The 120,682-nt window shown below is 28.2% G+C and overlaps 18 protein-coding genes and 2 non-coding genes across 25 annotated transcripts, besides 4 other annotated features; 12 read left to right on the forward strand and 8 right to left on the reverse strand.

Moving 5' to 3' along the window:
* Nucleotides 1–6,422: 6,422 nt before the first annotated feature.
* On the forward strand, nucleotides 6,423–8,187 carry Bm5469 (putative 20.9 kDa protein in PLB1-HXT2 intergenic region, putative; the record flags this gene model as incomplete). The annotated part of the gene is made up of 4 exons (XM_043078516.1): nucleotides 6,423–6,545; nucleotides 6,761–6,880; nucleotides 7,560–7,739; nucleotides 8,131–8,187. The coding sequence occupies 4 exons, from the start codon at nucleotides 6,423–6,425 to the stop codon at nucleotides 8,185–8,187; spliced, it is 480 nt and encodes a 159-aa protein (XP_042934450.1).
* Nucleotides 8,188–9,388: 1,201 nt separating this feature from the next.
* Bm5896 (Trypsin family protein) lies at nucleotides 9,389–12,710 on the forward strand (the record flags this gene model as incomplete). Its single annotated transcript, XM_001893570.2, has 8 exons — nucleotides 9,389–9,497; nucleotides 9,848–9,940; nucleotides 10,166–10,343; nucleotides 10,656–10,790; nucleotides 10,990–11,056; nucleotides 11,330–11,426; nucleotides 11,687–11,817; nucleotides 12,528–12,710. The coding sequence occupies 8 exons, from the start codon at nucleotides 9,389–9,391 to the stop codon at nucleotides 12,708–12,710; spliced, it is 993 nt and encodes a 330-aa protein (XP_001893605.1).
* Nucleotides 12,711–13,844: 1,134 nt separating this feature from the next.
* On the forward strand, nucleotides 13,845–20,178 carry Bm13807 (coatomer gamma subunit, putative; the record flags this gene model as incomplete). Its single annotated transcript, XM_001893571.2, has 16 exons — nucleotides 13,845–13,925; nucleotides 14,241–14,473; nucleotides 14,613–14,727; nucleotides 14,858–14,985; nucleotides 15,257–15,427; nucleotides 15,645–15,846; nucleotides 16,101–16,289; nucleotides 16,664–16,838; nucleotides 16,961–17,115; nucleotides 17,449–17,646; nucleotides 17,824–18,022; nucleotides 18,129–18,268; nucleotides 18,357–18,632; nucleotides 19,019–19,157; nucleotides 19,601–19,790; nucleotides 20,130–20,178. The coding sequence occupies 16 exons, from the start codon at nucleotides 13,845–13,847 to the stop codon at nucleotides 20,176–20,178; spliced, it is 2,640 nt and encodes an 879-aa protein (XP_001893606.2).
* A 2,106-nt stretch (nucleotides 20,179–22,284) lies between these two features.
* On the forward strand, nucleotides 22,285–23,874 carry Bm14815 (Uncharacterized protein; the record flags this gene model as incomplete). The annotated part of the gene is made up of 7 exons (XM_001893572.1): nucleotides 22,285–22,321; nucleotides 22,422–22,559; nucleotides 22,694–22,800; nucleotides 23,075–23,190; nucleotides 23,402–23,465; nucleotides 23,546–23,643; nucleotides 23,787–23,874. The coding sequence occupies 7 exons, from the start codon at nucleotides 22,285–22,287 to the stop codon at nucleotides 23,872–23,874; spliced, it is 648 nt and encodes a 215-aa protein (XP_001893607.1).
* Nucleotides 23,875–24,552: 678 nt separating this feature from the next.
* On the reverse strand, nucleotides 24,553–31,059 carry Bma-npp-24 (Uncharacterized protein; the record flags this gene model as incomplete). The annotated part of the gene is made up of 15 exons (XM_001893573.2): nucleotides 24,553–24,682; nucleotides 25,081–25,178; nucleotides 25,398–25,514; nucleotides 26,195–26,351; nucleotides 26,569–26,682; nucleotides 26,855–26,995; nucleotides 27,192–27,419; nucleotides 27,866–27,974; nucleotides 28,323–28,422; nucleotides 28,531–28,708; nucleotides 28,893–29,022; nucleotides 29,234–29,349; nucleotides 29,595–29,738; nucleotides 30,236–30,429; nucleotides 30,898–31,059. The coding sequence occupies 15 exons, from the start codon at nucleotides 31,057–31,059 to the stop codon at nucleotides 24,553–24,555; spliced, it is 2,118 nt and encodes a 705-aa protein (XP_001893608.2).
* Nucleotides 31,060–39,583: 8,524 nt separating this feature from the next.
* Bma-sec-6 (Proable exocyst complex component Sec6, putative) lies at nucleotides 39,584–47,037 on the reverse strand (the record flags this gene model as incomplete). Its single annotated transcript, XM_043078517.1, has 19 exons — nucleotides 39,584–39,734; nucleotides 40,723–40,895; nucleotides 41,151–41,265; nucleotides 41,533–41,685; nucleotides 42,223–42,294; nucleotides 42,466–42,695; nucleotides 42,784–42,854; nucleotides 42,986–43,079; nucleotides 43,146–43,238; nucleotides 43,404–43,470; nucleotides 43,648–43,752; nucleotides 43,825–43,898; nucleotides 44,140–44,275; nucleotides 44,546–44,716; nucleotides 45,085–45,242; nucleotides 45,466–45,550; nucleotides 45,761–45,958; nucleotides 46,435–46,547; nucleotides 46,912–47,037. 19 exons carry the CDS (start codon nucleotides 47,035–47,037, stop codon nucleotides 39,584–39,586), a joined length of 2,385 nt encoding a protein of 794 aa, XP_042934451.1.
* A 1,446-nt stretch (nucleotides 47,038–48,483) lies between these two features.
* On the forward strand, nucleotides 48,484–51,804 carry Bm3782 (uncharacterized protein; the record flags this gene model as incomplete). Of its 2 annotated transcripts, none has more annotated exons than XM_043078518.1 (9): nucleotides 48,484–48,601; nucleotides 48,975–49,176; nucleotides 49,488–49,653; nucleotides 49,893–50,063; nucleotides 50,369–50,586; nucleotides 50,655–50,745; nucleotides 51,111–51,220; nucleotides 51,381–51,507; nucleotides 51,619–51,804. In XM_043078518.1, the coding sequence occupies 9 exons, from the start codon at nucleotides 48,484–48,486 to the stop codon at nucleotides 51,802–51,804; spliced, it is 1,389 nt and encodes a 462-aa protein (XP_042934452.1). The 2 variants fall into 2 exon arrangements, with proteins under 2 accessions (XP_042934452.1, XP_042934453.1); XM_043078519.1 differs by having other exon boundaries at nucleotides 51,381–51,456.
* Nucleotides 51,805–54,017: 2,213 nt separating this feature from the next.
* On the forward strand, nucleotides 54,018–56,653 carry Bm4533 (OV39 antigen (Fragment)-like; the record flags this gene model as incomplete). Its single annotated transcript, XM_043078520.1, has 5 exons — nucleotides 54,018–54,089; nucleotides 54,463–54,600; nucleotides 55,005–55,153; nucleotides 55,836–55,932; nucleotides 56,513–56,653. 5 exons carry the CDS (start codon nucleotides 54,018–54,020, stop codon nucleotides 56,651–56,653), a joined length of 597 nt encoding a protein of 198 aa, XP_042934454.1.
* Nucleotides 56,654–58,446: 1,793 nt separating this feature from the next.
* Nucleotides 58,447–60,703, forward strand: Bm4971 (Glyceraldehyde 3-phosphate dehydrogenase, putative; the record flags this gene model as incomplete). 3 transcript variants are annotated; one of them, XM_043078521.1, is made up of 7 exons in its annotated part: nucleotides 58,447–58,475; nucleotides 58,648–58,747; nucleotides 59,003–59,121; nucleotides 59,483–59,735; nucleotides 59,883–60,053; nucleotides 60,137–60,319; nucleotides 60,539–60,703. In XM_043078521.1, 7 exons carry the CDS (start codon nucleotides 58,447–58,449, stop codon nucleotides 60,701–60,703), a joined length of 1,020 nt encoding a protein of 339 aa, XP_042934455.1. The 3 variants fall into 3 exon arrangements, with proteins under 3 accessions (XP_042934455.1, XP_042934456.1, XP_042934457.1); XM_043078522.1 differs by lacking the exons at nucleotides 58,447–58,475; nucleotides 58,648–58,747; nucleotides 59,003–59,121 and having other exon boundaries at nucleotides 59,634–59,735; XM_043078523.1 differs by lacking the exons at nucleotides 58,447–58,475; nucleotides 58,648–58,747; nucleotides 59,003–59,121; nucleotides 59,483–59,735 and having other exon boundaries at nucleotides 59,919–60,053.
* A 2,409-nt stretch (nucleotides 60,704–63,112) lies between these two features.
* On the forward strand, nucleotides 63,113–66,813 carry Bma-sulp-3 (Uncharacterized protein; the record flags this gene model as incomplete). Its single annotated transcript, XM_043078524.1, has 10 exons — nucleotides 63,113–63,260; nucleotides 63,833–63,956; nucleotides 64,193–64,350; nucleotides 64,472–64,542; nucleotides 64,898–65,044; nucleotides 65,164–65,277; nucleotides 65,476–65,553; nucleotides 65,673–65,768; nucleotides 66,200–66,297; nucleotides 66,573–66,813. Coding segments are annotated over 10 exons (1,275 nt in total), but the record flags the coding sequence as incomplete, so codon positions are not given.
* A 3,691-nt stretch (nucleotides 66,814–70,504) lies between these two features.
* Bm5699 (Uncharacterized protein) lies at nucleotides 70,505–72,684 on the reverse strand (the record flags this gene model as incomplete). The annotated part of the gene is made up of 7 exons (XM_001899814.2): nucleotides 70,505–70,669; nucleotides 70,848–71,030; nucleotides 71,114–71,284; nucleotides 71,432–71,684; nucleotides 72,046–72,164; nucleotides 72,420–72,519; nucleotides 72,656–72,684. 7 exons carry the CDS (start codon nucleotides 72,682–72,684, stop codon nucleotides 70,505–70,507), a joined length of 1,020 nt encoding a protein of 339 aa, XP_001899849.1.
* A 2,835-nt stretch (nucleotides 72,685–75,519) lies between these two features.
* Nucleotides 75,520–81,813, forward strand: Bma-btbd-10.2 (Uncharacterized protein; the record flags this gene model as incomplete). 2 transcript variants are annotated; one of them, XM_043078525.1, is made up of 12 exons in its annotated part: nucleotides 75,520–75,613; nucleotides 76,093–76,193; nucleotides 76,613–76,670; nucleotides 78,803–78,972; nucleotides 79,239–79,362; nucleotides 79,472–79,674; nucleotides 79,809–80,027; nucleotides 80,286–80,450; nucleotides 80,571–80,667; nucleotides 80,785–80,933; nucleotides 81,270–81,404; nucleotides 81,694–81,813. In XM_043078525.1, 12 exons carry the CDS (start codon nucleotides 75,520–75,522, stop codon nucleotides 81,811–81,813), a joined length of 1,635 nt encoding a protein of 544 aa, XP_042934459.1. The 2 variants fall into 2 exon arrangements, with proteins under 2 accessions (XP_042934459.1, XP_001899851.2); XM_001899816.2 differs by lacking the exons at nucleotides 75,520–75,613; nucleotides 76,093–76,193; nucleotides 76,613–76,670 and having other exon boundaries at nucleotides 78,739–78,972.
* A 3,575-nt stretch (nucleotides 81,814–85,388) lies between these two features.
* Nucleotides 85,389–86,626, forward strand: Bm13506 (Uncharacterized protein; the record flags this gene model as incomplete). Its single annotated transcript, XM_043078526.1, has 3 exons — nucleotides 85,389–85,452; nucleotides 86,097–86,199; nucleotides 86,458–86,626. 3 exons carry the CDS (start codon nucleotides 85,389–85,391, stop codon nucleotides 86,624–86,626), a joined length of 336 nt encoding a protein of 111 aa, XP_042934460.1.
* Nucleotides 86,627–87,446: 820 nt separating this feature from the next.
* Nucleotides 87,447–91,861, forward strand: Bm10389 (Uncharacterized protein; the record flags this gene model as incomplete). The annotated part of the gene is made up of 8 exons (XM_043078527.1): nucleotides 87,447–87,566; nucleotides 87,669–87,759; nucleotides 87,881–87,987; nucleotides 89,464–89,550; nucleotides 89,735–89,812; nucleotides 90,409–90,509; nucleotides 91,374–91,595; nucleotides 91,783–91,861. 8 exons carry the CDS (start codon nucleotides 87,447–87,449, stop codon nucleotides 91,859–91,861), a joined length of 885 nt encoding a protein of 294 aa, XP_042934461.1.
* A 94-nt stretch (nucleotides 91,862–91,955) lies between these two features.
* Nucleotides 91,956–92,017: a sequence feature (Protein overlapping with rRNA (BM_BM562, VIO93686.1) was converted to a misc_feature.).
* A 1,598-nt stretch (nucleotides 92,018–93,615) lies between these two features.
* Nucleotides 93,616–93,698: a sequence feature (Protein overlapping with rRNA (BM_BM562, VIO93686.1) was converted to a misc_feature.).
* An 89-nt stretch (nucleotides 93,699–93,787) lies between these two features.
* On the reverse strand, nucleotides 93,788–93,889 carry Bm15510 (the record flags this gene model as incomplete). Its single annotated transcript, XR_006227906.1, has 1 exon — nucleotides 93,788–93,889. It is a non-coding gene; the product is annotated as a Eukaryotic small subunit ribosomal RNA (ribosomal RNA).
* Nucleotides 93,819–93,837: a sequence feature (Protein overlapping with rRNA (BM_BM562, VIO93686.1) was converted to a misc_feature.).
* A 35-nt stretch (nucleotides 93,890–93,924) lies between the features above and the next one.
* Nucleotides 93,925–94,150: a sequence feature (Protein overlapping with rRNA (BM_BM562, VIO93686.1) was converted to a misc_feature.).
* Nucleotides 94,151–94,473: 323 nt separating this feature from the next.
* On the reverse strand, nucleotides 94,474–94,627 carry Bm15509. The gene has a single exon (XR_006227905.1). It is a non-coding gene; the product is annotated as a 5.8S ribosomal RNA (ribosomal RNA).
* A 2,582-nt stretch (nucleotides 94,628–97,209) lies between these two features.
* On the reverse strand, nucleotides 97,210–98,067 carry Bm564 (Uncharacterized protein; the record flags this gene model as incomplete). The annotated part of the gene is made up of 2 exons (XM_043078528.1): nucleotides 97,210–97,331; nucleotides 97,932–98,067. 2 exons carry the CDS (start codon nucleotides 98,065–98,067, stop codon nucleotides 97,210–97,212), a joined length of 258 nt encoding a protein of 85 aa, XP_042934462.1.
* Nucleotides 98,068–102,459: 4,392 nt separating this feature from the next.
* Bm17500 (Uncharacterized protein) lies at nucleotides 102,460–103,284 on the reverse strand (the record flags this gene model as incomplete). The annotated part of the gene is made up of 2 exons (XM_043078529.1): nucleotides 102,460–103,084; nucleotides 103,280–103,284. The coding sequence occupies 2 exons, from the start codon at nucleotides 103,282–103,284 to the stop codon at nucleotides 102,460–102,462; spliced, it is 630 nt and encodes a 209-aa protein (XP_042934463.1).
* Nucleotides 103,285–107,681: 4,397 nt separating this feature from the next.
* On the forward strand, nucleotides 107,682–110,205 carry Bm10390 (Uncharacterized protein; the record flags this gene model as incomplete). 2 transcript variants are annotated; one of them, XM_043078530.1, is made up of 6 exons in its annotated part: nucleotides 107,682–107,700; nucleotides 107,801–107,952; nucleotides 109,373–109,497; nucleotides 109,637–109,751; nucleotides 109,856–109,985; nucleotides 110,186–110,205. In XM_043078530.1, the coding sequence occupies 6 exons, from the start codon at nucleotides 107,682–107,684 to the stop codon at nucleotides 110,203–110,205; spliced, it is 561 nt and encodes a 186-aa protein (XP_042934464.1). The 2 variants fall into 2 exon arrangements, with proteins under 2 accessions (XP_042934464.1, XP_001899857.2); XM_001899822.2 differs by having other exon boundaries at nucleotides 107,840–107,952.
* Nucleotides 110,206–113,915: 3,710 nt separating this feature from the next.
* Nucleotides 113,916–120,292, reverse strand: Bma-cnnm-2 (Uncharacterized protein; the record flags this gene model as incomplete). Its single annotated transcript, XM_043078531.1, has 16 exons — nucleotides 113,916–113,982; nucleotides 114,153–114,294; nucleotides 114,502–114,607; nucleotides 114,771–114,908; nucleotides 114,995–115,162; nucleotides 115,356–115,547; nucleotides 115,663–115,830; nucleotides 116,286–116,378; nucleotides 116,597–116,723; nucleotides 116,984–117,121; nucleotides 118,266–118,479; nucleotides 118,954–119,131; nucleotides 119,380–119,458; nucleotides 119,605–119,793; nucleotides 119,917–120,014; nucleotides 120,197–120,292. 16 exons carry the CDS (start codon nucleotides 120,290–120,292, stop codon nucleotides 113,916–113,918), a joined length of 2,193 nt encoding a protein of 730 aa, XP_042934465.1.
* Nucleotides 120,293–120,682: the final 390 nt, after the last annotated feature.

Here is a 120,682-nt window from a genome sequence, read left to right on the forward strand (position 1 = left end):
TTTTTTTTTTTTTTTTTAAATGAGAGGAAAAGGATCGATAAGATAAAATTAATTTTTCTTAAAATGTTTTTGAAAAAAAAAATGAAAAGAAAACGGCGGATAATATTTGTTATTTTTTTGTTTTGTTTTGTTTTTCATGTTTTTAGATGAAATTAAGCATTGTTGTTAGTTCGAGTATCAGAAAAACAAAAAGAAAAGAGGAAATGATTGAATGGTACTTTGAATTGATAGCAATCAGTAAAATAAATTTAAAATCAACAAATTTACATTTATGTTAAGTCATTTTTATATTTTTAGAGAGGCAAAAAGAAAAAAAGAATGAAATAACATGCATTTTGTATCTTTCATTTGTCCTTCAACTACTCTATCAATTCTACAGTAATAATAAACATGGCAAAAACAAAAAACTAAGATTTAAAAAGAAAAGTACATCGATGAGTTTTTTGATGTGGAATTCAAAATGGTTAAAAGAAGGTGGAAATGTTGTTAATAGCCAGTTTTGACAAAGACAATTTTCCTAAGCAATAGTTGTCGACTATTTAATTGCTATTTACTACTACTATAACTACTGCATAGTGTTATCAGTGATATCATTAGCATGAATCTTTATCATTATTGTCATACTATTGTTATGTTATCATTTGGATTTCTAGTATCGTGATTATCATTATCATAACACTATTGCTATCGTTTTGAACCTTTAGCGTTATCATCATCATCATCATTGTTATCATTATTATTGTAACCATAATAACATTTGTTGTTTGAAATCATCATCATCATTATTGTTATTTATTGTTATCACTTGAACTCATATCATTATCATCATATTGTTATTACCATCACTGTTAATATAATACCATCGTTATCACTTGTACCCAATATTATCATCATTATTATTACCACCACCGTTACCATAATACGATTGGCTGTCGTTTGAAATCATCAGCCACTATCATCATCATCATCAACCACCATCACCATCATTATCATTATCAACAACCAACATCATCATCATTATCTCAATCATTAATAGCATGAAAATAATAAGTGGATAGTTAGGTAACACGTAAATAATGCATAAAAGATGAGTAAACAATTATAGCCATTCGTTCAATAGTTCTATTAGAATTATGAAAATCGTACATTGTGCCAAATAAACAGGAAAAATGAGGACATTTGTACAATCGATCAAAATTTTCAGAGATATATGCAAATCACTTCTGCACGTTCGTCTTCTTATTTTTTTTTTTTTTTTTTTGCTTGCTAATTATTCTTATAATTTTTTAATTTTCATTGCCACAAGTAAATTTTTTCTGCTTAATTTTATTCAAATATACATTGTTTACTTATTTATTTTTTAAATTATTTCAATTAAGCGAATGATACTGATGCATTGATATTTACATGCTTTAATAAAACAGCACTAGGGATAATAATAATTTTGGATGATTATAATTATAATTTTTTTATTTATTATTATTGTTATTATTATTTATTATTGTTATTATATAATTAAATAATTTTTATTATTACAATTATTGCCATTATTATTGTTGATTATTATTATTATTATTATTGATACTATTGTTACTACCGTTATTATTATTAATAGTTGTTGCTATTATGAGTCATGATGATCAACTGTAGAGATATATTTATTATTCGATCGTATTATTGGTAGAAATTTTCAATTAATTATTTATTTACATTTCAATTCAACTTATAAATCAAAAAAAAAACAGCTGATTTACCAAAATAATTACAAAAGAAATAGCGAAAAAATTTATTCGATAATTATTCAATATCCAAATGAGCGCTAGAATCATAAGCATTACTCAAGTATTAATTAATTATCAGTGATAATTAATGATTAATTAAGTGGTAATTAAAAAATTAATTTACCCAATTAGCTTTACTCATTCTTTATTAAATTATTGATGTGATAGTAAGAAGTTTGGTTTTTTTTGAAAAAATTTGCTGTAACTATTTACTTTTTCTTACAATTAATTTTATCCATTTATATTAAATAAAAAAAAAAAAGAATTTTTTCTTACCGTTTTAATCCTAATTTCAAATTTAAATCCAACCTTTTATTATAGTCAATAATAAAAATTTATTTCAAAATTTATAATTACTAATTTATTTAGAAATGTATTTTTTTATTCATTTTATGTTACAAATGCTTTTTTTGCAACATTTATTTACCATAAGTGAGCAAGCATATATCTCTCATATGATTTAATTGTAATCAATTCATATCATAAATTACCGAACATTTTTTTTCTAATCAAATACTCAAATAATGATTATCACATTTTATGGTTGATTATTTCTTTTAAAAGTTATTCTTAGCTACTATTTTGTACATATATATATTAAACAACAGTTTAAAAATTAAAATATGAAAAGAAACTACTATTCATAATGAATCATAGTATAGTTTAAACTTTAATTTTAAATTTTAAACGAACTAATTCAATTTTAATAATAATATTTTAAGTAATATGAAAAAATATTCTTTTAATTAAAAAAATTTTTTTTTAAATAAAAGAGTTTTTCATAATGATCCACGAATTAATTTACTCATAATAATAATACTTGAAATAATATTAAATAAATTAAAATATGTATGAGATTTTTAGAATTTTTGTACAGTGCATAAAGATTCTTAACAATTTAACAATTTTAAAAGTTTAATGATGAAATTTTCAAGGTCTTCCGTACGTGTATGTCTCTGTAAGGTGTATGTGTGTATGCATGTATGTATTATAGGTATGTATATGTATGCGCTATGCATGTGTTCTAATTATCTTATCAATGTTCTATTTCATTAATTACATCACTTAATAAGTGGGATGTTAATTAATTTTCTATTGTTAATTGTATGCCATATGATTTCTTCGTTCTTTTTTTTAATTCTCTCTCCCTCCCTCTCTCTCTCTCTCTCTTTCTCACTTCTAACTATTCTTTTGTTTATCTTTTTATTCCATTACTTTTATCATAGAAATAATTTTTGCGCTTTCTTATCAAATATATGAAATGATAGAATAAATGACCACAATGGATATATGTAATAAAATGTTTTTTTTTTTTTTTTTGTGAATCAGAAAACAACTAATAATACTATTTTATTTAAAATTAAGATAAGAAATAATAAATAGGCAGTAATTATAATCGATAACAAAACTTTTAGAAAAAATCAATACTTGAAATTAAGAAAGACAATAAAAAAAAGAAAAATAGATAATAATTAAAATTACTATTAGAGCGTTTCTTTTTCTTTTGAAAAAATTTCATATTAATTTCTAAAACTCTTTTTTGTTCCTCTCACTCAAAAAAGAAGGAAAAAATATGTTTATTTCTTTTTTATATTCTATTTCTATTTATTTTTTATTAGAAATAATTTTTATACTTTACTAGAAATGATTTTTATGCCACTGTGCATTCAGCGTTGATATTTATTTATTTATTTTTTTTTTCAAAATGTATCAAAACTTCCATTATGAAAATTCTTCGTTCTCATTCTTATTTTATTTAATTTTCTTTTAAATTCATTTTCTCTTTTTTTTGAATTAATTTTCAGTTTCCTAATTTTGTATGATTTGATGTTACATTTAAATGTTACTAAGTTAATCCAATATATTTTGTACTATTTTTTTCTCTATTTCTATTCAACTTTTTCTCCAAATTTTCCAAATGACAATTCATTTTTTTTTTCAATTTTTTTTCTTGAAAGTTAACAGTTCTATTTGCCTTTTTACTCGAAAAAATGACAATTCTAACTTATTTCCGAAATTTCCAAACATTTATTTTTTTCATTTCCTTTATTCTAATATTATAAAATTCATACCTGACAACAGTTTTTTAATAAATAATTAATCACTGTAACGCTTAATGGATACCAGATGTTATCAAATATTATTTCTTAATTGGAACCACTTTATAACCATTTAATGCATACAAAATTCTAACTTAAAAACAAATTATATACAAAAATATTATTTGCATTTATACAAACACATATAAAAATACTTACAAAAATATAAAAAGAAAAAGGAAAAAATTATGATTAAAATATTATTTTTATTTATTATTTTTTAATTCTTTAGTCACTTTTAATTACTATTTCATTCACCGATTTTGCTTGCGTTTTATTTTCAGCTTTCACCAATTATTTCATTAGTTAAATGTTGAATAGTGCAGGATGAAACTGCTTAATTACTATTTTGCTTAAATTTCTTCTTTCTCAATTAAACAATGACATTATTCTCTCATATTCAAAAGTTTGAATTTTTCTTAAAAAATATTTTTAAATAATAAAGAATAAAAGCATAAAATATTTTGCTAATATCTGATAATTGTATCTTTTTAAAAATTGATTCCATGATCAAACACATACACATATATATACATACAACCTAACATTGTGGTAATGTTAACCTAATTTTATTTCATTTCTTTCACAAAATTTACGATTTGAAATCTTTTTTTTTATTTTTTTAAACTAACCAATTTTTAGATAGCTTTATTAAAAACTATCAAAGAGAAAGAGAGAAAGAAAGTGAGAAATAGAAAGAGAGAGAAAGTTTAAAAAAATACTTTAGTGATTTATATCTGAAGATTTTATCACCATGAACTTGTCACACTTATCATTATTTATCAATACCGTTTCCATCTTACGTAGTTTTTTTCCTGTAATCTTTTAATTTCATCTAATTTTACAAAAACTAAGTATTTGAAAAAAAAGAAAAAGAACTCCTACTGTTACTAATACAAGGGCAAATTATGATTGACATCATTACGAGACTAAAATTTGCCCAAATTTTTAATTTTTCGCTCAACATTTCAATTAAAATCTTTTATATTTTAATTTTACCCGAACATTTCAATTAGTAAATCATTCAAATCACTTATGATTTTCTATGAATCAAAAAATAAATATTCCTAATGCCTTCTATTTTTATCGCGACAAAATTATTGATTTATAAGTGTAAGAGATAAGATTGCTAAGTTATTTTTAACTACGTTATTTGGCGTACGTTTGTTACGTTAATCTTCTTTTAAAAGCGGAAAAATTATGCCAATTTCTTTTGGCGAAAATAATTAATTTTGCGGGCGTTAACAGAATTATATAAGGTCTGATTTTAAAAAATGCTAATCCAACTTTTAGTTGTTTATGCGATTGGTTTTAGTTAGCCAATTGAACTAAAATATGAAGAATTTTAATTCTATAAGTCATTGTTATTACTAATATAAATCACATATTACTTTGATTTTTCATTCTTTTTTTTGTAGTTATCTTAAATTGTTTTCAACTATAATTTTGTTGCTCTTTTTAAACAAACATATCAACAACAAAGTAAGCAGTAAAATTCCTTTTTATTTCAATATTTTTCTATATTTTGTTTTCGATTTATTTTTTTCACAAAAAATTTATCAACTGATATTTTTAATTTATTTGTTATCAGATTTCATCTTTGTCTTTAAAATTATATATGATAATTGAGTAGCTAATAAATTTTCATTTTTTACAACTATCTAAATTAACCCAACAATCTAAAACACTTTTACATTGAAATTGCTTATATCTACTGCATTTGGAGGTTTTCGTCGTTTTATTTTACCTTATAAATTTATGCTAAATTTTAAATTCATTAAAATTTGTTCCCATTTAAAAAATTTTATTGCAATCCTTAATAATAGATTTATTGAAAATTTTAGCTTACATTATTTTGTTCTTTGTTCCTTTAAAATTAAGTCGTCATTATAAATTTTTTTCATTTTAATTAATGCTCTTTATAATTATATCTCATAAAAAAAGAACTTATGAAAAATCTTTAGAAACATAGAAATCATGTCTATCCATCAATAAAAAGTCCAATATATTTATTTTTTAATCTGTTTAAATTTATCATGGCATACTAATTTTCAATCTTAAGATTGAAATATAAATTGTATTCTAATAATTCTTTTATCCTATTTGTTCATCGACCACTTTGATGTTATAAAATAATCTTTTGTCAGTACTCAGAGAAAAATAATTCCACTCTTTTTTTTTTTTATAATCATAGGTGCTCATTTGAATAGAGGAATCAAGACAAAGAAAGAGAGAGAGAGGGAGGAAGGAAGGTTAGGAAAAAATAAGATTTATTTATATTTTTTTTTTAATTCTTATCAATTGTCCTTACTTTATCCTATGCTTAGAAATTTTCATCAGTAAAACAGGAACAATTGCATCTACATTCTATGTTTCAGGTGTTGTTAAATGTCACAAACAATTAACTTTAAATAATTTTTAAAATAGAATGAATTTGATAAACTTGATTTATAATAAAATATTTTCTCATCTCTTTTGTCTTTTTTTTTTTGGAAACAACAGCAACAGTAAAAATCAACAGCAATAGTAATAATAATAAAAGATGAAAATTTGGCATATGGAGCAGTATCCAATTGGTGACCGTCGCCTTCCTCATCATGTTTATCCACCAAAATTGTATACAACTGATCAATTGCAAGCAATTGCTGGTGTCGTTTCATATAAGGTATTAATTATGGTAAATTAATTGATTAACAATTTGCTAAAACAAGAGCAAATTCTTCAAATTATTATTTCATCATTAAAAATTTTCTTTTATCATATATTTGATGAATGTAAAATTAGTTACCATTAAGATTTCTTATTTATTGTTTTTTAAATATCATTTAAAATTTATTCATTTTACTGTAAAAGAAATATGTCACATTAATTGTCGTAAAGGTTGATATTGATGATGCTAATGCGATGAAAAAACGCATATCACGGGTGAAAGCAGAACGAAAAATGACCACAACTGATATTTTTACTCTTGATCAAAATACAAACAAGTTCGAAGAAAAGGTCAATTTTAATAAATTGAATGATTTTGAAAAAAAAAAAATTGCGTCCCAAAAAATATTCTACTTAATTGAAACATTACCAAAACTATATTCCGATCCTTTGAATAATAAATTGCCAAAAGTTTGCTTTACAAGATTTCTTTGCTGACTCTTTATCAGGCATCAAAAAATTAACGATAATGATAATAGCAATATAATTACAGCAATAATGGTAATAATAATAATTAACAATAATACTAATAATAATAATAATAATTTTAGTAAATATAAGATGAAATAGGCGTTTGGATGACAACACAAAAAGTAGGAAGAATTACTTGTCAACTAATAAATCATTCTTTAATCAATTAAACAAATTGTTTATTACAAATTAAACAACCTTTAAATAACTGAACCTTTTGCATAAATATGGCAGTCATTTAAGAGTAAATGTGAAAATATGATATTGAGAATGATATTGTTTATCAAATAAATCAAATTCAAAAAAAAAAGAAAAAATTATCGGATAAACAAAAAAGTTTTATTTTTTTTTTTAAAGAAAGACATTGCTTATATTTTTTATTGTTTATTGAGCATTATTTATCAAAAATAAACCTATTTTATTGAACTTTTTAAAGTTCGAAAAATTTCTTAAAGAATTCTAAACTATGAAGTGGTTTTACACAATAAAATTATCACAGTTGGAACAATTATACGAACCTGTTGCAAAAGACGTAGATTCTGCATTTCTCGTTACGGATGGAAGCGCATATTATGATATTGAAATTGATGATGATGATTGGATTCGTATAAATGTTGAACGAGGTGATCTTATCATTATACCGTCTGGTCGTAATTATCGTTTCACATTAACAACACAGGTATTTATATATTCATTTGTTCAGTCATTTATCTATTCCTAGTTAATTCTAATAAAAAAAGAAGGAAAAAGATTCTGAAAACATTTTCCATTACATATTTAAATATAACAATAAAAATTTACAATTATTCGTTTTTCTTTTTCTAAAGTAACAAAAACAAAGAAACAAAAAAATTAAAACGACAAAAAACAGATTAAAAAAAAAAAAGACTGTTGAAGACTTTTTGTTTCCCCAAAATAAAAATAAAAAAAATTTAGATTATAATAAGATAGTTATATTAATAAGAGATAGTTATATTTTCCATATGATTAACTGCAATTAGTAATTAAAATTACATTTTTTCTAATAGGTGTTATCCTTATATTTTTATAAAATTCTCATTTATTTGCAGAACAAAGTTGTTATTCAACGTTTTTTCGGAACAAAAAATCTGACTCAACAAGGATAAATATGACAGAAGTGATACATTTCAAGTAATTTTGATTGATTAGAAAGGAAAAAAATTAATAAATAGATATTTTTATTGACTTCCTAATTCATTGCATTTCAATTTAAGTTTGTATTGTTATGATTGTATTATCATTTTTTCATAAATATATAAAATATATTCATTTTGAAATGAAAAAAAAAAAAATTTTAATTAAATATATTTTATCTGTTCTATTTATTTTTTCATTAATTAAATTTCATTCTGATGTGTAATTAAGAGCTTAATTTTTGCGAAAAGAATTTGCTTTTTTCTTAATAAAAATTTTAATTTAAATATTTCATTTCTTACAACATCCAAATATGTCGAAGAATAACAAATCATTTATACTTCTACTTCAAGTATTATGAAACAATACCATTAATGGATATGCAAATTTTTATATCATTGATAACATCCCTATCTTATAATATCTTATAATAAAATTCATTATTTCACATTCTGCTATAAATTATTTTGTGTTATACTGTAGTTATCACTTAATATTATACTGTAATCACAACTTGACATCATACTGTATTATATGTACTGAGCGTTGAATAAATTTAAATTTCTTCAATAATTAATAGCTCTAGAAATTTTCCGTTTTTTTCCGTTCTGTTTAATACAGTTTAAACTTGAATTTGTAGTTTTCATTTTTTTTTTTCAATATTCTTAATCTTTAAAATAAAAATAAAACATACAAACAACTTAAGACATTATTAATAAATTTTATATTAATATTAATAAATATTAAATTTCAAAGCCATTTTCAATTTTGAATATTAAAATCTTACAAAATGTATTCTGTTGTTTAGAAAATATTATAAGCACTAATACAAACCACAGAACTACGTAATTTAGCAAATAATTAATTAATATATTATAATTTAATTAATAAATGCATTAAAGGTTGATTAATAAATAATTTTTAATAAACAGCAATTTAATTAGGATGATTTTATTAGTAAAAGCACTCATTAAAAAAACAATAACAAAGAATATGTGAAATGAGAAATACTAGTAATTTAAACTAGTTGTAATGATTTAAGATACAAATTGGTCATTAATGTAATTATTTACATACATCAAACGCTTTTCTTTTTTTAAAAGTTTTGTAAATGGAAACATAAATAGTGTGTGCTTTGATAATTAAACACAAATTTAAATTTAATAGAATTCGATGTACGGTCGTGCAGTAGTAGTACTACTGACAAATTTTGGCATTGTCGCATTTGCAAAACATGATTTACCTCTGGATTTCAATGATATAGTTGTTTATGCCAAACCTGGTTTATTCATTTATTACATATGTTGAAAAAAACTTTGAGCAATTTTAAATTGAAATTTATGAACATTTATTTTTACTGTTTATTGCTTTAAAATTAATAATCAAGCTAAAATATAATTAGTGTAATCAGTGATTATATTTTGTAATCATTGGTATATAATGTACAATAACACAACTTGCATAATCTATTAGCAATATTTTCAGTTTTAGAATTAAACCAATATTATTTTATGATATTGATTTTTATTGAAAATAAACTTTCTAGCTAACAAAAACAAAAAATACTGCTATAAATTGATAATATTATTTGCACAAGAGGAAAATTTTATATTTTTCTTCCCTTCTATACAGGTGATGCGATGCAATTAAGTAAACTTACTGCGGATGAAAATGAAGATCTGAAAATTAACTGCGGTAGAACGCGTCGGCAATGGCTTTCAACACGTTTATTTTAAAATTTCAATAATTTTTATACAAATTCAATTTTTTTAGCACTCATTCGTACAATGTTATCAATGCATTAATGAATGTTCCCTACTTCTGCTCATCAAATAACATCATCAAATACACTATTCATATGCTAACTTTTATTTTTTTTACACATTTTCTGCTCAACAGTAGCAGTACAACTAATGCAATCTTTAAAATTAAATTTTACAAATGATTTAGCTTATAAGATTTCGGCTGGATCAGCTGCAAAATTGGGTCAATTTCCATGGGCTGTAGCATTAACTACTATAAGTCAAAAACGATACAATTATTGCGGTGGATCGATCATCTCAAAACGACACATCCTTACCGCAGCACATTGTTTCATGAAATATGAAAATGATCAATTACCATGCACGTCTGTTACATTTGCTGAATTAATCAAATTTTATTTAATACATTTGCATAAATTCTATGACTAACATTTATTATTTATGACTACTATTGTTAATCATGATTACCATTATTAATTATGGTTATCATTGTTAATCATGACTATCATTATTAATCTTGACTATAATCTTGGCCATTATTGATGATCGTGATTATCTCTGTTATTCATGATCATCATTGTTGATTATAGCTATCACTGTTACACAATCATAACTATCATTGTTAACATTGCTCTGTTACATCTTTGCATAACACACTACCACTCATTTAATTTTAGAACGGCTACAAATTTGGATGATATCACTGAAGTCATAGTACGATATGGTGGGATATGTTTGCGAAGTGACTCACCACCATGTGATGGAAAGTTGTGCATGACAGCAAGAATTAATAAAATTGCAATTCATAGGCGGTACATATGAATTAGCTTTCTAAATATAAATTCAATTAATTAAACAAAACAATGTCATCATTTTAATTTATGTACAGTACTTGTAAATCTAGAAAACAACTTTTTTTTACAGTAATTTTTCAAAGCAAATAATATATTGATTAAATGTATTTAAAAAACCAAGCAAAATTTTTTGTTTTTTTAAAAATTCTTTTTTTAGTTTTATGGATGATGGTTGTATAGGGGGATTTGATTTTGCAATCATTGAAATGGAAAGTGATTTGATGGTAAATCTATTCAACGATGTTATTAAATTTACAAATAATAGATCATATCCTTTCCTAATACATATCTCTGCTATGTTTAAAATTCAAAAGAAATAAAAAATTATCTTAATTTTGTATAATCAAGGTATTCTTGAAACCATTCTACACTCTTTCAATTTATTCTCCTATCTAATTAATCATTAATGCATCATTCTTGCCACATTTATTTGGATTTCATCATCCATCACTTACTCCGATGATCCCGATTAATCCGAATCGATCATCCTTTTCCAGTTTGGTACTACTACCTCAGCAATATGCTTACCAAATTCATCACTTGATCTTAACTCTGCCGAAAATCTCTTTGATTATGGATTTGGTGATAATGAAAGTGAGTTCAGTATCAATGCAATCAATTAATTTACAAAAAATTCAAAAATCCAAAACCTAAAAATAAATAAATCCTCCTTTTTATCATACACCTAATTTTATATAATTTGTCAAAATACAATAAAATTTTAAATAGTTTAAAAACAATACTACTTCTACTCCTACTCTTATTATTAATAACTAATTAATAATAATAACGAGAAGAAAATACCATACAATTATCATTTAGAGATGCTCTTCCAGATATATTTATAATTTCAGATGGAGAAAGCATGTCGCGATTGAATTATGGTAGTGCAAAAATAATCAGCGTTGGAGAAAAGACGGATTTCATTCGAGCTGGACCAATTCATAAGCCAAAAAATAAAACCATTTATCAGGGCATTTGTGTTGTAAGAGCATTTACTTCCAATTAATTACTTGCACTTTAATTTTACTAGTTACAATGGAAAGTCATAAATTAAAAGTTGTAAGTATGTATATTACATTACTTATAATTTTCAAGACACAATATCATTCCAGTAAATCGATTCGTCGAATTATTTCCTCATTATAATATTCATAAACAATAGGGATATTTTTTAAAATTTTAGAAAGAAAAATCAAATCTTTATTAAGAAAGAAAAGAAATATACTTCCCTTGTAAACTTTGCATTTGTATTATTTGTATTCTTTTTAATTTTATGATGAACAAAAATAAGCTAACGGATAGAATTTGAATGTTTTAAAATTTCATCTTAATTAAGCTAACAAGACTCATTGAAACAGTGAGAAGAAATTAAGCTAGCATTTCAACCTTTGACCTTTCATATATGTATATATTTAATATTAATCAATGCTTGGCATTAAAACGTGACACTAGGGTAACGTCTCACGTCGTCCTCTATGGCGGCGTCTCATGCTAATACGTGCAACTTCCATCTGATACGCGCGATTTGCCACGCTATCATGTATCGCTAGATGATTATGACAATTCTATGACATCTTAAAGTGGTCCGTGTAGTGAAAAAATACGTCTCATGGTGCATATTATATATTATGGCGAGTATATCTGAGCTCTTCTTTCTTTTCCTCTCTCTCTCTCTTAATATCATCATTTCAGGGTGATAGTGGAGGAGGATTACAGGGATTTGTTAAACAACGCGTTTTTCTCCTTGGTGTACATTCATTTGGTCCAAAAACTTGTTATAGTGGGTCACCGTTTACGGTAACCGATACTCGACCTTATGCACAGTTAATGTGTGATCTAACAGGGATATGTTATCATTTATCACCATTGAAATGATAATTATTGTTTATATATTATTATTTGTTATCTTTTAATTTCAGCAATCTATTTGTGCAAAATTAAACGGGATAACAAAAATGGAAAGACTGATTTATTTCATTTCATATTTGATTGATAATTTAACATAATTTGACTCCATTTTTTATGAATAATTTGTTACACTTAATCTCATAAATGATATTAAATATAACATTTCGAGAAGTATGGATGTTTTTATTGCATTTATATACATCTTATAAAGATTATTATATGCATGACAAGTGCAAAAAAAAGTGATAAGTAAGATGTTTAGATGAAAGTATTATTATCATATAAGTAAATATTACAGATGCCTAATATAAGTAAATACTGATAACAAATCATAGTTGAAAGAAGACTGGATTTTATTAAATGTATTCAACAGAAATATGTAGGAATGACGTACGTTAATTTGGTAAGTGAAAAAAAAAGCGAACATTTGTGGAGAATGTATATTTTACATTTCACAGTCAATTAAAAACATTTTGTTTCTATTAATAAATGAGGGCGGATGGTTTCTGCGTGTTAGGACTGTATGAATTATCGGTATTACAACTGCATAAAAGTCAAGCTAAGGTAATTTCGATTCTCCATTCATAGATGTGTATCTTAATTTTTAAGTTATTTTGTGGAAACTACTTTTACTGATAATTGGGAATAATATGACGAGAGAAGATGTAAGTTGATTACGTTTTCGTGTATTTCTCTATTTGTTTGCTTCATTTATGTTAACTTCATTTCATTTCTATGTAAAAATGACTAAATTTTGTACGTAAATGTTTTAAATACATCACTAAATAATTGCGATAATGTTGTGCGATAAAGTTTAGAACAGTTTAAATCAGAAACATCCCAAGCGATAGGTATAGATTAACGGGAGAGGGATCATAATTTATATCTAAATCAACTGTTGTTTCATTTCGCGTTACTGTTGTTGTTACTTATCAAATAAAAACAATCAAGTCAACCACTTACTGTAACTCAAAACAAATAGATAATCATATTATTATTTGTCTTGTATTTTGTATATTCTACTCGTTAGTTATCCTCACATAACAATGAATAGTCGTCAAGATTAATTATAATTGTAGATTATCATTCAATTTTTTGGAGATGAAACGAGACAAGAAAGATGAAGAAAATGGGGGCGGTAATCCATTCAGTAATCTCGATAAAACAACTGTTTTACAGGAGGTATTCGTTTGCTTTAAGAGTCCAATGTTTATTATCCTTTCTTCATAATCTTGCTATCCAGAAGAGGGCATTACAGTTGGTTTATTCTTTGAAATAGGACAGCTACTTATTTCAGATAAAGTGGTTATAAAATAGTATCAGTTGTTGCTGATGATAGAACAGTATTCTCTGTTATGTATTTAAGTTGCTATCTACCAGTGATCTGCTTTAATCATGCAACTGATTATATGTATTCATTTCGCATGTTTTACATAAACTCAGAATGTAAAAGTAATGCCTAGTTTCATGAAAAGTTCTTTTTATCCAAAAATTTAGGCTCGTGTTTTCAACGAAACACCGATAAATGCACGGAGATGTAGTTTGATTTTGAGTAAATTACTATATTTACGACAACAAGGTGAAGCTATCGGGCGTACTGAAGCAACGGAAGCTTTTTTTGCTGTAACAAAATTATGGCAAAGTAAAGATTCGAATTTGCGACGCTTAGTCTATCTTGCAATTAAGGAGTTCTGCGATATCTCCAATGACGTCATCATTGTTACTAGCAGGTTTGTTATAATTTATTGTTATAATTTATTTTCCATTGAGTAGTAATGTTACCTGTTGTTAATCTGCATATTTCTTTTTTTTTTTTTTTAATTTGTAAATTGAAATAAGAGAAATGAAAATTTATGAAGTGAATTCTAGCCTTACAAAGGACATGACTGGTCGAGAAGATGTCTATCGTGCACCAGCTATTCGAGCTTTGTGCTGCATAATTGATGGAAGTATGTTACAGGCTATTGAACGCTACATGAAACAGGTTAGCTAAATAAATTATTATTAAGATTTCTTTTTTTTAAATTCCAACTTCTTAACTTAATGATATTGAATATACTAACAAATGGGCAGTAAAGAATATGGGATATGACGACATTGTTTGTCACTTCCAGGCAATTGTCGATAGAAATTCAGCTGTTGCATCAGCAGCTCTTGTTTCATCATTTCATCTGCTTCGGAAGAATCCGGAGGTGGTACGTCGTTGGGCGAATGAGGTGCAGGAAGCTGTTTCGTCAGATAGGTTTGCTCATTTACATATTTGTTTGTCTTTTTTGTGGGATATTTTTATTATTGATTAAATAGACTTTTTTATTTTAGGTTATGTAATATACTATTGTTATTACTGAGCTTGCCAACTCTATATTCTACTCAGAAGTTAAATTTGGATTAGTTACATTATACTTGTTACTAAACTTTTGTAGATTTAATAATTTTTTTATTATTTTTACTTAAACTAAACTATGTAGCGAAATGTTGAAAATTAAATGGATGCTCAAAAAAGCTCGTTTCAGCAATATGGTCCAATTTCATGCTCTCGGCTTGTTATACCATATTCGTAGCGGCGATCGTTTGGCAGTGAATAAATTGGTTCAAAAATGGAGTAAATCATCACTACGTTCTCCTTTTGCAACATGCTATCTCATTCGACTTGCTACCAAACTTATCGAAGATGATGAAGCGGGGTAAGTTTCGTTGCATTTTTTAATATACTATTTGGCTTTCTCTAAATTTTGCTTTCTAAACCTATCTTACAAGAGTAATGTTAAAACTCGCATTAGTGTCCAGAAAAATTGCAACATACATAAAAAACGATCAACTTCTTTATGATATAACAGCCATTCATAAGTTTTTTCATTGTTTGTTAATAAAATGATTAAATTAAGGTTAATGATATTTCAGAACAGAAAGTCCCTTCTTCCAGTTCATTGAATCATGCCTCCGTCATAAATGTGAAATGGTTATCTATGAAGCTGCTTCTGCGATAGTTCGGTTGCCACGAACAACTTCATCGGAATTGTCGCCAGCTATTTCAGTGTTGCAACTTTTCTGTTCATCTCCGAAACCAGCACTGCGATTTGCCGCTGTTCGGACTTTGAATAAGGTTTTGGTTTTGTGATTTTTTTTTTGTGAATCTGACATATCTGAAATACATGGCTCTTCTTTCCTGATACTTTTTCTTTTTTGGTGCAAAGAAATCTTTCCACCTCTTTGTGACGTTTTCTATAACTAGTGATGTGGCTTACAAACTTACCGCCAGAATTCAGATATTTTTGTAGGACACTGTTCTTTTTGATCAGTTGGCCAAAACTTAAAAAATTTTTTTTGTCGAAAGTATTCTTTGACTTTTATTTTCAGGTGTCAGTGAAACATCCGCAAGCAGTAACGTCGTGTAATGTTGATTTGGAACAATTGATAACAGATCAGAATCGTTCAATAGCAACACTTGCAATCACAACTCTTCTCAAAACTGGAGCAGAATCATCAGTGGAAAGATTAATGAAACAAATTAGCACATTTGTGAATGAAATAAGTGATGAATTTAAGGTGACATCACTCATTTCGTTTCCAGTTCTTCAGAATTTGTGGTCTTAGCATAGAATTATGTAGAATATAAAAGTAGCAATTGCAAAAATGAAATATTGTTAACCAATGTGTAAATTAAAATAGCGGTTCAACTGCTCTCGTCATAAACTTTGCGTAGGTAATTGATAATTGATATGTTTGTCCCCAATGTGCTTCCCTCTATCACAAAAATGTTGATTTCTTAGACTACTGTAGCTGTAAACAATCAGATAGTTTTTTGCTGCGCACTGTGTGCCTTATATGAGTTTACTGATACCTTTGGATTGATTGATGTAGTGAAGTTAAATTAAATGACTTTTTTTAGGACTTAATTTTTTCATGTTTACTTATTGCAGGTAGTGGTGATTGAAGCAATCCGTTCACTATGTTCTCGTTATCCACGTAAGCACTCGACTCTTATGTCATTTTTGGCTACAATGTTACGCGATGATGGTGGTTTCGACTATAAGAAAAGCATTGTTGATACTATTATTGCTATAATTGCTGAGAACTCAGATGCAAAGGAAGCAGGTACTATATAATTCTTTGTTTTCGCAACGGAATCAATCTTCTTTACTGGATAGAGTGATGAATTAAGGAGACTTCTTTCATCGTCCTTTTTGGTTTTTCTAGATTACGAATGCAAATTTCAGGGTTATCGCATTTATGTGAATTTATCGAGGACTGTGAACATCCTGTGCTTGCCACTCGTATATTACACTTGCTTGGTCGTGAAGCACCAACAACCTCCAGTCCATCACGTTATATTCGTTTTATCTACAACCGAGTTATTTTGGAAGCTACTCAGGTTCATTTATTTGTACTGCTCCAAAATTCAAGATAAAATGATTTAATATGAGCTTGTTAGCGAACTGAATATTGTTGAAAGAAATTTTGCATTGTTTTATAATTTGCTACAATTTTACTTTCCAAGAAATTACAAGGATTTCACCCATGAGAAACTGATAACAGGATGAAATCCCTAAAACTTATGGATGCACTATAATGTTGTTCAAAAAGCGACTGTTTTAATAAGACGATTAAAAAAAAAAAAAAAAAAAAGGATTAAAAAGGATTTAAAAAAAAAAGAAATTGCAGAGATTGATATAATCAGTTTTTTGCAATTTGTTTTATTTTCAAGGTTCGCGCTGCAGCAGTAAGTGCTTTAGCCAAATTTGGAGCTCAGTGCCCGGATTTGCGACCTTCCATACAAGTGTTGCTGAAGCGTTGTTTGCTTGACTCGGATGATGAGGTTCGTGATCGAGCGACCTATTTTCTCTCAATTCTAGAGACGGAAAATCCTCATCTAATTGCAAATTATATTCTAAATGGACTGCAAGTTAGTTTCTGTTCTTAAAATAACATGTTGTTTTCCTTTATCCTTTATATATTGTTTAATTATTCTTCCAAAGATAAGATATCTCATAGAAAGATAGCTTGACTAAAATGTCAAAAGCTCAATTGTCAAATTTACGGTACACTACGTACATGAAGTAAAAAAATTTTTTTTTTAAAGGTATCGGTTCTTGGACTTGAAAGAGCAGTAGAACAATATGTGACTAATGGAGATTATGATAAGCCATTCGATTTGAAGATAGTACCAATTTCGGCTCTTCCACTATCCATAACAGAAGTTAAAAAGCCGTCTTTGTCTGTAGAGATAATTTCGGATAAAAAGGAAGAAAGAAAAATATCTCGACAAGAGATTTATGCAGGTTATTGATATACTCCTACACTTATAAAAAGTGTATACTTGTCAGAGAACTGAAAAAAAAATCAGTGTTGTCTTCAGAATTTTGATCTAGTTATTTGGTATTTTAGAACAATTATCAGCTATTCCGGAATTTGTCACTTTGGGTCCATTGTTCAAATCTTCACAACCGGTGGCATTAACAGATGAAGTGACTGAATATAGCGTCATGTGTGTTAAGCATATTTTTCCTCAACATGTTGTCCTGCAGGTGAAATTTTATCATAAAGATTTCTGAATTCTAATCCAAAAAATTTTTTCTTCGGTGAACTTTATTGTCATCCAAAGACGAATTTCAGTTCGACTGTAATAACACACTGAATGATCAGTTGTTGGAGAATGTTTATGTTGAATTGGAGCAAACACCAGATACAGAAGGATGGTTGATTTTGCATACAATACCACTTGAGAAATTACCGTTTGGCATACAGTCAACTACATATGTGCTGTTGAAAATACCCTCAACAAATGCTGTGACTGGAACATTCAGCGCAAGTTTAAAATTTAAAGTTCGCGATATCGATCCTGCAACAGGCGAATTTGAAGGCGACGAGACTTATAATGACGTCTTTGTGGTATGCAATTCAATTCTCAGGGACAGGCAACGAAGTTGTGATAGTTTATTGGATAAATTTTATATCATTATTAAGTGCATTTTATGGCTGTATGACTTAAGTATCATTAAATATAAAAAATTAGTTTGCATTATCTTTCTAAATTAACAGTGAGCATAGTTTTTGGAGCTCAGAATAATTCAACAAATTCAAAAACGTAATAAATGTTAAGCAATTGATAAAGTGGGTAATGTACTCAGCGGAATAGTATTTTAATCACTGGACATTTGGTAATTGACTCTAAGCAATTGTTTTAGATGCTGGCAATGTTCTGCAGTTTCTTTTTATTTCAAGAGTTTGTGAATAAGTGTGCAGTTAAAATGTTATAACATTCTTTTTCTTCATAGCTGGAAGAAGTTGAAATAATGGTTGCTGATCATGTGCAACCGATGCAACGAACCAATTTCGCTGTCAGTTGGGAACAAATTGGTGATAGAAATGAAAATGAAGATACGTATGCTTTGTCAACGGTTCATACCCTGCAAGGTTTATTCTCGTTTACACCTGAAATTTATTATTATTTTCTCTTTATGATTTCAACTGACAGAAATCTTATACATACGAAGTTTGAGAATAATGACTGCAATTGTTATCAACATTTAGTGAGACGTATGTAGTAAAATTTTTAATTAGAAGCCGGTTGGGTTGCTGAAATTCCGAAGAGTCTGTTAATTAATATTTTGTGTAATATTTTGGCGATTGCTTCTGTCAAGCTTTGTATGCTGATGGCCCTAATGTTTTGCATTTTCATGTTTTGCAATAGGATTTTGAATCCAAATCTTCTAAGTTTTATTCGGTGTTGTTTGCATTTATCTATTTACATTTTATTTACATATTCAAATAACACAAATTCTTTTCTGAAAAATAATTTGCCAGTAAAATTGAATAAGATTGAATCTTAGGTGGTAATTTCAATAATTATATTGCAGATGCGGTGAGAGAACTAATAAAATGCATAGGGTTAGGCCCATGTGAAAGATCCGATCACGTGACGGAAGGTAAAAACGCCCACTTGCTTCTTTTAGCCGGCGTATTTCGCGGTGGACATGAAGTTTTAGCAAAAGCGCGACTTGCACTGGATTCGGTTGATAAAACTGTTACAATGAATTTTATTGTCAGGTTACGTTTTGCTTTATTCGATTACAGATTAGTATTGGTTAAAATGAAGAATGAGGAGTCGAGCTTTTTCAGAGATTCAATTTTTTTGTACACACATCATGTATGTTTTTGTACCAGAAAAATCACTTTGTTTATGGACAAAGAAATTTTTCCGCTACTGAAAATGCAGTTGCATATTATAAAATGAAGTGAGATTAGAATACTGCTATTCATTATTTATTAAACGATAGTCTGGTAACTTATATTGTGTACTGTCATAGCTTATTTTGTATAATCATTATATTATCTTTCATATATTCTTAAAAATGGTTTTTATATCATAAAAAGACGAAATTTCAGATCTGACGATTCGACAGTAAGTGAAATTATAGGAAGTGCAGTAGACTGAATTTGTGTGCTGATGACTGCTGCATCTGTTAACAATGTATTGACAATAAGCTGTGGTTTCCTATATCTATTTATTATTTTTTATCAGTGTTGAAATAAATTCAATATCTGAAAACTATATTCCCAAGAAATTATCCTAATTTATTCTGACATTTCTCATACTTTCCTGATTTTAGCTGTTTTACTAAAAGCTTTACTCGTTATCATAGGATCAAACATTCCAATGTAGAAAAACAGAGTTATTTGAAACATAAAATGAGCCGTGAGGGTAAGATCACACTAGGTTATTTTCTATCACGTAATATTTGATGCCACTGATGGAATTTATTTTTTTACAATTTAACCCGCGATTATTTGACCCCCATACACTTGATGTCTTTTCATTCTTACACTCCATTGTGATCCTTTAATAAGAGAGAATATTATCTTTGTTGTTGGTACCTTTAAAATCTGTTTTTTATTTCTTAAATAATGATCATGTTAGCCAATGTATTCGGTGTTAAATGAAGTTCTATTCCATGGTAGGAAGCAAATACATCTAGTGAAACATGTAAGGCTGTCGTAAGTTAACTCAAGTTTTCCGTACTTGTCAGAGATAAAATGAAATAACTTTAGCTAGTTTAGAAACTAGTAAATACCAGGTAAAAATATCAAATATCAGGTATTCGTAGCATTCGATAAGCTAAACCTTGCTATATTTCAGATAGGGCTTAGCACTCACTTTGAACTGATAATATTAAATTATGTTGTAAACAGGATGAAAATGAATGAAGTTAAAGTTCAGGTATAGGAACGTAGAAGTTGTTTTTTCTCTTTCTCGTGAAATTGTTTATTAAAACTAGAAAGTATGTTGCAAAAAGCTATCATCAATGTTAACAAACAAATATACTATGGGACATTTATGCAAGTTATCATCAATTGTTTTATGAAATGTATTATAATAAAATTTAGCATTTTTCTCCCTTTTATTCAATAATTCAAGTAATTTCAGTCTACTTTTTTAACTTTCATATTTATATACCCCTATATATACATATGTATAGTTGTAACCTCTTCTTTTGGTCGGAAATAACGCTTTCTATAAATGACTTGTTATATTTTTAGAATTTGCAAATAAATATTAGAAAAAACGATAGCAATTGTTTATAAGAGATTTACCAATTCATATGTTTATGAATTTTTCATACTTAATGATTTCTTCATCTTGAATTAAATGATTTATTTAAAAAGTGCAAATTACTTTTAAACTACGAAGGAAGTGTGTTTGTTACATTATCGAAGTTACAAAAAAAGAAGGTATAATACTCTCGGCTTGGGATGCAATTTCGTGAGGATTATTTTGCAGTAATTTTGACAAAGTTATTGAAGCAATAATCATACTTAGTCTAAAATTATTTATAATGTAGGGTTTCTAGAAATATAAGGCCGAAGGGCAAATATTTTAATTATTTTATCGATTTTTTGCTCTAAATTCTTTTCAAGAAAAAGCATCTTTGATCAAATAATCAAAAGAATAATTGAAATGCTTCCCCTTTTTTGTTCATGGTTAATATTGGTTAAATATTGGCTAATAAGTTTAAATTGAGGTACTATTTCATCTTTTCATCTATTACAAAGGAAAAAAAAAAAGTAATTTAGTATATTTACTGTTTTAATTACTTTGTTTGTTTTATCTAAGTGTAATTCGTGATATATAGCAATGTAAGCATACGACTAATAGGAATTATTTAGTTTTTGTGTACGTAAAGGGAATCATACTTAAGTGTTATAAGTTTTATTCATTTTTATAAAATGCAGTAATGATTGACATTTTACATTTTATTTTAAATCTTTCAGCTGAATTCATTCATTCTTCCATCTTTTATTAATCTATTGCTATTTAATTTCAAAATCTTTCTTGTATTTTTTAGATTGTAATTTTATTTTTTTTCATAATTCATGCTGTTAATTATATACAGTACAGTCATCAACAAAAAAAGAAATCCATTCATGTCTTTTCCATATGTTTCCATATGTTTTTTGTGATAAATTATTTCAGGATAATAAATTATTTCAAGGTGATATTTTACTGAGTTAATCATTGAACTAACTGAATTCATATAACATAATGATGGAAAAATCTCAGAAATCATCCCATTTAGATGGTATCATATTTCATTTTTTCTTTCATACTATTTTAAATTGAAAAAAATGAGCATAAACTTGTTTTATAATGGGAAAATATCTTGTATCTCTTTATTTTAGACGTAACAGAAGCTAATGCAGTACCATCATTTGATAATATTGAATTAGCGTTAAAAGGTTTTCAAAACAATATCTTTGAAGATTTGAAAATGTCAGCTTCAGGAGCAAAGAAATTAAAATTGGATTGTTCACGAAAAGGTACTAACTAATTACATTTTTTTTTATTAGATTCACATGTATATTTTTTTCTGTACTAATAGTTTTATTTTTGTAATTCTACAAAAATTAATTTAATTGATATAACTCATTATCATATCACTTCATATTTTCAGAAGATTTTATTGGAGAAAATATCAATGGATCGAATGATAGCAAGACGATATCTGCTTCGGGATCCACAGATTCATCGATAATAAGGCAAAAGGAAAAGGAATGCAATGTAATTAAAATGCTTTTACTGCACATCAATTAAAGGCTAATTTTCTGTAGTATAATTGCGTTGAATTCAGAACTGCTCAATAATAACCATAAATATATGATCATCAGTTAACAGTAATTTAATTGTTGATAAAAAAAAAAGGTATTTAAACTGTTAAGTTTCAGCTTTTTTTAGGACCATTTTACATTTTTTTTTTTTTTTTTGTTATACGATAAAAATACTGAAATAATCGACTGATTGTGTAATAATAATAATAAAAGACAAAATATTGAAGGACTCTGCTACATATCCAACAAGTTGTCGATTTTGTGGTGGAATGTTACGTGCAATAGATAAATATCGTGAAGATCAGAAGCTTACTTTACAATGTAGAAATCGTGAATGTATGAAGTAAGCTTCTTATTTTAGATTTATCTCTAAATGGGATTCGCTTTTTGACTTTGGGCAATGTTTCAAGTTAAACAATAAACTTTCTGTCCTTAAATCTAAATCTATAATTGGTCATAATTCTGCTTTAATTTCTGAATGTGTTTTGGGACGTGTTTTGTATTTCTGTTTTTTTTTTCTTTTTTTTTTTTAATGATAGAATGCAGCAATTCAGATTTAATGGTGTCACTTCTGACAAGCAAGCCAAACAGTTTTTATCAGAGATGGCAAAACCAAAGGTTAATAATCTCTTTAAGCAATTTCTCTGTCATTTATGTAACTGCTAAAGCTCAATTGTGACAATATTGCTTTTTGACAGGCTCCACATATTGATTATGGCTGGTATTTATCAGATCCAGTGAAACATTCTTATGGGATTTTCGCTAGCCATGACTCCTCGGATTCAGAAGTTGATAGGTTAGTTTTGAGCATGCGGATATCTGATAATTTTAACTGACAAATAACACATGTTTATGTTTGATGTTCATCTGCAAAATTTTTAATTTTTAACTGCAAAGTTCCCTGATTCCCTGAGGGAGAAAAAAATATATGCTGTATAGGTCAAATGTGAATGTTCGACCAATTATTCAAGATGGAAATATAATGCTTCGAGTTTTCGGGCAAAAACGATTGGTTAGATTATTATGAATCAGATTCTGTTGTTTATGTCAATTTCATAATGTATTATTACACATTTGCTCCAATTTTTTACTTCGTCAACTTTTATTCATCAAAATCTGTACATTAGTCATTTTCATAATTTAAGGAAATTGTAGCATAAATGCGCGCCTGAGGATTGTATCTTTTCAATGAGAACTACAAAGCACTGAATAACTCATTTCCTTTGAACAGAAGCTATCAATGCCTTGGACTACTTGAGATAATCAGTAGTGTTCAGAGATACTCATCATCACTTTTAGACAGTACCTGATCATAGTTACTTTTCATACACACGGAGAAAATCGAGAATAAGAATTGAGATTGAAATCAAGATCAAGATTTTATTGTCGTTTGGCTACATGAAGCTTACTTATTTCTGGAAATTAAGGCTATATTTAGCACAAAATTTTTAATACAGTGTAGTATAGTTAGAACAACACTCTTAGAATTTGAACAATCACGCTCTAAACAGCTCAATAAACAATGTACTTTGTGCACAAATAAGTTCACAACATATAAAAATGTAGAACTAGATTATAGCTTTGCGACCAAAACGTTTGTTCAGATCTCTTCATATATTTGATTGGAAAAAAAGAATAAGTTTTCATGAAGGACTAATAGTACATTTTAAAATTGCGTTCAAAACTTTACTATCATATGGAATTTTTATTCACATTGAGATCCTAGTTTCGATGAGGTAGAAGACGTATCTTCAGCAATCAAGTTTGTTTGCATGGAATCAATTTTTTTGATAAGTTTCTTGGTCCAGCTAACCATTTCATTGATATCTTCTGTGCTGTAAACAAAATAAATCGAGCCAACGGCATAAATAATAAATTTCAGTAATTGTTTATCAAAGCATAGTGTCACATTTACCAGCTTACTGAGCATTGAATATGGCATGTTACCTCATATCTGATAGCATTAATATATCTTAATACATCTTAAATTGTAATAATATATCATAAGAGAATAATGCAGTAACAGTTAAGTGTAGATATAATTAATGGAATACATTAAAAGCATAACTGAACCTTCGATGTTTACTAACAGTGAGGATGATCCCTTTACGCACTGCAAGCTATAAAGCAAACTAATTGAATAAAAGTAAATGAGATGTAGAATGAAAATAAGAAAAAAAGAAGAGGAGTGTAACAGTGAGAAATGATTTAAAATAAGAGCAAAAAAGCAAACTTTTTGGACAGCATAAACTTTTGCGCATTCATTGATGCACAAAATGAGCGGACAGGACCAAAACGATCACGGCGTTTGGTGGCTACTTCATTTGCAAGCTAAAAGAGTAGAAAAGAAATACAACTATTTCTTATTTTAATTTGTCATATAAACTATATTGTTATTAGATTAGCTGAAATAACAGTGCTTATAGCACATTTTTAAAAATAAGCAACTATCCTTCAATTGTATTAGCAAACGAAATATATGAAAATCATGAACAAAAGAACTAAAGTTGTTTATGAAAGAACAATTTATTTTGGGGAATCAAAACTTACATATGGTATTTGCCGCATGATACCATCAACATCGATTCGCAATGTTTCTAGTTTATCGTTCATAGCTTTTTCTGAATCTGTTAGTGGGAACATTTTGGGCGCAAGACCTGAGCCAAGCTACAAAATTTCATATTTAAACTATAACATCTGAAGAAAAAATCCTGGAAAATATAGCAGAAGTCATCAAGTCAATCTTACAAAACTGCTTCCTCAATTTCTGACAATAGACAATCACATACAGAGTCTGAAATACTATATTATCCATTTAGATTTATATCTTTTTCAATATAAATACCTTACCTATAATTTTTCGTTAGAAAGCACTTTTTTTGCTGTCTCAATCACTAAGTTTTCCTGCCTCTTTAAAACTATTCAACGAAGATCTTCAAAATGAACATTCCTCTATATCACTCTTTTATTACTATTTCCATCAAATTACATGACAAAATAATATCTAAGAGTTTTTTGATAACTACCTAGAAGATTTCGAACAATCCTCATTAAACACACAACACCATCAATATTATAATAACTAGTTCTAGAAGAAGCAATCAACTGTTATCTTTCATAGCAATGAAATTCAGTCCATACAGCGTATCAATGATACAACTTCTGCACTCCCAGCATTCCAACTACGACAAAACTTCCGAACATCTGTCAAGAACAAATGTCTTACTTGATGGACCTATGCTACGCAAAATGTTACTTATTGTATAACAAACTGAGAATGCACTAAGTTTAACTTAAAATTAGAAGTTCTCTTTTAATCAATTTTACTCCTTTGAAACAAAACAAACCTCATCACTTCTTTTTTTCAATTGAGCAACAGTCGCCTGAATTTTATAAATACGATTTTTCAAATCAACATAAGTAGACAATAAGCGCAATAAACGTTCCGTACACACTGATTTATTATTACTTATTGTTCCAGAACTCATGATATTATTGGTAATTCTGGAAAAAAAAAAAGAAATGAAATAAATGTATGCATACATCAGGTAGATGGGAAGGATCCTAAATCATTGGGTAACCCAGTAATCCGACCTCTTTACTACTTAAATTATACCGAAGATATTATATTATAAATTCCTAATGAGCAAAGATATTAATTCTCAGTGTAAAGTTAAATACCGAAACTTTTAATAATAAATGATGAAATCTTAAAGCTTACATATCATGAACTTTTTTGAAAGCAACTTGTGTGACTTTCATATTTTTCACCAAGGTTTCCACAATGCTATTAGCTGCTGCTATACCTTGAGCTTCCGTAATGGATTCATTTAACCTAAAAACAATTCCAAAACTTGAATGAGGCTATGAAAGTGCATGCGAGTTTCAGGTTATTTGATTTATTCCTCAAATTCTGTTGTTTTCCAATACAAGTTCTATTTTTTAACTCAAATAGCTTAATAGGATTAAAAAATTATTAGAAAAAGGACATTCTGATAAGATAATACTTTAAACTTGGTACTGCAGTTTGAGACTCAAGGATTTTCATACATTCTTCAAGAAGATAGTCTCCAGTTTCAATTTGTTCTTCAACAGGTGTACCATATCGTCTAGCTATTACATTTTTTTCATACAAAATACCATCATACCTACAAAGTAGAAAATGATTCTGTGTAACAACAAAAAGTTAAGTTTTGTAGCATAGATAATCTCATAATGAGTCACAAACAACACGAGCTCTTCCTGACTTAACTAATGAAATAAAAAAAAAAAAGTGAAAAGGGAATATAAAAGGCTTGCTCCGTCTTTCAAATACTAAATTTCCAATTTAAATATCAAACTAACCTTGTAAATTTATGAAGCAATTGTTTTGAGGAAGTAATCGCTACATAAATTATATCTTTCTTACTGAAATCTCTCATAAGATGATTATTCAGAACTTTTTCATTGGTAGCATAAGCAGTAGCAGCGTATCTTATAGCATCTGCCGTTTCTTTTATTTCCTTGTTGCCCAAAACAGCAAACACGTGATGGACCTTCGAGTCAGGCAAATCATCCACATGTTTATCGTACCTAAAATTTTGCAAAGTTTAAGGAGTAAAAATTACTATACTTTCATTCATCATCAACATAATCTATCAGATATATGAATCATCATTTCTTCGAGCGATATATTAAATGACACAATTAAATGATTAAATTGGAGCAAAGAACATTTATTTGTATCACATTTATTTGTATTGTTGCTACTGGTTTATGCAATTCGTAGTAATATATTATCTTATATTTTACAAAGTTACGCTGTATGGTGCAAGGAAATGGATAACTTTTGTAATGCTATAAAGAAAGACAACTGCAAAGCATTAACAATGAAAAAGGTGAAATCTAAGTGAAACATCCACTAAACATAGTAACATAGTAAAACTGAAGGTCTAGAGGTAAGAGGTCAAATCAAACAGTTAAACGGTGTTTCATAATTTTTTAATCCTTACAATACTAGTTTAATATTAAAAACTTACTTTGTCTTTGTTCGAAACAAATCTGACAACAAATGAGCCCATGGATTAATATCGATTGAAAAAAGATTTGCTCCGCAAAAAACAAAATATTGGCCAGTTTGTATAGAATCTAAAGTTTCAGAAAATCAATATGTTTTTTAGATTTGAAACCATAGATCCTAACAGAATTATGCCACAATTCTGCTGCCTTTTACAACCCTTGTTCATCAGCAGGTTCTATCACGACCAAAAAAGAAAACGGTTTGTATGAAAAAATACGATTCATCTCAATTTGCTGCAAAACGATCCAGGATATTCAGTGGCTTATTTTCTTTCTTTTCTCGTCTCTTCAATGACTGATAAGACTGTCGGTAGCTTCATAATTGATAAAACAGCACGGATAAAAAACTCCGTATGTCCGTAAATTCAAGAAACTTGTAAGTCAAAGTGTTAAACTTTCGATCTTTTTAATACAAACCATTTTGTAAACAATATGAGATATCAGCAAGCGGTTTGCAGGGTAACAAAACATTATCATAGTGAGCAAGGATAAATTCTACATGTCCATTGAAAGTCTCCTGAAAGCAGAGAACGGCCGAATGAAAATCTCCGTGTAATTAATTCCAAAGTATATTATACTGTCCTACGAAACAACCACTTTAAATTGACTTAAATGATATAAAAACCTGTTGTAATGTTAAAGCAAGAAAATGCGTGATACATCCTTTAGGAGATATTAGGGAGAAAATTGGTAATGATGTGTCTTCACGATACTGTACATAAAGCATGTCGAGGGCACCACTGCAAGCAAAATCGCCTGGTACTATTCCTGTCAATGTAAGAGGTCCTTGCATCTCAATGACTCTGAAATAAAAAAGATTTTCCCAAAATAATATCTAATCAAGAAAAAAAGACTAATCGTCGTTTTGTCTTGATTCGTCATTTTACTCGTCATTAAAAAAAAAAAGTTCAGAGTAGGTTATGGCTAGCAAAATATCTATGAATCGCAGTCAAAGAAAAGTCTGTTTTTAACATTAAAAGAATCTACCTATTGTTTGAATAAATGGCAATATAAATATCGCCACAATCGTTATCAATAGCAAACAATGTTTTTAGACCAATTTGTGCACCAATTTCATTATCTCCACGAGCAAATGATGGACCAAAATCAAATGAAGCTGAAAGAATTTTTTTCTCAACCTAAACAAAGTTTATATTTTGAGTGTTTCGATGATAACCTGATAGTTAATCAGAAAATGTCAATACCATCTAATGTGTTTTTTTCCAGGAAGTATTGAAAACAATGGATAATAAACAAATTGTTGCTCTGCCAAGGAAAAATTCAAAATCGTGCGGCATTTACAACAGTTTTATAAACAATATTCAAACCTATATAATTATGTACACCAAATGAACGACCGCAACTTGATTCGCTCGGTCCAAGAAGTGATTTAAAATCGATCACAACTGTAGGTGTATCACAACTGATGTCAGTATCATAAATTCTAAAAAGTTTTCACTTCAATTTAAACATTATTACATTCAAATACTATTATGCTTTATTTTTTCAACACCTTCTTTCTTCTAACAATCACAGAAAAATGCATTGAAAAATCTTACCATTCTATCAAATGTTAAATTCTCATGTAAATAGGTTAGTAAAACAAGCACGTAGTACAAAACGTAAATAAAAATTATGGTGAATAAAAACAATCGAACGTCGACAAGAACAGAAAGTAATAGAACAAACCTAACAATATTTTCACTGTAGAGAATGGCCAATCTACTGTAAGTATGGTGTCCACATTCATATTTCTCTTTTCGACACCACCGAATTTTAAGAATATCAACCACAGTATTTTTTGACCTAGCATAAGAGTCAACAAATTGATTCCTACAAAACCAAAGGAAGAAATAAAGTGGTTTTCCTTTTTCGGTCTAATTTTGTGAAGACTTAAAAATTCAGTCCATAAATTTCTTCCTTTCAAGTTATTTGATCTGATTTACTGATTGCTGATTGCAGCACATTTCTCATCAGTACCTTACAGAACTGTTCAAAACCCTTCAAAAAGAAGTTCATAGCAATTTTTATTAAACTGTTTGATTTGATTTCTTCAGTGATCCCAGTAAGACATGCTCCGATTCAGCTACTGCTAATACTGCTTTCAAATTTTCAGAACAGCATTCGCTAACTCAAGGAAAAAGACTGATGGACAAATTTTTTTCAAACCCCTCGACTGATTGTAATTTCTGACATCTTAGTTTAAAAAAAAAAAAAAAACATAAATTTCAAATTCCAATCAGTTTAAATCTTAGACTATTCAACCTTCTTCATTTAAAAACTAAAAAACTTTCAATTCAGAACAGAATTTAAGCAGTGTAAATTAGTACCTGCAATGATAGGTAGGTTGCAAATGATCAAACACAGGATTTTCTGTTACAGACTGTCGGCACCAAAAATCGTAAGGTAATTCGACTACAAATACAGAGTGTTCACTCGACAGTGCTACACTTGTGGAATTCCCGTTCACAAACATTGCTTTGAATTTCTCATGCAACGGTAATGGTGGATCAGTGTAGAGCTTCTGCAAAAATTGGGGAGAAAAACGCAATTTGAAAAATAATTGTTTTATCAAAAGTCCTTTTTCATTTCTGTTGATATATATATATTATATATATATTCGCCATATTCCACTAATATTAGATTAATCGTTTAGCATCAATGAAATGACATGTGAATTATAAAAGGAAGAAACCAACAGTCTGTTAAAGCAGATTAAAGGAAACTGTCTTTCTTTTGGAAGACATGCATAGTAATCATGCCGAATAGTAATCATAGGAAGATCGTGAGAATAAAATTTCTACTTTATATCTTTTAAAAAATATGCTTTTACATGTCAATGTTAATTTCGATGTTTTAAAGTTTCAAATTAATAAAATTCTTTCATCTTCTTAAGAATTTTTTCTTCAGTAAATTCAGAAGCCAATTTCCTGCAAAAATTGTGTGGCGTTTGAGATCAGTGATGTCTGGTTGGAATTAATTAAGAACTTACAATTTTTCGATTATAATACGCTTTTTTATCAGCTCCTGAATACAAACCAACGACAAACCACAATGTATTGCCACCAAATATGATAAGACCATGGCTTGTATAATTATCGATCAGAACAACCTCCGAAACTTTGGTAGTCAATAAGTCCAATAATGGATACATAACTTCGGAGTCTTAATTTAAATTATATCATTATAATTCATATGGATTCAACCTCTTTTTCCTCTTATTTACTTTACCGAATATCTTATGTATCACCATAGATATATAACCAAGGCTTTTCAGAAGTGCAAACTGCATACAGAAAAACATTAATCTAAAGTCAAATTCGATTTTAGCATTTCTAGCAAATCAGAGATGTTAGCGAAGCACTCACGATATCAACAGCATCACACTTAGTCTCACGGTTTCAATAATAGAAACCTAATGAACATATAGCTATAAATATCATACCTTATTGATACAGCATAACTTATAATTTTTTAGTTGTTACATCATACTGACATAGCAGTAATTTATAGCTATTATATCCTATCAATATAGAATTAACAGCTATAGCTATTACATCTTATACTTCTATTAATAGTTATTTATTAATATAGCTATATTAATATAGTTATTTATAGCTTTTATGTCTTATTAACGTAGCACTAACTCATGGCTATTGTCTTACTGATATAGCACTAGCCTATAAGTACTATAACTTATTCTTTTATTAGTACTTATAGCTACTACACCTTATTGATATAACACTAATTTCTAGCTATTGATCTAGCTTACTTAATGACTTAGCACTAATAGCTATTATAGTCATTGAAATAGTATTAACTTATCAACATGTCTTACTGATTCATTAACATCTCTTACTTATCTTAAATCACTGCCCCATTCTCCCACCTTCACAATACTCCCAACCTGACCGACATTCACGCAAAGTTGAAATTCAAACAAACTCAAGAACAGAACGCTCGTTTACCCATTAGGAACAAGTATGCAACTATTCATCTCAACGTTAATCAAACATATATGAAAAATGAAACTCACATCTGCACACATATAAATTTCTAGTTTAAGAATTGAGTTTTATTGATAAAAATTAGCAGTAAATTACTATTTTTTTGCATTTTTCATTGTTTTAAAAAGCAAAATGAAGCACTGATGAAATTAATGTTCTGTTAAAATACAGAAATAGAATTAAATGCGAAAATGAAATGTTAAATAATGGAATGAAATAATTCATGTGCTAATTTTGAATATTCCTATCTTTTTTTGTTATTTTAAATGCTATAATAATGATTTGCACATATAAAAGAAAATTGATATCAATATTAAATATAACGCTTTGTACATTGCTTTAAACTTCTATTCCTTTTTTTTATTGTATGAAATAATTAATATCTATCTACTACATTTCAATATACCTTATTTATCTCCTAATTCAGATACTCTTCGTAATATCAGGTCTTGTAATAGCAAATTCTCTTGAAATCAATTTGAATCCATAAAGTTACTTTTTTCTAATTCATAAACTTCCCACTTTCATATTTCTTTCTCACTTTCACATTTTCGCATATTTATTTTCTGATCTAAAAACCGAATTCAAGAAATTTCGAATGATTTAAATAACAAGCACTGCTGGTCAGTGTTGCGATGGTCATCATGTATGTTCAGCGTGTGTCTGTGTGTGCGTATCTGTGTATGTGTGTGTGTGTGTGTGTGTTTGTCTATGTTTATATTTATATATGCGTAGTATATTCCTTCTCTAGAGAATGCAGTAGTAGTAGTAGTATTAATAATAATAAAAGTTATATAAAATAGGAATCCATAGAGAAAATGTTCAGTCAGCTTCTCACTGTTCAATTCATTTCCTTCCACTCATTCGTCACCATTTGCGCCATCGATCATCTATAATGCTTCCCTTCAATATAATCATTTCAAATTTTACTATATAGCTATTATTATCATTATTATATTATTATTATTATTATATTAATTAGTATTGCTCTTATTATTGGGATTACTATTGTTATTATTGTTATTATTTTGTTGTTGTTTTTATTATTTTTACTATTGATTGCATTTAAAAATTTTCAAATTTAAATTTTAGTAGTAAATTTCATTCTTTTTGAATATTGCACTTACGCTCCAATGAATTAATAACTCAGATCAAAATTAAACTCTTTTTGCCATTTTTAAGGAAAAGACAGGTTATATCAACGTATAATATGCGTACAGACGGACGTACATATATATGTGTTTATAAATAAATACAACGACAGATACTAAATAAATATGAAAATATTTGGTGTGAAGAAGGAGAGTGGTACAAACTGATGCACTCTTTGTTCGAGTTTTCTTTTCATTTTTTTGATCAAAAAAAAAAATTAAAAACTAAGATAGATGGCGATTATTTCCGTTTTCATTAACAGTGATCATCCATCTTCTCAGTGATTTTTCTATTAACTTTATTATTCTTCATTTTCAGCTAATTCAAATTAGCTTTGCTGTTAATGAAATTAAGCAATAGAAGCTGCAAATATCATTATTAATACTAATAATAATAATTAATAATAATATTAATAATAATAATAATGAAAGTCTAATTATTACTCATTTAGGATTGGTAATGATAATATTATAATGATTTGTAGAATTTACATTATTATTTTCGGCTTTACTTTTTGTGGTATTATTTTAGAAATTATTGCCGTACGAATAAATAGTTAAATATATTTCAAAATAATTAATGTAAATCATCTATGTAAATTGTTCATACTTTATGTTTTATCACAAACAAAGATCAATGTAATATAAATTAATTATATACATTAGATTAATGATTTAATAAAAAATAACAGTCAGTTTAAATGCATTTATAAAGTTCATTTTCAAATATACTGTTTATATTTCAACAAAATAATTTGATAATTTTATTTTTAAGAGAATAGATATATGTGTCAGCTGATAAGTATTTAAATCACTGTAACACTACTAGGGATATTTTAATTTTCGAAAATGTATGCTCCATTTTAAAGTGAGTGTCCGAGAGTGTACAAAGAAAAAGAAAAAGAGGCCAATAAATCGGTCATTTCGAGCAAACATCGTTCATTCAACTCCGTTCCATTTTGCATCATATTACAATTGCGTAAGCAATCAAAATATCATTTTTATTGCTTACGTTGAAAATTGTTCATTCAAAAAATTTTGACCAATTTTTAATTTTCATCTAAAATTTGATTTTTTTTTTTTTTTTTTGATTTATTAAAATAGTTTCTTTTAGTTGTTATTATCACCACATTACCTTTTTTTTTTATTTTGCATTCTTATCAACAATTTTATTCTGAGCTCTTTTTTTTGTGTAGTCATCGAATTAAATTATATATTTCTTTATTAAATTACTTTCCAATATATGAAATTTATTGTATAATTTTAAAGAAATAAGTAATAACAATGTTTATTTTAATTTTTGTTTTAGAAATGCTAGAAGAAAAAAAAATTTCGAATACATTGAGTAACATTGAATGCTTATAATTTTATTAAAATTTTCAAATTAAAAAAAAAGTGAAATAAATTTTAAAATTTAATATTTCTAAAAAGATGAATATTGCTACAGTAATATTTGATAAAAGATACCGCAACTATGGGAATTACTTCCAGAAAAGAAAATGATCCTTTCTTGTCTGTAATAGAATCCAATTTCATCACGTATTGAATTGTTTATCTGAAATCTGATTTTGTCATCAGTAACAGAATTCAGTAATGCAAGGTGGCTGTTTCATTAATCCTATTATTAGTAAGTGATCTTTGCTAAATATCTGGCAATCAGCAATCTAAATTACTATCTTGTCAATAATAATAATAATAATCTACAGTATCAATATTTACATTTTATTGTCTTACCAAAAAATTAAAAAATAAGAGGAGAAAAATTTAGCAATAAAATTATTCATTATAATTTTTTGTATTTCTAATCAAATCAAAGAAAAAAGAAAATTTTAATATAAATTGAATAGAATTTTTTATTTAAAAAAACTTATAAATATTGTTTCATATTGCAAATTATATTGTCCATGCAATTTGAAATTTGGAAGACGAAATAATTAGTTAACTGATATTGATCATTTGTTCAATTACTATCTTTTTTTTTGGTAAATGAAATGAATGGTTCAATTTCTTAAAACATAATTGAAAAAAAAAAAAAAAAAAGAAAATCTATTTAGTTGTTTGTTGATTAAAAAGAATTTTCACATCCAAAAAAGGAAATATTAATAAATTTCATCGAATTCAATAAAATATTTACAGCTAATACAGCTATCTAATAACTATGTACCAATAAAAAATAAAAAAATAAAAATTAAGCAATTGTTAACTTAATCAATTAATTTATTTAATTTGTTTTTTTTTTCGTTACAAAAATATAGCAGTTTTATTCAGCAAATTTCAAAATTTTTCTTTAATATTTTATATATTTGTTTAGTAACTGAAATGAATGAAAACTTATTTGAACAAAAATTTAAATATAATTAGATCCGTAGAATTTTTTCCTTACTTTTTTTTACATTCCTTCGTTATTATTGTAAATTTTCTCTTTTTTGCTTTAAATTATTGTTTTTGTTTTCTTGTTTATTTCTTACACTAACATTATTTTCAACTTTGAATTTGCTGTTAAATTTAGAATTAGTCGAAATTTCGTAGTCATATAAGCATAATCTACTAATTGTCTCTTGTTTATTCATTTATTTGCACAGTGCAAAATCACTAATTTTCATCCTCAATTTTTAATTTTTCTTCTTTTTTAACTATAATTTATTTCAATTAATTTTTAAAATGAAGTTTGTTTGTTTGGTTGTTTTAAGAGTAAGAAAAAATCAGTTAAATTTAATTATTCAGTAAATAAAAAAAATTTTTAATTGCATTATTTTTTCAAAATTATGTATAGATTATTCTTAAATATGAAAAAATATAACTAATGTTTTATTTTCTTTTTTGAATGCTGTATAATTTTGAATAGTTAATTTGTGCTTGTATCTATCATTCATTAATAAAATGATAAAAATTAATTAATCTAAAATATTTGAGTTTAATTAATAGTTAAAAATTAATATGCGGTAAAATGGTATTTTCATTTTGCAAAGTTAACTATTGCTAGCACAGCTGCCTGCTATCTATCAAAGATTAGCTAATTGATACCTGTTGCAGTAATTCGTAGGATACGATAGCGATGAAAAAAGCTAATCCAAATAATTAGTAAAAATCATTCAGTAATGTTACTTATAATTAATTATTATCATTATTTCAAATTTCTATTCAAACAGTAATTTTTTTTTTAATTTTCATTTCTAAATATGAGAATTTTTTAGCATATGCAATAGGATTATAATTCTGTACAATCTTTTGCAATTATGAGAAAAAATTTTATGTCAAAATTATTTTATCATTTTTCAAAATTAAATATATTTTTTCCTAAAACTAAAAAAAGTTGTAACTGCTATTAATATTCTCTTGTCAAATTTATAGGGAATTACTTATGATAAAAATAAAAGCAGCAAAAGTAAATGGGAGATAAAAGTATTTATGGTAGAGTTAATCGAGATAGCATAAATTTGTAATGAAAGTATTTGGCGTAGAAGTGGAGATTTGAGTATTTTTTTTTATTAATTCAAATCTTTTAAATGGAATGAAATAAAAAAGACAAACGAATAGCAACAAGGATAGAACTCTACTCTCGCCTTCTTGTTCATATTGGTACAAAATTGCTTAAATCACTTCTTTTTTTTTCTTTTTTTTAAAAATAATATTAATTAAAAAAAGTAAATATTATTAATTTTATTATTGAACAATTATCAGTAGTATAGCAAAAATATAAATAATAGTGTAATTAAATTAAGAAATTTGAGTTGTACAATATTTACATATTTATATATAACTTATTGTTTAGTTAGTAATTAAATTTTTCTTAAAACAAAATTTTCATGTAATTTTTTCATGATTATTCACATTTGTATTGTATTATCAAAACTGCATAATGCCCCAAGTTCAAAGGTTACGGGTTATTAAAATTTTGTTCATGTTTTTTTCTCGTTATTCATTTCCGCATTTCATTGTCATTAGCAGCATTAAAAAAAAAAATTATTAGTATTAATTATTAGTACTAAAACAAAAGAAATTTTATTATTAGTATTAAAATTATTATTTTATTACTAGTATTCTATTACTTAGTATTATTTCATTATTAGTATTAAAACAAAGGAAAAAGAAGAAAGAAACTTAATTAATATTAGAGTAATTATTTAGGCTAAAAAATTTTCCATTCCAAACACTTTTTTCTTAAAAAAAATCGGAAGATTTGCATATCTGTTTTATTAAATTTTCATTTATCATTAGTAGCTATAGCATTATATGAGCGATACGAAATAATTAATGAATGATTAATTATTATTAATGTTACAAATTCTTTTTTTCAGAATTTTTCGATTAAATTCTTGAACTTGCTGGTAAAAAAAAATGAAAATTGATTGCTTTATAATGGATATCCATCAATTTGTCATCAAGTTAACGAAAAAAAAAAATTATGAAAATTATTAGCAACTAATCATTATTATTATTGTCGGCTATCGATATTTTGATCTGTCTCATGCCAATACTAATTAAAATTATGTTCAAAATGCGCCGCTATATTTAATGCTTTTCAAATATACATGAACCAGTGGTACTTAATTAATTTTAGCATTTAAATTTTTATAAAAACTTAAAATATTGTTTTTTGTTTTATTTGTTATTAGTATTAAACTAATAATAATAGCAATGTTAGTTGTTTCAGTGAAACTTATCCATCTGAACTATCATAGAATGTAATCGCTGATAGCTTGATTTAGCATTAATTTTATTAGATAATTTCATATGATCTTTCTTTAATATTTTTTTAGTGAAATTTTATGATTTCATAAATATTTCAGTATATAACAAAAATAAGGAGCAGTTTAATTAATAAAAATCTACTTTTTTTTTTTTTATTTTTCTTAATTTGATGAATTATTAAATAATTGAAGTAATTTTTGTGAGTAATTTATGTAATTTTCAAGAAAAGAAAAAAATTTTTATTAATTTCAGAAAAGAAAGAAAAAAAACGAAAATTTATTGAAAAAGCGAATGAAATTCAACTGGTCAGAAGAAAAAAACAATAATGCGAAATCCGAGTGGTGGAAAAATAAAATTCCGAGTGATTATTTTCAAAAGCACCGAGTGATTGAGCAATTCCGAGAGAATGCTTTCTTTGAGAATGTTCTCCCGGTGTTGTGTATAGTTTTTAAAACAAAAATCCATCTTAAACATTCTCCCTATCCTTTCCCCGCTCATTTCTTAATTTTGTTTTTTTTTTTCCTTTTTTTAATTTTCTATCTCTAAGCTTTCTTCTTTTATTATTATATTGTTACACATTGATAATTAAATGAAAGAGTGTATTTATTGAGAAAAATGTTATAATAAATTTTGGCAAGAAAAAAAAAAACTCTTCACTGATCTTTTAACTCATATTTAGCTTCACTTTTGAATTTTATTAGCACTGTGAGACAAACTTAAAATTAATTTACCTGTTCCTTTTCTCTTTTCCTTCTTTTTTTTTTAACTATAACAATTTTTTTTTCTCTTTCAGCAAAATAATTGTAGCTTTGAGGTGAAAAAAAAGAAATTGAGAAACAAAAATTCTTCCATCGGGGAAATTTTTTTTTCGACACAAATTTACATTCTGTAATTTATTTTTTTTTTTTTTTTTTTGTTTTTATTTAATAAAACAATGAAATGACTAGAACTGCTGAAAAACAAAAGAAAAAAGTTATAACTTGCTCGGCCACACTGCCATGGAGGCGTTGAAGTTTAGTCAGTTATGAGAGTAAGTTTAAATATGTTTTCAGGATATCCTGGAAAATAACAAGGCTTGTGAGAGAGCAAAATAGAAACATTAAGTCGACCCTTTTTTTTTTTTTTTGAAAATTCGCTCTTTCTAAAATACATCCACTTATTCATAATAAGCCTTAATTACTTATTTTCTCAATAACCTGACTACTCCAACAAGTCCGAATATCTTTCTACAGGCGTATATATTCCTTTAAACTTATCTATAGTTACATTTTTCTCTTCTTTTTCTCGTAATCAAATTGTTAAACATTAAATTTTATATGCTTTTAAGAATTTTATCCTTCTGAAACTAATTTCTTTGACGCTTATCAGAATTTTCATTAGCCGATATTTTATCTCGTTTTTCTTCTTGTGACAAAATGATGTTTGGAAATTAATAAAGCAAAGTTAACAAACTGTCGTGAAATTTTATGCCAAAGCTAAAACATGGGCAAGTTTGAAGGGATTTGAAATTTCTAATATCAAAGGCAATGTAATCAGTTGCACTGAATGATTCAACCACTTTCGGAAATGCAACTTCTTGAGTAGCCATTAGTAGTAAAACTCATTTTGATACCAGCTTAGAATAAATGCAACTGATATTATATCATATTTGGATCTTAATATTTCTTTTCGTAAACTAAACCATTTATTCTGGATTGAGATCATAACAACGTCGGAATACCATAAAATCTCAACCGACTATACGAATCGGTATAAAATCTCCAATTATGCAAACTTTATTATTATTCATACAAATAATTAGTTGCACTCGACATATAATTACAATAAATTATATTAATTTAACAAACATATGCTCCATTGTATCCTCTAGGCGGAATATTCGTTTTGGTCCCGCTTTGCAAGCCTGGAATAATTTAGCGAATACGGCATCTCCTTTTGGATGATGTTTCATATGTCCAATTGTATCTTCTGCCATTGCTCTGTAAAATAAAGGAAAAAATCGCTTTTATAAATGTCCCAATATCAAATAAAGAAAATTATTTTAAAAAAATATAACTATGAAATAATCAAATTTAAGGAAACGATCAACTTTAGCTGTTTAGTTGAAATAGAAAATTCCTGACCATTTCAACATAGATTATTAGTCAGTGTTACAAGTTCAAATGCCGGCTGTATCACCATTGTCAAATCAAAAGTTACTTATTGGTTTATATTTGTAGTATGACATAAATTTCAGCTCTTTTTCTCGAATTTTCATTCCAAACAGCTTAGTAGAAGATTCTTCAGGAGTGTTTTACTAAACTGTAGTAGATTTCAGGAAAGACAGATTTCACATTAAGAATTAGACAGCACAAATTTGAACTACTAAAAAGAGGTATTATTAAAAAAGCTATAGTTCTGTTGGAAGGAAACTGAACCATTTAAAAAATTTTAAAAATTAAAAAAAAATAATAGGAACGGATATATTACACATTTGATAAATCAACATGCGGGAATTCTATATTTGTTCCAATAAGTTGAAATCCGAAACAAATCGAAATCATTCCTCTAATAAAAGCAGCATTTTAAATTATTAAAGTAAAATGGCCTTTCAGAAAAAGCGATATAATAGAGAGTTACAGTGAGTGTATACTTCTATGAAACCATTCTTCAGTTGTTTAAATAATATCTTGGATGGCTATAAAAAATCATAAAAAATTGATAAAATAAATATCTTCAAAATACAAATAAGAGGTGAATTATAATTTTAATTATAGACGGGTACAATTATTCATTGAGAAGTTAAAGATTGGAAGAAAAGTGAATTACACAGAGAAAAGTAGAAAATATGCGAATTAAAGTGAAAGATAAAAATATTTTCAAAAAAGGAAAAATAGTTACAAAAATCTTTAGCGAAAAATGTTCCAATCATTGTTCCAACAGTAGAAAATTTCAAGAACCAAAAGCAAAATCAAAAAAAAACTTCACCTTGCTTCCACACGCCCCATATCTTCACGAGTTTGTATTAAGGCACTGAGAAGTTCCACATGTATGTCGGGAAATTTGCGAACTAGTGTTGTTGTTTCTAGAGCTAATAAACTTTTATCCCTGAGACTCAGCACATCTGACATTGCTGTGAGAATTACTGTTAAGTCGGTAAACTGCAATAAATGATATTTTACTTGTGATACAAGTAATTTAAAACATTAAAGTCAGATTCAAAAACAGTTTTATGAGTAAACGAGTAACTGTTGAGTTGTTTTTTAGTCACCTTTTTAAATACTTACAATCTCAGCCAGTGACCAAGTCATATGTTTTTGAGTAAAACACTTTAAGTGCTCGCAGACTAACAACATAATTAATATTTTTTACGAAAAGAACAAAATATCTTTTAAAAGAAAGATACTATGACATACCGTCACATCAACATCATTCAATAATTTTGAAAAAAGCTGAGCTATTCGTTCACCATCAGATTTCAACAATTCAGATGCTCCATGACGATCGTCATAATTTGCAAATGATAATCGTCTAAAAATTAAGAAAGTGCATTCAAGAAATTATAACAGAATCACTAAATAGTACAAAATTCACTTTATTTCGTCACTGGAACACCTGACTAATAAAAAATATAAAAAACATGTGGTATTCCAATTTCCCCATTTTCTACGGAAGAAAATCACGGACGGAATAAAAATTTTCTATCGCTTTTTGAGCAAAATTTTCAGCGCACCAACTTCGTCCTTTGAATTGCCTGTTGATTTTAATTATACAAAAAGACTCCTATAAAAATCTTACCTATTGTCAATGCCAATCATATATTCACCAATAATTTTGTATTGTATTTCCATTAGTAAGGCACATCTAATATGTGGTCGAAGATGCTTGTGATCGCTGTAATAATCTGCAACTGTCATACAGACCGTCTCTAAAGCTGACGAACCACCAAGCCTTAAATTTCGAAAATAGAAAGACATTGACTTCACTTAGAAGATGAACTAAATTAATAAAACAAAAATAAGTGATTATTTATCTGAGTCCATAAATCTCATAAAGTTGTGTCAAGTAAAATTTTTTTGTTTTTCGGTTTTTTTTTTTGTCATTTCCAGCATTTTATAATCCAATATTTCTATGTTTTTTAATAACAATTATGCTACATTTATATCTTAATTGATATATCAAGAAAATACGTTGCGTAAAAATGTGATCTTTCTACAATATCTGATCTAATCGCAACATATATATATATATCATAAGTAAAGGCTAGGCATTGTTTAAACGTGGAAAGTCTTATGCAAATGCGAGCAAATATAGAAAAGATGTAAAGCGATTCAAACAATCGATAATTAGTGATGGGTTAGCTAAACTAGATTATATAACTCCCAGAACTGCAGACCTTTTAAGAATTCATTGCGAAAATAAGATCACTATTACGAAATCTTTGTATTCAGTGCCTAAACAATTCGAGTCAATAAATAAACAAGATACCATTTTTTTGTTAGGATTTCAGCGAGATGTGGAGCAATGTCTTCGTTCACTTCATCAAGTAAGGTACCAACACTGAAAAAAAGATTCAATTTTGGTTTGATAAAAACAAATTAAGAAGTATAACAGAATTAAAGTTAAGAATTTAACAGATCATCAATAAAGCAAACTTAGAGCAATAACGTACTGAAACTGCTAACTCAATTAAGAAAGGTTTCACATCATAAAAGAAATTAAAAAGCTGACGCAGACTGCATTCCAATATTCCAACGCTTTTTTAGCTGATCAATTTTATCAAGTAGTGCTTGTCTTGAAACAACCATTACAGATGAACTTCTATTAGATTGTAGTGAAACAGAAGTGTCAGCATTCGATAAATTAGATGGTGAAACATCTGCTTCCATTGTTAGTCTGATGTGTTGCTTTAATTTTTCTGTCGATTCTGTACATATATCCAAATTATTGGCTATTGCAATCTATGAATAAAAAGTAAATTAATCAAGTGAACATTATAGTAGTAATCTTGAAAATGTATGAGATTATTGATTTAATTTAGAAATTTACCACTGTAGCAGTGAACTCCTTGAAATGACTGCGATTTCCGAAATGTTTATTTTTATAAGCTGTAGCAGCATCTAGAAACACTTCTGTTTTATCAAAAATTTTGGTACATGTCATAAACATAAATACTGATTTGATAACTTGTCAAGTGATAACTTGGATAAGAAAATATTGCACAGAGAATATGTCTCAGCAAAAAAGATACCTTTATATTTGTTTGCAAAATTACGGAATTCATCGACACTAACTTCCACAACATTTGGTATGATATCATGGGAAATTTCTTTGGTTAGTGAAATCTGAAGAGGAATTTGATATTAAAATTCTAAATTGAAGTAACAAAAATTAAAACAAAAAAGCCCTACCGTATCCTCAATCATTCCAAAAAGAATGCTTGGTAATTGAGTATAAAAATATCCCAATCTTTCCTCTTCTGGATGTACATCTTTGTACCAATCCTAAAATAGAAATATCACACAAAAATAAAAACAACAACACGTATTTAAGTGGGATTCAAGGATTCTCGAGCAGTCAGCAAGAGTTTCATTCATCAAGTATAGCGACTTATGAAGCAAAACAAGTTACACAAAAATTAGATTACCATAAGTTTGTTAAAAACTAACGTCTTTTTCTTGCATCAAAGTTTTTTCCAACCATTCATGCATATCTCGTCGCGTTATTTCAATGAATCTGAATAGATAACACGATCATTCGATTCGGTTTTCGACCAAATGCATTTTAAGTTACTGTTGAAACAATAACTTAACGAAATCAATAACTTCATGAAAAAAGGTTTTATAAAAAAAAAAAAATTTTCTTCCTATTTAATCAGAACGCATCACTAAAGAAAACAAAGTTATAGCTGACCTATCACAAAGTTCGGTAACAGTGAATTTAGGCAAAAGAGGATGATCAGCCAATAAAGCAGCTGTATTAATTTGCAATCGTGGATTTCCCAAAATTTGATCACTTCTGAAAAAATTCATGATTACGAATGTGTTTTAAGAATAGAAAATGAGAATAAAGAAAACAACTGAAACTTACGCGTAAGAATTAACCCAACTAAGCAGCTGCACAAGTTCATTTTTTTCTAGTTTATCTGAAGCGATTTCACGAAGCTGAAAAAAGAAAATAGAACTTGTTGATTTAGTCTGAACTTTTTTCTTTCTAGCAAAATCACCAAATCACTTCAATTAAATTCCCCATTTAATTAATTTATATTTTTTAATTCTTGATAATATTATAAAATAAAAAGCACTTACTGTATAAGGTAAAAATAACACAGCTGCGGGATAAAAGATGGAAAAAGGATAGTTTTAAATAAATAGAATTTAAAAGAGACAAAAGTAAAAAACGAACACGTCCCGACAAAAGATTATGATACATGGATACAAAACGGTCATATATTTCGTAAGATGGCGGAAAACATGGTGAGGCCGCACTTTTCGCTACCAATAAATCATCCACTAATACGAGGCGACAAACTTCTAAATATCTGAAATTAGTTTTTTATAAATGAAATAGTTATCTGACACACCTAAAACACTGCATAACTATAATGTCCAATCAAAAATTTAGTGAATTAAGGTATTTAATCTAGAATAATAAAAAAAGGAAATTGTTTGTCATTTGAAGGCATTTGAAGGCAAACAAAATAATGATTAAAACTTTTAAAAATTATAACTCTCAGAATAAAACAGAAAATGATAAGTAAAACCCATTATTCTCGAATAATCCGATCTGAATTTAAAAGAAAAAAAAATACCTAGCAAGCCATTGTTTGTTAAGAGATCGGTCTTCTAACTGATTACCTTCGATTCGCTGTTTAACGGTACTAGCAATTACTTCTAGACATTTCTGACGCCATTTACGGGGTCTACCAGGTGGCATAAAATCATTGGTAGATGACTGTCGATCAATATAATACTGATCGATCCTAAAACTATTTCAGAAAATAATGCAAAATAACGAGAACGCAATAAAGAAAAAAAAAAAAGTTTTACTAGAAACCACTACTATGATTAGCAATATCAGGAAAATATTTGACATTTGAAGGCAAACAAAATAATGATTAAAACTTCTAAAAATTATAACTCTCAGAATAAAACAGAAAATGATAAATAAAACCCATTATTCTGGAATAATCCGATCTCAATTTAAAAGAAAAAAAAATACCTAGAAATAATGAGCTCATTTTGCAAACCGATTACTTCATAATCAACAAAAGATATATCTTGTTAGAAGTAACTATTTCTAATTCAAACAAAAATTTAAATTAGAAATAAGAACCAATGCTTCAGATACCTCTCCTCGCGTTCAATAATACGAAGAGCAGTAACTAATTGCGTCGGGCCCTGTTCGGTGCCACGTACTGCTTCTAGGCAACGAGAACAGATGTACCATAACTGTTTCGCAAGTTCTTGGATCACTTTATCAAGATCCGAAAAATATGTCTTTAACAACTGAAAAAACGAATCTTTTTTTCTTTCTCTAGTAATAATTTTTGGAAAAAAAACATATAAATTGAAAATAAAAAGATATTTTCATCATTCTATTTAACAAGCAAATTTCTTCATACTTAGTCCAGCTATACCATAACCAACATTTCTCATATTACATATGAAAATAAAAGATAAAAACAGATTCCTATAATTATTAATAAGAAATTTCAGATCAAAAACATGCATTTTTCTCATAGTTAACATTGCTCTGTTGCAACTTATGCACTTCGTACATTAAATCATCACGTGCATGCTCCATTTCCATAATGCTGTAAAAAAAATTTTTTGCTTTTCTCGATCATGGTGATCAGTACTACACTAATTGCTGCGAAGTGAGAAAAATAGAAAATACAAGAAAAAGTAAATGGTACATTAATTGTATATTAATTCTAATAAGGAATTATAATGCTTCTGTTAAATATTCTTAATTAACTATGAGGAAAAAAAATGAAAAAGAATGTGTTCACTAATCTATTAACTTTTTATGTGCCAGAAGCAATTTTCCATCCTGGACATATTCGCGTGTTTTTTCGATTGTTTCATTAATTTCGTAAATATGTTGTAAATGTCCTATTGAAGTTGCATATTGACTATTTTTCACATTTGCTTCGCGTAATTTTGCCATTTTCTGCTTTAACTCAGGAAATGCCAGTAATGCTGTATAAATTTCCTGCAAACTATAAACACAGAAGAAGTTTTAACAGAAATATGTTTGAAGATAATGAAAACAATATTAAACTCAAACTAAAAAACTAACATAAAATTCAAACATAATAGTTTTTTTTTTTTTCGCATACATACTTTAATTTTTTAAATCAACACCACTTAGCTAATTGCCTCAATATGATACCCCACTGCATATCACAATATGATAAGAGGCAAATGTACACTAAACATAACATGAACAAGGTAGTAGGATAGCAAAACACATTAAATAGGAGTTCAATCGAAATAAGCAAAACCAAATAATAATGTTTCGATTTTAAACGAAGAAGAAAAAAAAAAGCTTTAAGTTGACGGAACAAATCTAATAGCGGCAACAAGTACATACAAAAATCATCTCTTTCCATAATGAAAAAAGTTTTCGTTCCAGAAAAAAGAAATGTAACACTTCAAAGTGGAAAGTTTTTGAACCTGAAGTAAATGATCTCACCTTGTTTCAACTTCTTTAATATCTTCAACAGTTGTGGATAAATGCCCTATAGCTGTTCGTATGCCTTCTAACTGAGACTGTACGCCGGTTCGAAGCATTGCTTCTACAGCAGTCTGAAATATTTTTCATTTTATTTTATTTTTTTTCCAATTTTATGAACCTAATTGCTAATGAAAGAAATAATAAATGCCACAAGCTATAGAATGACTATTTGAAGAAAAAAAAAAAGAAAAGCGGAAATGTCTATAGAATCATTGACATAAAACTCTATCACTGATTAAAGTTCTCATCTTGAAATGAAACGGAAAAACACAAAAGGTAACTAATTTTCAGCGTTAATAATAATAATAATAATTTCATTTCGTAATTAGTGGTCTTATTAATGTATGGAAAATATCCAGCCTTATTTTATACAAATCCAACTGATATTAAAATTTGTTCGACAGGAAAAAAGACATCAAAATTGACGAGAGTGACCTTTTTTCTATCAGCTCTTTTTTTAAATGTGTCCAATTTCTCCAGTTGATCTGGTCTTTGGAACATTTGCGCAACTTGCACCAATGCTGCAGCATGTGCTTCCTTTTCGATTGCATCTATATCCATATTACATTTATTTTTCTGAAAATAATTAAGTTTTAAAGCATTTTCAAAAATCTCATTAAAAAAGATTTAATTATTTCTGGTAATAATATGTCGTTTTTTTCTCCTTTTTTCACGCTTTGATAAAATTAAATCTGAAATGAAAACGTATGGGACAAAAGGATAATTATTCCGTATCCATCAACAATTACTCTCATTGTCTCAGTTAATTTATCCTCTTATTCATCATCTTATTCAATATCATCATATGCATTGCACGTTAAACTTTTTTAAATTATAAATATAATTCATAATTAAACTTAAACATTAAACATTATGAAATAAAAATTCCTATAATTAGAAACTTTAAATTAAATATAATTAACACTTTCCATTATTCTTCAATCCGTGTAATATTCATAAAACACCATGACTTTCTCTTCCTCTTTCTTCTATTTTATTTATCAAAGCTAGAAATACAAAAGAAAATCATTGACGAATCATTATAATGCTTAACAAAAGAAACGAAAAATATGATTATCTATTACATTTTCTTATTAATATATTTACATAACGCTAATAACTTTTTTGATTGAAACATTATTTGCTTGCAAAATAAAACTTGAATTTCTACGGAAATTTTTTTTAAACCTATTAATTATATTTAAAATTTACTTTATTTGCACTATTTGATTGGAAATATGATAATTAGTTTACAATTATTAATAAATTTAAAAGAAACAAAAAACAAAACAATTTTAATACTAATAAAAATTCTAACATCGAAAAGTAATTTTAGATATTTAATGACAAAATCTGATTGAAACTTGTAAACACTTAGTAAACTCAAAAAAAATGCTTTCTATTAGTTATGAATATATTAATTACTATTAGTTATGCATATTTAATATACTAGTTACCTCTCACGTACGTGGCAAGTTACACGCTTACCACAGCACTAACTCTAATCAGACACGCACACCATTTAAAATTACCCACTAGTGCCTTACGTAACTAATAATACTCATTTAAATCTAACAATCACTTTTTATGTCAATTTCTAGCTTCTCTCAAATTAACATATTCTCTTGAAGATCTTTGCGATCTTTAATTCTCCACACTTACTATTCTATTTTCTACTAGCTTAGCATTTTCACTTTTTGGTTATCATTTTATCTTTGCGGATAGGTCACAGCATTCATTAATGGAGAAATCGAATTTGAAAGCTATGAGATTCAGTTTTGTATTCCATTTCCTATTTAATTACTTATTAGGTTTATATGAAAATTGAATTTATAAAATTTCATTTAACATATATTATCATTCCATTATATTACTTCTAAATATTTGTGCACTTTAATACGGTAATTATAACTGCAGAAATAAGAAGAAAAAAGTTTATTAATGTCAATGTTGAACTGGATCTAAATTTTGTGATTTTTTTAAATGATTTTGAAAGTAAATTTTAGGATGAAAAAGAAGAGAAAGAAAAGTTATATGGAAAATAAATCGGAATGGTTGCTAAGGAAACGACAAGGTTTCCGACTTTTGAATCCGGTTAACTATCAATTGCCTACATGCTCTCATGGTGTTCTAAGTTTTACTTTCTCTTTATTAACTTTTAAGCGAATAGAAAAAGCAATTAAAAACTAATTTATTTGATAGACAAATAAGCATAAGTACGGTATAAGTGATGAGTACTTTTAAAGTTACTGCTTTTTGAAATTATTGGATGTATATTATGGGATGTCTTGAATGTCACATATGCAAAATATTGTGTAATGGGTAATATAGGAAATATTTTGTGACACCCAGTTTTTTAAATTTTAATACTCTAATCAAATATGTTTTTAAATAGTTGTTTTTACGATTTTTTAAGTTTAATTAAAAGTATTTCGTTTGTCATTCTGAAAATTGCCATAATTATAATTTCAAAGCACTTTGTCATTTATTTATTTCAGGACCATGTTTACTATTTGAACGGAAAGGTAAAACAGGAGAAACAAAAGAAAAGTTCTTTGCTTGTGCTGTTTATCGATCTCAAAAGCATTGTCCATTTCGACTGAATTTAAGTTGCAAAATTATTTCAAATAATGTGCTCAGCAATTTCGGCAGTTTGAATGTTGCCATGACATCGTTCTGTTATGCTGTTATACGGAAAAAGTGAACTTTATTCTGAAAATATTACTTCTCAAATTTTTCAATTAAACTTTTTTAAATGAGGGATGTTTTGAAAATAATTATTTATTAACTTATGATGCCTAAACGTTTTCACATGCGTAAGACATTTATATAAACCGGAATGTTCCTTACATTAGTGCTGTACGATTTAATAATAAGTGATATTTAGTTATAATATAATTCACTTTTTAAGACTTATCAAATCTGTGGTTTTCTTAAAATGAAGTTCAAGGAAATAGATTTTTTTCAGATTAAAAATTTGTCAAACTTCTTTGCAATTTGGTAATTTACAGAGTGAATTTACTGAGAGCAAAGAATGAAAAGGTTTACTATTGCGCAACTTGCAATGATGTATTCTCATTGCCACATACTCATCCGATTATAGGACCACTTGGAATCTCTTCTTTAAGAAAACCTTCACAACTGTTTTCTGCACATGTGAAGAATGATTCTGAAAGTGTAAGCTTATTTCATGGCTTTCTTTTTGATCGCTTTCAATTTATATTTTAGTAATTTCAATTTTTTATATTTTAATATATTACATTTCAATTTATATTCTAATATATAATAATACATTTTCCTTCTTATTCATCGAAGGGAGTAGTGGAGAATTCTTTAACAATGCAAAATTAAAAAATAATTTTGTAGTTAAAGTGGAAAAGAACAACTGTTAAATTTTTTTTTTTTTTTTTTTTCAGCAATATTGGTTTACGGATGAGTCATTGACAGTAATAGTAAATGCCCTTGAAAAGTCTGGCTGTGATGGAGTGTTATGCATCGGAACACCAACAGTATTCGAGCATTTTCAAAGTTGTAAATTACTTCGACAAAAAATAAAAACATTTTTGTTGGATATCGATGCTCGATTTGTGAGATTTCCTTTTAAAATTTCCTCAAAAATATGTAAATTCTTTATGCCAAATTTTCAGCAATATTCTCAAAGTTTTTGAATGAAAAAATGTCTTTTTTGTAGCAATACGATTTTCCACACTGCTGCAATAAATTTTTAGCATCATCAAAAATTCAACCGAATCATGTTGTTCTTGTTTTTTTTTTTTTTCTTTTAATACATATTATTTCTGAAATATTTCTAATGTTTTCAAATTTATTTTGGTAGCAAAAAATTACAGATGACAAATAGTGGCTTACCCTTTTATAGAAAAAGATTTTTCAGGTACCATTTTTTCGTTCCAGTCATTTTGCAGTATACAGTATGCTGACAAATCATTTTTACGACCCAATAAGCATCACAAAACTTATTTTATTTTTTGGATCAGTTCATCGTTTGGTGATAGTGTGTGATCCTCCTTTCGGTGTTTTCATAGAAGCCTTGAAAAATTCAATAGAGAAACTTCGAGAGCAGTTCTTCACTTCCACCACTGGCAAATTGAAGTAAGTTTGAAAATTTTTGCATCTTTCACTTGGACTTTTTTTTTTCATTTTTAATTTTTATATTTCAGTAATAGTTGGTGCAAAAATATTATTGTTCTTCCAATTTTCACTGGAAGGCGTTTTCTAAATTGCAACGATTTCCAAATGTTGGATTACAGAGTTAGTTATTCATTATTTTCACAAGACTCTTCTTAACAAAACACCAACAATGTTCGAATTTTTTTAAAGTTTTCAAATCACAAATTGCTTCAACAAAAAATTTCTTTATTGATTATTTATTAAAGTATTTGTGTGTTTCATGTTTGCGAATTTCTCTTAATTTATCAACTATCGTTCCAATATATTAATGTTATTAAGAATTATTTCATATCCTAATTCTGCATGCTTATAAGGTCTTTTTTATGTCCGTAGTGATGTTTAGGACACTGATAAAAGTAACACTACAGAAAAAATTCTCATAAGTTGAATTAATCTTTGTGTTGACAGTGATGTCTTGATTTTAAAAAGAGCTTCGAAAATTTCAGGTATGTTATAAAAATCACTCGAAATATAAGCGGCCAGAAAAGTCCATCGTTCGTATATTTACCGATCTTCCACTAAATGAATTCGACTTGTCAAAAGATCCTAGTTATAGGTCAGTGTTATTTTTAATTTGCTTATTCTTTCTTTAGAAATTTAGAATTTTTTTTCTCTTTTCTTTTTGAAATTTCTTCTCTTTTCTTTTATGCAACATAAAAATTCTTGATCAAAAAATTTAAGATTTTTTTTTCAGCTTAAAATCTTTAAATTTTCAGGTTTTGTGATAAATGTGTAAAGTTTGTTATAAAAACTACTCTTCATTGCAATTTTTGCGAGACTTGTTCTTCCGATGTAATGCATTTTTTATTTAAATTAAGGTTTTCGCAATATTCATTTAATCAAGTATGTTAAATCATTTTTTTCCTCTCTACTAGCAAAATAAAATAGAGAAAATTCATTATTTCAATTATGATTTATTTTTCTACTCTTTCCTATTTTCATTTTTATTTGTAGGCTAACATTTGCGAACACTGTGATAAATGTGGTCAGTGTGTCAAAAGCACGTATAAGCACTGTTCATTGTGCAGTCGTTGTCATCTGCCACAAAGATGTTCAAAAATTCACGGTGATGATCGTCGAAATTCTCGAATGTTCCTCGAGACAGCACTGCGTAAATTAGAAAAAGCAAAAGAAAAGTGACATTGAATTATTTAATCATCGGTTACTTTTTTGCTAAGCCTTAATTGACTGATTGATGTCGAAGCGTATATAAGTAATGGAAAAAAAAAACGACAATAAAAACACTTTCCTGCAATTTTCAGTATGCGTATGCAACTTGTTTTAGGCTTTAACTTTTATTTCCTTTTTTATTCCGTAAACTTGTTTCCTTTACAGTCCTAATTATCCTTTTCTTATTTATAAAGTTGAATATTACAAGTAATTTTATTAATATTAATTTATTGTTTCATAACTTTAAAAAAAAAATTGTGGAATTAGGTGAATTAATTGTAGTTGTTATTTGAAATTTCAAAAAGTACACTTCATCTTCACTCTTCCTGATCTAATTTTTTAATAAAATAATGTGTAATCTTTGCTAATTATTTGTAAAGTATAATTTAGGAAATCCATTATATAAAATTATTAGGTTTTGTTGAACAACCGGATTTGAAATTAAATTATCACGTTTAATATGCTATATCCTACTTCGGTTAAACTTACTTTTTTTCTTTTATGATGGTTTTATTCAATGCTATGTCTCTTTTATGATGGTTTTATTCAATGCTATGTTTCTTTTATGATGGTTTTATTCAATGCTATGTTCTTCCATTATCATACTTTGTTGATATAACCAAATTCATTGCTAGTTTTTGTTGAAAATAAAATTTTTTAAAGTTTATATAGAATGCATAAAGTATCTCATGTAAAAATTAGCTGCTATTCATTCATTATTGCATAAAAAATGCAAAAGCTTCCCATATTAAAAAAAAAAAAAAAAACTTTTTTCTTTGAAAAATGGAAATAACAGATTAAAATTGATCTTTGAAATGTTAAAATTGAAATTGCATTTATAATCACTAATCTTTTATTGATGTTATGTCTGACTTTTTTTTTCTATGCATAATGGAAATGTGGCAGTCGATTTTATTCATTGATGAGATTTTGCCGATGTCATATGTGCATATGTCATTTTAGTAGCAAACAAAGATGTCACACACTATTCTCTTCAATAACTCCCACTCAGCTCAAATGAATGATTCATTCTAAAATTGCTTGATATCGTAGGCGTGTGTGTGTGTGTGTGTGTGTGTGTGTGTGTGTGTGTGTGTGTGTGTGTGTGTGTGTGTGTGTGTGTGTGTGTGTGTGTGTGTGTGTGTGTGTGTGTGTGTGTGTGTGTGTGTGTGTGTGTGTGTGTGTGTGTGTGTGTGTGTGTGTGTGTGTGTGTGTGTGTGTGTGTGTGTGTGTGTGTGTGTGTGTGTGTGTGTGTGTGTGTGTGTGTGTGTGTGTGTGTGTGTGACAAATATGCATCTTTTAATTTCATTCAGTTATTTTTCAGTTATTTCGTCTTCATACATTGCGTTTTTCTTTTGCATTCCTTTCTTTCAATTTTTTTCTAGTTTTGGCTTTGTCAGGGAAATATTTCAAATTTATTATTTATGCGTCTTCGTTTATGATATTAAAATTAAAGGTTTTTTTCAATTCCTTTTTTGCCTGAAATTTGATTTTAATATTTTCACTATTTATTTGACTCATGCAATGGAACTTGATTTGTAAACTTCAATTAATTCTATCATTGGGCAGAAGTAAACATTTGTTTAATTATTATAAAATTAATGATGATATTTTCTTAGCCTTTAAAAAAAGCATTTTCCTATTGACAATTTCACACATTTTAAAATTAATAATTTTTCTTTAGTTTGCTAATTTTTAATTCTCATAAATGAAATAAATCAAATGAACAAACAAATTATTCGTATTATTTGTGATAAAATATTGGTAAATAAATTACAATAGAAAATAAATAAACGATCAAAATTGTAATATATTTTTTTGCCTTTCCCCTGGAAAAAGCAATAAACAAAGTCCAAGTTGTAAAAAAGTATGTGAAAATTTTTGAACTGAAAAAGTAAATTAAAATTGAAATTGAAAAAAGGAAAAATAGTAAGTATTCGATAATTATTGTTTATTTTTTCTTTTTCTTTTCCAGCCAATTTCTTGTATGTTTTTACTTTTATTTTTTGATGATTTTTATTAAGGTAATATTTTTTTTTAAAAAAAATAGAGGTATTAATCAGTTCTGAAAAAATTATGAAGTTTAAAAAATTCTTGCACAGTTGTGAATATTCATTTAAATTTGTTTATTATATGTATTATTGAATACCGAAATTTTCAGGAAGAAGCAAAAGTCATATATTATGATAATATCAATTACTTTAACTTTATCATTGTTATTATTATCATCATCATCATTCTTTATCGAAGCAGCAGTAATTCATTTCTTAATTCCAATATCATCTTTTCTTTTTTAACACTGAACATGTTTTATTCGGAACCAGATTGGAATACTGGATAACTGAATATTGAATATGAATAGACTGAAATGAAATCATTACAAATAATATTGTCTAGAATCATTATCAGTAAAATTTTCATATCCTAATTTTAACGATTATTATTACAATTTATTCATAATATTTTTCTTTTTCACTTATTTTAAAATATTATTAAAGAATATTATGTAAAAATTTATTATTCAAATTATTTTCATAGAATTAGCGCAAATTAATTTTTATTAGAGGAAAAAAGAATACACTTGCATTTACTTTCAATATGTTTCATAAATTTTGAAATTATTTTTAGAAAGCATCTAATCAGTGTGGTTTACCGCCATTTGTTGATGATTTACCGAATAGCGAAAAGAAGGAAATTTTATCAATTTGGAAAGATTATAAATCAGGCGACGATTGCACTGATCAAAGACGCGAAACACAAGAAATTGTTAATTTTAGTATTATTTCATTAAAATTTCCAAACAAAAATTTTCTTCTTTGTTTATATTTATGATAGAAAGAATTCTGCTGGACGAAAAGTTTGAATGAATCACTTTCAATTTATCCATTTGTTTTTATTTTATTGAAAAAAAATTTTTTTTTTAAGCAAAAAATTCTTATTGAAATAACATAATAAATAATCGATATAATCAATTATTTTGATCAGTGACAAATTATGAAAAAATTTGTTCTGATAAATTTATGAAAAAAGAAACCTAAATAGCTCATCATTCTTAACACCAAAAAGAAAATTTTTTTTATTAAATTTATTATTTTCAAAAAATTTTTGTAATTTTTTAATTTTAAAATGATCATTATTAAATAATTTATTAATTCATACAAATTTTATAGATTGATAATCTAACAAGTGATATACGAGCGGTGTTATTCGGTCGACCACCGTCGTTTCTCAAAGATGCGCCAATTAGTGTGAGAAAGATGTTTCGAGATATTATGCATAATCGAACATTAAAGCATGATGAGAAGAAACAAGAATTAAAGTTATTCTTTTATTTTTTCTAATTTGAAAATTTTTTTGTCAAAAAAATTTTTAGAGACAATTTAGTGACAGTTAAAGTAATTGGACATTTAGTATTTGAGATTCAAAATGTTAGACATTCAACATTAATAAATAAAAGTAATTAAGATAATAATGGACACTTATTATTGGCATTAGAAATAATAATGAACATTTAATATTGGCATTAAAAATGGTGGACAAAAGGAAGTGATGGACATTTAATACTGAGATTAAAGGGAAAAGTGACAACTTAAAGATTCGTTGAATAAATAAATATGTAAATGACAAATGGAATACAAATTGATCATTAGCGCTTTTTATTATTGTTTAATAGCGAATAATAAACTGAAAATGTTATAAATATAAAATGAAATAAGTGTGGAAAGAAGTAATTAAATTTAAAAAAAAAGACTGTTAGATTTTCTTTGTAAATAATTAACTATATAAATTTAAAAAAAAAAGAGACATTTAAATTTAAATGTTATTATTTTAGAATTTGAAATCATATTCAAACTTAGAATTTTTTGTTTCCTTTTTTTCCACCTTTTGTTTTCAAATAAAGTTAATTGTTTAGTAACTGATTTACTAAAATCCTCCTAAAAAAACTAAAATTTGAAATATTGAAATTTTGCATCTCATTTAAAGTTATTTGAAATTTGCAGCAATCTGGCGGTACAAATTTTAAATCAAAAACAGCTTGCCGAATTTAGACGATATCTGGAGGAGCGTGAACATCAAAAGAAGGAATTTGAGAATAAGGTAAATTAAATATTTCATCATTTACTGTTTATTAATATTTCATTACTTATATTTATTGCCTTTAAATTATTTTTAAAAAATTAAACTGAACATGAATTAATTTCTTCCTTTTCCTTCTTGATTTTATATCAATTAAAATTAATTCCTGTAATGAAAGAATAAAAGTAATTAGTATAGCCATGCTTAACTAAAATTGTACTGAAATTTTAATTCAAGTTAATAAACATTGCAACAAATTTATTACTATATTATTATTATTATTATTATTATTATTATTATTATTATTATTATTATTATTATTATTATTATTATTATTGTTATTATTATTATTACTATTATTATTAATTATTATTATTAATTATTATTATTATTATTAATTATTATTATTATTATTATTATTATTATTATTAATTATTATTATTATACATGCATATGCATATATTTTAATATTTACTGCCACAAATCTCTATTACTTTTTAAAAAGTGAAACAAATATGAATTATTTTTTCTTTTCTCTCTCTCTTTCTCTCTTCTTTTAAACTATTAATAAGCTATAAAATAAAAATTGTAAATATTTCAGGTGAATAATCTTTCACCAGCAGCCAAGGAAGTTTTTCATAAATTAGAACGTTTGAAAGCTGAACGAGCTAAAATTATGGATGTCATGACTGATGACGTGCGGAAAGAATTACGCCAATTATTTCGCAGATCAAAAAATTAAAAACACAGCAATTGAAATGCTAATAAATTATAGAAGAGAGAATTATAGAAGAGAGAAGCTATAATATTAATAAAATTTTTGATACCTTTTTTTGTAAGCTAATAATTGCAAATGACATTTTTTTTTTTTTTTTTAATGTTATATCATGTCTTGATTTCATTTCAGTTTCACTCTTTTTCATTTATTCATTCAATTTTTTTTTTGGAATATAATATTTTATTAGTAATTATTTATAATTGAATATTTAAAGTTGAACTTCAAAAATTTCCAACTCTTACTGGTTTTTTCTTTTTTTTTGATATTAATCGTTTTTGTGGGAATTATTATTTCATACTGTTTTCAATAAATGCTACTATTATTATTGGTGAATTAAAATATTCAAATCTTGTGATGCATAACAGAGAGCAAATTTTGAAAACTTTAAAAAACAAAGAAAAAATCTTTGATATCAATTAAATTTAATATTTTTTAATTGAACAAGTATTTCGATAGTATGTTTGTCCCCTCATTATTTATTAATTCCAATTTTAATTTATGATATAAGCATTGAAATGTTATATGGCAATAACAATTAAGCCTATTTAGAGTTTATTTGAAATCTTTGGGGTCGTTAAGACCTAATGATAGTCTAATAAACTGAAATGTAATTAATACTAAGGTAATGAGGGCAATTTTACTTACTCAATACATGTAGGAATGCAAAGGAATATTTCTCCCAAAATTTATATCCCAAAGAAAAAGTAACTCTCCTAAAATTCATATTTCTCTGCAAAAGTAATTCTTTGAAAATTCATATCTTGTAGAATAAAAGCTTTCAAAATTTATACCTTAGAACAAAAGCCTCCGAAATTTATACCTTAGGATAAAAACAACTTTATTCATACTTTAGTACCTATGCTCATTTTGCACTTCAACAAAATGAGTATGCGAATTTTTCAGGCAAATTATATTTATTTCCTGAAAGTTTCATATTTCAATGTTTTAAACAGATCATTGGAAAATCTGCATAATAGATTTTTTTTTTTCCAAATATATTAGTATAAAATATCATTTTGTGATGTAATTTAGTCATTGTTGCAGTTTACTAAATCGGTTCATCTTTAATTAGCTTTCTCTTTCTTATTAGAATGCTATAATAATTGTGGTATCATGAACAAGATTAAAATTTGCCTTTCAGTATTTCCTTCTCTCTCTTTCTCTCTCCTTTTCTTTCTCCCTTTTATTTTATAATTCATCTATTCATTTCTAGGATAAAATATTACTCCATTATAATTGTGAAAATTTTAAATTTTTTAATTAATTTTAACAATTTTTTCGAAAATTTCAATCATCCCTTTTTTGATTTTTGACTATAAAGATTTAAAAATTTATAAAATTTAAAAAATTTTTACCTTTGCTACTCTAATGAGTGATAATAGTTGAGGGGAGAGAGAAGTAATTAATTTTTTTGAGATAATTTAAATTATAATTATGCTATTACTTATTGTGTTATAATTATACTATTAATATATTTATTTTATTAATTTCATCCTAATGATAGAGTAATTTTTTGCCCATAACATATTACATAAGTAACAAATAAGGATAACTATGATAAAAAACCGTATTCAGAGATATGATATCTTCCTGGATAATCTTTACTTACGTTAAAATCATAATGATAAGATAAAAATGAAAGATAGCGAAAAAAAGTTAGAATTTAAAGTTAAATAAATATATTTGCAACAATACTTTTTAATAGTTGTGGCTATACCAATAATATTCAATTTTATTGAAACATCGTTATATCAATTATGAGTAAACCAAAAGTTGGAATTAATGGGTAAATTTTAGACTACATTTTTAGCTTTTTCTTTCTTTTACATAATTTTAAAAAAAAGAAAAAAATTTTTTCTCACTTAACTATATTTTATTTTGTTATTAAAATTTTTTTTTTCTTTTATATTGAGAAGAAATTTTACAAAAATTTTGATGAAAATTTTTCTCAAATTCAGATTTGGTCGCATCGGTCGTCTTGTCTTGAGAGCGGCAGTTGAAAAAGACACCGTTGATGTAGTGGCGGTCAATGATCCGTTTATTAACATTGACTATATGGTTTGTTGACGTTGAAAATATTATTTTTTATATTTTTTTCCTTTTTCTTTTGTTCGAAGGTGGTTGACTGCTTGAGATTTGAAGATTTGTATTCAACGAGAAAACATTGGAGAGTAGAAATCATTACAAATTATTTTTATTTTCCTTTTTTTTTTTTTTGTTGATATTTATCAATAAGTATTTTGATCGATTAATACAGTTCAACTTGCTATACAAAAGTACATGTGAATAGTTGTAAAATTGCCTATTTTTCAGGTGTACATGTTCAAATATGATTCAACACATGGACGCTTCAAGGGAAGTGTTTCTGCAGAGGGAGGCAAGCTTATTGTAACAAATGGCAAAACGACCCATCATATCTCTGTGCACAACAGGTGACACACCATCATTTTAATTCATATTACTATTCATTTCAAAAGTTTACATAAATGGTTTTCAATTTAAAAGGAAAGAAGGAGAAAAATATATATTACTGCCCGCATTTTTATCTTCCAAATGAGTCATTTGGTGTTTTAATTCCTTTCTTTTCTTTCAAATTGTTGAGAAATGTCTCTGAGTGTATTTATTTTTGATCATTTTAATCTGTCAATTACGAAAAGCCTTATCAAGGCTCTTCCGCAGATAAACTTCAATTATAATAGCATGTCTCTGCAAGCATTCAAAGTCTCGTCCATATAGTTTGATATAGATATAAGCATTTTAAATTAAAAGTAAGTGATTGCAACTGAGTTGCAGCAAAGATCCCGCTGAGATTCCATGGGGAGTAGACGGAGCGGAGTATGTTGTGGAATCGACGGGCGTTTTTACAACAACGGACAAAGCAAGTGCGCATCTGAAGGGTGGTGCCAAGAAAGTTATCATTTCGGCTCCATCTGCTGATGCACCGATGTTTGTAATGGGTGTCAACAATGATACGTATGATAAGGCCAACAATCATATCATCTCTAATGCTTCTTGCACCACCAATTGTTTGGCTCCGTTGGCCAAGGTTGAAGATTTTCTAATTTAAGCTAACATTTATTTTTTTCTTTTGTAAAAATTGATCAGATACAGCGGAAATAAGATGTGAAACAACTGTTGATTGTTTCATCATTTGAGGAGTTTTAGTGTGATATGTCTGAGTCTTTAATTTCAGGTCATTCATGACAAATTCGGAATTATTGAGGGCCTTATGACCACTGTACATGCAACAACGGCTACTCAGAAGACTGTTGATGGACCATCTGGAAAACTGTGGCGAGATGGTCGTGGTGCTGGCCAAAACATCATTCCAGCAAGCACTGGTGCAGCCAAGGCCGTAGGGAAAGTAAGCTTTAATGCTGAAAACGTTTTTTAATTTTCGGATCTTGCCTATTATGAAGGTGGGAGTTGCATCCATAAAGATTTTAGGTTATTCCGGATCTGAATGGAAAGCTTACTGGCATGGCTTTCCGTGTTCCAACTCCGGATGTATCAGTAGTTGATCTCACTTGCCGACTCCAGAAAGGTGCAACAATGGATGAAATTAAGGCTGCTGTAAAGGAAGCAGCTAATGGACCGATGAAGGGAATTCTTGATTATACGGAGGATCAGGTTAAATTTCATAACTTGTAGATGAGTACAATTCGATGTTATTAGTTCTTAATTAGCCTAGTTAAAATATTACACCTAATTATATTATTCAGCTATTCTATCACTTAAATAATTTTGTTTTCATCAACTATTAATAATAGTTTAAGCAGAATTTCTTTTTTTAGAATTTTTTGTTATGAATTAGTTTTAATATTTTCAAATAAAATTTGAAATTAACAGGTTGTCTCGACAGATTTTGTTGGTGACACACATTCGTCAATTTTTGATGCTAAAGCTTGCATTTCGCTTAATGCAAATTTCGTAAAATTGATTTCGTGGTACGACAATGAATATGGCTACAGCAGTCGTGTCATTGATCTCATTTCGTATATTGCTAGCAAATAAAGCAATCTTGAATGACATCTCAGATTGTGTCAACCAAACAGCTATGACCTTATCATCAAGTGATCAAAGCCACTTAAAATTACAAAATATGTGATTGAGTAATTGCAAAATAAAGATTATTAAAAATTTGCTATAAAAAAATATCAATAAAATATAAATAATATTTCTAACTTTAAATAATATTTTAAAATTAATCAAAATGATAATTTTTTTAAAGATAATTAATATTAGCCGTAATTATTACAATAATATTTCAACAGCATATAATTGATCAAGAAAAAAAAAAGAATCAAATTAAATTTGTGAATACAATGATACCTCAATAATATAATTTGATTACATATAAATTAAAAAAAAAAATTAAAGCAAAAAATTAGTAAAATGTAAAACATCATTCCTCAACATTTTAAAATAATTTAGCTCTAATAAAATTAATTAGTATGTTTGCATAAAAGATTAAAATTTCACCTGATTAGTTTTGTTCAATGTTAGCTAATCATTTCGTGACAATTTTATCTGACTAATGGATTTTCTTTTCCCTTTTTTCTTGAAGCAAAAAAACTGAAAAATCTGTGTCGTAGAAATTTTTGCTATTAGTTACATTTTTGTATTAATAGCTGCTATTATTTTTTCCATTGAATAATTAGTAATTGTTATAATTAATGTTTTTGATTTGAAAAGTTTTTGGCTTAAGATTTTTGATTTGAAAAAGTTTTAATGAATTAACAATTGTATTATATTTTTTATCTCACATTCAATAATTGTTAGGATTGTATGAAAATTTTCTATTAAAATATAATTTTAATTGTTAATGTTAGTAATAGATTTTCTTCTGAAATTTTTAATGTTTTAATAATAAGTGTAATAATAGAATAGCTTTATGGTGACTTTGATGTGACGGCAATATTCATTGATGTCGTAAAATTTATAAAGAGCAAGAAAAAACAAAGGAATTTTTAAAATCTTAAATTTATAATGGTCAAATAAATAATAAAGGAATTATAATAAAATATAAGAAAGAACTTAGTTTTTTTTTTTTTTGAAATAAATAACAATGGAATAAATTTGTATAACAAATGGTTTTTGAAAAAAAAAATTTCGTATGTTTTGTAACAATTTGTCAATAATAAAATTAATTAATTAATTGTTTATTAAACAATTGCAAATCTATGATAATTGTAAACGCTATCAATTATCACTCATTCATTGCAACAATGATAATTTCATCTGATATGTCTTATTTTTAATTAAAAAATCAGAAAAAATTTTTATTACATTTATTTTTATTTCTAAAGCTTCAAAAAATTCATTCAATTTTTATGTAATGTAAAATTTTAATGAAATGCTTTTTTAAATAAAAGTTAAAATATATTTCAGTTGCAAATATTTAATGACAGCTGAAATAGTAACAAATGATTTTCCAATTATTTCAGCTATACGACAACAACAACAACAATTTTATAAAATTTGAAAAAAAAATTATCAATTTATTTGAATTTATCAAAAATTATTTACCTATAATATATTGGTTACCAAAATATAATTGGCGCAATTCATTCTTTGGTGATGTAAGCGGTGGATTATCAATGGCTGTATTAGCTATTCCACAAGATATTATTTCATTTTATCTTTTAAATTTCAAATTTTAATTTTTTAAAAAATTTGTTCGTTTAATCTGTCTCACTTTATTTGCTATGCAAAAGAAAAATATCAATATTTAATTTAAGAAAAATTTGAATCGAATTGGCTTTTCAAGTTTTAAAATGTAAAATTTAAAAATATTTCAGGAACTGCTCATCCAGCATTAACTGAAGTTGAACCTGTCCGTGGCCTGTATACGGCTATCTTTCCAGCATTTTTTTACATTTTATTTGGTACATCACGGCATAATTCATTAGGTAAAATTTTAATCACTCAAATTTTGGTAATGGAATTACAAAAATAAACGAAATTATATTTTTGAAATTTTTACAGTTTATTTGGTCAAAATTTTTGCATAAAAATATTACTGTTATCACAATTAATTAACAAAATTGTCAATTTTTGTTTTGAAAAATTTTCTCAAAATTACTTTCTTTCTGTTAAGCTCTTGTTTTTTATTTAATTTTAATAATAATAATCATTTACATTAGCAATAATTATCGTTTGTGATACTTTCAACACAATTTACCATTAGTTTTTTTTTTTTTTTTTTAAATGCTAAAAATAAATGAAATAATAATTATTCATCATAAATTAGTTATTTTTATCAGTCTTATCAGTAATAATTATATGAGACATTAGATAATATCTTATTGTTTTCTTTGTTGTTCAGGTGGTTTTGCAGTACTACCATTAATGACGCATTCAGCTATTCAAAAAGTTATGCTAAAAGACAGCAAATTAAAAAATTAAACAAATTTTGAAAATAACAATGATATTTTTGATTATTTTAATAATACACTATCAATGGATTTTATAAATGGAACAAATTCAAATTTTCCATTCTCTAAAAGTTCAGCTGACTTGGATAATTTGAAACCAATACATGTGGCAACTTCTATTATGTTTATAAGTGGTTTTATGCAGGTAATGTGATTTAAATTTTATTCCTAAATTTCTTTGTGAACTTTGTTGTAAAATGAAAACGAATTTGTCAATTTTACATTTTATTTAATTCATTAAGTAAATTAGTTATTTTAACTTCATATTACATATAGCTTTTCCTTATTTATATTAAATGAAGAAAAAAAGCAGTTTTTTTTATAATAAAAAAAGCTTATTGAGATGTTAAAAATAGAAATCAAATTTTTAAATTAAATTTTAACATAGAATTAATATACAAACTAAACTTTTAGCACCATACTGTATTCCATTATTCAGTTAATAAAATTCCTATTAATAAGTAATTGTTGCTTTTGTTGATACTATCATTTGCAAATTTTCAAAAATTTTTGGTATCAAAAATTTATCGTTTTTTTTCAATACAATTATGCAAAAGAATTTTAATTAGAAGCTAGAAATTATTCTTGAATATTTTTCGTTTTAGTAAATAAATGCTACCAAATCCCAAATTAATACTAATTAAATTTAACAACAAAATCTTTGAATGCATGATACCTCTTTCGAAATTATAACTGAATTGACTAGCTTTTTTTTTTTTGCTGATTATAATGGGCATTTTGCGCCTAGAATTTTTGACATGCTATTTTTGGGAACAAGTAGTGTCTGGCTTTGTTGTTGGCGGTTGTATACATGTATTTTTTGCTCTATTGTGTAATTAATTAAATAGTTGTTTTAATTTCTTTTTTCTCGTTTTTTCTTTTTCTTTTGTAATATTATTTAGCACAAAATCAATTCTAGAAATTTCGATTTCAGACAAATACTATAGAAATAAATTTTTAGCATAATATAGCATATTAATTATTTTCATTGAAAAAATTATTTTTGAAATTAAAAAACTAATTCATAATCTTAAAATATAATAATAATAAATAACAATTATTTGAGAATTTATGATCTTTTGGAACATTCTTCCGAAATACACCTACCAACTATAGCATTTAGCATATCAGCTATCATTTTTCTTTTTTTTGGAAAAGAAATACTTGCACCACGGCTTTCTGATGTATTTTTATTTCTACTTTCATATGAGCTTATGTTAGTAAGTATTCTTCGAAATCAATATATCGTTCCTATTTAATTACATTGTTTTTATTAATAAAATTAACAATTAAACAATAGAAACTAAATTATCAATAATTTTTGATATAATTTAGGCAATAATAGCAATTATTGCAACAAATTTTGCTGAAATATCAGAACGTTATGAAGTAAATGTTGTTGGTGATATACCTACTGTGTATGAATTATTTCGATTTTTTCATTAATTAGTTAATAACCGATAATTTTAATTTTCCTTAAATTAACATTATATTAGACCTAGGTATATATATATCTTCTTTAACATTTCAAAATTTTAAATATCACTATATAAACGCGTGCCAAGTTTGACTTGAATTTTAAAAAAATTATTATTATTAAATAATGATTTTTTTATTAAATAATGATTTTTTTTTTGCTGGTTTATTTAAAATTGCTAAATTAATTAAAATATGTTAATGATTAAAATTAAACTAGTGAAATTTTCATTTGTAATGCGAAATTTTCGAATTCAAAACTTTCAAATATATAATGAAAATTAAATTGATTTAGATTTCCAACGCCATTTTACCACGATTTGATTTTATTTCAACCATTTTTTTCGATTCGTTAATTATAGCTGCAATATCTGTTGCTGTACATATAACTGTGGCGAAAAGTGTTGAACGACGTTATAATTACAAAATTTGTTATCGACAGGTAAATTATTTGCATTCTGTTAATGTTTTATTAAATTTTTTTGTAGGAGCAAAAAATTATGGTAATAATGACATTAAATAATTTTCACTTTTTTCTTTCATTTCGTTCTTTTTTTATAGGAACTATATGCATTAGGATTATCTAGCATGCTTTCATCCTTTTTTCCGGTTTATCCCGTTACTTCCGGTTTTGCTAGTTCAATAATTGGCGCAGCTGTAGGTGGAAGTACTCAAGTACGAATGACATAACAATTATTTCATTCAATACTCCTTTTACTATTATTATTATTATAAATGTTATCATTACTATTGTAATTATTATTATTATTATTTTTGTTATTATTATTATTGTTATTACTATTATTATTAATAATTATTGCTGCTAGTATTATCATTAATTATCACTTTGCTTTTACTATTACTTCGTTTCAGTTGACAACACTTTTCCCAATTCTTACATTACTTTCGGTAATATTATATATTGGTCCAGCATTAGTTCATTTGCCACGAGTAAGTCATTTCATTTGTTATTTTGCATTAAAAATATTATGAAATTAGCTTACACTTTTTCTATTTTTCTCAGAAGAAATTAATTCATTAAATTTTCAAAATAGAAGTTTATTTTACAGTGTGTATTAGCTTCAATGTTATTAGCTACAATGAAAGCGTATTTTGTGAAATTTCAAGAATTGAAGAATTTATGGCCTGTATTCAAATTTGATTTTGTTAATTTTACAGTTCTTTCTTTCATTCTTTCCCCTTTTAAAGCTTTTTTTTGTTTTGTTTTCCTTTGAAATATATTATTAAAATTAGTTTGCTTAATTTATTAGTAAAGAAATTATTGGTACTTTTTAAAATAAATGATTTCATCCATTAATTAGTAGTAAATTATATTTATTATATTTTTATTGTTTTTGTATTCTCTTGATTTTTATTTCTTAAATACAAAAATTATTGCGTCATGTTTTCAAACGTCTATTTCACGTTTTTATATGATTTTTTCACTTTCTTCTTACTTATGCTGGAAATTATAATATTGATTGAATGATTGATTGCTTAATTGATTAATTAATTATCATTAACTTCTTTTTTTTTCTTTTTTTATTGATTCAGATATTAATTTGCTTAAAATTCGATTTAATTAATGTATTTTTAGCTAATATGGTTGATGAGTATGATGTTTACAATTTGTTTTGATGTTAGCGAAGGTTTGGCATTAGCAGTTGCATTTGCTGTATTCGTAATCAATGGTAAGTATGTAATTAATTCAATAAGTTAAATAAGTATTAAATATGCAAAGAAATAAATAAGAAAGTAATAAGTGAAAATGTTATGTATACTTTGATAATGCTAACAATGCTATTTTATAGCTTTAGGTAAGTAAGTAATGAAATAATTTTGTAATAACTAAAAAAATTTATCATTTTAAAAACTTTTTAATACTAGGAACGAAAGAGTAAAACAAAAAATTAAAAGTATAAATTTAAGTTAAAATGCAATTTGTTTCATTTTTGTTGTTTGTTTTCAAGGCCATCTTGGCATTTATTAGCAAGAAACGATGATGGAAATTGTTGTGAAATGGAAAGTAAACAATTAAATTCTATTAATAGTAATATTTGTACTTTCCGATTTAACGCGCCATTAATATTTACAAGCACAAATCCATTTGTTACGGTTCAGTTTATTTCTTCCTTGTTTCTTATTATTATTATTTTAATTTCATTTAAATTTGAAAAAAAAGAAGAAAAAAAAACAGCAATAATTGTTTGAAAGTAAAATTCAAAAAGTAAATCTGATTGATTTCAATAAGAATAATAATTATTTAAAATTAAAAGTGAAATAATAATATTTGATTAATTTCAATAACCATATGCAAATTTCAAACATTGTTTTAATTTCTGAATTATTTTTTTATCACAACAATTTCAAACCTTTTTTTTCAAGCTATTATTATTAAAACTATTTTTCTCTCCTTATTCAATAAAAAAACCAAATTTGTTATTTCCTTATTTAAAAATATCCAAAATTTTAGAAAAGAAAAAATGAGATGAGAAATAAAATAATAATTTTCAAATCAAAAATTCAATATGGAAAAATATAAGTAAATACTTAATGATATTATGGAAACATTCACATAATAATAGCAATTTACATAAAATTCAAAAAAAAAAAAAAAAAAAGGATTTCTTCCATTTATAAAATTAATTTCGATTTTAATGCTATAATTATTAATAACTTATTACTAATAACAAATATTTATGCAAATACCATTTGTAATATACTATTTTAGGTTATTTATCAATCAGTTAATCGTTTGAAAAGTAAACATTCACAAAATCGACCTCTTATCAATTATAAAATGAATCACATATCATTGAATGAGTTTTGTTATTTCTTTTTTTTTTAATTTAATTATTTACTAACTAATATTTATTTAATTTAATAGAATATTTAAGTTGAAAATGTAGAAAATTTTTTAAAAAAATAGAAAGTTGTAATGAAATGATAAAAATACAATTAACTATTTGTTATTTTCCTTTTTAGCAAAAGCAATGGTCAAATGATGAAAATAATTCGATGAATGACCACTCACTAATATATGCAATTGATTGTTCAAGTTTTTCATATGTTGACCATTCCGGAGTTGTGGCCATTAAATTGGTCATTTATTTTAGTATTTTGCTTTTTTTTTATTTAGATTTTTGAAATGTAAAAAAATTAAACTTACTGAGGAAAAATTTTTTAAAAATTTAGGAAAAACTTAAACTTACTGAAAACAATGAGCATGAAAAAGTTTTAGATTTTAAAATTTTGATTTAAAAAAAAACTTTTTGAAGCTAAATTAATCACCACAGCTTTGTTTAAACAAATCTTACTAATTTTAGTAAGTTGTTAGCTAAATTGATAAAAATGATGAGTTAATAAATGAATGAAAAAAACTGATTTTTTTAATGAAAACCTTTTAAAAATTAAATTTTCAACTGATATATTGAGGTTTAAAAAAAATTTTTTTTTAAATATTAGTGAATTTTTGAAATGGAATAACTTATTGTATGTAAATTAATCATAAACAATATTGATAACATTTTATTTTTGATATGGAAAAAATATAAAGTCTAATAAGAATTGCATATAACAAAATATTTTAGCAATTTAAAATTGATTTTAGATTTATGATGAACTCATTTCATGTGGTTTTAAAATATTTTTTGTTGCACCATCAAGTAAGTTTTTTCTTTTTTTAATTCAAATTATAAATTTGAATAAATTAGTGAACTTAATGACCTATTGTTTCTAATGCTTTTAATAAATCATATTTAATAAATTTTTTTTGTTATAGTGTTAAATGTTTAAGGTAAAAATATATTTGTAAAAATAAACTTAAAATTTAGTATGAAAAAACTTTAAGATTTAAAATTTTTATTTGAAAAAGACTTTTCGGAGCTAAATTAATTATCATAGATTTAATGATTATTTAAAGAAACATTATTAATTCTAATAAATATTTAGGTAATTTGATAAAAATGTTTGATGCGACCAATTTTTATGAAACTATACCAAGAAATGTTATCATTGATCAATTAGATGATGTTTACAATTTATAAAAATATCAGAGCGATTAATAAATAAATCAATTAAAATTAATTCATTCAAAATGGATAACTTAATTAGAAGCATACTTCAATTAGGTATTGGTACTATTTTTTGTAATATTATTTAATTAATACTCTTTAATTACGCTTGATTATGCTTAGTTGCTATTTGATTAATTTTATTTAATTATATTTGATTTTTTTTATTATATTTAATTAAATTTACTTATAGACACTTTTTAAATTGATACTACTTAATTATACTGAATTTTTTAGAAGCATACTATTTAATCATATTGCTTTATGGATATTATTTAATCTCTTATTTTTTTTTTAAGAATAGCAGTCCGGTGATAATTTTCCTCAAAAAAAAAGTAATATTAGATTTTAAGTAAAAAATGGAAGAAAAATTTAGTTACTTCTATTACATCTTATTGTTACATTTATCTAATTTCTTTCAACTATTATGAACTATCGATTATATATCATTTGATAAAATAATGCAATTAATAATAATTAATGAAATTCGAAATATAAAAGAAAGGGAAAAAAGTGTGATAAAACTAAATATGAAAATAAAAGTTAAAATTAAAAGAGTGCAAAAAAAAAAAAGAAAAGAGAAACTTATAGAAATTCCGACACATTTTTCGAGAATGGCTGATAATTATTTCCTGGGACTTTTTGAACGTTCAATAAAAGAAAAATTAATTTCAAGAATTACAAAATAATAGCTACGCGAAAATCTATGTGAAATATCATTATATGAGTGATTAAATTTTTTTAATACAAATAAATACAAAACCATATAAATTATCAAAATATACCCAGCATTTAATGTGTTTGTTTAATTACTAATAGTGAATTTTCTCTAACTTCAAAGTCTTCTAATCATTAAACTCTTAGTTTAGCAAAATTAAAAATGTCTTGAAACAGATGATTTACAACCTAATTTTTCGCTAAAAGAAATTTAATAAAACGAAATTATTTTCACAAATGATATTTGCTGATTTTATAACGTAGAAGATTTAAAAGCACTCACTAGTTTCCTATGTAATTTACTCGCAAATACTTCCTTTGCTATTACATTATTGCACTCAGTGATAAGATACACCTCTGCCAAATACTACTAATGTTTCAGATAAATCCAATTTTATAGATGATTTGTGAGATGCATCATCCCTTATGATTGCATAATATGTTCAAATGATAGCGAAAGAACATTCCTATCAAACTTCAGCACTTTTAAAGTTATATTTATGAACTTCAGATTCCAAGCAACATTTTTTGGAATTCTTTTTAACACATCACATCAAACCTTCATCGCTCATTCTCGAAGTAACACCAAATGGTTTTTTCTTTTTTTTTCACGAAATAATTGACGCTGGCCGACACTTTTAACTTATCACAGCAACTCATTTAGCAAAACAGAGAACTATTCCGAAAGTCAAAAACGTACAACACTATTGCTGCTGTATATCAGAGATGTAATGAACTTCAACTTTCAACATTTTTTAAACAGCGTTCATTATTGCTAGCAAGTAGTCAGTAACGATCTATAACACAAATATGTAAAAAAAAAGAAAAAAATTTCTGAATTGATTTATTACTTGAAACTAAAACTCGTACAACAGAAATATAAGCTACCCATTGTAATTTAAAAAAAAAAAAACACACACACAAATATCAACTACGAGAGATATATGATAAAATGTTATGTAAAAGAGAAAGTTTTCTTAGAAATGAAGAAATGCATATCTACTCATTTCAATAATAAAATTACAAAAAAATTTTAATGTTGTTTTTCCATAATAGTAATCTGGTTTTGTTATTATTAGACCATAGTGATGATAATGTACCACCAGTACTGTTTATCTGCTGGCAATGTACGAGATGAGGTCAACAACACGGTTGCTGTAGCCATATTCATTATCGTACCATGCAATCAGCTTAACGAAATTTGGATTTAGAGAAATGCATGCCAGGGCATCGAAGATCGATGAATGTGTATCACCAGTGAAATCAGTTGATACAACCTGAAATTATAAGAAGTTAAAATTAAAAACTTCATTACCATCCTTAATCAAGAAGAATTTATGAAAATTGCGTTACATAAGCAAACAGATAAATATATACAGGCAAGAATAAGTGAAAGAAGCAAACTATTTTCAGTGTTCATTAAAATCACTTCCAAAATTCAAGCTCAGAACTTACCTGGTCTTCGGTGTATTCCAAAATCCCCTTCATCGGTCCATTAGCTGCTTCCTTTACAGCAGCCTTAATTTCATCCATTGTTGCACCTTTCTGGAGTCGGCAAGTGAGATCAACTACTGATACATCCGGAGTTGGAACACGGAAAGCCATGCCAGTAAGCTTTCCATTCAGATCCGGAATAACCTAAAATCTTTATGGATGCAACTCCCACCTTCATAATAGGCAAGATCCGAAAATTAAAAAACGTTTTCAGCATTAAAGCTTACTTTCCCTACGGCCTTGGCTGCACCAGTGCTTGCTGGAATGATGTTTTGGCCAGCACCACGACCATCTCGCCACAGTTTTCCAGATGGTCCATCAACAGTCTTCTGAGTAGCCGTTGTTGCATGTACAGTGGTCATAAGGCCCTCAATAATTCCGAATTTGTCATGAATGACCTGAAATTAAAGACTCAGACATATCACACTAAAACTCCTCAAATGATGAAACAATCAACAGTTGTTTCACATCTTATTTCCGCTGTATCTGATCAATTTTTACAAAAGAAAAAAATAAATGTTAGCTTAAATTAGAAAATCTTCAACCTTGGCCAACGGAGCCAAACAATTGGTGGTGCAAGAAGCATTAGAGATGATATGATTGTTGGCCTTATCATACGTATCATTGTTGACACCCATTACAAACATCGGTGCATCAGCAGATGGAGCCGAAATGATAACTTTCTTGGCACCACCCTTCAGATGCGCACTTGCTTTGTCCGTTGTTGTAAAAACGCCCGTCGATTCCACAACATACTCCGCTCCGTCTACTCCCCATGGAATCTCAGCGGGATCTTTGCTGCAACTCAGTTGCAATCACTTACTTTTAATTTAAAATGCTTATATCTATATCAAACTATATGGACGAGACTTTGAATGCTTGCAGAGACATGCTATTATAATTGAAGTTTATCTGCGGAAGAGCCTTGATAAGGCTTTTCGTAATTGACAGATTAAAATGATCAAAAATAAATACACTCAGAGACATTTCTCAACAATTTGAAAGAAAAGAAAGGAATTAAAACACCAAATGACTCATTTGGAAGATAAAAATGCGGGCAGTAATATATATTTTTCTCCTTCTTTCCTTTTAAATTGAAAACCATTTATGTAAACTTTTGAAATGAATAGTAATCTGAATTAAAATGATGGTGTGTCACCTGTTGTGCACAGAGATATGATGGGTCGTTTTGCCATTTGTTACAATAAGCTTGCCTCCCTCTGCAGAAACACTTCCCTTGAAGCGTCCATGTGTTGAATCATATTTGAACATGTACACCTGAAAAATAGGCAATTTTACAACTATTCACATGTACTTTTGTATAGCAAGTTGAACTGTATTAATCGATCAAAATACTTATTGATAAATATCAACAAAAAAAAAAAAAAGGAAAATAAAAATAATTTGTAATGATTTCTACTCTCCAATGTTTTCTCGTTGAATACAAATCTTCAAATCTCAAGCAGTCAACCACCTTCGAACAAAAGAAAAAGGAAAAAAATATAAAAAATAATATTTTCAACGTCAACAAACCATATAGTCAATGTTAATAAACGGATCATTGACCGCCACTACATCAACGGTGTCTTTTTCAACTGCCGCTCTCAAGACAAGACGACCGATGCGACCAAATCTGAATTTGAGAAAGATTTTCAACAAAGACTGGCAAAGTTCAGGGATTCTTAAAGTAAGGAAACATCTCAATTCCTCCAAAATCAGCTTTATAGTATTTAATTTAAATATGACTAAATAGATTATAACCAGCTTACCCATTGATTCCAACCTTTGGTTTGCTCATAATGAATCGATGAAAATGCCTCGGAAGAATGTGTAAAGCAGAGCTGATATGGAGTAACAGCGTTAAATTTTTCTTTTTTTTTAAAAAAAAATTAGTTGATAAATACAAACACAACGCACAAATACGATGAAAAAAACCAACATAACACCGGTTGTATTTTTTTGCCTCAACATAATTATATTACTCTTGCATCTCCTTCAAGTATGAAAAATAAGTTGTTTAAAACAACTTCGCTGTCTGAATTAAACTACTTATCTTACATTGTTGTCATTCAGAAAAGAAAGACTATAGAAGTCTAAGTATAGCGTCGAGTTTCTTATGTATCATATAGATAATTAAAGCTAAACAGAAGAAAACAATCAGGTGATAGCACTAGCAAAACCTTTGAAATAACAAAAATTCTTGAACAGCTGCCGCTCAGTTTTCAAGATGACACCATCAAATATCTTTGAATGAAATACTTATACAGTGCAGTGTAATACTAAGCTAATTATTATGCAAATTAATTGTTCACCGTAAAGGGTGACATGGAGGGAAGGTCACTGTGAAGTTGCTATAGAACGATCCAATCAGTGATGTGATGTAATCTTTGATCCGATCATACTAATTTCTCTATTTCTTTACTACAAATCGTTAGAATATAGCACGACTTGCAACTGTAATCAATCATTTGCATTTACATACTGCAAAGGTCAACCATCACCAACAGACATTGAAAATAATGTGAAGAATGAATCAATTCCCGTTTCTAATTCAAAAAAAAAAGAACCCATTAGTATGAAACTTCGCCATAAAAAAATTTTTTTTTCACTCTTAACGCACAAAACACACTAAACCATTCACTCCAGAAGAACTGTGAACAGTGAATGTGAATGTTAACATTAACGACGTCAACGACAACAATTTTAGTTCATGGACCAATTAAAACAATATTAACGTATGTCATACCTATATAACATAGACCTTAATACCATACAGGTGATAGGCAATTTAATTATTTAAATGAAGTTTTTGTTAAATCAATCACTAAGCGTTGACAAATGCAAAAAGATAAATGTATCTGATCCATCTGATAAGATATCACTTGGTGACAACAACAACCCACAACCAAGCAACAACTACAGCTCACATCGCTCACTGATTTTACCCTTCAAGCAACTAAATGCCCAACAATACTGCTCGGGCGCGATGGATCGATCCGCACTTGCACCACCGCTGGGCGCATCTATCCTTCACACATACATACATACACACACACACACACATATATATATATATATATCGCACTTTTAATATTCCTGTATGACACACACACAGTTTTAGATACACTTCAGTGTAGGCAGACAAAATACATACATACCCAAGCGGACACATGCAGACAGACACACGTAGAAACACACACAGACACAGACATACATGCAGATCACTTGTGCATTGCGTTCCTATGCAATACACATATATATTACATACACACATTCATTTGAAGTGAACAGACGAACATACACAGACATATTGCACCTAACAGTCTGTATTATTGGAATGTGATGGTTGAGTGGGGAGAATTACGAATGAGAAGGACTTTCTGTTAGAGGTGACAGTTGCAACAGTCTTGCATTGCACTTGACAAGGATGCACACAGACACACACATACACGGACATACACGAACGTTTATACAATCCAAGAGGAAAGTAGAGGGACAAGGAGACAGGGAGAGAGAGGAGCAGAGATAGCACATCGGTCGTTTTTTATTGATTAATGAAGAACGGCTGATTTGATCTTAAAAATTGCTGCACACTCATGTTAATTGCTTACCTCTTAATTTGCCCCAGGCCTTTCTTTCAGTATAAAATTTGAGAGAGACGGGGGAAGCGAATCTTACCATCACGTCACGTCACACACACACACCTACATACATAGTTGACAACGAATTATATTTGAAAAGGAAGGTCAGTAAAAGGTCAATCGAGAAATAATAGAATTCAATGCTCAATCCTATCATGCTTTCCCAATCCATTCAAATTTCATTTGTTGAGAGCGAAAATATTTTGTTCATTTCATAAATAAGCAAAGTACAATAAAAGTACGAATAGACAGGCAGACAGACAGACGGATAGACACGACAGACACACACACATATATATATATATATAATGTACTTCTGAATTCAATTCAACCTTTTACGTCTATGTTCACGTACGTCTAATATACAATTTGTTGTTGTACAGAATGCATACATCATTCTTCGCTTATTATTATAAAAAAGAAAGAGAAAAGAAGAAACACATACATGTGCACCGTCCGTTAAAAGAGACTAAACAACTAATTGAGTACCTCGCGAACGTCCCGAGAAATCTCGGAGAATTTGGCACTAACGTGTCATTTCATCTTGGTTACTTTTCCTTTCACTTCCTAAATGCGACAAATTGAAACTAAAAGAGAGTAAATCTCCTCCCATTTCTTTTTCTCCCTTTTCTTCTCTCATCTCTGTCGTCTCTCACTGATCTTCTCAATCCTTGCCCTCCCTCTCTCCAGTTAAGTATTATTAATGCATACTATTTGTACGTCTCTTTGATCTTCTTTTTTGTTCACTTTCGTTTTTTTTTCTTTGCATACCAATTTCTCCTATTTACAATTTTATCTCTTTTAGTACCGCATGATGTGTCTAACCCTCTCTCTAAGCATACTCTATTCTCCCATGCAATTCGAATGCAAATTTCTTTTACTTTTTTCGAAATAGATGAAGTCATTATCATAAGAATAACGGTTATAACAGCGTTAAGTCAAGTTTAGTTGTAGGGGCGTATGCGTGACTTAGGCGTTACGTGTGGTTTGTTATGGGAGATAGCAGGAATGACGTGAATAGCAGCAACAGCAGCGTATTCAGACGTGATTTATGCATTACAACATCAGATTCCGACTGTTCGCCAGGTGGTATTTTCTACGAAATTCTACGGAAGAATGTTTGAGACCAAATGAAATTATTTAAGCTTTTATTTTATATATTTTTTATTTTTAAAAGACTGTTATAATTTTGCAAGGAAAAGAGTTTGATATCATTATAAGTTGACACATCTTTTACGTACAGCTGTTGATCATCTTGAAAAAGGTACACAAATTTCGCGTTTTCTTTGAATTTCCTAGTGATTAGTATTAGTTTGCAATTTTTTTTGGCGTAGTTGAAATTCTTAATATCTTTGCCTGTTGTTTGTTGCTTAGGATAGCCAAACTGTGTGTTGATGGGAGGTGGAATGGAAAGGTAAAAAACTGTGTAAGCATATATGACAAGTTGTTTTTATGTACTTAACTTTTCCTTAATCTTATGAATAAATGATATAATTTCATGCAACCGAACACACAATAGTCTGTTGAAATGTGATATAGTAGTTATACTGATGTTTTTGTTTCAGAAAGATTCGATAAGCATGAGTCAGGAGGCACTTCATCTGGTGGATGTGGTAGAAGCAGCTGTTTGAAACGACGTCATTCACGTAATCCACAACGTCATCAGGTATCTACATTCTTTCTTTTCGGAGATCGCTGTATGGAAGAATAATGGGAATTTTTCTTTTTCGTGACTTTGGATGATTCCAATTAGTCAAATTATGTAATACTCAGTTTATAGCTTGGTTTTATTTAAGCTGCAGATTGCTCTTTTACTATTACAACATGAATATAAGCAATCTGTTACCAAATTGATATAAGTAGATACTTGGAACATCGAAATACTTAGCACACTTTCAGAAATTGTATAATTTTTTAATTCACATTTGATTAAAATGTCCATAAATCAATTTTTTTTAATGGTGTATTTTGGATTCTTCCATCTTTTCTTATCATATAATTTTTTTCAATACGAAAGTAGTTTCAGTAAGAATATATTCATCTACCAATAAGTTGATATAAATTGATTTTTACTGTTTCTTGTAGGTTACTTGGTCTTTCTCGAGAATTCGTACATCGAGAGGCTTGCTTCTTTCAGGTGCAGGTACTAATTTTTAAATTATTCGGTGATTGTCCATTTTATGCATCGGTCATGTTTATGTTTTAAGTTAATTTGTATGTTTATAAAATTCATGGACTTACTTGTCACTCCGTGTTTGAAAATTCATTTTTTACTAATTCATATTTTCATTTTTCCTTATTATGTGATTTTAATTTTAAACTGTAAGTTATTTCGATTTCTTTCTTCAAATGTTTTATTAAAAAGTTCATTTATCCTACACTTGACAATCTCTGATAGAAAAATTGGTTAAATGTTGCTTCACCTAATGGTCACTCTGTTGTCCTGTATTATCAGAATTCATATTTTCAGTGTGATTTGCTTCTGAAAAAAAAAAAAAAAAAAACCACTGTTTCCTACCATTTTGGTAGTTATTGGATAATACGAATTCTTTCTTCGAAATTAGGAAGTAAACATTTCTTGAGCTATTAATGAATCATTTTTTTAATGCTAATAAGAACATAAGATTAAAACTTACAACGCAAAACTAGAAATCGAGGAAATCTTTCTTTGTGCTATAAAATAGATGCCTTTTTACTTATTCACATAAATACGTGAAATAGCATGTAAAGTAAGTTATTCCATTGATTCATTGTCAGCAACTAATTATTTCTGTAGACAACATGCAGTTAGTGTAAGAAATGAATAGGTTATATGTTAAGATTGTATTTTTGATTAATCACTGCAAGAATTCAAGCTATTCTGGAAAGAAACAAGTCCATTTGATCGATAAAAAAATTGTCATTAGTGTGAATATTGTGAAATATGTTCATATTTACAAATTATCTGAACTAATTAATAGTTTGATTACAATTGATGTGTTAACTGACAGTATTTCTTTTTATTTAACTAACATTATTTCACGTTCACATTAAAGATAATACCTTATCTCATTTGTATCAAATAACTTCAGTATGTGTTCATTTTATATCTCACTTTATTCTGGACTTTATCTGCCATATAATATTTGGTATTGAAATGTACGACAAATTAGTATCACAGTTGCACTGTGGTCGATATCATTGATTGCAGACGCCTATGCGACAATGTTCATTGTTGCTTTCCAAGAATGTTGGAGAGAATGTTGGGAGACACATCATGGAGAGAAAGACTGATTTGCATAAAATGGACAGTTGTGGACTGGAAGAGCTGCAAAAAGGGAAAGTAAGAGGAAAGGTCATGTAAGCTGCCCAGAATTGTTTGTTTCCGTTAAATGAAAACAGTCATTTTTTGTAGATACCAAGCTAATATCATAGTGAAAAGAAAAGTGCACTAACAGATTTAGGTTATTAATAGGATGTCCAAAAATTGTTTCCTATTTCAGAGATTCCGATATGTGATCAGATATGAAAAAAAAAAAAAGAAATCTGAATCAATTTTAAAAGGATTATTTCCATATTTTTATGTTGTAACTTGTGCTGCCATTTATGTTGTCATGTGATTATTTCAACGTCTGATGTTAAGTTAATGTAATTATGAATCTCTGAGTGAAACAATATGCTGGAATGGAAACGGATTTATTGCTATTCTTTCTTTTAAAGTGTTATTATGCATTTTAAGACCGGAATGAGTTGTCATTTTTAAATAATGCTGTAAGAAACGGAAGCATCAAATTCTTTAAGCTTCCTTTGGTACTTCGTCAAAATATGCTCCAAATAACTAGAATTTACTATTATTAAATTGATTTTAAATAAGTTATAGAAGATTTTTGATGATTTTATGCTCCAGTTTGACTTTTCATTACTTATGAAAAAATTTGTTGTGTTTCATGCCATTTTTTGATTTAATTTTAAAAAAATTAGTAGGAATCGAAGAATCCTTCAACTCGTTTAATTATTGCAAACTGTAATTCTTCTAGGAAATAGTTTGCTGCAATATGGAATAGGAAAGGGCGAATAGAGGAGCAGAACTAATGAAAGAGAATTAATTAGTCTCATTATTTGTCGTTAAGGAGAAATAATAAAACTACAAACTATAATTCTTTCGTGTTTACATTTCCTTTGCCTTCATAAGTGAATTATCATAAGTTAATTATTATACTTGTGCAATTATTATGTTCATAACTAATAATTATCTGTCCATTTCTGTTACTGTTACTATATTTGTAGTATTTTCAGAAGGAACAGATCGTAAGTCGTGTTTGCTTAGTAGCAGTATTGGTTCATCATCGTCTTCCAACACGTCTCCTTCAGGCTCGCCGTCACGTGGTTCGTGCGCTGAACGTGTCCATGTTGATCAAAGCACGCAACCGTTACAACCTGCCCTGAAACAAACTGCCATAAAAAAGGTATTTTCTCGAATGGAAAAATGTAATTTATTTCTTCAGTAGAATAAATAATGGGAGGTATTAGATAGTGCTACAAATCTTGTATTCCTCATATTGCGGCTTATCGTAATGGCAGTGAATGGTATTACATTAATTTTGTTGTATTGAACTTTTTATGTCCTAAAATTTATGCCAAGACTGGAAATTAGATATTACCAGTGTGTTTTATTATTTTTTTTTTTCTATTGTTTTGTTATATCTTCAAAAAAAAAAATGTTAAGTTTTAGGATTTATGTCGAAGTCAGCGATCGATGTCTCTTGGAAGTGCTGCCCATGAATCACTTCTGGCAGCTGTAGCTTCATCTTCACAGGGTCCTAAGCATACCGTTGACATGAGTCATGCAGAAAATGGTAATTTTATGCTTAATAGAAATTCATTAAGAGAAAAATTTCCAAATGAAATAATAAGAGTATGGATTTGAAGATTGCCCAATTATGTATAACGTAGTGTTGAATTCAGGTGACAAAGTGGTATTGCTTGTTGAAAATACAAGATTTGTGGTTGATCCGGCTGTGCTGGTTGCTAAACCGGATACTATGCTTGGACGAATGTTTGCTGTACGTGCACAACGTCAAGATGGTGTTGAACTTGTGCGACCCAATGATCAAAACGAATATGAAGTAGCTGATGGGCTTTCTGCTTCCTGCTTTCGTGCAATTCTAGTTGGTTTTGTAATGTAATGGATTTCTTTTTTGTGATCGAATGTTGGTCTATATATCAGTTTTTGCTAAATTTTTTTTTTCTCCCTCTCTCTTTCTCACTTCCTGTCCTTAGTAATTGAATTAAAAATTTTCAGGAATACTACCACATTGGAAAAATGCGATGTCCACCGTCAGTGTCAGTTTCGGAACTCCGTGAAGCTTGTGATTATCTACTGGTACCATTCAATGCTCGCACCGTGCAGTGCCATAATCTCCGTTCATTTTTACATGAATTAAGCAATGAAGGTGCAAGACAGCAATTTACTGCCTTTCTCGAAGAAACTATTCTGCCACAAATGATTGTTAGTACTGAGGTAAATGTTGTCAATTATAAATGAAATTTGATTAAGAAAATACCACTACATTCAACTTTATGTCCAGGCTGGAAGACTTAATTTATTTATGTATTTTATAAATGGAAATGATAGCATCAATTTTGAAACGGAAAATAAATGAAGAATAAATCAATCATTTTAGTATACATTTCCAAAACTCATCCTTTAAAATTATCACTAATAACACTTAATCTGTGAAATTCTTAGTGCTAATCAAGATTTTATTTCATTGTTCAGCATGGAGATCGTGAATGCCACATTGTTGTGCTATTGGATGACGATGTAGTTGACTGGGATGAACTTTATCCTCCACAGATGGGTGAAGATACGACACAAGTTGTTTACAGCACTCATCTTTATCGTTTTTTCAAATATGCCGAAAACCGTGATGTAGCAAAACAAGTAAATTATTGTGCTGAGTGCTCTTTCAACTTTCTTTTGATAAAGTAGAGGTACTTCATATTGCATAAAACAGAAGTCATTGAAACACAGTTGGTTATGCATTAATTTGCATATTTTTAGGTTCTAAAGGAACGTGGCCTTAAAAAGATTCGGCTTGGTATGGAAGGATACCCAACCCACAAAGAGAAGATAAAAAGACGTTTTAATAAAGCCGAAGGTATGTTAAATTTTCCTGTATGATGGTGTCTCGAATTTAATGCATAAAATGTGGAAGGCAGATTTTTATTATTATCAGTATTGAAATAAAAAATATTTATTGTAAGTTTATTTTCAGTTATTTATAATTACGTCCAACGGCCATTTGTTCATTGTTCATGGGAAAAAGAAGAAGCACGTTCACGTCATGTTGATTTCGCATGTCCTATCGTGAAAAGCAAGTCCAATCCAAGTTTGGCAAGTGCTGCAAGTGATCCTATTCCACAAGTGAGTGAAGAGTTTTTTATTCATTTTACAACTGAGAAAATAAGGTAGTAGTTGATTAAATGGAGTTGAATTCAAGTTGCAAACACTCTTCTTACAATAAGTTTATCTTCTAAATTATATACTTAAGGAATTAAGATACTTTTAATTATAATAATAGGACTAGTCATAATCATTTAAAGATATCACTGAGATGTCTTTCAGTTAAATTATATTGAAACGCTTCACTATTCAAAGTGATAAATTGGCTTAGCTTTTTCTGAAACGTAAAATATACTGTTTTTTTTTTTTTCAATATCTTAGTGATTTCAAAAGCAGTCTATGAAATTTTTTCTTTAGCCAGCACCTTTGCAACTGAGTGTAGCAACTACTGCATCTGGCACTGGAAATGGGCCATTTAATTTGCCAATTGTGCAGCATCCAATATTTTGTGGTACTAGTGCTACACATTTTGCACATCGTTTAACTGGCCAGGTTTGTTAGCCGTTTTTTTTCAAGTAGTTTAAAGGAAAACGTGCTTGATTTTCATTCGCGCATACAGCATATTTATTCATCTTTTATTATTCAAGAAGGGTAGGAACAAAAAGGGAAACATTGTATTTGGCTGTACTGCGACTTGTAGCAATGTATATTGAAATATATAAGTGGCACATATTTTATTTTATAGTACATATGCAAGTACAAAGCTATTTTTATTTATCATTAAGTTGAAACTTGTTGATGCTATTTGTTCGCATTACTAATTCTTGATTATTACTTGCAGAATTTACATCCTCTTCACTCACCACCAGTGCAAAATGTTAGGTCAACTTCGGCGACAGTGGGGACGGAAAGTTCTCAAACTTCTTCATCAAGTGGTTCAAATCATACTATGACAAGCTAATGAAAAACGTTATTACGAGCATTTTCTCTTCCTTATTCATATTATTTATTGTATCTAATGCTTTCCGATGCTTTGTTTACAGCTACCTAAATAACTAGTGATGATGCTGAATGATGCTAGATATTATTAACTGCAGATAGGAGAATAGGTAAATTAAAATATATGAAACTAAGGTGGCTTTTTTCTGATCGGTTTATTCGTTAGTCTGTATGCTGAATATTCTGCTCTTTGAAATTTAATGCGGGTGCTTAGGTTGTAGCATCCTTTATCATGCAATAATGCATACCGTTAATCGATAGTTATGAAATACATTATGATCTTAATTACAGCTCCTTGAAGTTTTGGTTTTTCTTAATTGTTTTTGATTCTATAAACTTGCAATCGAATTGATTTTATCGAGTAAAGCTGTCTAAAGAAAATGAAAAAATGAAGGAATTAAATGGATATCTTTTGTGTATTGCAGCTAATCTTAGGTACAATTTGTTATTTGCAGCTTATAAATTGTCAGTTTTGATGTGTTGCGGTTTTAATATTATTCGATCGATCAAACTTTGTAGATTTCATTCCCGTTTTTTTTTTTTGTTTTATAAATACTATTATATGCAGTCTATTGCTATGAATTTGGATCAGTCCAATATGTTTGTTTATTTTCTGTTCCTATTTTTGGCCAAGTCACTTCCATATTTGTTGCTTGATCAATTTTAATACTTCTTTCTATGATATTAAAAAAGGATTTACTAGCTTTTTGGCATCATAGAAAAAAAAGAACAAAATAAACACTTTGCTTCATCACTATTTGTTTTTATTTTTTAGAAAACTATGTCATTCGGAAATGTGTGTTATTCATTTGCATGTTTGCAGTGTTATTAATGAAGTTTTGTTTTTAATTGATAAGAATTGTTTATTTAGCTATGATTTTTGCTTTTAGTTGAATTGCAGTAATTTGAGGTCATCATGTATATTTGGTGAAGTTGTATGATGTTGGTATTTATACTTATTTTATTGCTGCAACTATAATTATTGTTATTGCTACAACTATTATTATTCTTAGGATTGCTAAGATGTTTGATTAACTAGGCATTTTTTTTTTACTCTTATAAGAAAGTTCGATCTTTGTTGTATTGAATTTATAGTTTTATTTTTCTTTTTGCTGTAGACAGTTTGAATGGAATTACTTTATCTGTAAAAAATTTAGTTTCGAATTTTATTTGACATATATATATATATATTGTAGTTTAATTATTGTTCTATTGATCAAATTAATGATGGATTATTGCAATGGAATAAATTTCAGCCAAACCAAGAAAGAATACCTAGAAGGTGATTAGCTAGCTGCGCTTCATATATGTTTTTTGATAAACAACATTTAACTTATTTTGAAAATTTTGGAAAAATTGGTAGGATTTTTTTATTCTTAGCAAAGATTCAAATTTTGTGTTTTTAATTCATTTAATTTATTTCTAATTGTTAAAAATTTTAAATGAATGAAAATTTTTAGAGATGCATATTTTTCGATTTGCTATATATATATATATTACTTTCGATTTTGGTAAAAAATGAAGTAAAATAAATGCGAAAAGTCTATGAGGAGACTTTTTTTCCAGTACCAATTCGGGAAACCTTAGAGTTTTGCAGCTGTCCGCATGAATTCAAAAAATTAGGAACATCTGGAAGGCAATCAGGAAAATATATGTGCTTAAAATTTAAACCACGAAAAGCCTAAAAAATTTTCAGTGCTTGAAATGGTAGTGTTTGCCTAGTGCAACAATGGGTAGGCAAGTTGCCGTCTATTCTGTCATATTTCTGCCCTGCAACATTGCGTGTACAAAATCTCAGAGCAGAACAAAGTTTAATGAAATGTTTTCATTTATTAATGGAATGACTTAACGGTTACACAATATTCTCTTGTAAACATTTTTTAATGAAATGCTATAATCCGGTAGTTATGTTGGAAATGAGACATCAATAAACTGATGACTCTAGAAATGAAGTAGAATTGATCATTGATTGTAAAGCTCACAGCGAGTGGTACAGTTTCTAATGCAATTTCCTGATTTGCAAAGAAAGGAATAAAAAGCTTAAGGCATGAATAAGTGAATGGGTTCCAATTTTCACAGATAAGCTTAAAATTTGAGAATTGTTGAGGCCGGAAATATTCGAAAAATTACAAAGTTTTGCACTTCCCAATATTTGAAATACCACACACCATCTTCTAAAAATGCATTATGCAATTGATGCTTATCATTCTTTGTTGAATTGTAGTAGGTAACTAAAGGTTAAACAAGGTGGGTCACTGTATTCTGTTACGCATCCATTATTTCTAGGTCATCATTCTCAATTAATTGCCTATTCTAGTGCTTGATAAAATTTTGAAATAGTCGTGCAAGTTATATTTTAAAAAAAAAAGTGCTCGGGACTTTATTAATTTTGAAAGTTATTTTTTGGAAAATACGAATTATAATGTAAAAAAAAAACAATCTAAGCATTAATATATTTTGTTTTTGTGAAAAAATAGTTTAAAAAATTGTGACTGGTATTTACCATCTTCAATCATCATTCTTTTATTACATTGTAATATTGAAGCATTACTAAAATTAGAAACTTTGATGTGAAAACAAGTTGTACTTTCGAATATTTCATCACAATTTTATATTAGAAAGGAAATTTAGCAGTGATATTAAAGGTGTTCACTAAAAGGTAACTCATAAATTCCACAAAGATTTAAAGTTGATCATTTTGACTACATCTTTTCTGATTAATCATTAAAGAAAAGTTGCATTCACACATAAATTTCAATTCAATATGAGATATTTTGAAAAGGCAATGGTTGAAGATAAAATGGCACCGGTTTGCGCCTCACTATATATATATATATATATATATATATATATATATATATATATGTACGTTTTATAATTTATATTCTTTGAAATTTAATTTACAATTTTCAATTTTTTTTTTATTTAAACAGAAAAAAAGGAAGTAAAGATTCAAATACAAAGTCCTGTGAAATCAAAATAATAATACAAATAACAATACAAACCTGTTCGAAAAGGGTATTCTTGCCATCTAATCAATCTGCAGGAATAACTGTAATGAAAAATTGAGATCCATTGGTATTCGGACCTGCATTTGCCATTGAAACCATGCAAGGTTATTCGCCTAAGTTTGGGATGAAATTCATCCTTAAAATTTTCACCCCAAATGGATTGACCACCAGTTCCTTTACTGGTAGCCAACCTAAAAATATCTGCAGTGAGAAACGAATAAATCTGACATTAGATTAACAAAAAATTAGAGAAAAAAAAAATGATCTATACGGAATAATTTAAAATAGTATTTTTTTTTTCTGTAATTGTACTGTTTCCAACTATACTGGCTGCAAAAAAAAAAAAAAAAAAACTCGTTACTTTAAAAAAAAATTCAACAAGACTTCCTTATATAAATTCTTACCGTAACCGCCTGCCAGTAAAACTTAAGACGAAAATATTGACTGTAAGTTAGAGAATATTTCTTTAATGACAAAAGTAAAAGAGTGATCATTGGCGATCACTTGGAATATTCTGGCTACTTTGATGTCATCAAACATTTCTGGAAAATTCCTTTGCTCTACCCTTCTTGTGAAATCATTCACAGGAGGTATTACTGACTGAGTAAGTTTTTGGCACGGATTTTGATGTTTTGCTCGTCGTAGTATTCTCTAACTTATATCAATCGACATTTTTCTCTTTTGCATCTTTAAGGTTTACTGGTTTTTTAAATACGCTTATAAGCCACTCATTTATGTAATAAACATATTTTCATTTAAAATTATGTAAATTATTATTAAAGAGATTATTATTAAACATTTGTTGGTTTTTTCTTTCTTTCTTCTTTATTATTTATACCTTTGTCCTATGTTCCATTAGTGGCAAAATCGTCTACGGGATCTGTTCCATTTGTTATATTTTTGTTTTTCGTTTCTTACAGTTTATTTTCTTATTTAATTTTCAGTATCATTTGTTTTCTTAGTGAGGAAGAATGTGAGAAATGGGAGCCTGGTTGTCATGGCGCTATGCTTTTTACAATACATTGTGGAAAAAAAAATGAATTATATATTCCGGAAATTGCTGCCGTGCTAGGAATTCCAAACTTTTGGCGAAACTCCGGTCTTTTTTTTTCTTTAATTTTTGATTTTTATTATAGATTTCTCTCTTAGTGATGACGAAGTTTCTCCTGCTGATGTTCTTGTTTCATTTGTGGCTTTGTCTCAACGATCACTATTCATTTGGAAGTTGGTCTAGAAAAGTCTCACTTGACGAATGATGACGCTGGCAGTGGAGGTGGTGATGAAAACAACGACGAGCAAATAATTTCAACTTTAAATGTAGATGTTGAAGATGATGGGTATCTTTTATACCTTGAAGCTTAGTATTCTTTTTTCTTTTTTTTTAAATTTTGAGTTGTAATGAATTTTTACAACTTTATTCTTGAGCTAATAGTTTTCTTCTGACTCTTCTCAATGAATCATAAGCAGATGTATTACAATGGTCTTTTCATTCGATTAACTATGTTGGCTTCCTTTCAGTCTGATCTTCATGTTTTTGTGCAGTTCGTGATCATATAGAATCTCTAGAAAAAGCTCTTCAAGGTTTTGTATTTTAGAAACAGTGTAGCAAATGGTGATAAAAGACAGCAGAAATCGGAAAATCTGGCTTTATATCGCCACTGGGAAGGTCTAAGTCTAAATTTTGAAAAACAAGCGGAAAATTTCCAAAAAAGGGTTGAAAGAGGAAAGAGATCGAACAGATGCCGAAATGCGGCAGTTACGTAAGTATTACTATTTCAAATCATTCATACTGAAATTTCTATTTCTCTCTCTCTCTCGCCTTGTCTTTCTCTCTCCCCTAGAAATCCATAGTTCAAAAATCTCTTTTAAATAATTCATGTATTTATTAATGTTTGCGATCAGTTGCTCAAAATGATTATTATGGTAAATTATTTCTATAAATTGAAGATGAACGGGTTGCCAGCTCGCTTTTTTCATTTTTTTTTTTTTTTTTTTTTTTTTTGACATCGAAGCATTAAATTTTGAACCAATTAACTGATGAAATGTAAAAAATATCGCAAAATTAATAATTGATAATTGAAGTTTTACCATTTGATCTTTCTCTAGTGGAAACATAAAAATGAAAAAAATTTAGACAAAAGAATATAATCAAATTTAAGAACTAAAGGATGCAACTTCTCCAATATTAAGTTTAGAAATAAAGTGGCGGAATTTTTTAAGTATTAACTTTAGAAAAAAAAAACTTAAATTTTCTGAACAGTAAGGTTGGGAAAAAAAATGAAATTTTCTGGATAGTAAATTTAAAGTAAAAAAATCGAATTTTCCGAAATCGAATTTTCGGGTATCATTTACCTAAAGAAACGGAATTTCCGGTATAATTCGTAATAAATTTTCAGATGAAAAAGCATTAGTTAAAAGTGCAAAAGATCTCAAATTTATTTTTCATGCACGAACACCACAATGTGTTTATTTTAAAGCTATAATTATTCCTTTTTTTTTCAATTTGAAAATTTTAATTTATATAAATTTTAAAAATTTTATTAATAAAATTTTGTTAGTTATTGAAATTTTTTTTTGTTAATAGATGGGTAAGCAAGAGAAGTATGATATATTACATATATTAGAATTTACAAGTAATCGAAAACGAATGGGTGTTATTGTACGATGTCCAGATAGGAAGTTAAAATTATACATTAAAAGAGCTGTAAGTTAAATTATTAAATGTTTAATTTTTAATTATTCATTTCTTTCTTCAATTTATATTACATTTTTATTTGTTCATTTTAGGATAATGATTAAATTTTAGGATAGCGTTATTTTTCCACGATTAGCGCTAAATTCTGATAAGTATTCAGTTAACAAAACAGCAGAACATTTGGTGTATTTTGCTAATCTTGGTTTATCTTTCCTGTCTCTCTCTTTTTCTCATAAATTATTATATTTTAAAATTATTTCTATTTGAATAATTTATAATTAAATTAAAACATTAAATTTAATCAAAAAAAAAGTGAAATTTAGGTTTACGTACGTTGTGCATGGCAATGTGTATTCTTAGTGAGGAAGAATATGAGAAATGGGAGCCTGGTTGTCATGGCGCAAGTACTGCGCTTGAAAAACGTGAAATGGTGATTGATTGAAGAGGAAGCGGAAAAAATTACAATGCAATAAGTCTAAATTCCGAATAATTTAATTTAGTTAATTAGTTATTTTGAATAACTAGCTAATTTAACCAATTGTGAATTTATATGATAATAAAATTGAAAAAAATTAGCTCAAATGTAACAATTTTCATTTTTGTTTGCAATAATTTTATAAATTGCAGAATCTTGAATTACTTGGTCTATTGAAGCTATTGAAGATAAGTTACAGAAGGTGATAAATTCATTATAGTGATAAATTCATTTATAAACAATTTTTTTTGATAACAGTTATAATTAAAATTAAATTTACAAATCATTTTTGTAAATTCTACAAGAGGCGAAGAATGTCAGAAAAAAGACTTATTAATTAATTTTTTTTTATGACGTGATTTTGTTGAAATATATAAATTGATTAACAATTTATTTATATATTTACATTTGTATATTTTGATGAAAAGAGTTAGCATCAAATGCACTGGTTTTAAAAAAAGAAAAGTGATAGTATATTGGATTTTTAATGAAGTAATTAGAAATCTAAAATGATTAAATTTAGAAAATATCAGGAAGACAATTGCAAGGTGTCAAGAAAACAGTCGAACATTTGACTGAAGGTGGTATTGTAGTTTGGGATTTTAACAGGTGATAAATTAGAAATAGCACAAAGTATTGGCTATTCATGTGGTTTAAATTGATCCATTCACACCCATTTTGGTATATTTCGAGTTATTTAATTTTATTTTAATGTTGAAAATTTCATTCTCAACAAAAATTGTAAATAAATTTATTAAATTTAAGTAAATTCAAATTGTAAATAAACTATTGATAAATCAATGAATGAAATTTTTTTCACTTACAAATTTATCATATGAAATTAATATTATTATTTAAGCAAAAAAAAAGATTAAATTATTATTTAAATATTACAAAGAGCAATTCAATTTGATTATTTAGGTACTTGGCGAAAAAAATGCCGAAGAAACAGCTAACAAAATTAACATATATCTTGATAATTTTGCAAATAAAAAAAATTAAAATTTCATTAATTGTTAGTGGCGAGGTATGTTACAATGTAAAAATTATTCAGTTTAAAAAATACAAAAATGAAATTTTTTTTCTTCATTTATTCTATTTAATTTTTTATTTGATTTTTTTTTAAAATTTTTGCTACTTAATTTTTTAACATACATTATGATTTATGGTAGAAAAGTAGGATGAAAATGAGAATAAACATAAAGAATTTTAAAAAATTTCGAAAAAAAAAAAGTGTACACAAATAAAATCGTTTCAGTTTGAAAGGAAAAAATAATAATTTCAACTATTTAATAAATATATTATCAATGTAATTAATTTACAGAGTCTTAATCATGCTTTAATGAAGCAATATAAAATGCAATTTTTACACCTGGCTTCTTTATTATCAACGGTTATTTGTTGTCGTTGTTCACCGCATCACCGCAAAAGGCCTCTGTTGTAAAAGCATTAAAAAATTGGTCCGATGGTACGGTACTAGCAATTGGCGATGGTGCTAATGATGTAGCAATGATACAGGTGAATAATTAACAATTAGTTTTTTAATATGATAAAAGCATGCAGAGAAATTTATGAAAATTTTTCAAAATTTATTCTAATCAATAAAATATTAATAATGAAATTATTTAAAAGTTTATAAAATTTTTTTTATGTTTTTTTTTTTTTTTATTTTACTTTATTTGTAGTAGTATTTTTATTGTAGGAAGCTGATATTGGTGTTGGAATAAGTGGTGAAGAAGGTTTGCAAGCATCACTTGCAGCTGATTACTCTATTGCACAGGTTTCTCGTGTTTGCTTTTTATCATGATTATCTATCTCTACCATAATTATCCATCGTAATCAATTGTTATTAACTATAACAGTTTGATATGATGATATTTCAAAAATATATTATAAAAATTTTCATATGTTTGAAATTTTTTCTTTAAAAAAGAAAATAATAATCGCTTATTTTTGAAATTTAGACTAACTGAATTAATTAATAGTTCTATTACTTTTACTAAATAATTTTAGTAAATGATTTTTTTTTTCTTTACTAAATTTTACTAAACAATTTTTTACTACCTAAAAAAATTTTTTTTAGGTTAGGAAATGAAATAAAACTTTTCAATCCAAATTGTGCTTTTGCGTTTTTAGTTTCGATTTCTGGAACGTCTTGTATTTGTTCATGGAGCTATTAATTATCATCGTATCACAAAAACCATTTTATACTTTTTTTACAAAAATATTGTTCAAACTCTAACAATGGTGAAGTGTCTATTTCATTAGTAATAAATAAGTAATAAAATTTTTAATGGTAATTAAAAATTTTGCTATTTTTACTAAGTGATAGAGTTGCTTTTGAAAGTAATTGATTAATTTATTAAAATTTTGCAGTTCTTTTATGAATTTCATACATTATTTGTTGATGCGGCAATAATGGATAGTTGGTCGCTGGTAATGTTTAATAAATTTTTACTAGTTGGCCATCTTTGGCAGTTGGTATTTGGGATCGATTATTCCCATTTGAAATGATGATCGATTATCCAGCACTTTATCATTTATCACAGAATAGTGAAGGATTTTCGCTTAAAGTATAACTTTTTTACTCAAAATTTCAATTTTTTTTTTCAATTTGTTTTTAAATTTTTGAAAATTTATTCTTCATTTTTACTGAAATTTTTAGAATTACTGGAAAATCCAATATCATTTACATACTTAGATAACTTTGTCAAACTTTTCACTAATTTATATAAGTACTTAAAAAGTTTACCTGACAACTATATATGTCGCGAATTATAATTTCGCGAAAAACTTTTAACTGTCACGAAATATTTAAATTATTATATCCAAAACTAACAAATTCCTCTTATCTAATTCCTAAATCTAATTTACATTTACAAAATTCATCTCACACCAAATGATTCAATTTCCGAATATTTTTGCATTTGTAATTCAGCTATGACTCATACTAATCTATTTCCTGCTTTCATACAATAAAACTAATCTTGTTAAATAGCGATAAGATGTGATAAAAATAATTAACACCTGCAAAACTGTTTAGGGAAATCATTACATTGTTAACAATCTTGTTTTTTCATCCATAGAAATTCTTCCATCTAATTTCCATTCATTAAATCAGTCTTATATATAAACCAACCAATCCTTCTATAACCATCATTTGCTTTATGTGGTATTAGGATGCGTCTAATACTTTATAATTTCGTATTATTTCACCATTTTTATATTATTGCATTTTATATAGTTTACGTGTTTGTTAATCGGTGTAGCATCCGTACGATATGTATAAAGCGCTATTATTTGCCTCATGTTAAATAAAGGTTTAATTACCCAAGTTTGAGGTTTATTAATCTTCCTACTGTATTGCAACAATTCGAATATCAACCAACAGACAACCTTTCACGACAATATATGCTCAATTTTGGAGCTCTAATGTTCGTTTGTAACAGTGTAGATCCAGATATAATTACCAGTGTCGAGCAGCCTATTCCGCAAAATATTTTGTTATGTCTGTTGAATCAGTTGGCAACAAAACTGGATGAAGAAACGGATCTCAAATTTAGGTGCGGCATTTATTTTTTCATATAAGAGATCCTCGCTTACTTTTCGTGCTAGGAAAATAGTTGTGTGTTAAACGATTAAAATCTTGAGAAATGTACAGTTACTCACAGCTGATTTGCCAATTCCATAGTTACTATTTGATTTTTTCCAAATTTTTACAGATATATCGAAAATGTGTTAATGGTATAGGGATCCTACCACTGCTGGTAGCTACCGCCATGTTTTAAATCGATTACAAACATGTTTAACAGGTGAACCAGGAGAATAATAGAAAGTAAGCAAGTGTGCGTGGTGAATATTGTGCATTACAACATAAGGATCATAACTTTATAAAAACAAATCACAGCAGCAATTTGTGCAATTACTTGGTTTTCAACATCTCGTGCAAGTATAATCAGCGAATTTTGAAGTTTCACTTCTTTCCCTTCAATAATGTGACGGCCAATATGAAGTAAATGCTTGGAAAAGAAAAATATTAATTGCTTACTTTATTTTACTGTAAGTGTTTAAGTCATGAATGTAAATGTCCCATTACAGCTTTTTTTTTTTTTTTTTTTTTTTTCAACGATACAAAATTTGGTAGTGATAGTATAAAATTTAATACAACTTTGAATGTAACTTATATTCTTGAACTTATTTATTTGGAAAAAAGGAAAACTTGCCGTTTAAGTTTTGGGATAGTATGCGGGTTGAGGTGTAAAAAGGTTTATTTCTCGTTATGATCTAGCGGGAAGTAAGTCATAAAAAATTCTGGATTTTCGGTCTTATCAGTTCTTGATACCGTTCATTGTTTGCTGCCAGTATTGCAAACATGCTCCCTTGGAGAACAGTGAGCTCAGTTTTCCGCTCCCTCTCCTCCTCCTTTCCCTTTCTCCCTCCTCTTCCCTCTATCTCCTCTTTTGCTCTCTCCTCTTTTCTGCCCTCTCATTCCCTCCTCGCCTCTTTCTCCCCTTCCCTATTTCTCTCCCTTTTCTCCCCTCTCCCTCCTGTCCTCTTACTCTCGCCTCTCTTTTTCCTCCCTTCTGTCCTCTTAGTCCCGTCTCTCTTTTTTCTCCCCTTCCTCCCTTCTGCCCTCATAGTCCCGCCTCTCTCTCTTCTTTCCTCTTTCCCTCCTGTCGTCTTGCTCCCGTGCTTCCCTCTTCTCCTCCCCATCTCTGCCTTTTCTCCCCTTTTCCCTCTTCGTCTCTCACTCCCTCCTCTTCCCCTTTCTCTCCTCTCCTCTTTCCCCCTTCTTCTCTCCTTCCCTTTTGACCTTATAATCTCGTCTCTCCCTCTTCTCCCCTCTCATCCTCCTGTCGTCTTGCTCCCGTTTCTCCCTTTTCTCCTCTTTCTCTCTCTTCCCCTCTCTTCCTTTTAGCGGGAAGTAAGTCATAAAAAATTCTGGATTTTCGGTCTTATCAGTTCTTGATACCGTTCATTGTTTGCTGCCAGTATTGCAAACATGCTCCCTTGGAGAACAGTGAGCTCAGTTTTCCGCTCCTTCTCCTCCTCCTTCCCCTTTCTCCCTCCTCTTCTCTCTACCTCCTCTTTTCCTCTCTCCTCCCTTCTGCCCTCTCCTTTCTCCTCACCTCTTTCTCTCCTCCCCTCTTCTCTCCTCTCTCTCCTGTCCTCTTACTTTCACCTCTCTTTCTTCTCCCCTTCTTCCCTCCTGTCCTCTTAGTGCCGCCTCTCCCTTTTTTCTTCTCCCTCCCTCCTGTCCTCTTACTCTCGTCTCTCCCTCTCCTCCTCTCCATCTCTCCTCTTTCTCCCTCTTCGTCTCTCACTCCCTCCTCCTTTCTTTCTTCTCTTCTCCTCTCTCCAAAGAGGAGGTAGAGAGAAGAGGGAACATGTTTGCAATACTGGTAGCTAACAATGGACGGTATCAAAAACTGATGAGATCAAAAATCCAGGATTTTCTATGACTTACTTCCCGCTAGATCATAACGAGAAATAAATCTTTTTACACCATTAATGTTATAGTATAGAATTTTCCTGAACAAATTTGTGGAGATTGAAATAGCTGAATTCCACTAGTGGGTGAACCTGCGGAAGGATCATTATCGTGCTTCAAAAAAAAATACCACAACAATGATTGATTTATTATTATAGCTACCATATATATACTTCTTAGAGGGACAAACGGTGTTTAACTGCATGAATTGAGCAATAACAGGTCTGTGATGCCCTTAGATGTCCAGGGCTGCACGCGCGCTACACTGGAGGAATCAGCGTGCTGTAACCATTACCGAAAGGTATTGGTAACCCCTTGAAAATCCTCCGTGATCGGGATCGGGAATTGCAATTATTTCCCTTGAACGAGGAATTCCTAGTAAGTGTGAGTCATCAGCTCACGTTGATTACGTCCCTTCCCTTTGTACACACCGCCCGTCGCTGCCCGGGACTGAGCCGTTTCGAGAAAAGCGGAGACTGCTGTTTCAATACCTTTCAAGGGTAGAGATTCTTTGGTGGAAACTGCTTTAATCGCAGTGGCTTGAACCGGGCAAAAGTCGTAACAAGGTTTCCGTAAAAAAAAGAAATAATACAACAATGATTGATTTATTATTATTATAGCTACCATATTATATTATGATACTATATTAACAACATATTGTATGTGTTACTAATAGATTGATGTTAATAATTTTAATATGGTAGTAGCTTAAATAATAATAATAATATGAATAAACGGTGATGTTCGTTGGTGTCTATACTTTATCCAAGTTATCGCCTAAGCGTCGATAACAATGTAGATAAAGCGATAGCTTAATTAATTTTCCATTTAATTAAGTAGGCTTAATAAGCATTTATGCTAGATATGCTACCAACAAAAAAAGAAAAAAACATACACAAATTGTATATATATACATATATATATTATAGTAATAACAATAAAATTTTTTTAACTCTTAGCGGTGGATCATTTGGCTCATGGATCGATGAAGAACGCAGCTAGCTGCGATAAATAGTGCGAATTGCAGACGCATTGAGCACAAAGATTTCGAACGCACATTGCACCATTGGGTTGATTCCCCATGGTACGTCTGGTTGAGGGTCAATTAAAAGTAATAATTGTATTTGCATTGATTTATATTTATTATTATCAAATAATTTTCATTCAAACAAGATTATTTTTCTTTATGCAAATAATTTTTGTTTGTTTATTAAAAGATTATTTGATGATGATGAATGAAAAAAGATGATTGAATCAATGATTAGATACAAAATGCATCAGGTGATTTGTAACAGAGAGTGAGAATGAAAAAATCTCAAAATGAATCCCCTGATAAGTAATAGATATGAGTGATATTTTTAACTTATTGAATATATATATTAAAAAGTAATCTTTCATGAATAAATATTCATAAATAATAAAGAAAGATTACAATTATTCATTTATTATGCATTGATTTACTTTATTGTTTGTTTGTTTCGTTGTTAAATGTTTCAAATTAAAATGCAAGTTGTTTGAAACATTAAAATAAACAAACGAGTAAAGGAAAAAATTAGCATATATGTGAATGACAATTTCAATATGTTTTATATCATTTTTTTGACCTCAACTCAGTCGTGATTACCCGCTGAATTTAAGCATATAACTAAGCGGAGGAAAAGAAACTAACGAGGATTTCCCTAGTAACGGCGAGTGAAAAGGAAAAAGCCCAACGCTGAATCCAATAGATATTATATGGCTATATGGAAATGTAGCGTATAGGTATAACTAACCGTAAATATTTTTACACCCAAGTCCCCTTAAGCGGGGCTACAGTCCGTAGAAGGTGCTAGACCTGTACGGATGAAAAAAGTTACGGTAGGTTATTCCTTAGAGTCGGGTTGTTGGGTTAATTAAAAGTAATAATTGTATTTGCATTGATTTGTATTTATTATTATCAAATAATTTTCATTCAAGTGAGATCCTGTCCTACATTTCGTACCGGTAAAGTAAACATTCTGCCATTCTCAAGCAAACCATTTTTGACGCAATATTTAAAATGAAGATATATAACTTCCAGCTTTTCTTTTCTAATGTTCAGTAGCAACGACGAAGAAGTAGATGGCTTATAATTTCCACTATGACTGAAATACATCAGAATTGCTATCGAGCCGAACGTCCTGCACTGAAAGATTTGATGACATTTATACAAGAATTGTTTTATTTTGCATTTATGGAATAATTGAATTGTATTGAATTGTAAGCATTGCTTTCCAAAATAGCACTACTCATCCAAAGCTTCAGGAAAGCGGGCATTGTTTAATGCAGCTACATCAATAAGGCTTCGCATTTCCATTCAATTGGTGAATTTTCTTTAATATAAGAGAAATCAAAAGATATGAAATGTAAACATCTTCAAATGGACAGAAAAAAGTAGTTCTTTCCATTAGAATCAAAATTGTACAACAAAACTCTGCTAATATCTAACTGTCTGTCATTCAAACATTTATCAAACCATTGTTGCTCATCATCTAGAAATAATGATTACAATAATATCATCCTTGATCTATTATTTTATAATCATTCAACTATCTTTCAATTAATCTTATAGAAATCATTCAAGCGAAAATCATTAATTTATAAATTAGAAAAATTAGTCTTCTTTTGCCGTGAAATAACCAAGAAATAATTACATAAAACCATTGCGGAAATAATTGGAAAGTTCAAATATTTACAATGTTAAGATTCTTGTGTTATTAATAAGTAGAATTCTAATATAAGATTTTGCAGAATGATATAAGTAAATAAGGATATGCATCAATATTCACTTTTTTCCCCCGATCTCTTACTGACCGGTTGGAAAAGTTCGAATTGTTTCGTTTATTTAAAATTAATGGATAATTTCAGTTCGTATTGTAAAGCAAATCAAACATTTTGTTTTTTCCATTTTTTTTTTTTTTTTTTTTTCAAAGAAAGGTCAAAAAATTTTTATCACTTGGAACATTTTAGGAGTCTGCGATCGGTAACCTATTGTATTTCATTTAAACTAACAAAAATAACCATTTTAGGCTGATTGATTTTAAAATCTGAGATGAATAGTTAAAACAAGTTGTATTCCTTGGTGAATTGAAAATATTTGACATGGATCGCCGGTCTTAACTAACTTCATTTTGCAAATTTTCCGGAATGTTGTTTTAATTTTTGCATAATACCTTTCAATAATCATGTCAGAGCACTGCTTGAAAACTTTTAGATTCCTAATTTTCTCACTTTTTTTTGTCTCTTTTCTAAAATAAAGTTTTAATAATAATAACAAATAAATAAATAAATGTGATAATGATAAAAAAACATGAATGAGTTAATCTTATCAATCAGTTGCTGAAATAATCCACACAATATGTTGGCTTTACAAGCAATTATCATCATCACTACATACTCAGTTATACTAGTCATTGTTTATTCCTTAATTTATACCAATTAATCATGATAAATTTGATTAGTTGAAGAGGAATAAATTCAGTGGATTTGTGACAAAATATCTCTATTTGTATTCATATGTGCAATTAAACGGTTCATTATGTTTCCGCTTTCATGTTGTTCAGTATTTCAGAAAATCTTTGGCGAATTCATTAATATCAAAAACTTTTTTTGACATCAAATTGACAGGTTATGAAAACGTTAAATTATACATACATATTGCTTTTTCACTACTCCATATTCTTTTTCTTTTCTCCCTGATCCCGCATTTCAGCTGTATCCACCTCTGGAAACCATTTAATTTCATCATGCACTGGTTGTGTTGTCTGTTTGAAGCGATCTTCCAGGTTACCTTAAGACCTTTTTTGATAGTGCATTTGTTTTAATCATTATTCTGTTTATGAATTACTTTTGGAAATCGATTACACGAAATAATGGGCTGAATTAACAAAAGGCAGCAAAATATATTATTAATCATATGTTTTATCACTACTGATTTTTCATATTACCATAACGGTGAGATTTTTAAATCGGTCGTTTACACGAGACCTTTGCTTATATTTAAAATTTTGCCTATATTTAAAAAAATATATTCGGTTATTTGAATTCGTATTTTTACGTTTACTGTTCAAAAGTTTCTTTTATTGAAATATCAGAATGACCTTCGCTGTTTTTGTACCTTTCATATTTTTGGGTATAAGATGATGCGGTTTCAATAACTAAGCATTATTATAATTTATAAATTACTTTCGTTTATTCAGTGGGGGAATTCGAACAAATGCTAATCTTCACCGCTTCTTTCAAAACATGTAAATTTTGGCAAAACATTATTTACATATAACGATTGAATAAGGTAGGATTACTGTACTGTTTTTAATTGATTGCTCCCATTGCGGATGATTGCCATTAATACTAACAGTGGTTTAAAAATGATGGGTAATATTGAGAGGACCTAAATAATGAAACACATCATGGTCTATTATTACGCTTCCCATAGTAATGATAAAAAAAAGTGTTGCTATTTTATGTCCATTATTGAGGAATACAGCTCGGATTTTAGCATTTTGATGATAAGATGGCCATGTCATGCAATATGGAAACACCGTAGAATATATATCTGAACACGTGAAGTATTTGTGCTAGCAATCTCAAGCTATCTTTTAAATTGCATCTGTTAATCTAGACGATGATAGGTTCTCATGCTACGCTTTGGTGACAAGAATCGTGGGAGCATGCATCACATCTCTTGATATTGACCTAATTAACTTGTAATGACCATTAATCCATGACACTGTTAGATTGTAGATGCTAACAAATACATTGAAAATGACGAATGTTGCATACACATCAAATTTAAAAGTTTTTGGTAATATTTTGAATTGATTGTCTGACGTAAGCCATTCATTTTTTGCATTCTTGCATCGTCAATTATTGACATCGAATCATTGACCTGCAGAAAAAATGGATACAAAGATCGTTAATATTTTTTACCTTTATCCTGCTGCAGCAATTCATAACTTGCATCAAAATATTTGGCGGCGCAATTTTTTGATCAATCTTCAAAGCTATCTTCTATAGTATTGTCTAGGAAAAAAAACTTTCTTACAATATGATTTAACGTTGCAGAAAATTTTCAGTACAACTTACCCAAGCAAATATAGAAGAATCTTCAACGGTGCAAAGTATGTTCATTGATATAAACAACATGACATTTAACTCGCCTATAAATTTTCTATTTTCGTTGCTCTACTTTGTTTTTTTTTTTTTGTTTCGTTAGCCAATTTTCCCAGCAATCAAAATTAGATGCTGCTTAACTTTTTTCTAAAATATTAAAAGGTCTTTGGATTAACGATAAATGAAGCAAGAAACTTACCCATCATTTTTACACCACTGTTAGTATTAATGGCAATCAACCGCAATGGGAGCAATCAATTAAAAACAGTACAATAATCCTGCCGCGGATTTTAACATCTTGAAGCACTAAATAAATGTTAACAATGCTTAATATAGCAATCCACTGATGTCTTTTACAGTTCATCGTAATGGTTTAATTGACTTTTGAGCGATTATTATATTTTTCATTGTACGAAACGTAGCTAACAGTGTCATGGATTAATGGTCATTACAAGTTAATTAGGTCAATATCAAGAGATGTGATGCATGCTCCCACGATTCTTGTCACCAAAGCGTAGCATGAGAACCTATCATCGTCTAGATTAACAGATGCAATTTAAAAGATAGCTTGAGATTGCTAGCACAAATACTTCACGTGTTCAGATATATATTCTACGGTGTTTCCATATTGCATGACATGGCCATCTTATCATCAAAATGCTAAAATCCGAGCTGTATTCCTCAATAATGGACATAAAATAGCAACACTTTTTTTTATCATTACTATGGGAAGCGTAATAATAGACCATGATGTGTTTCATTATTTAGGTCCTCTCAATATTACCCATCATTTTTAAACCACTGTTAGTATTAATGGCAATCATCCGCAATGGGAGCAATCAATTAAAAACAGTACAGTAATCCTACCTTATTCAATCGTTATATGTAAATAATGTTTTGCCAAAATTTACATGTTTTGAAAGAAGCGGTGAAGATTAGCATTTGTTCGAATTCCCCCACTGAATAAACGAAAGTAATTTATAAATTATAATAATGCTTAGTTATTGAAACCGCATCATCTTATACCCAAAAATATGAAAGGTACAAAAACAGCGAAGGTCATTCTGATATTTCAATAAAAGAAACTTTTGAACAGTAAACGTAAAAATACGAATTCAAATAACCGAATATATTTTTTTAAATATAGGCAAAATTTTAAATATAAGCAAAGGTCTCGTGTAAACGACCGATTTAAAAATCTCACCGTTATGGTAATATGAAAAATCAGTAGTGATAAAACATATGATTAATAATATATTTTGCTGCCTTTTGTTAATTCAGCCCATTATTTCGTGTAATCGATTTCCAAAAGTAATTCATAAACAGAATAATGATTAAAACAAATGCACTATCAAAAAAGGTCTTAAGGTAACCTGGAAGATCGCTTCAAACAGACAACACAACCAGTGCATGATGAAATTAAATGGTTTCCAGAGGTGGATACAGCTGAAATGCGGGATCAGGGAGAAAAGAAAAAGAATATGGAGTAGTGAAAAAGCAATATGTATGTATAATTTAACGTTTTCATAACCTGTCAATTTGATGTCAAAAAAAGTTTTTGATATTAATGAATTCGCCAAAGATTTTCTGAAATACTGAACAACATGAAAGCGGAAACATAATGAACCGTTTAATTGCACATATGAATACAAATAGAGATATTTTGTCACAAATCCACTGAATTTATTCCTCTTCAACTAATCAAATTTATCATGATTAATTGGTATAAATTAAGGAATAAACAATGACTAGTATAACTGAGTATGTAGTGATGATGATAATTGCTTGTAAAGCCAACATATTGTGTGGATTATTTCAGCAACTGATTGATAAGATTAACTCATTCATGTTTTTTTATCATTATCACATTTATTTATTTATTTGTTATTATTATTAAAACTTTATTTTAGAAAAGAGACAAAAAAAAGTGAGAAAATTAGGAATCTAAAAGTTTTCAAGCAGTGCTCTGACATGATTATTGAAAGGTATTATGCAAAAATTAAAACAACATTCCGGAAAATTTGCAAAATGAAGTTAGTTAAGACCGGCGATCCATGTCAAATATTTTCAATTCACCAAGGAATACAACTTGTTTTAACTATTCATCTCAGATTTTAAAATCAATCAGCCTAAAATGGTTATTTTTGTTAGTTTAAATGAAATACAATAGGTTACCGATCGCAGACTCCTAAAATGTTCCAAGTGATAAAAATTTTTTGACCTTTCTTTGAAAAAAAAAAAAAAAAAATGGAAAAAACAAAATGTTTGATTTGCTTTACAATACGAACTGAAATTATCCATTAATTTTAAATAAACGAAACAATTCGAACTTTTCCAACCGGTCAGTAAGAGATCGGGGGAAAAAAGTGAATATTGATGCATATCCTTATTTACTTATATCATTCTGCAAAATCTTATATTAGAATTCTACTTATTAATAACACAAGAATCTTAACATTGTAAATATTTGAACTTTCCAATTATTTCCGCAATGGTTTTATGTAATTATTTCTTGGTTATTTCACGGCAAAAGAAGACTAATTTTTCTAATTTATAAATTAATGATTTTCGCTTGAATGATTTCTATAAGATTAATTGAAAGATAGTTGAATGATTATAAAATAATAGATCAAGGATGATATTATTGTAATCATTATTTCTAGATGATGAGCAACAATGGTTTGATAAATGTTTGAATGACAGACAGTTAGATATTAGCAGAGTTTTGTTGTACAATTTTGATTCTAATGGAAAGAACTACTTTTTTCTGTCCATTTGAAGATGTTTACATTTCATATCTTTTGATTTCTCTTATATTAAAGAAAATTCACCAATTGAATGGAAATGCGAAGCCTTATTGATGTAGCTGCATTAAACAATGCCCGCTTTCCTGAAGCTTTGGATGAGTAGTGCTATTTTGGAAAGCAATGCTTACAATTCAATACAATTCAATTATTCCATAAATGCAAAATAAAACAATTCTTGTATAAATGTCATCAAATCTTTCAGTGCAGGACGTTCGGCTCGATAGCAATTCTGATGTATTTCAGTCATAGTGGAAATTATAAGCCATCTACTTCTTCGTCGTTGCTACTGAACATTAGAAAAGAAAAGCTGGAAGTTATATATCTTCATTTTAAATATTGCGTCAAAAATGGTTTGCTTGAGAATGGCAGAATGTTTACTTTACCGGTACGAAATGTAGGAAAGGAATTTTCTTATCATACGTGAAAAACGAGAATTACATCAATGCGTTCTGAATGAAGTGCATTAGACGAAGTAGTGAATGGTAGTAGTGTACGGAATTTGAATGGTTGATAATCTGCGTTTAAATCATCGCTTACTTGATTAAGAAAAAAAATTTCATGAAGTATCTGCTTGGTAATATTCATAAACAATTTCTTTTGTATTTAGTTTTAACCCGATTGATCAAATTAAACGATGATAGCAAAAAAAAGATTTGCTTTTGCCTTCATCGCTATTTTGTTGTTCAACATGATAATGGTAACAATTTTAATCGAATTTCAAAATTTTTCTTCTAAATTTTATGAGCTAGAATAATCTTTTTTGTATGTCAAAAAAAAGACTGAAATTGATCAGGTTAGAAGTACTGTCCGTTTAAAATGATAAATTTTTACTGATTTGTCAGTATTCATCCAATTGCTAGACTGATTTTTCCCTCCATCTAGAAGTTACTGCTTCATTTTTCTTTCATAATCAAGCCAAAAAAAAAAAAAATGTCCAACAAAACACACATTTGATAGAATAAACATCATTGATGCTGAGGAAATTTCATTGATTCTAATTTATTTCCAATCTTCCGATGTTTTCACCGACTTCATCATATTTAACGGCATATTATTATAGCCTTCATTCCAACAATCATCACCAACAACAGTGTCCTCTACGACATCAAAATCAACAACAACTGCAACAACTTCAACAGCATCATCTACGACATCAAAATCAACAACAACTGCAACAACTTCAACAGTTTCCTCTACGACATCAAAATCAACAACAACTGCAACAACTTCAACAGTTTCCTCTACGACATCAAAATCAACAACAACTGTAACAACTTCAACAGTGTCCTCTACGACATCAAAATCAACAACAACTGTAACAACTTCAACAGTGTCCTCTACGACATCAAAATCAACAACAACTGCAACAACTTCAACAGTATCATCTACGACATCAAAATCAACAACAACTGCAACAACTTCAACAGTATCATCTACGACATCAAAATCAACAACAACTGTAACAACTTCAACAGTTTCCTCTACGACATCAAAATCAACAACAACTGCAACAACTTCAACAGTATCATCTACGACATCAAAATCAACAACAACTGCAACAACTTCAACAGTGTCCTCTACGACATCAAAATCAACAACAACTGCAACAACTTCAACAGTTCCTCTACGACATCAAAATCAACAACAACTGCAACAACTTCAACAGTTCCTCTACGACATCAAAATCAACAACAACTGCAACAACTTCAACAGTTTCCTCTACGACATCAAAATCAACAACAACTGCAACAACTTCAACAGTTTCCTCTACGACATCAAAATCAACAACAACTGCAACAACTTCAACAGTATCATCTACGACATCAAAATCAACAACAACTGCAACAACTTCAACAGTGTCCTCTACGACATCAAAATCAACAACAACTGCAACAACTTCAACAGTGTCCTCTACGACATCAAAATCAACAACAACTGCAACAACTTCAACAGTGTCCTCTACGACATCAAAATCAACAACAACTGCAACAACTTCAACAGTTTCCTCTACGACATCAAAATCAACAACAACTGCAACAACTTCAACAGTATCATCTACGACATCAAAATCAACAACAACTGTAACAACTTCAACAGTTTCCTCTACGACATCAAAATCAACAACAACTGCAACAACTTCAACAGTGTCCTCTACGACATCAAAATCAACAACAACTGTAACAACTTCAACAGTTTCCTCTACGACATCAAAATCAACAACAACTGTAACAACTTCAACAGTTTCCTCTACGACATCAAAATCAACAACATCTGTAACAACTTCAACAGTTTCCTCTACGACATCAAAATCAACAACATCTGTAACAACTTCAACAGTGTCCTCTACGACATCAAAATCAACAACAACTGCAACAACTTCAACAGTGTCCTCTACTACATCAAAATCAACAACATCTGTAACAACTTCAACAGTGTCCTCTACGACAGCAACAAGTTCAACAGCATCCTCTACGAAATCAAAATCAACAACTCTAGCAGCTTCAAAAGGTGCAACTCTTGTTTCTACAGCACCACAAACGATGCTTACAGAACCTCCTTTAAGAGATGTATTAATTTCAACGATCTTGCCTTCTTTAACGGTAGCTCCAGTTCCTAAATTAGAAGCACAAAATTGGTGGTATTGGTGGTGTTGGTGGTATCCATCAAGTACTGTTTGCTTTTGGGGTGTGTGGAGTTCGAGTTACATGTATCCTTGGTATATGTAGTTTTTAGAATCCACTTAATTTTCTTCTCATAAGAGAAATGTTGAAGAGCAATGCATCAGTTGAGCGATGTTTCAGAAAGCTATTCATGGCCTTTTAGTATCACTTTAATGATTGTTATGAATTTGATCAATAAAAGTCAGTTATCAGAATTGAAAAAAGTAAGGAACATGCTTCCATTGATGTTTCTGTTAATTAATATTTGTATTCTAATTGAAGGTCTTCAGTTTTTGATTTCATGCATCGTTTTATTTGGATATTTTTTAACTCCACGGAATTTTATGAAAATGATTTTGATCAATAAATTCTGATGCAGTGATGGCAGTAAATATCTTATTTTTCAAAATTCCAATATTTTATTTTCAAAGTTGAAGACTTTGACACAAATATTCTATGCAATCTGAGTACTTTGAACTTCTGCTATTTCACATGGAACCAGATCATTACTGATGGTAATATCGCATTATATATAATTTAGGTAGTTTCAGTGATGGTAATCTTTATAGCAAATTTGGACAACAGCCGAATAATGAAAAATTTTCGTCGTGGAAGCAAATTTTTTTCGTGGAAGATTTGATAGTTTAATTATTAATTTTAGGAGAGATTTTTGATGCAGGGAGATTTGTTGTATGTAAGTGTAAATACGTAGGATAACAGAGAAATACAGCAGTTCTTTTATTGGTAGAAGTAATAGACAATACGTTGATTGAGAACAATTGAAATTGAACTCGTTTGGTTCTTGGTAACAAATTACAACATTAAAATCTTTTAACAAGAGTGATCCTTATATAGCAATTATATCTTACATTATATGTGTTAATATGTGGGAATGGTTTATAATTGTCTAGACATGATAACGAGTAACTTTAACAGTAGGTTACAATGGATATTACAAAGGAAAGTACAATGGGTTGTCTAGACATTATGATGGGTGGTTACTATTATGTTGCAATAGACATTACATGATGGTTGCTTATAGTGTGTGAATTGATATAAGATCAAAAGTCAATTAAACCATTACGATGAATTGTAAAAGACATCAATGGATTGCTATATTAAGCAATATTAAGCATTATTAACATTTATTTTATGTTTCACGATATTAACATCCGCGACAGCATTATATATAATTTAGGTAATTTTGTTCTGAACTCTCCCTTCTTGTTTAAGTAATTTGATGCTTCACAGGCAAAACTTATTGTAAAAATTTATTATTTTTGGATGATTGGTGGTAACCTTATCCAACAATTATGGTCAATAGACAAATATTGATAATTTTAAGATGGTTTCAAAGTTGATATGGGTTGAGTCGGTAGTTTAGAATTGTTAAAAAGTCAAAGTGATGATTGTCTATAAAACAAGCCTGGTAATGAATTCTAATTCCTTATATATCAGCATATTATAATGTAATCCTGTCGGATACAAAATACCTAATGTGAGTGAAAAAAGGGTCTGTGTAAAGGAAAATCTGATAACAGCATAACGACTGAAATGCAACTGGTTATCAATCAGATAGAAATATTGGTTTTCGGAAATTGAACCATTAAACATAAGCATGGCAATCAAAATAAGGATAAGAAATGACTCATCACATTAGATACTGTAACATTTATAAAATTACAATTTATGCAATGTATCACTTGAATAAAAAATGTTTGCAACGCCAGGTTGGGTTCTTAGTTCGTATTATAAATAGAATAAGCGATGACTACTTTTTTTTTATTTCCTTAGCTTCAGGATATTTCGGTATATGAAATGTGTAACTTAATTTTAATTAAATTAGAGGTTAAATAATTGTGTGTTGTCGATCATACAAAAAAATAATGTATGTTGTCGATCATACAGTTTTATTGTATTTTGCAGAAAACATTTACTGTACGGCGCTTCATTTGGTTCCGTAGCTTTCTTTCCTTCGAAGAGAACAACGTTTTGAGGAGTATTCTGTCCATTTCAACAGTATAATAATAGTGTGAATGTGTTCAACTGTTCAGTACCAACTACTCTTCGTAAAATTTGATTTGACGTTCTCAGAATGGTTTTATGTTAGAATGATACATATATACTATACCTTATAAAAACCTTTCAATTTTTATTTTATCGAGCAAAAAAGGTAAACGTTCAGCTCCACTTATCAATATCACAATTTCAGCATATTTCACCATTTTACTTCATTTTTAGTGCTTTTTTTTAACAATTCTTTTCCAACAGTTTACTACGTAAAAAGCGATTCCAAATAGTGTCAATATGGCAATATATGTAATCGCAGACCAAAACAATTCCGAAGCTGTACAATTTGAAAAATTTATATAAGAAAAGTGATAGTTACTGGACCTATCATGAATTTTAACCCTCGCTCTTGAAGTAATATGCTATATTGAATTTACAGATAATAAAGGAAATATTTACCTGTTCCACTGTCCCGTCGAAAAACGTAGACACGATAGAGAAATACAACGACAGTTAGTATAACTAATGTTATCTGCAATTTTCTTCTTATGCTGAAGCATCATTTTTTAAAACCAATCTACGAAATGGTCTTTTAATCATCATAAACAATAGTTTTGAAAGAAATAGGAAGGAAATTGAAACTGATTTCCATCCCAATTTTTTTCAAATCATTTTATTCAGATTTTTTGAAGAAAATAGCCATTTTTATCATCAACTAACAATCATCCAAATTAGTAGTAAGATGAATAGTTTTCTCTCCGTTGTTATTGCAAACACGTTCACGATTGAAACAATCAGAAGTATAATAATAAGTAGAAAATTTGGAACTGAATCTAACGTGAATCCATAATCTATCAGACCACGTATACAAATTACCATCGTTGAAACTAAGAACAGCACCAATATCACATATATCCATATCTGAAATAATGCATACTTTGAAAGCGCTTCAGATTTTGTCATATTTTACATTTGTTTGTTATTATTAAATGTCATGAAATCCTTCTTTACATCACAGACACATTATTAAAACTATATATCTCACAGAGCTGTGTTCAGGATATAAATTTTGAAAAATTTACGGTGATCGGTACGGAAAGCAATTTGTTGGTTTTTTTATCCTTTTTCACATCACCGGTATTATGACTTCTTAACATTTTCTTATTATAAAATTTCTTCTTAAAATTTTTTGTTTCTGTTTTTTAAAAAGTTTCGTAATTCAGCTTTATCGTTTAAAATTCTGCGGAGAAAGGCTTTTTCATCACAGTGATCACTGATGCAAAACGATCGCCCGCAAATAGTGTGATAAGGCAACAATTTTTCTCAATGACCAATAGGGTAATAATGAAATTAGTTAAATTAGTTCAATTTATACATTTCTTACCATTCATTTGTTATAAACAAATTGTGTTTATCGGATTTATTTGCCTTTTTTTTTTACTGTAATTCATTAATTGCTATAAAATATGCAAATTTTCAGTATATATTAATAAGAATGTTGGAATATTGTGATTTACTTTATTTGCCTATATTAACAACTGGTTCATTGGTATGGCATCCTCTTTCATTGGTAAATGCTTTCTTTTCTTCGCCACTTGACAATTCTTATCAATCTATCGGTGAAAATTTCTATCGTTATTAATTTTTTTATATGTCTGTTCATTTTACAGATAAACTGTGGATTGTAATTACTGCCATTTGTTTATTAGATACAACTGAACCAGCTGATGGCCAATTTCCATTTATGAAATCGAAAAAGCGACGTTATAAATTGATCCCGTTTTATGATGGTGATATAAAAATTAGCGATCCCAGCAAACCTGTAAGATTTTTTAAAAGATCTTGAAAAACAAGGTTTAGTTCGATTTTGTCGTATTTATTAATAGAAAGGACTGAAGTAAAAGATTACGTCCATTGCTTAATCATATCCTTCGTATTAAGTTTTGGCTTTTTGAGTTATTCCATAATCGAACAAATATTCAATTTGACTGGACAAACTAAATCAAGATATCTATTCACCTGACGATTAACAAAATCTGTTTCAGTCTAAAAATCTTAACTAAGTCTCAACTATTTTATTTGTTTTATTGCTCTAACGCAAATTGCAAATCATACAGATATAATAGAAAAATTGTATAAGTTTTTCTGGGTTCAATAACTAATTGGTTTGGAATGGAGTTCATTATCTCAGCTAATAAATCCATATGTTAAAAAAGCTTTCAACAAAAAATATTATTTTGAGTTTAATGAAATTTTGTTAAAATAATAATAAAATGATAATTCATTTATTGAGCAACAGCTCACTTAAAAACAATAATTTAAAAGTAAGTTATTGCAGTAATTGATTAATAATGCACTTCATTTATCTAATGAAAAATCGAAATAATTTTATAATATGTCAAAGTAATTTTATTTGAATATTCCTTAGACAAATATAAAACTCTTAATTTTATGCTTCATTTGTCCAACTTTCATCCTAGCTCATCTACATTGTCTAGGAAGCTACAATCTGTTGACAAAAAATATGTGCATTGCTTAATTTGCTCTCAATTTTATGTTAAGATCTTTTAGTACGACAATCAAATTTATATTCGACGGTCAAAAATAACTTCCGTTGTTGAAAAGGAAAAAATAAATTGATGAGAAACTTAAATGATTTAGCTTAAAGGGTTTAAATAAATGAGTGAGCAGTCGATATGTAGCTTGTTGATACCAAAAACTGAATGAAACAAAAGATTTCTTACTTAGTGGGCATTGGCTTATAACAAATGAATGATTACAGTGGGCAAAGAGAGTATCAAATGATCTTAACTCCTTATACGGTAAAAGGTGAATTTTAGCATTATGTTAGTTACTCAGAGAAATGACTGCTGGATTATAAAACATTTACAATATTTTGAAATTACAAATACATTTGGTTTAGAATAAAAGAGTAACTTTTAATATATTATACAATGCATATAATCTTTGTTAACAATGGATCTTTGTTAACAATGCAAAAAAAAATTAACAAATTCTAAGCAATGTAAAAAATTTTAGACTTAGTTACAATTGGAAGATGACTGTTGGATAAATGAATGCTTATATGAAATGCAATTTTATTAAGATATATACTATAATTCGGCTTTTTCCAACATATGCAAGCGGAATAAAGATATTTCTTTCAAATTTTGTTTTTTGTTTTTCATGTCACATTCTTCTCTTTTTTTATGTTCATTTGCTTTTATGAAATTTCCTTCAAGGCACTGATTCAAGATCTTTCACTACTAAGCCATGTGTTGAATAATACGGCAGACACGGTGTTTGGTTCCAAGGATATAGCTCGTGATTCATTGACATTTTTTGCCGACTTAGATCAAATTATGATGTTAGCATGTTTTTGTTTAAAGGGAAAGTAAGCATGAATAGATAATTTCGTTTTGCATTTTCGAAAGACTGAAGATAATCTCTAAAATAATAATCAGCGGTTTAAAAAATTTTTAAAAAGTTAGACAAATTTTTTGCAGGCAATGGTTATTTCTATTTCTGATATGTTCAAGCATTTTTCACATGGCTGCGTGCGTTTGCATCGGTTGCTGCGCATGCTATGTTTTCAAAAATGATATTCGAAATACACTTAAGGTGAAATTTAGAAAGCAAGAAATGAAATTCCAAAAACTGAAAAAAATTGGAAAAAATCATTTTAAAGTTGAAATTAACGACACACTAACTCTAATGAATTTTAGTTTGCAAAACGGCAAGCTAAATCACCTGATCAGACACCAGCAGCAAATGATGTAATAGGAGGGGAGTCACCCGCTGAACCTTCACCAAGAGCTTCTGTAAGTGCTGATGCACAAGCAAAAGCAATTGATGGTTGGTTTTAAATCCAGTTTTTAAGATTTAAATTATGCAGTCCACTTTTTTTCCTCTATCGCGAGCACGAGAGTTTCCCATCTTTATGCACTGCATATCAGTGAATTATGAATACACGATTGAAGATTTCTGATTTTTATCAATTATATCTAACACAAAAGTATCAAATTATCTGAAATGCTATTCTGTTTTACTTTTAGCTAATGCTACACCAAGTTGATTTCCTGACAAGTGGTATCTATGAAGAACAGTTAGTTTAAGCTATTGTTAGCTTAATTTAAATTTTGTGATCAAAATATTAGAGGATAAATAAAGAGTCCTCAAATATAAAATATTTCCATTTAAGTAGGAAGAAGAAGTTATTCATGAATTTGAAAATTGATTTTGAGCAACAAAAATTTTATTAATAAATAATAACCATATCATTAATTTCAACAATCTCTTGAAAAGAGCGAGATGCTAAGCTTACAAAATTTTGAAAGCAAATTTGGTTTCAATCAATTTTATAATTTAATTAGCAAATCTCTTAGATCTTCAGAAGATTAAAAAATAGTGAGTATTAATAAAGAAAGATTTCGAACTCGAACTTCTGAGTCAAATATTTTTCATATCGTCTATTATTTGAGAAAAATTTGTATAACAGCGAAAATAATTTCACAGAAATTATACATTTTAGAAAGGAATGAAATCAGCAAAAATATTGGTTTTTGTAATAATTTTGAATGTATGTAATATGTGTAACAAGTTTTGAATGTATGTAAGTATTGATGAATGTATTGAAGCCTAGAATTCATTTTATGATTCTTCTTTGAATGGTGGCAATGAAAAAACGATGTTTTTTTGCATCAGGTGCAGAGTGAGATCACAGAGTGAGAAATTAAACTACATTTCTAATTTTATATTTTTTTATTTTTAAGACAAAAAAAAAAAAAGAAACTGGGTATGGTAATCCAACGGTCATATTTGGTTCTTGACAAAACTAGTATAATATGAGCTACAATAAGCAGCTGACTTGCACAGAGATCAACCTAATAAAGAGCTGTTGATCTCGTTTACAATGCATTAGAGAGATAAATATAAATGGTTTCCTATATGAAATAAAACAGTTTTTGGTTTTATGAAGGTAATGCAATTTTATTTGATATAATTTGTAAGTTCTTTGGAGGTTCGCGAGATTATTTCGGTTTTCGCGACACTCATAACTGAAGGAACTGGATACTTTAGGATGATTTGATATCTTTGTTTGATCGCATCGGTTTATAGCATTTCTAGTTCGTTGAGCAACCGCAGTGGAAGCAATCAATTAAAAACAGTACAATAATCCTGCCGCGGATTTTAACATCTTGAAGCGCTAAATAAATGTTGACAATGCTTAATATAGCAATCCATTGATGTCTTTTACAGTTCATCGTAATGGTTTAATTGACTTTTGAGCTATTATTATATTTTTCATTGTACGAAACGTAGCAATACTCCGATTACATCAGGAAATGTTATCGGTTTCCGATATAAAGCATCATTTAAATTTTTCATTCCTTTACAATGAGCTCATGCGTCATAAACTATCCTCAAAATTCTTGTGGTTTTATTTGGTGTTAATACTTTGTGATGGAGTAGATAATAAATAATGCGAACCCTGTTCATTTCCGGTGACATTTTCTCGATTATATTTGAATTGAGTCGTTCTTCAGTGGTTTGATTGTTTCGATTTAGTAATTGAGGTTCCATTGAAGCCTTCTAATTAAAGACTTTAATCCTACAAAGCAAAGTCCGAAATTACCGCTTTAATTAGTTCTTCGATTCTTTCCAAGCCAACAGACTTTATATCTTTCCTTGTTTTTAATGATAGTTTGTTTAAACTGCTGCAATGCTTGTTCATCATTGTCGGCATTTGTTTCATCTTGAATGCCAATTAATTCCAATTTCCGAAAGTCCGGAATATTGAAGCATTATTAGACGAGTATAGTCTATTGATATGATTTTATTGTATTGTGTGAATCTTTACATTACAAACACAAAAGTTTCCCTTTTCTGCAATCACTTGTCGCATGTTCTATTTGTAAACATTCGAAACAAGCAGTTCGATCCCGAGTTTGAGCGTAGGATAAATGTTACATTCATTATTCCATGATCATTATTACAAAGTAAGTATGGTCTTCTCCTTTTTCCATCCATTGGATCTTTTTCATTTGTTGTTTCTCTTTGGTGAACTGATTGTGGTTAAAGCTGAAATTCCACCCTTAACATTATATTTGTTTGCTTTCTTCTCCCTTGTATCCGCTTGACTTCTAGCAACTTCTTCATTTCTTAGTACTAGTCTTGTCGGATATCTTTAATTGACCAACTCGTCGACTTTCCTTTCAATTGGTATAATTTATCCACGCTGATAATTTATTCTCAATTGAAATGTCGATATTTGAATGCTCTAAATTCTCACCTATAGCTTCTAGTTGTCGAAGTATTCTCTTTATGTCTTCTAAGTTGCTTGCCAATTTCTTTTGATGAAATTCAGTTCAATGTAAAATGGCTTCTTTATAATGATAGGTTTACCATGCTTCTTCATTAGTATGACATTGTAGTTTTCTGGTGTTATGTCGTAGCAATGCATTCCTTTTAAGACAAGATATGAAATAAGTTCAACTTTTGATTGACTGAGATGTTTTCTCTGCCTTAACTGGTGCCTTGAAACTACACTAAAATTGCCTGCACAATTTCGGCACTAATTGTTATTAGTGTTAAATGTGGAGTTTTGCTTCCGCTTGATCCGTGAGAATCATACTATTCTTTGAGAATGATTCACTGGTATCTTCTTGATTTAAATTTTCATTTAATAATCATCACTATATATTTTAAGCGTAATGATAGTTTCTCTTGTTCTAGTAATCAAGCTTAAAATACCCTTGGGTCATCTATCATATTGGTATATTTCTCCTCCTCTTCCTTTCTTTTTGTCGCGATTGTTAATTCCTGAATGATATTCAACCATTTTTGACTGGCTGTTTTCGATCAACTCAGCATAATATTCGAGATGTGTGATCTTCTCTTTGACGAACCTCGAATTTATTTCGTATTGTAGTTTGAGTTCTAGTCGCGAAGTGTTTATTCGAGAGGATTAGATTGAGTTTGGTTGCTATGATAAGAAGTTCTAGAATTCTTGATTTTGGTATTTCGGTTCCTTTAGTTATACTTGCAGTTTTTTTTGTACTAACAAATTATAGTTCGCCTGCTCTCCCACTTAAATCCTTTAAATTCCCTACAAATTTATTCATTTTCTTCATCTTATTTGTAGATACTATAGAAATTATCAGTGTATTGTTGATATAAAATAATACTTGTGTATCGTGGTTGTTCGCGAATAAAATTGTTACAGTAACCATCCATCTCAACGGACTCGTCTATACCAACTACAATAAGAAGAAAGGAAGGCTTTTGAGCATACATCTAATTCGATTCTATGCTGCAAGAGTCAGACGCTCCAAGTTTCATGAGAGCAAGCTACAATTTGGAGCACTGTCTCTCTCAGTTTTATTCATTTAAATCTTTTATTTAATTTCCCTATCAATTTACTTCTTAGTCACCTCATATTCGTAGATAGAATCTACGAAATTATTAGCATGTTATCGGTATAGATGTATATTGTGGTTGTTAGTGAATAAAATGCGTTACAGCAAATTGCTTTAAATTCAATACAACAGACCAATTCTAAAGCACAATCGAAAAAGGCCCCTTAATCTATAGTTCCTCCATACTTCTTCAAAGTTCATGAGAAATACCGATACCATTTAACATTGTCTTGCAAAACTTCTAAAGCTTTACTCGTTTGGCAAATCGCTAATATAAAATTCAGTATTGAATAGATTAACGATTGAAATGAATGATAATATTTATAATTTTTAGCAACGAATCAGCACAAGTATTCATACTTCTCGTTTATAGCGATTGAGTTGCTGGGCAAAGTGAAGGTTTGAGGATCGATTTGATGGAGTCTTGTTCATTCCTAAAACAGGGATGATTTTGCTATGTTTCAAGCAATCTCAATTTTTTCTTCTTAAAAAGCTCAAACTGTTGATTGAGCTGGAGTTACCTCTTATATAAAAGATCAGTAGTAAGATAAAATGTCATTTACACTTTTTCAAATATTTAAATGCATTCTAAAAAAAAGTATACCGTGCCATACGAGCGATTTTAGTTGCTTTGATGGCATTCAGGTAGGTAGATACCGTGAGATGCAAAAATCGACAGAAATCTGTCACAAAAAGATCAAAATCCGGATTGAATTGAATTGAATTAATAAGCTCTGATTTTGAATCTGAATGTACTAAAATTCAGTACATTTCATCATGCTAATTGAAACGACAAACAATTGTATCGTTCTCTTATTTAGGGAGCAGCGGTACGGTTACCTTTCTTATATTACATAATTATATAACAAAGCACAGTAAGTAGACAAATTATATACTATGATCATCAAGAGAGTAATAAATATCTTGATGAAAGCTTAAACAAATTTTATTACCTAATAAATCACTTTCGTCGGTTATCAAATTACCATTGATAAGTTCATCTATCTGATCTAAAATTTCTTTTCCAAACGATGTCCAAGGGCCAATTTCAAACTCCATCTGCAATCTATACTTTTATTTCAAAGATATGCAAATCTTCCTCTATTGATTCAGTTTGATAGTTCACTGAATAACAACATTGGTAGGTATTTAATTTCTTCATTAGCAACGTACATTCATTTTATGCAATGAAAATTTTACCGAATTTCATACGATAACTTACATTTCTTAATTTAACTATAGCGCGGCCTTCTAGAACTACAACAAAACGAAATGCCGGTGTATTCATGCAATATATTGGTATTGTTTCACGTTGTTTTGCTGAATAACCTATTATTCGTGGTGAGTGTGACATATCAATCTAGAAGACATTGTAGTTCAACAGAACGCAACAATACTTTTTTTTTACTAGATGTTAATTACATGGCTAGCATACAAAATCTTTACCTGTCTGATATTACTCTTGAGCAAATGAGACAAAACTTGTCGATCGACGTATTCATCACTGAAGATTACATGATGTTGTTGTAGAAAATGTATTGTCATCTGTTCCATATGCAATGATAATTTTTTGCCGTACTCTTCATTTGTTAAAAATTTAGTAAAACATGGTTCCTAAAATTAAGATCTATTCAACAAACTTTTTCGTCTAAGTGGCATATGTCTCATTATTCATAATTTCTCACTTCTTTTGAAAAATGAAATTATTAATATTATATGCTAATTAGATATGCTAATTTTTCAATGTGATTTTAGTGATTTCTTGTATACCGAGAAAGATATTAAAGAACAAAAGTTTACTATTCACCTTAACACGTTTCCTTTTTGATCTATACATATTATCAGTAACCGAATCACTTTCATCAATGATCTCCGCTTGCAAAATTTCCTCTACAATATCTTCTAGCGTTACAATACCAAGTAGATTCTTTGTCTGTTGACTTATTTTTCGATCATACATGCTTTGTACACTCTCAACAATAGCCAAATGGTAATTACCCTAGAAGTTTTAATTAATTTAATTAATTCTAAGCTAAATTTTCAATGGACTTGATCTGAAAACAAAGCATAAACAATAAAAATTTTAGAAAAGTTTCAAATTGAAATAAACTTGCTGCTTTGAATTCATCAAGCATGGAATGCAGCGGTTTGCTTGCTTCAACAAATCGCAATGGATAATGATGAAATTCGCAAATTGTTTTGACTGTGAGATTGTCACGTGGATCGATCAAAGCCAAATCCTTCACCATGAGAAGAGCTTTGATATTATTCCGATCGTCATCCTGAGCTTATTTAAAAATAGAATTGCTCTATCATTAAAGTGATAGAGAATTTACTAATGTTCACAATTGTAAGGATTTATCCAAATTCTAAGAGTGAGAAATTAGAATGAGCGAAAGTGAGTTGAATGAAGCAAATGAAATATATAAAAAAGGAATAATGTATTAAGTAAAGTAAATGACTGAGACTCATTTTAATTTGTCTCTTTTATTGACTACCTTACCTAATATGATGAAGAAAAAATGATAAAGCCATATAAAGATGAATTGAAGCATTGAACTAGAAAGTAACGAAGTAGTAAAGATGAATTATAATTATGAAATGTAAACGTGAGATAGTTAAGATTTCAAAAATAAACGGTTTCAATTAAAAATAATACATATGTATAAAATGCTCTTTCTTGCACATCGTGACAAACGAATTTTCTTCCATGAATCGTTAAAATATCTTAACTAACTGCATAGATTGGTATTCTGGAATAGCCATGTCTCAGAATTTCGAGAACTGTTGCTGTGCCCATGATTGTATCTTCAGATAACATGAATACGTCCTGTTGCATAAATGTTTGATGAGATTTGAATTTAAAATATTTTCTGAGGGTTTTGTAAGTGTGAAACATTGCAGGATAAGCCTAGATTAAAATTGTGATGCTTGTTTCAAAATAAGTCTAGATCAGAGAGAAAGTTTGCATGTTAAGCAACATCTAAAGATGTTAAAGGATAAGTAATTTCGGCTTTAATAATCAAGACAAATATTCAAATAAAAGACCTCAATTTTAGTAAGCACATCACCCACTGTTTTCTCGCTTATTTCCATAGCACCAACGGCTATTTTCAAATCAGCTGCTAACTCCTGATTCTCTTCGCATGCAGTCATTTTCATTAAATTTATCAGCCTTAATTATTTCATTCAATTAATGGTAATGTTATAATAATTCATTTCAAGATAACAAATAATAAAAACTCTTTCTAAATTTAGTGATATGAAATAATATATGAATTTTTGCTTACTATTAGAGATAAAAATGATAACTGCAAGGTATTTTAATGTGACGAAATTCAAAATAAATAATTGCATAAAAACAGATACTGGCTTAGATTTAGAAAAGTACCAAGCATTCTCTTCACAAGTAAAATTATTGGAAACATTACTTACTTGCATCGATCATATACCGGGGTATCTTCACCTAAGAAAACATCTAGAATTTTGCTAATCGGATAAGAGAAAGGAAATGTGAGAATCATAAATGTCCGCGTCAACCATATTGTGTATGCACCAACTGCTAGGCCTTTCCTAACAAGTTTATTTTATACTATTATCTTGATAAAAATTTAAATAAAACAACATTTAGGATCTTTCAAATGTTCTCATTCGTTTCTTCGGAAATCTTCTGATAATATTGGGCATTATGACAAATTGTAAACAATTTTTTTCAATCAAAATCTATAGCTTTAATGTTTATTTATAATCATTAGAAAATTTTTAAAAGAGATAATATTAAATTTTAATTTTTTTGATCCTTTTAATTATTTTATATTAATTTTTGTTTTTGTCTTAATATTATTAAAATATATATTATTGGCTATTTATACTTGAACAATATCTGGATTATCTTACAAATATTATTGGCTATTTATACTTGAACAATATCTGGATTATCTTACAAACGACACATTTCTACAATATCTTTCATTTTCAACATCCACCCACTTCTTTTTGTATATAATACTAAATATAAAATTGCATTCGTAAATTATGTTTAATGGCTCTATAATAACGCTTGATCCGCATTTACAGATTAATGTTAGGAATTCAAGAAGTTTGCAGCAATAGCTTTAATTTCATCAGTAGTTTTAATTCTTCATCAAAAGTTAGTGAATCCATTTGCCTCACTGCTCGATAATTGCTCCATAATTCATTATTCCACCAAATTTACAACAAGCTCACCAAATTAATACCACTTGCCATGAACTGTTTTGATTGCTTCGAAAAATATTTTCCGCATCAATCACTACCAAGTAATTACTAGTATCCGATTATTTCCTTAACTGCTCTTAAATCACAACAGCCTATACATGTTTTTTCTATTTTCTTTACTGCAAAAATTAGTGTATCTTGATTAAATCTAATTTTAAAGGATAAATATTTTTACCGGTTTTCATAATTGATGCAATCCAGCAATTTCAAAAAAATAAGTTGATGAATTTTTTTTTACACATACATTTGTATACATTTATCGTTCTAGTTGAATGAACTATGAAATTGTTTTTTATCAAAGAGCTAAATGTTGAAATTAGAATTTCAGGAGAATTATGTTTCAAACTGTAGCTATTTGTATCTCTTCCGTCTCCTATCTCATTAAGACTGTTTCAAATATTGATACCTCATATTTGAGGATAAAATAACAAATTAGGAATCTACTATATATAAAACTAACTTAACACAGATACTTTGTGGAATGATTTCGCCAATGACAACAATTCCAACGGATGAAACAATAAATGCAATCATTCCACTTGTCATATCTTCGAATAATATTGAAATGGCTGCATTCACCACCACATTCATAATTAATATTGTACATAACAGATAGTTACCTGATTGTCGTACCGGCAGTATGATTTCTGCATATTTCCGTTCCATTTTTGAGCCTCAATTAAAAGTGATATTTTCCTGAACTAGGAATAACTGGTCAGTAAATTACATGATATTACAATTACAATATTTCTTGGATTAAATAGACATCTCACCCAATAAGTTAACAAATTATTTAAAAAGATATCTTTTGCTTAGTTAAGATTTTTGAGAAAGATATTAATAACCTTTTATATGTTTTATAATTAAACTACCTTAAGAAAAGACAATGCATCCAGTTTAATTCAATAATTTATAGCATCAACTTCAAGTTTGTGCAAAAAGTGACCAGGAATTGAAAATGAAATTACTTATATTTTTCTTCTCCTAAGCGCTCCGGTTTGATAAATTTTTAATGAGAATATGCAATCACTAATGTTTTAAGAAAGTAGCAATTTATATCAAAATAGAGGCACTTATTAACGCCTTAAAATAATTCCAATTTGATAAAAAAAAAATAATTCCCTAAACAAAGCTGAGTTGCAAATTACCACATTTTTGTATTAACATCAGTTCTTGAGGTGAAAGAGCCATAAGGCCCAGGTTAAGGCCTGAAAATAAAGCAGAGAGACAGAAGAGCATAAAAATAATACTGATTTGCAGGTATATAGGTAGATAATATATGCGAGCTGGTGCTTCCGTAACTATTGAATTACGCGATTCATCCATCTAAACTGTTGATAATTTTCAAAAAAATGAGCAAATTTGTTGAACATTAGAAGAGGAATCAGCAGAAATTAAACTATCTAAATAAAAATTGTATATTACTGTTACCAAGTTAATCTGACAGTTAAACCAATTTATAGAAGAACATCCTAGCTTCTTCTATAAGCTGTAGAATAACTTCTTTATTTGTTTCACATATTGATGGTAAAGTAACAATATGAAAAAATGGACCAAATTTAAAATATCCGTACCATAATCATATCTTCTTCTTCTCTTGATTCCTTCCTGCTCATCCGTTCCTTATAGCAAATGTGATATGGTTCGTCTGACCTAAAATTTAAAATTATTTTCAAACCATTCTGAAACTTTAGGAAAATTTTCAGACTATAATACATTATCATTAATCAGAAAATATATACAAAAACAGCACAAAATTTTCATAATCATCGAATTAGAAGAAAATCGATTGAACATACTTAGCGAAATATGCAACAAAATCAAGTCGTTTGACAGTTTGAATGAGAAATTCAGGACGAGAAATGTTTACCACCGAATTAAAGCAATTGCCTGTTGTAAGTGATATGATACCGATTTTATCAAGATGATAACCGAACATTACAATACGTGCTCGTGAATCTGGATAAATTATTGTAGCACCTGATTCTCTAAAAAAATAAAAATCGACTTCACAACAAAATAATTACATCAGTCTGTTGTTATTTTGTTGATATTTCCAATTAAAAATTCTCTCTAAAATTGTCGACACATTAGGAATTATTGAAACTTACGAATAGCTTATTAAACTATTTTTGCTTGGCATGCTGATAACTCGTATGCCCGAAACATAGGGTCTTACTTCATATGTTACAAATTCAATTTCAATTTCCTGGAATAAAAGGATTGTTAGAACGAAAAAAAAAGCGAATAAAATAAAGAGGAAACAAGTGAAACAAAAAAAAAAAAAGAATTATTGATTAATGAAATTATTATGCTTAATGTAAACTGAAAGTGAGTCAGCATCTATTCAAACAGAAAGCAATTCTTACAAACAAAAAAGAAAAAAACGACCTGATGTTTAGGGAGGGAATCGATATTTGATCCTTTTATACCAAGCTTGAGGAAAGCAATTGAGATAATTGTGAATGCTATTATAATAGCAGCCATTTTCGAGCAAATGATTTGAATGGTAAAAATGAATTGTTTAATCAAATCAATAATCTATCTGAATTTTAAATAGTAATTCAGTGAATTTGGATAGTAGAAGTCAACAATAGGTTGTCAAGAATTATTGATTACAATTAAATTATCACTTTTTGGAAGAACTCTAATAATTTATGTAGATAATAGATAAATAAGCGGCATAAACTCACATACATCAACAGAAATATTTTTAATGGTACTATTAATCATTTTAAAGTTTTTAGTTAAATTAATGGCTGAGAAGGTGAACTAATGGTTAATAAATAATACTTCATTTCTGCCTAAATCAATAGCATACACTAGACTAGGAGTAAAATACTATTCCTGATTTGCAGGTTTCCTAAAAATTATGAA

Source organism: Brugia malayi (genome assembly GCF_000002995.4).
Source record: "Brugia malayi strain FR3 genome assembly, contig: Bm_v4_Chr2_contig_001, whole genome shotgun sequence".
Taxonomy (NCBI): domain Eukaryota; kingdom Metazoa; phylum Nematoda; class Chromadorea; order Rhabditida; family Onchocercidae; genus Brugia; species Brugia malayi.